Source organism: Pristiophorus japonicus, chromosome 10, assembly GCF_044704955.1.
Source record: "Pristiophorus japonicus isolate sPriJap1 chromosome 10, sPriJap1.hap1, whole genome shotgun sequence".
NCBI classification, from domain to species: Eukaryota; Metazoa; Chordata; class Chondrichthyes; family Pristiophoridae; genus Pristiophorus; species Pristiophorus japonicus.
The window spans coordinates 169,537,689-169,681,867 of NC_091986.1; the positions used below are offsets into that span (position 1 = coordinate 169,537,689).

Below are 144,179 nucleotides of genomic sequence, written 5' to 3' on the forward strand. Positions count from 1 at the left end.
CTCTGCAGTTGTTGTGCAGTGAAGATCATGTCCATTGTACCCTTTAGTGGACGGAATTTGCATTTCAACTCAGCGGAGCTCTTCAGCCACAGGGAGATGACACTTGAGGAGGATTCATGTGATGACTTTCCCAGTGACCGACAGCAGGGAGATTCCTCTATAGTTGCCGCAGTTGGACTTATCCTCTTTTTTGAAGACGGTCACGATTACGGCACCTCTGAGATCTCCCGGCATGCTCTACTTCAAGATGAGAGATGAGGTCATGTATTCGTGCCAATAGTGATTCTCCGCAATACTTTAGTGCCTCAGCGGGGATTCCATCTGCTCCTGATGCCTTGTTCTTGAGCTGACGGATGGCCTTTTCTACCTTGTGCAGAGCTGGGGATTTGCTGGGATGATGTCGGGTAGCATGCTGCAGGATGGAGTTGGGGGTACTCGTATCGAAGGCAGAGTCTCAGTTAAGGAGATCTTCGCAGTGCTCCTTCCAGTGGTCCCTGACTGCTTCGTTGTCCTTAATGAGTGCTTCTCCATTCTTGGCCAGCAGTGGGGTGGGCCGTAGGTGGTCTTGACTGTGCTGAAGCATCCTCTCTCGTTGTGGTTATCGGCCAGCTGCTGGATCTCCCGTGCTTTCTCCAACCACCATCTATTCTTTAGGTCATGGGATTTTTGTTTGATTTCTGCATTCAGCCACCTGTAGAGCTGCTTTGCTGTTCCCAAATTGGGTTGCTGCTTTAAGTTCAGAAATGGCTTGCGCTTGCGGCTTATTTGCTGCTGGATCTCCTGGTCGTTCTCCTCAAAACAGCATTGGTGTTTCTTGGTTGAGTGACCCGAGCGTCTCTCCACAGGCGCTGGTGAACGAGGTCTTGAGGGCAGACCAGACGCTGTGGGCACTCTGCGTCTCAGGGTCATCGAGGGTCGCCAGGTTGGCAGTGAGGCGCTGGCTGTATAGGGCTTTCTTAACTCGGCCTTTGAGTGCCTCAGCGTTGATTTTCCTGTGGCATTGTTTCTGTTGCCATCGCTGCTTTGGGGCTATATTGATAATGACGGAGCGGATTAGGTGGCGGTCCGTCCAGCAGTTGTCGGCTCCTGTCATGGTGCGAGTGATATGCACGTCCTAGCAGTCCCTCGCTCGGATGATGACTTAGTCGAGCAGATGCCAGTGCTTGGAGGGTGTTGCCATGATGCCTTGTACTTGTTCCTCTGACAGAATAAGGTGTAGGTGATGACAAGGTCATGTTCTAGGCATTTTGTCAGGAGCAGGGTACCGCTGGGGTTGGTTTTCCCAACCCCCTCTCTGCTGATCACGCCTCCCCAGAGATCTGTGTCCTCACCGACTCTGGCACTGAAGTTGCCAAGGAGGATCAGTGTCATCCGTAGGGTCTCTGGACAGGGCTGGTTCGAGGCTGGAATAGAATTCCTCTTTGGTCTCGTATTGCGTTGAGTGTTGGGACCTGTGCGCTGATGACTTGGTGCACTGGGTCAGGGCTAGGGTGAGCCAGAGAGTCATGAGCCATTCACTTATCGCACAGGGGGAGTCTCTGAGAAGGCCCACCAGATCATTCTTGATGGCAAAACCAACTCCATGGAGGCTGCCACCTTCTAGTTTGCCTTTCAAAGCATCCGAGATCCCGGGCAACGATAGCAGTGCGACGTTCCGGTCTGTCGCTGTTGGGGTTGTCCATGAGGGTCCTGCGTTCCAGGTCTCGAACTTCATTTTGAAGGGTGGAAGATGCCTGTGCATGAGTTCTTTTAACGTGGGGTGACCGTTGCACACCAGCTACCACACGGGCTTAGCAGAGCAAGGTCTTGGTCCAGTGGCCTAGTGTGGGCCTAGTTGCCTACGGTGGGTTTTGAGCCGTAAGCTCAGCATTGAGCAGCAACTTCAGGAGAGGTGGTGGGAGAACTGAGGTGTGATGAGGGGATGTTGGGACCTTGCTCCATTTTAGCTTCTCGAAGGATCATGAGAGAAGTCAGAGTGGCCACCTCCATTGCCCGTGCCACGTGCCCGGCAGTGGCTCTGCGCAGCTCCTCCAGCTGCTTTCACCGCCGCAGATTGGGCCGCTGGCTGAGAGGGCTCCGGGGTTGCCACTGAGACCGGCTTCGAGCTGGACAAAAGGATTAAGGTCACCACCAAAGCCGGCTCCGAGCTGGCTGAAGGGACTCCGAGGACGCCACCGGATTGGGAGAGGGAGGAGAGAGTTCAGGCCTGGGAGGATTTGTTCTAAATCCTCGGAATCCGGAAAGGGAGCGAGTTCCAGGTGCAGTAGAAATATCCAAGAGGTTCTTGGTGCTGTAGAGAGGTCGGACAAGTGGGCCCTGGTTGGTATCCATGCTGCATGGGTTTATGCTTTGCGGGGTGGAAAATGCACCCGCGTTTAGGGCCGGGAGGGCGAAAGCTTAAATTTAGACTTAAACAGTGGTGGGGAAGAGATCGGGGGAGAAGGTGTTGGATGGCCATGGGTAAAGATGTTCAGCGGAGCTCCCTAGGGAGCTGCCATCCCTGGCGCCATCTTGTAGTCCAGCAATCTGTCTTTCAACAGATTACTAGAATTGGTGAGGCGCCGCCCTGGGGGCGTGGCAGTAGCTCTATGGAGGACGAATCTGTTGTCCTCACAGGATGACTGCATTCGTCCTCCCACCACTGCCATTCTACCAGTGCCCTTATTATTGCCGGTCAGCCAGGCAGCCCAGACTGCTGCCACCCATGCCGAGATCATGCAGTCCAAAGCCGAGCCTACTCGGCATAGAGCTGCGCGAGGTCGTCCTACAAGGCCATCTGCAGTCCCCTGCACTGAAAGTGAGCCGCATTCTACCAGTCATGCTGCTGCCTCAGGAGTAGCATTTCGTAGGAGAACTAGGACAAGCAAAGGCACTTCAAATGGCTTTCATTTCAGCATTGTGGCCAAGAGGAGGCTGTGATGGTCCATATCAGAGGGATGGTAAGATGTGAGATAATTGATGAATGTGGAACTGGGGTTGCGATCACTGGAACCACAGTCGGATGTCGATCATGGACAGCCCGGACAGAAAGGGGCTGTCTGGGTTGCCTCCTCACTTCTGTTTCCTCTTCTGCTTCCTCCTCTTCTGCTTCCTCCTCCTCTTTCAGTTGCTGTGTGCCGGGTGGCAAAGGCTGTGCCCGAATGATGAGGTTGTGGAGCATGCAGCAGACCACGATGAACCTTGAGATGCACTCTGGTGAGTACTGCAGGGCTCCCTCAGGGTAATCCAGGCAGCAGAACCGTTGCTTCAGCATCCCAATGATCTGCTCTGATGTTTCATGTGGCAGCATGACTCTCATTGTATGCGTAGTGGCCATGTGTCGTTGGATTGCGGAGCGGAGTCATGAACCTGCTGGTCAAGGGATAGCCATTGTTGCCCAGTAGCCACCATCTGGTTTGTCGTGGTGGCTCAAAGACTGAGGGAATAACGGACTGCCGCAGAACAAAAGCTTCATGACTGCTGCCAGGATATGGGGCATTCACCTTCATATGTTGAACATGGTCACACACCAACTGCGCATTCAACGAGTGGTAACCTTTGCGGTTGCAGTACATCTCAGCATTTAGATACGGTGCCTGCAATACCACCTGTGTGCAGTCGATGGCACCCTGTACCATGGGGAAGCCCACGATCCTTGCAAAGTTACGTACCTGCTCCACCTGCTTCTCTGTTCAGAGAGAGACCGTGAAGTCTACTCCCCACCTGGTATAAAGAGCTTCTGTCACCTCATGTACCAGTGGATGGCAAACTGGGAGATGTTACAGATGTTGCTTGCTCCATCCTGGAAGGATCCTGACACGAAGAAGTTCAGGGTCATGGCATTCACAGCCACTGGCAGTGCTGTCCTTGCTCTGGTGAGACTGTTGGTCTTGTTGCAAGAGGTGGATGAGTTCTTGAGCATCTTCTTTGTAAAGTGCAAAGGTCTCACACGACTCCTGGTTCAGTTTGAGGTAAGAGAATTGCTCTCGGAACACCCTAGGTGGGTAAAGCCTCCTGCTGAAAGCCCTTCTCCCGCTACTCCTCCTCCATCTGAGTAGCCTATTCTCCTCTTCACTGCCTCTGCTCCATCTCCCGGTCATGCTCCAGGCCAATGGGGATGACAACTAGAGCACCCTTGATTGGGAGCAAGCGGTGTCACCAGAACCCTTGAAGTCAGAGGCAAGGCCTTCTCCATTTGCAGCCTCACTCCCTGTTACCTCAGCAATTTTAAACAACTCAATTTACATAGAGCCAGTGGAAAGCCATCAGCAACTAACCTTAGTGTGTTGCTGGTCCTTTTAAGTATCGCTGGCAGGCCTTCCTTGCTGACACACGTTCAGCTGTGTGAGATTAACACAACACACAGTTGGCTCCAGTTTTAATGCCGAAAATGACAATGCTAAGGGATGTCACGATCTGTTCACTCTGCATACTTCTCTGCACACTCCAAACATCCACCCTCAACAAGATGGTGTCTGACATAGCACACAACAGAAGTGTGTGCGCAAGGTGCGGATGCCATTTTAGGCATAAAATGGCACCCATAGCGCCGAAAAATCGGGCACTACTGAGCCGAATTTTTCACCTGTCATGCTATAATTACACCCTCCTGTCAGTGGAGGTACTCCAGTGCCACCACTGGCAGGAGGTTATAATTGCTGCAAGAGAAAGTTTGCAAAGCCAGTGTCCATTCTAAATGGGAACACAGAAATTTATAATGGAAAAAAAATTAACCGGAAATAATGGAGATGCAAGATTTTTAATATATTATATATAAAATTAGTATTTTGAACTATCTTAGATTTCCTTTCCCCTTTAAAGCCAGTTTCACTTATAGATCTTGAATGGAATGTTAAACTTACCTTGGTACTGTCAAATTTTTCAAATGGCCTGTGGAGTTTATCTCTGAAGTCATATACGAACTCTTCCACGGCATTTTTGGCATAACTTCTCTCTTTTTCTGATTTGTCCTGCATAATCTTATCCCCTATTTTAAAAGAAATACAGTAAGTGTAATTGACTTTGTTAAGTGCAATCATGCTGACGATTGTAAAGTAGCTTAAATGATCCACGGCTATAAAAAAAGAATCCCTGCATCGAAGTAGTGCAGGCCGGTGGAGCAGAACACAAAGTATCCCTCTACATGGATGACATTTGCTTTATACAAGTAGTCTGATTACCTCCTTCCCCAGAATCTTTCAGATCAAATTCAGCACAACTAAGAAATAGAGGGCATTGCCTTTGCTAAGAATATCTCAGTACAAGTGCAAGAGACCAACCCTTTAGCCTAGAGAGGCTTTAAATACCCATAAGTGATATCCAAACTCACCCAAAATTGTCCCTTCCTTCTCTAACATAAGAAATAGGTGAGGAAATTGCAGATGCATTCATCATAATTTTCAAAGCCCTCTAAATTCACAATTTGTGTCTGTGCATTGGAAAATTGCAATGGTCATTCATTATTTGAGAGGATGAAACAAAGTAACTACAGATCTGTTTAACATCAGCTGTGGGATAGTTGCTCGAAACAACATCAGGGGCAGTAAGAGCTGAACAACGAGTTAGTAAAATGATTTGTGAAGGGTAGGTCATGAGGACTAATCTAGTTGACTGTTTTGAGGTCGCCTCTGACATGGTGGATGGGGAAGTATCTATTGTAAAGGAAATAGACATTTCTGTGGCTGCAAACGAGACTCCAAGATGGTATGTTGCCTCCCTGGTGCAAGGATCAAGGATGTCTCAGAGCGGCTGCAGGGCATTCTGGAGGGAGAGGGTGAACAGCCAGCTGTCGTGATGCATATAGGTACCAACAATATAGATAACAAGCTGAATTTAGGGAGCTTAGAGTTAAATTTAAAAAGTAGGACCTCAAAGGTAGTAATCTCAGGATTGTTACCATTGCCATGTGCTAGTCAGAGTAGAAATAGCAGGATAGCTCAGATGAATACATGGCTTGAGGAATGGTGCAAGGTGGAAGGATTCAAATTCTGGGGGACATTGGAACCGGTTCTGGGGGAGATGGGACCAGTACAAACCAGATGGTCTGCATCTGGGCAGGACTGCAACCGATGTCCAAGGGGGAGTGTTTGCTAGTGCTGGGAGGATTTAAACTAATAGGGCAGGGGGATGGGAACCTATGCAGGGAGACAGATGGAAGTAAAAGGGGGTCAGATACAAAAGGTATAAAGGAGAAAAGTAGAAGTTGAGGGCAGAAAAATCAAAGGCAAAAATTAAAAAGGGCCACATTACAACATAATTCTAAAAGGACAAAGTGTTAAAAAAACAAGCGGGAAGGCTCTGTCTCAATGCAAGGAGCATTTGTAAGGTGGATGAATTAACTGCGCAGATAGCGGTTAACGGATATGATGTAATTGGGATTACGGAGACATGGCTCCAGGGTGACCAAGGCAGGGAACTCAACATCCAAGGGTATTCAATATTCAGGAAAGATAGACTGAAAGGAAAAGAAGGTGGGGTAGCGTTGCTAGTTAAAGAGATTAACGCAATAGAAAGGAAGGACATTAGCATGGATTAGGTGGAATCTGTATGGGTAGAGCTGCGGAACACCAAAGGACAGAAAACGCTAGTGGGAGTTGTGTACAGCCCACCAAACAGTAAGGTTGGGGATGGCATCAAACAGGAAATTAAGGATGTGCGCAATAAAGGTACAGCAGTTATTATGGGTGACTTTAATCTACATATAGATTGGGTTAAACAAACTGGTAGCAATATGATGGAGGAGGATTTCCTGGAGTGTATAAGGCATGGTTTTCTAGACCAATATATCGAGGAACCAACTCGAGAGCAGGCCATCCTAGACTGGAAGTTGTGTAATGAGAGGATTAATTAGCAATCTTGTGCGAGGCCCCTTGGGGAAGAGTGAACATAATATGGTAGAATTCTTCATCAAGATGGAGAGTGACACAGTTAATTCAGAGACGAGGGCCCTGAACTTGGGGAAAGGTAACTGACGGTATGAGACGTGAATTGGCTAGGATAGACTGGCGAATGCTACTTAAAGGGTTGACGGTGGATAGGCAATGGCAGACATTTAAAGATCACATGGATGAACTACAACAATTGTACATTCCTGTCTGGCGTAACAATAAAACGGTGAAGGTGGCTCAACCGTGGCCTACAAGGGAAATTAAGGATAGTGTTAAATCCAAGGAAGAGACATATAAAGTGGCCAAAAAAAAGTAGTAAACCTGAGGACTGGGAGAAATTTAGAATTCAGCAGAGGAGGACAAAGGGTTTAATTAGGAGGGGGAAAATAGAATGAGAGTAAGCTTGCAGGGAACATAAAAACTGATTGCAAAAGCTTCGATAGATACATGAAGAAAAAAAGATTAGTGAAGACAAAGGTGGGTTCCTTACAGTCAGAATCAGGTGAATTTATAATGGGGAACAAAGAAATGGTGGACCAATTGAACAAATACTTTGGTTCTGTCTTCACTAAGGAAGACACAAATAACCTTGTGGAAGTACAAGGGGACCGAGGGTCTAGTGAGAAGGAGGAACTAAAGGAAATCCTTATTAGTCAGTAAATTGTGTTAGGAAAATTGATGGGATTGAAGGCTGATAAATCCCCAGGGCCTGATAGTCTGCATCCCAGAGTACTTAAGGAAGTGGCCCTAGAAATAGTGGATGCATTGGTGATCATTTTCCAACATTCTATAGATGCTGGATCAATTCCTATGGACTGGAGGGTAGCTAATGTAACCCCACTTTTAAAAAAAGGATGAAGGGAGAAAACGGAATTATAGACCGGTCAGCCTGACATCGGTGATGGGGAAAATGTTGGAATCAATTATTAAAGATGTAATAGCAGCGCATTTGGAAAGCAGCGACAGGATTGGTCCAAGTCAGCATGGATTTATGAAAGGGAAATCATGCTTGACAAATCTTCTAGAATTTTTTGAGGATGTAACTAAGAGTGGGCAAGGGGGAGCCAGTGGATGTGGTGTATTTAGACTTTCAAAAGGCTTTTGACAAGGTCCCACACAAGATTATTGTGCAAAATTAAAGCACATGGTATTGGGGGTAATGTATTAACGTAGATAGAGAACTGGTTGGCAGACAGGAAGCAAAGTGAAGGAATAAACGGGTCCTTTTCAGAATGGCAGACAGTGACTAGTGGGGTACCGCAAGGTTCAGTGCTGGGACCCCAGCTATTACAATATACATTACTGATTTAGACGAAGGAATTGAATGTAATATATCCAAGTTTGCAGATGACACTAAGCTGAGTGGCAGTGTGAGCTGTGAGGAGGATGCTGAGAGGGTGCAGGGTGACTAGGACAGGTTAAGTGAGTGGGAAAATACATGGCAGATGCGGTATAATGTAGAAAAATGTGAGATTATCCACTTTGGTGGTAAAAACAGGAAGGCAGATTATTATCTGAATGGTGACAGACTAGTAAAAGGGGAGGTGCATCGTGACCTCGGGGTCATGGTACATCAGTTATTGAAAGTTGACATACAGGTACAGCAGGTGGTGAAGAAGGCAAATGGCATGTTGGCCTTCATAGCGAGAGGATTTGAGTATAGGAGCAGGGAGGTCTTACTACAGTTATACAGGGCCTTGAGGCCACACCTTGAATATTATGTTCAGGTTTGGTCTCCAGAGCTGAGGAAGGACATTCTTGCTATTGAGGGAGTGCAGTGAAGGTTCACCAGACTGATTCCCGGGATGACAGGACTGACATATGAAGAAAGACTGGATTGACTAGGCTTATATTCCATGGAATTTAGAAGAATGAAAGGGGATCTCATAGAAACATATAAAATTCTGACGGGATTGGACAGGTTAAATGCAGGAAGAACGTTCCCGATGTTGGGGAAGTCCAGAACCTGGGGTCACAGTCTAAGGGTAAGGGGTAAGCCAGTTAGGACCGAGATGAGAAACTTCTTCACTCAGATTTGTGAGCATGTGGAATTCTCTACCACAAAGTTGTTGAGGCCAGTTCATTGGATATATTCAAAAGGGAGTTAGATGTGGCCCTTGCGGCTAAAGGGATCAAGGGATGTGGAGAGAAAGCAGGAATTGGGTACTGAGGTGCATGATCAAACATGATCATATTGAATGGTGGTGCAGGGTCGAATGGCCTACTCCTGCACCTATTTTCTATGTTTCTATGTAGTTTATATGGACTTTCAGAAGGCGTTTGATACATTTACACGTTATCAAAAATGAAAGTTCATGGTGTCAGAGGTAACATTGTGATATGGGTTGGTAATTGATTGGGAGGTAGTAGAGATAAAGGGAACATTTTGTGATTGGTGGGATATAACAAGTGGTGGTCTCCAGGAAGCTGTGCTGGCCCGTCTGCTTTTCACCACATATATAGAGATGTATATTCAAGTTTATAGATGACAATGTTAAGAGGCATAGTAAGTTCTGTAGATAGAAGCGGGAAGTTACAAAGGGACAAAGATAAATTAAGTGAGTCGGCAAAACTATGGTAGATGGAGTTCAATGTGGGGAAGTGTGAGGCCATCCATTTTGGATCAGAAAAAGACCAATCGGAATCATTTGTTAAAGCTGAGACTAGGAGCTGTGTAGGGATTTCGATGTCTATGCACATTAAAAGGTAGTGCACATGTACAAAAAGCAACCAAAAAGGCAAGTGGAATGCTGGCTTTTATCTCAAGGGGTTGGAATATAAAAATGAGGAAGTTATGCTTTAATTGTACAGAGCCTTGGCCATACCCCTTCGGAGTATTGTATTCAGTTTTTGGCACATCACCTCAAGAAAAATATATTGGCCTTGGAATCGGTACAGCGCAGATGCACTAGGATAATACCGGGCACAGAATTGAATTATAAGGACAGGTTGCATAAACTTGGTTTGAATTCCCTTTGATTAGATCACCTCTCAACATGCTAAACTAGAGTTTAAAATGATAACGGGATTCAATAGGGTAGATACAATGGGCCCAATTTTCCCCAACCCCTTTTTTCGGCGCACTTACCTTAAATGCGCCGACTTTGCGCGCTGGAAAGGGCACTGAAGAAAAAGTGGCCCCACCCTGCCCGCTCTGCCGAGTCTCCAGTGTCCCAGCGTGGAATAGATAGTGAAGTGGGGGGCGGAGCAACAACCCAGCGCAGAAAGCACTGCCGGCAACTGCGTGCATGCGCAGTGAAGTCTGCGTGCATGCTCCTCGCCCTCCCAGCGTGTCCTACGGGCTGTGAACAGGACCCGATGCTCACAGCCCCTATCCCTGGCCGAAGGGATGCCCCGATGTTTGCTGCACCCTATCCCCGGCCAAGTGGTCTCCCACACCGGCCGGCCCACTGAGTTCCCGGGCCGAGGTACGACTTCAGTTTTATTTTTTATTTATTGATGGTTGTGCTTGAGAGCTGGTGGGGGCGGAGGAGAGTTTTGGTGGGGTGGGGGGAGGAGGACGAGAGTTTTGATTGGGGGAGCGGGGAACTTTAAAAAAAAACTTGATTCTGGCATAAAGGTAGAACTTCTATTTTTTTTTGTTATTGATTGCTTATTACTTTTTGGCCTTTGTTTAGTGTTTTGTAAGTCTTGGTGCAAGTCCTCTCAGCTTCCTTGTATTTTCGGTTATTGAATACTTATTTTTGTGCTTTGTAAGTCTTGGTGCTTTAAATGTACTAACCTCTGCCGAATTCTTAACTGCCTGCAATGTTTTTCAGAGCTGGCCACATACGCTGACCTAAGTCGATTTGGAGTAAGTTTTAAATGGCCAAAACTGGCGTAAGTGTCTGGAAACGCCCTTTTTGAGGGGACAAAAACTGAACTCAAAAATCATACCTAACTGACTTACTCTGGAGCAAATTTTTTGGGGGAAATGGCATTTTTTAACTTATGCCAGAAAAAACAACTTACTGCAAAAAAATTGATGCAAGTTATGGCCAAAATTGGGTCCAGAGAAACTATTTCCTCCGCTCGGGAAAATCTGGAATAAGGGGGAAAATCTGAAAATTAGAGCTAGGCCAGTTAGGCATGGAATCAGGATGCACGTTTTCATTGAGGCATGGAAAACTAGAACTCTTTCCCCCCCACAAAAGGGTGCGTCAACTGAAATTTAAGTTTGAGATCGCTAGATTTTTGTTCGGTATGGTTATCAAGGGATATGGAGAAGAGGTGGGTAAATGGAGTTGAGGTACATGACCTATGGAGAGGCTAAGTGGCCTGTTGCTGTTCCAATGCCCACCACATTCCTGGGGATAATGATGGCTGTTTCTCCTCATACCCCACCTCTTCAATACATTGCAGAAGCTGCCCATTCACACCCCAGAACAGCAGTTGTCGCTAGGTTCCTCAGGGCAGGAAAGTGGCCAAGAATGTCCTGATATGATTTTGACACGAGAGAGTGTGGATGAGTCTACAAGTTCTAATGCTAGGCAGACAAATTCCAGACCTTTATTGCCTGCTTGGAACAAGAGTTGAAGTCCAGCCTGACCTAGAGTTGAGTTTCAAACCTCACCTCTTATCACCCAGACTACTTGTATTCACCTTCACAACATCACCTAACCCCACCCAAACTACCATTGAAATACTTTTGTCACTGAATTTCTTTAACTTCTTCCTTGCTAGCACCTGATTCTCATCCTTCCTTAATGTCCAAGTTGCACGACCATGTCTTGTACGAGGTCCTCACTTATCCATCAACCCAACACATTGAATTTAAACATTCTTATTTTCAAATAGCTTCAATAACTAATCCCACGCTAATGTTGCAACCTCCTTCAGCTTTACATCCTCTTCCGCACAAGGAGGTCTGGAGGTCGGGTGGCGGGGCGATTGGGATGGTGCTTTACAGGGAAGTAACAACTTTTTTTTTGCAGGCGATTTTTAGGGTTGGTTTCTCCGAGAGCAATCAGCACTGGCTGTCTCAGGGCAAACCAAAGTTACAGCGGGGACCTGAAGCAGGTGTTGGATCCCTTATTTGCATATGTAAACGGCCTAATGCCTACTTCAGGCATGGGTAAAGGACACCTCTTTGTCCTTACCCAATATGGCAGGCAACGTATTTTCAGTCAAAAGTGTACGTATGATTCCTGCCTGTCATTTTGGGGCCTTAGAAGGCTGCGTAGCACCTGGGAAAAAAAGGTGCTACGTGACCCAATTTCTGGGTCCATATCTTTTTAAAACCCAAGTGTTCAGTCACCTCTCCTAAATCTCCCACCATGACTTGGTGTTTCTTTTAAAATAAATCCCTCAATACCTTGATGTTTAATTTAAGATGCTAAATAAAATATAAATGATTAGTTTTTGGCTTTTTAAAAATTCACTGTTGGTTGATATCAACTGTAAGGGGTTCTCGGAGTGTTGTTGTGCCTTGGGTGTCTCTCTCTGGGCTTCTGCCCTCACAGCTTATGCCTGGCCTGTGAGGTACCCTGAGTGCTGCAAGAGCACCCCTGGAGAGACTGTGTCCACAGCTTATGAAGGGGGTTTTGAGACTCGTGCATCCCCACAGCTTGTGAGGCACCTGTGAGTGTCAAACACTCCTAACCCCTTCTTCCCTAGCCTGTGACACACAGTTGAGCATTTTCGAGGCGCTCCTAGCTTCCCTTACACTGTTCTGACATAAGACTCACGATCAGGAGATGTAATACAATAGAACTGAGACAAGGTAATTCCAAGAGGAACTTAGGCTTCCAATTTATTTGACAAGGTGTATCTCAACAAACAGCAATACACCAACAAAACAATCCCCCTAAATCCCACTAAACGGACACAACAAAAATCTTTACACAAGTTTAGCAGTACAATGCCCAACCTCCCACCTTTCCTGGTCTAACTGAGTTGGGAGTTCCGGGGACCAGAGGTTATACTCACTACTGTGCCTTCTGCAGTCTGATGGTTTGTTTCTTCTATCTTCGGTGTCTTCGGACACTGGTTTTCCTTCAGTGTCAAGAGGCTTGCTGGTTGTTGGATCACGAGAGCAGGGAACCACACACAATGCGTCAGAAACCCATTTTTATAGCCAGATTATCCAGTCTGCCTCTCCTGCTGAAATCGATCCTTCCCATTGGTGGGCTTTGTGATTTTGAAAAATGCAGCAGTTTTAGATTATTGCGGGTTTTTTCCACTGATGTTAACATACTCAAGGTTTGAGTGGGTGTTTATTGCGTTGGCCTCCTGTAGCCATTGTGTAGGTCCTTGGTTTGTTTTGGGTCCCCTAGTTTTCTGAAGATCTGCATAATTTCCTTCCATAGTGTAAACATAGGGAAGACAATAGCCCGATAATGGCGATGGGTCAGTCCCACTGTTTTCAAGCAAGTGCTCTCCCATTGGCTTGAAAGCCCCATGCTTCGGGGTGACTCTGTCCCAACATTGGCCCTCCAGTGTCCTTCCCCGTCCAATCACTGCTCTGCCAAGGTCAAACCATCTCGGTTTCAATTCACATTGCAGCACAGACAGATCCCACAGCCCTTTTCCTTCTGGGTAAAATGAGGGGGTTTTCGTCCTCCCCTACATAATCCCCCATCTGACACAGTCAGACACCACTCGAGTGTGTCAAAGTTCAGGGTGGTGAGAAAACCCTAGGTCTCCCAAATTGCCCAACTTTCCCCAGTTTAACTCTAAACTGATCCCGCTGATATATATCGTAATTCCTTTTAACGCGGTGAAAAATACAGAATCCAACAGGTTACAAAATACAACAGCAATATACATATATGTGCTTAAGGTTACAGCAGTAATTGTACATTGAGTCTCATTTTAGTCTTAATCACAAAACAAACAAACCTGTCATGTATGAAAACGCAGTCACCCCTGGGAATAACAAAACCGCCTAAGTGTCGCGGTCAAGCTTTGCTTACACGCCTTGAGTGTTTAGCAACGGCTCTCCTGTCTATGTAGTAGCCTGAGGAACTGCTTTCTTTTTCCTTTTCTCCTGAGCTTACAGCTTGTAACTAGCAGATAAGCTACAATCAGGAGTTGGTCGATTACTAAGGCATGCAATCTCACCCGGATCCACGCAGGTGTATGTCTGCCCGTATCCCCAAATCCCACCATGCTGGGGGTTTAATCTGGGCAATCTCCCCTGCTAGAATTTCAGTTTTCTGCTCCATGGTGTAAAAAATGTTTGAGACAAATCCACTGCCTGGAGGAGGGCTGTAAGTTTCTCGGGTAGCGGGGCAATGGGATAGCCAAAATGGGCGACATATTGTTTAAGGTGGCTGAAGTTGTTTTGTACCATGAGGTGAATTGTGGAAGGTTCAGAGATGGGTGTGATTCTTATGTGTGCCACTTGAACCTCTGCCCTGGGTTTAAAGCAAAAGCTGCTGTACGGTATTGGACACCACCTTCCCGGTCCGTGTTCATACCGTTGGGCACTTGTGGTGACACAATATGTCCCACCGCCTACATATGCTACCTGTGGAGGCATGTGGTTAGGGGCCATTACCTCCATTGTGCAATTGATAGGCTCTGCCCCAGCAGTGCTGAACCCGCATTGTGGCCTTGCAAAAGCGTTCAAGTGCTGGGGGCACAGGATTACCTGTGCTCCCCTGCTCTGACAACCCGACAAGCTGGACAATTCCGGATGGGTCACATCATCCACCTACCCTGATCAGAAAGCCTTCCCACCCCATTACCGCCTCTGAGAGGCAGTTATGGGCCTGAAAAAAAGAGGACAATTTCGGCCCCTGTATCTTTGAGAAGGGATTCCAATATCTTTCCTACCATCGACATGAAGCTAATTGGTCTATAGTTCCTTGGACTTGTTGCTTTCGATCAAGAGACAAAGATGTTTCCCATATTCTACTCACCTCTTTTTCAAAATACATGTTAAGTAGATCTCTCCCAAGCTGCCACACCAGTTTAGCTTCAATAGGAAGATAAATAGTCTTCAACTTAATTTTTGGCTTTTTAGGATCAGAAGGCTGATCTGTTTTCTTTTCACTATTGGACTGCAGCTAGAAATCCAAAACAAATTAAATACAATATGATATATACAACAAATTTTTGTATATAAGCTTCATGTACTTTGTCTCTTCCTTCTCTAAGCTCCCCTCCCCTACCACCCACCCACAAAAAAAATCCTTATTAGGAATTCTTGCCATTCAAGATGGTTTAATAATTTATCTACCGAAAGCAATCTGGCCATTAATTTACCTTTCAGATTGGTGTTAACATTCTGAAAGGTGGCCTCTTCTAAAAGTCACTTTTGATACGGGTTGTACATGGAAGCTGGAGTATATCATTTCGGTAGCCAATCAAACATTCTCAATTAATCTCCATGTTGGGATATATTCAGTTAATGGTACTTTTGCCTCTTAAGTCACAAGGTTATCAGTATTTGCTTGTCAGTACTTGAGCACATAATTTAGGCAAACACTTCAGGGCGGTACTCAGGGAGTGCTACATTAGTGGAGATACCAACTTTCAGGCAACATGTTATAAACTGTGGCACGATTCAAGAGAGCAATGAATTATCCTGGTGTCCTGTTCAGCCCTCCACCAAACAGAATAACGGTTAGTAATCTCATCTGTTCTTTGTGGGGCCTGGCTCTGTACAAACTGGCTGCCGCATTTGTCTACAGAACACTGATTACACTTAAAGGTAATCTGAATCATAGAGTACAGTACAGAAGGAAGCCATTTAGCCCATCGAGTGGGGGCTGGGGGCATCCAGAGGAGCCCTGGGCGGGGGTCGGGTGAAGATCGGGTGCAGGAGGAGCAGTGGGGGAGGAGGTAGAAGTCAGCTACCCTTAGAGGACGAGACCAGGGAATTAGTAATGGGGAACATGGAGATGGCAGAAACTCTGAACAAATATTTTGTATCAGTCTTTACGGTAGAGGATACTAACAATATTCTGACAGTGGATAGTCTAGGGACTATAGGTGGGGAGGAACTTAACACAATCACAATCACTAAGGAGGTGGTATTCAGTAAGATAATGGAACTAAATGCAGATTAATCCCTGGACCTGATGGCTTGCATCCCAGGGGCTTGAGAAGTAACGGCAGGGATTGTGGATGCGTTTGTTGTAATTTACCAAAATTCCCTGGATTCTGGGGAGGTCCCAGCAGATTGGAAAACTGCAAATGAAATGCCCCTATTTAAAAAAGGAGGCAGACAAAAAGCAGGAAACTATAGACCAGTTAGCCTAACATCTGTGGTTGGGAAAATGTTGAAGTCCATAATTAAAGAAGCAGTAGCCCGACATTTGGAAAAGCAAAATTCGGTCAGGCAGAGTCAGCATGGATTTATGAAGGAGAAGTCATGTTTGACAAATCTGCTGGAGTTCTTTGAGGATGTAATGAACAGGATGGATAGAGGGGAACCAGTGGATGTGGTGTATTTGGACTTCCATAAGGCATTTGACAAGGTGCCACATAAAAGGTTACTGCACAAGATAAAAGTTCACAGGGTTGGGGGTAATATATTAGCATGGATAGAGGATTAGCTAATGAACAGAGAACAGTTGGGATAAATGGTTCATTCTCTGGTTGGCAACCAGTAACCAGTGGGGTGCCGCAGGGATCAGTGCTGGGACCTTAACTATTTACAATCTATATTAACGACTTGAAAGAAGGGACTGAGTGTAACATAGCCAAGTTTGCTGATGATACAAAGATGGGAGGAAAAGCAATGTGTGAGGAGGACACAAAAAATCTGCAAAAGGACATAGACAGGCAAAGTGAGTGGGCAAAAATTTGTCAATTGGAGTATAATGTTGGAAAGTGTGAGGTCATGCACTTTGGCAGAAAAAAAATCAAAGAGCAAGTTAGTTATTTAAATGGAGAAAGATTGCAAAGTGCTGCAGTACAGCGGGACGGGGGGATACTTGTGCATGAAAAAAAAGGATAGTATGCAGGTACAGCAAGTGATCAGGAAGGCCAATGGTATCTTGGCCTTTATTGCAAAGGGGATGCAGTGTAAAAGCAGGGAAGTCTTACTATATAAAGTATTGGTGAGGCCACACCTGGAATACTGCGTGCAGTTTTGGTTTCCATATTTATGAAAGGATATACTTGATTTGGAGGCAGTTCAGAGAAGGTTCACTAGGTTGCTTCCAGAGATGAGGGGGTTGACTTATGAGGAAAGGTTGAGTAGGTTGGGCCTCTACTCATTGGAATTCAGAAGAATGAAAGGTGATCTTATCAAAACGTATAAGATTATGAGGGGGCTTGACAAGGTGGAAGCAGAGAGGATGTATCCACTGCTGAGGCGACTAGAACTAGAGGGCATGATCTTAGAATAAGGGGCCGCCCATTTAAAACAGAGATGAGGAGAAATTTATTTTCTGAAGGTTGTAAATCTGTGGCATTCGCTGTTTCAGAGCTGTGGAAGCTGGGACATTGAATAGATTTAAGACAGAAATAGACAGTTTCTTAAACGATAAGGGGTTAGGGGAGTGGGACGGGGAAGCGGAGCTGAGTCCATGATCAGATCAGCCATGATCTTATTGAATGGTGGAGCAGGCTCGAGGGGGCGTATGGCCGACTCCTGTTCCTATTTCTTATGTTCTTATGTTCTTTATCACGGGGCTGGAGGAGCATGGGTGTGGGGAGGACCTTATGGTGGGGATCCGAGACCTTACTTCCTAGATCCAGCATTCTTTGCCTTGCATGGCTGGCAGGTTTCATGAGATGTGCGAAACCTGACCAGCTCAAGTTAAATTCAAAATGAAGGTTAAAGCAGAGGCTTCCAGCCTCATTATATTTAAACAGACAACCCATCACCTGGCAGCAGATGAGCTGCCCGCCCTTGTCTCGCCTCTGTTACAACCGGAAGTGGGAGGGTTCAGGTCGGAATTCAGATTCTTAACACTTTTGGAGGAATCTTAACCTTAAAAAAAAAGTGTGGTTTTTGCCATGTATCCTGCATGGCTACTGTTTGTACTATCCCAAGGTGTGCCACCAGAGGGCACAGCAGTGGGAGATTTGTAGGTTACCTGTATATGTGTGCCTGGCCTAGTATAAAAGGCAGGCCACCATGTATGATCCTCACTCTGGAGTTACCTGTTATGTATGAAGAGAATCAGAATGAATACTATGAGCTCAAAGTAAACTGTGACCTTAGTCTTTTACTGCAGGTCTCCAGAGTGCCTCTCCAACCTGTGAGGCCTCCTTAAATACCTGTGCTCCCAAGGGATTATGGGATTCCAGGGGATGAGCCCTCTGGTGGCGGTACAGAGTATATACAAGTTTACATATATAACAACATTTCTCTTCCTCCCCCCACCCCCCAGCCTCACCCCCCAAAGTCAACAGTATAACTATTTACAAGGTGAGTCGATCTGGGGCCCTTCTTGCCCTGGTGGATCGTCTCGGGGCAAATGCTGGTATTGGTGAATCATCTGTTGGGCCCTCGCTGGGCTGCTGTGCAGCTGGCCTTGTTGGGCTGCCTGGTGTGGTGAGTCCTGTTGGGCTGCAGTGGATGATGGGTTCTACTTCGTGGTCAACTGCGGTCTCGGTTGCCACTGATGTGTGTGTTGGGGGGGTCAAAGAAGGTATGGTCCAAAGTGGGTTGCTCAGGATAGTCCGTGAATCTGAGTTTGATTTGGTCCAAGTGTTTCCGGTGAATGAGTCCATTTGAAAGTTTGACCCTAAACACCCTGCACCCCTCTTTGGCCACAACAGTGCTGGGAAGCCACTTGCGACCTTGTCCATAATTCAATACAAATACAGGATCATTGATTTCAAACTCATGTCACACATTTGCTCTATCAAGATATTGGCTTTGTTGGAGCCACCTGCTCTCTACCTGTTCATGTAGATCGGGGTGAACTAACGAGAGCCTTATCTTAAGTGCTCTTTTTTCATGAGCAGTTCAGCAGGTGGGATCCCAGTGTGCGAATGGGGTCTCATGCGGTCGCTAAGCAGGACTCAGGATAGGCGAGTCTGCAGTGAGCCTTCTGTTACCCTCTTCAAGCCCTGCTTGATGGTTTGCACTGCTCTCTCTGCCTGACCATTGGACGCTGGTTTAAATGGGTCAGATGTGACATGTTTAATCCCGTTACGGGTCATGAATTCCTTGAACTCAGCATTGGTAAAACATGGCCTGTTGTTGTTCACCAAGACATTGGGAAGGCTGTGCGTGGCAAACATGCAGGCTTTCAGTGGTAGTAGCGGACGTGCTTGCCGACATTATCTCACATTCAATCGATTTGGAGTACGCATCCAGAACCACAAGGAACATTTTACCTAAGAACGGGCCTGCACAGCAGACATGGACCTTAGACCATGGTTTGGAGGGCCAAAACCATAAGCATAGTGGCGCCTCCCTGGGTACATTGTTTAACTGTGAGCATGTGTTACATCTGTGCACACAGGAATCTAAGTCCGCATCGATACCGGGCCACCACACGTGGGATCTGGCTATCGCTTTCAGCATTACGATGCCTGGGTGGGTATTGTGGAGGTCACTGATGAAGGTGTCTCTGCCTTCTTGGGAACCACTATCCAATTACCCCACAGAAGGCAGTCTGCCTGTATAGACATTTCATCTTTGCACTGCTGGAACGGCTTTATCTCTTCCTGCATTTCCACTGGGACACTGGACCAGCTCCCGTGAAGCACACAGATTTTGACGAGGGACAATAAGGGGTCCTGGCTCGTCCAGGTTTTAATCTGCCGGGCTGTGACGGGTGATTGCTCACTCTCAAATGCTTCCATAACCATGACTAAATCTGCGGGCTTCACCATTTCCACCCCAGTGGTGGGCAATGGCAGCCTACTGAGAGCATCGGCGCAGTTTTCTGTGCCTGGCCTGTGGCGGGTGGCGCAGTTGTGAGCGCCCATCTCTGGATGCAGGCCGATGCATTAGTATTTATCCCCTTACTCTCGGAAAGCAGGGATATAAGTGGCTTATGGTCAGTTTCCAATTCAAATTTTAGCCCAAACAGATATTGATACATTTTCTTTAACACATAGACACACTCTAATGCTTCTTTTTCAATCATGCTGTAGGCTCTCTCAGCCTTAGACAGACTCCTGGATGCATAAGCAACCTGTTGCAATTTCCCAAAGTTATTAGCTTGTTGCAATACACACCCGACGCCATGTGACGACTCATCCTTGACTGGGTGTTGTGTAATGAGAGAGGATTAATTAGCAATCTTGTTGTGCGAGACCCCCTGGGGAAGAGTGACTATGATTATGGTAGAATTCTTTATTAAGATGGAGAGTGACAGTGTTAATTCAGAAACTAGGATCCTGAACTTAAGGAAAGGTAACTTCGATGTTATGAGACGTGAATTGGCTTGGATAGACTGGCAAATGATACATAAAGGGTTGACAGTGGATAGGCAATGGCAGACATTTATAGATTACATGGATGAACTTCAACAATTGTACATCCCTGTCTGGAGTAAAAATAAAACGGGGAAGGTAGCTCAACCGTGGCTAACAAGGGAAATTAGGGATAGTGTTAAATGCAAGGAAGAGGCATATAAATTGGCCAGAAAAAGCAGTAAACCTGAGGACTGGGGGAAATTTTAGAATTCAGCAGAGGAGGACAAAGGGTTTAATTAGAAGGGGGAAAATAGAGTATGAGAGGAAGCTTGCCGGGAACATAAAAACTGACTGCAAAAGCTTCTATAAATATGTGAAGAGAAAAAGATTAGTGAAGACCAACATAGGTTCTTTGCAATCAGAATTAGGTGAATTTATAATGGGGAACAAAGAAATGGCAGACCAATTGAACAAATACTTTGGATCTGTCTTCACTAAGGAAAACACAAATAACCTTCCGGAAATACTAGGGTTCGAGGGTCTAGCGAAAAGGAGGAACTGAAGGAAATCCTTATTAGTCAGGAAATTGTGTTAGGGAAGTTGATGGGATTGAAGGCCGATAAATCCGCAGGGCCTGATAGGATGCATCCCAGAGTACTTAAGGAAGTGGCCCAAGAAATAGTAGATGCATTGGTGATCATTTTCCAACATTCCATGGACTCTGGATCAGTTCCTATGGACTGGAGGGTGACTAATGTAACACCACTTTTTAAAAACGGAGGGAGAGAGAAAACACGGAATTATAGACCAGTTAGCCTGACATTGGTGGTAGGGAACATGTTGGAATCAATTATTAAAGATGAAATAGCAGCGCATTTGGAAAGCAGTGACAGGATCAGTCCAATCAGCATGGATTTATGAAAGGGAAACCATGCTTGACAAATCTCCTAGAATTTTTTGAGGATGCAACTAGTAGAGTGGACAAGGGAGAACCAGTGGATGTGGTGTATTTGGACTTTCAAAAGGCTTTTGACAAGGTCCCACACAAGAGATTAGTGTGCAAAATAAAGGCACATGGTATTGGGGATAATGTATTGACGTGGATAGAGAACTGGTTGGCAGACAGGAAGCAAAGAGTCGGAATAAACAAATTCTTTTCAGAATGGCAGAGAGTGACTACTGGGGTGCTGCAAGTTTCAGTGCTGGGACCCCAGCTATTTACAAGATACATTAATGATTTGGATGAAGGAATTGAATGTAATATTTCAAAGTTTGCAGATGACACTAAGCTGGGTGGCAGTGTGAGCTGTGAGGAGGATGCTAAGAGGCTGCAGGGTGACTTGGACAGGTTAGTTGAATGGGCAAATGCATGGCACATGCAGTATAATGTGGATAAATGTGAGGTTATTCACTTTGGTGGCAAAAACAGGAAGGCAGAATATTATCTGAATGGTGACAGATTAGTAAAAGGGGAGGTGCAACGAGATCTGGGTGTCATGGTACATCAGTCATTGAAAGTTGGCATGTAGGTACAGCAGGCAGTAAAGAAAGCAAATGGCATGCTGGCCTTCATAGCGAAAGGATTTGAGTATAGGAACAGGGATGTGTTTCTGCAGTTGTACAGGGCCTTGGTGAGACCACACCTTGAATATTTTATGCAGTTTTGGTCTCCTAATCCTGAGGAAGGGCATGTTTGCTATTGAGGGAGTGCAGCCAAGGTTCACCAGACTAATTCCCAGGATGGCTGGACTGACAAATGAAGAAAGACTGGATCGGCTAGGCTTATAATCACTGGAATTTAGAAGAATGAGAGGGGATCTCATACAAACATGTAAAATTATGACGGGACTGGACAAGTTAGATGCAGGATGAATGTTCCCGATGTTGGGAAAGTCCGGAACCAGGGGTCACAATCTAAGGATAAGGGGTAAGCCATAGAGGACCGAAATGAGAAACTTTTTCACCCAGGGAGTGGTGAACCAGTGGCATTCTGTACCACAGAAAGTTGTGTGCTGTTCCAGAGAGAGTTGGATGTGGCCCTTATGGCTAAGGGGATCAGGGGGTATGGAGAGAAGATGGGAGTGGGGTACTGAAGTTGCATGATCAGCCATGATCATATCGAATAGCGGTGCAGGCTCGAAGGGCCGAATGGCATGCTCCTGCACCTATTTTCTATGTCTCTATGTTAAGTCCCGCTCAACCATCACCCTTGTGCTCGCTGACCTATATTAGCTCCCAGTTAAGCCACATTTCATTTTCAAAATTCTCATCCTTGTTTACAATTCCTCGCCCCTTCCGATCTCTGTAATGTCCTTCAGCCTCACAACCCCCCGAGATGTCTGTGCTCCACAAATTCTGCCCTCTTGAGCATCCTGATTATAACTGCTCAAACATTGGTGGCCAAGCCTTCAGCTGCCTGGGCCCTGAGCTCTGGAACTCCCTCCCTAAACCTCTCTGCCGCTCTACCTCTCTTTCCTCCTTTTAATACACGCCTTAAAACCCAGCTCTTTGATCAAACTTTTGGTCATCAGGCATAATTTCTTCTTATGTGGCTCGGTGTCAAATTTATTGTTTTGTCTTGTAACACTCCTGTGAAGTGCCTTGGGATGTTTTACTACGTTAAAGGTGCTATATAAATAAAAATGTTGGTGTTGGTAGGGATATTCGGCCAGCTAGTAGATCTAACTTAAGAACATAAGAAATAGGAGCAGGAGTAGGCCATTTGGCCCCGAGAACTTGCTCCGCCATTTAATAAGATCATGGCTGATCTGATCATGGAATCAGCTCAACTTCCCTGACCACTCCCCAAAACCCTTTATTCCCTTATCGCTCAAAAATCTATCTATCTCCGCCTTAAATATATTCAATGACCCAGTCTCCACAGCTCTCTGGGGTAGAGAATGCCACAGATTTACAACCCTCTGAGAGAAGAAATTCCTCCTCATCTCAGTTTTGAATGGGTGACCCCTTAATCTGGAAGTGGGTATGCAGTAAGTAACATTTGGGAACCTCTGATTTAGAGACTGACTGCAGAACAGAAAGCTCTCCCTCTGCATGTGTAAATGACAGGGAAATATTTGGCGACTGAGCCACAGAAAAATGATTTGCTCATAATGGACATTCAACTACCCTTAAATAAGTATCACAATTTCACTTAAATGGACAAGCACATCTAAATTTGAATAGACAGGAATTGGGAGAAATTTATATTTTTACAATTGAATCCAGAAATAGCTAATTGTGACATTGGGCCATAATTTGCTGTCAAAATAACAGTGAGGCTAATGGCGCTTACTGTTATTTATGTGCAAATGCTACATCAACTTCAGGCAAGGGCAGATGTGTGGTTAAACGCGAAAATCCAAAGGTTTCTGATGAAATGCTGTTTAGCTTCACGTAAAATGACATCTTGCTGACTGGCTCACCATTGAAATGCACTGAATGTCATGAAGTTGCTGTATTTGCAACTAAACTTGCCACAGAAAGCTAAATCCATTTCAATCTGTGTACCCTTTCAAAGATGTGATAAGTGTCACATAGAAACATAGAAAATAGGTGCAGGAGTAGGCCATTCGGCCCTTCGAGCCTGCACCGCCATTCAATGAGTTCATGGCTGAACATGCAACTTCAGTACCCCATTCCTGCTTTCGCGCCATACCCCTTGATCCCCCTAGTAGTAAGGACTTCATCTAACTCCTTTTTGAATATATTTAGTGAATTGGCCTCAACAACCTTCTGTGGTAGAGAATTCCACAGGTTCACCACTCTCTGGGTGAAGAAGTTTCTCCTCATCTCGGTCCTAAATGGCTTACCCCTTATCCTTAGACTGTGACCCCTGGTTCTGGACTTCCCCAACATTGTGAACATTCTTCCTGCATCTAACCTGTCTAAACCTGTCAGAATTTTAAACATTTAGAATGAATGTGAAAGTGGTTTATAACTAGGGCCAAAGTTGTTCTGTCAGATCAATCGGGACAGGGTCACATCCTTGGGAACTCTTTCAAAAATTGCATCGTGAAATGGGCCATAATTTGCTGCATCAAGGCAATGACCAGCATCTGCCATTAATGAGACTTGTCCTTGCCCATTTCATAGAAACATAGAAAATAGGTGCAGGAGCACGCCATTCAGCCCTTCTAGCCTGCACCGCCATTCAATGAGTTCATGGCTGAACATGAATCTTCAGTACCCCCTTCCTGCTTTCTCGCCATACCCCTTGATCCCCCAAGTAGTAAGGACTTCATCTAACTCCCTTTTGAATATATTTAGTGAATTGGCCTCAACTACTTTCTGTGGTAGAGAATTCCACAGGTTCGCCACTCTCTGGATGAAGAAGTTTCTCCTCATCTCGGTCCTAAATGGCTTACCCCTTATTCTTAGACTGTGACCCCTGGTTCTGGACTTCCCCAACATTGGGAACATTCTTCCTCCATCTAACCTGTCTAAACCCGTCAGAATTTTAAACGTTTCTATGAGGTCCCCTCTAATTCTTCTGAACTCCAGTGAATACAAGCCCAGTTGATCCAGTCTTTCTTGATAGGTCAGTCCCACCATCCCGGGAATCAGTCTGGTGAATCTTCGCTGCACTCCCTCAATAGCAAGAATGTCCTTCCTCAAGTTAGGAGACCAAAACTGTACACAATACTCCAGGTGTGGCCTCACCAAGGCCCTGTACAACTGTAGTAACACCTCCCTGCCCCTGTACTCAAATCCCCTCGCTATGAAGGCCAACATGCCATTTGCTTTCATAACCGCCTGCTGTACCTGCATGCCAACCTTCAATGACTGATGTACCATGACACCCAAGTCTCGTTGCACCTCCCCTTTTCCTAATCTGTTACCATTCAGATAATAGTCTGTCTCTCTGTTTTTACCACCAAAGTGGATAACCTCACATTTATCCACATTATACTTCATCTGCCATGCATTTGCCCACTCACCTAACCTATCCAAGTCACTCTGCAGCCTAATAGCATCCTCCTCGCAGCTCACACTGCCACCCAACTTAGTGTCATCCGCAAATTTGGAGATACTACATTTAATCCCCTCGTCTAAATCATTAATGTACAATGTAAACAGCTGGGGCCCCAGCACAGAACCTTGTGGTACCCCACTAGTCACTGCCTGCCATTCTGAAAAGTACCCATTTACTCCTACTCTTTGCTTACTGTCTGACAACCAGTTCTCAATCCACGTCAGCACACTACCCCCAATCCCATGTGCTTTAACTTTGCACATTAATCTCTTGTGTGGGACCTTGTCGAAAGCCTTCTGAAAGTCCAAATATACCACATCAACTGGTTCTCCTTTGTCCACTTTACTGGAAACATCCTCAAAAAATTCCAGAAGATTTGTCAAGCATGATTTCCCTTTCACAAATCCATGCTGACTTGGACCTATCATGTCACCATTTTCCAAATGCGCTGCTATGACATCCTTAATAATTGATTCCATCATTTTACCTACTACTGAGGTCAGGCTGACCGGTCTATAATTCCCTGTTTTCTCTCTCCCTCCTTTTTTAAAAAGTGGGGTTACATTGGCTACCCTCCACTCGATAGGAACTGATCCAGAGTCAATGGAATGTTGGATAATGACTGTCAATGCATCCGCTATTTCCAAGGCCACCTCCTTAAGTACTCTGGGATGCAGTCCATCAGACCCTGGGGATTTATCGGCCTTCAATCCCATCAATTTCCCCAACATAATTTCCCGACTAATAAAGATTTCCCTCAGTTCCTCCTCCTTACTGGACCCTCTGACCCCTTTTATATCTGGAAGGTTGTTTGTGTCCTCCTTAGTGAATACTGAACCAAAGTACTTGTTCAATTGGTCTGCCATTTCTTTGTTCCCCGTTATGACTTCCCCTGATTCTGACTGCAAGGGACCTACGTTTGTCTTTACTAACCTTTTTATCTTTACATACCTATAGAAACTTTTGCAATCTGCTTTAATGTTCCCTGCAAGCTTCTTCTCGTACTCCATTTTCCCTGCCCTAATCAAACCCTTTGCCCTCCTCTGCTGAGTTCCAAATTTCTCCCAGTCCCCGGGTTCGCTGCTATTTCTGGCCAATTTGTATGCCACTTCCTTGGCTTTAATACTATCCCTGATTTCCCTAGATAGCCACGGTTGAGCCACCTTCCCTTTTTTATTTTTACGCCAGACAGGAATGTACAATTGTTGTAGTTCATCCATGCGGTCTCTAAATGTCTGCCATTGCCCATCCACAGTCAACCCCTTAAGTATCATTCGCCAATCTATCCTAGCCAATTCACGCCTCAAACCTTCAAAGTTACCCTTCTTTAAGTTCTGGACCATGGTCTCTGAATTAACTGTTTCATTTTCCATCCTAATGCAGAATTCCACCATATTATGGTCACTCTTCCACAAGGGGCCTCGCACAACGAGATTGCTAATTAATCCTCTCTCATTACACAACACCCAGTCTAAGATGGCCTCCCCTCTAGTTGGTTCCTCGACATATTGGTCTAGAAAACCATCCCTTATGCACTACAGGAAATCCTCCTCCACCGTATTGCTTCCAGTTTGGCTAGCCCAATCTATGTGCATATTAATATCACCCATTATAACTGCTGCACCTTTATTGCATGCACCCCTAATTTCCTGTTTGATGCCCTCCCCAACATCACTACTACTGTTTGGAGGTCTGTACACAACTCCCACTAACGTTTTTTGCCCTTTGGTGTTCTGCAGCTCTACCCATATAGATTCCACATCATCCAAGCTAATGTCTTTCCTAACTATTGCATTAATCTCCTCTTTAACCAGCAATGCTACCCCACCTCCTTTTCCTTTTATTCTATCTTTCCTGAATGTTGAATACCCCTGGATGTTGAGTTCCCAGCCCTGATCATCCTGGAGCCACGTCTCCGTAATCCCAATCACATCATATTTGTTAACATCTATTTGCACAGTTAATTCATCCACCTTATTGCGGATACTCCTTGCATTAAGACACAAAGCCTTCAGGCTTGTTTTTTTAACACCCTTTGTCCTGACTGGTAAGGTTAGTCTGGAGATTGGAGCGGCATCAGTCGAGACCATCAATTGCCGTTGGGCATTGACAGCCTCGGTGTTGTCACACGTTGCAGCTACTATCTGCGACATGCCCTCCCTAATCTCTGTAGATAGTACTGCAATGCTTCCTGACATGCCCTCCCTAGTAAGGAAGGACATTAGCTTGGATGACGTGGAATCTGTATGGGTGGAGCTGCGGAACACCAAAGGGCAGAAAACACAGAAAACGCTAGTGGGAATTGTGTACAGACCACCAAACAGTAGTAATGAGGATGGGGACAGCATCAAACAAGAAATTAGGGATGCATGCAATAAAGGTACAGCAGTTATCATGGGCAACTTTAATCTACATATAGATTGGGTGAACCAAACTGGTAGCAATACGGTGGAGGAGGATTTCCTAGAGTGTATTAGGGATGGTTTTCTGGACCAATATGTTGAGGAACCAACTAGAAGGCTGGCCATCCTAGACTGGGTGATGTGTAATGAAAAAGGATTAATTATCAATCTTGTTGCCCGAGGCCCCTTGGGGAAGAGTGATCATAATATGGTAGAATTCTTTATTAAGATGGAGAGTGACACAGTTAATTCAGAGACTAGAGTCCTGAACTTCAGGAAAGGTAACTTCGATGGTATGAAATGTGAATTGGCTAGATGAAATAGGCAAATGATACTTAAGGGGTTGACGGTGGATAGGCAATGGCAAACATTTAAAGATCACATGGATGACCTTCAACAATTGTACATCCCTGTCTGGAATAAAAATAAAACGGGAAAGTTGACTCAACCGTGGCTAACAAAGGAAATTAAGGATAGTGTTCAATCCAAGGAAGAGGAATATACATTGGCCAGAAAAAGCAGCAAACCTGAGGACTGGGAAAAATTTAGAATTCAGCAGAGGAGGACAAAGGGTTTAATTAGCAGGGGGAAAAAAGAGTATGAGAGGAAGCTTGCTGGGAACATAAAAACTGACTGCAAAAGCTTCTATAGATATGTGAAGAGAAAAAGATTAGTGAAGACAAACATAGGTCCCTTGCAGTCAGAATCGGGTGAATTTATAATGGGGAACAAAGAAATGGCAGACCAGTTGAACAAATACTTTGCTTCTGTCTTCACGAAGGAAGACACAAATAACCTTCCGGAAGTACTAGGGGACCGAAGGTCTAGTGAGGAGGAGGAACTGAAGGAAATCCTTATTAGGCAGGAAATTGTGTTAGGTAAATTGATGGGATTAAAGGCTGATAAATCCATGGGGCCTGATAGTCTGCATCCCAGAGTACTTAAGGAAGTGGCCCTAGAAATAGTGGATGCATTGGTGATCGTTTTTCAACAGTCTATCAACTCTGGATCAGTTCCTATGAACTGGAGGGTAACTAATGTAACTGTACTTTTTAACAAATGAGGGAGAGAGAAAGCGGGTAATTATAGACCAGTTAGCCTGATATCAGTTGTGGGGAAAATGTTGGAATCAATTATTAAAGATGAAATAACAGCGCATTTGGAAAGCAGTGACAGGATCGGTCCAAAGTCAACATGGATTAATGAAAGGAAAATCATGCTTGACAAATCTTCTGGAATTCTTTGAGGATGTAACTAGTAGCTTAGACAAGGAAGAACAAGTGGATGTGGTGTATTTGGACTTTCAAAAGGCTTTTGACAAGGTCCCACACAAGAGATTGGTGTGTAAAATTAAAGCACATGGTATTGGGGGTAATGTACTGACGTGGATAGGGAACTGGTTGGCAGACAGGAAGCAGAGAGTCGTGATAAACAGGTCCTTTTCAGAATGGCAGGCAGTGACTAGTGAGGTGCCGCAGGGTTCAGTGCTGGGACCCCAGCTATTTACAATATACATTAATGATTTGGATGAAGGAATTGAGTGTAATATCTCCAAGTTTGCAGATGACACTAAACTGGGTGGCGGTGTGAGCTGTGAGGAGGACACTAAGAGGCTGCAGGGTGACTTCGACAGGTTAGGTGAGTGGGCAAATGCATGGCAGATACAGTATAATGTGGATAAATGTGAGGTTATCCACTTTGGGGGCAAAAACACTAAGGCAAAATATTATCTGATTATTAAAAGGGTAAGTGCAACGAGACCTGGGTGTCATGGTACATCAGTCATTGAAAGTTGGCATGCAGATACAGCAGGCGGTGAAAAAGGCAAATGGCATGTTGGCCTTCATAGCTAGGGATCTTGAGTATAGGAGCAGGGAGGTCTTACTGCAGTTGTACAGGGCCTTGGTGAGGCCTCACCTGGAATATTGTGTTCAGTTTTGGTCTCCTAATCTGAGGGAGGACATTCTTGCTATTGAGGGAGTGCAGCGAAGGTTGACCAGACTGATTCCCGGGGTGGCTGGACTGACATATGAGGAGAGACTGGATTGACTGGGCCTTTATTCACTGGAGCTTAGAAGGATGAGAGGGGATCTGATAGAAACATCTAAAATTCTGACAGGACTGGACAGGTTAGATGCAGGAAGAATGTTCCCGATGTTGGGAAGTCCAGAACAAGGGGACACAGTCTAAGGATAAGGAGTAAGGCATTTAGGACTGAGATGAGGAGAAACTTCTTCACTCAGAGAGTAGTTAACCTGTGGAATTCCCTACCGCAGAAAGTTGTTGATGCCAGTTCATTAGATATATTCAAGAGGGAGTTAGCCCTTTCAACTAAAGGGATCAAGGGGTATGTTGAGAAAGCGGAAAAGAGGTACTGAGGTGAATGATCAGCCATGATCTTATTGAATGGTGGTGCAGGCTCGAAGGGCCGAATGGCCTACTCCTGCACCTATTTTCTATGTTTCTCTGTTTCTATGTTTTTTCAAACAGATCACCACAAAACATCGAGACCGATTTAGACGCATCAACGGAAAAGCATTCCAGCAGGAGATGTATTCATAAAATGGATACATAGTTAAGAGCTGGAAACAACAGCTCGGAACACCAGAAGAACAAGAAGGAAGATTGCGGTCGACAAGCAGGAGGGAACATCGGAGAGGAACAACTGGTCAAGGAACAACAGCCACGAGCCTACAATCAATAACAGCAGCAATTGGCTGGATGGGTGATTGTATGTCTTCGGTCAATTCTCTGAGAAATCCTGTTCTGTAATTTTTTTAGTTTTTGTGCAATTAAACTAACAGTTGGGTTTAAGCCTGAACTTTGTGTTACATGGAGTCCTTTCCTGTAATTCCCGAGGTCTATGAATCAAAGTAAAGTGGAAAATGAACACCCCACAGGGGGTTGGAATACAAAAGTGAGAAAGTGATGCTCTGGTTGGACAGTGCCTTAATCAGGCCCCATCTGGAGCACTGCATTCACGTTTGGGAAATGAACCTCGGGAAAGATATTTCGGCCTTGTATAGGGTACAACACAGATTCACCAGAATGATACTAGCGCTTAAAGGGTTAAATTATAATGGGTTGCATAAACTTGTCTTGTGTTCTGTTGAGTTTAAAAAGTTGAGAAGTGATATTACTGAGGTATTTAAAATTATACAGGGTAGATGCAGATAAACTTTCTTCTGGTGGGGTAATCAAGGACAAGAGGGCATAATCTTAAAATTAGAGCTAGACCATTTAGGAGTGAAATCAGAAAACATAATTCCACACAAAGCCGAATAGAAATTCGGAACTCACTCACCCCCGCCACCCCCCTCCCTCCCGACCCCCGAAAGGCTGTGGATGCTGGGTCAATTGACATTTTCTAAACTGAGAGCGAAAGGTTTTTGTTCGATGAGGGTATCAAGGGATATGAAGCAAGGCAGTGTAAGTGAGCTTGAGGTACAGATGAGCCATGATTTAATAGAATGGTAAAACATTTATAGAGTTGAAAGGTCTATTCCTGTTCCTATGTTCTTTGTACCTATAGCAGAATCTCTAAAGCTACATCTTGCACCACTGCCATTTATGCTCCCGGTCTTGTTGCCGCCATTTTACCTTTCAGTAGTGGCACAATTTTAAGGCAACCAGCAGCCCTTTGAGAGCTACTAACTTCAGAGGTTGGGGTGGTCTTGGATCTGGCCTGGAGACTGTTACGTATGTAACCCTAGGCAACCTGTATCATACCACCACTAGAGGGCCTACCTGTTGGAGTCCCAAGGGATCCCAGCATCCCTTGGGAGCACTGTATATAAGCAGGCCTCCCATGCTGTACCAACACTCTGGAGTTTAAATAAAGGAGCTAAGGTCACACTTACTCATTGTCTACAGTACTCAGTTGCATTACTTTATTACGAGCATAACAATTGGCGATGAGATAATGAACAACCACGCGAAAATGTAAAAGAACTGTTAGTATCCTGGAGAAATTCTCAGAAGGGGACGATTGGGAGGCCTTTGTGGAGCGACTTGACCAATAATTCGTGGCCAACGAGCTGGAAGGGGATGAGAACGCTGCCAAATGAAGGGCGATCATCCTTACCATCTGCGGGGCAACAACCTATGGCCTCATGAAGAATCTTCTATCTCCGGTGAAACCAACAACCAAATCCTATGAAGAACTGGTCCGGGAGCACCTAACTCCGAAGGAAAGTGTTTTGATGGCAAGGTATCAATTCTACACGTGTCAATGGTCTGAAGGCGAGGAAGTGGCGAGCTATGTCGCCGAATTAAGGCGCCTTGCAGGACATTGCGAATGCAATGGATTCCTTGAGCAAATGCTAAGAGACTTTTTTGTGCTTGGCATTGGCCATGGGGTTATCCTTCACAAACTATTGACTGTTGAAACACCGAATCTAAGCAAAGCCATAACGATAGCCCAGGCATTTATGTCCACCAGCGATAATACCAAACAAATTTCGCACCATAAGGAGGTTTCGGCTAGTACTGTACACAAAGTAACAATGTTTTTGTAAAGTCCTTACACAAGACCACAAATCCACATGAGGCACATTCTATCGATAAGGTCACTCTGTGACCTGCACCTTTATTCACAGGACCAAGAAGCGATGACCCTGCGTGGGACCTCCCTTTATATTCCTGGATGACTAGGTGAGGAGTGTCTCCCACAAGTTCACCCCTGTGGTCAATGTGTGCATTTCTCAAGTATACACAGTATTGTAGTGTTGTTACATGAAGATTACATACATGACATCACCTCCCCCCAACGTCTTATTGGGATCACAGGTTAAGTCTTTCGGGTGGTCTGCGCTCCCTCGTGGAGCGCCACAGTTGGGGCTCTGGGTGTTGAGCCTTGGCCTGCGTGTCTGTCCCCTGTGGTGATTCCGGCCTGTCCGGGCTGACCGCAGGGACTGTGCATGCTGCTGAATGTTCTTGTTGCTCTTTCACTGGCGGTAGTGTAAATATTATCTCATGATCTTCCTCAGGTTCCTCAGAGTCCATGCTGAACCTTTTTTTTACTTGGTCCAGATGCTTGCAGCATATCTGCCTATTGTTAAGTTTAACCACTATGACCCTATTCCCCTCTTTGTCTATTACAGTACCTTCAAGCCATTTGGGTCCCAAAGCGTGATTGAGAACAAATATGGGGTCATCGATTTCTATACATCTCCCCCTTGAATTACAGTCATGGTACTCGTTTTGGGACTGGCACTTGCCTTCAACAATGTCAGACAAGACAGGATGAATGAGGGACAGCCGAGTTTTGAGTGTATGTTTCATAAGGAGCTCCGCGGGCGGGACTCCCGTGAGCGAGTACGGTCGGGACCTATAGGCCAGCAGGAGGCGCGATAGGCGGCATTGAAGGGAGGGACCTTGAATCCTGAGCATGCCTTGTTTTATGATTTGGACCGCACATTCCGCCTAGCCATTGGAGGCCGGCTTGAATGGTGCTGTCTTAATATGGCTGATGCCATTACCCGACATGAACTCCCGGAATTCGTAGCTTGTGAAACATGGGCCATTATCGCTAATAAGGATGTCCGGCAAACCGTGGGTCGCAAAGACCGCACGTAGATTCTCCACAGTGATGGATGTCATTTTCGAATTCAAAATAATGCTCTCGATCCATTTCGAGTACGCATCAACCACGATGAGAAATATTTTCCCCATGAACGGACCCGCGTAGTCTACGTGAATGCGTGACCATGGCCTGGTGGGCCAGGGCCACGGGCTGAGCGGGGCCTCCCTGGGGGCATTTCCCAGCTGAGCATACGTCGTGCACCTGCAAACACAGTGTTCCAGGTCTGAATCAATTCCCGGCCACCAAACATGTGACCGGGCAATGGCCTTCATCAGCACGATGCCTGGGTGCTCGCTGTGGAGTTGCCTGATGAAAGCTTCCCTGCCCCTCTGGAGCATGACTACCCGGCTGCCCCATAGTAGGCAGTCGGCTTGGATGGCGAGCTCATCCATCCGCCTGTGAAACGGTCTGACCTCCTCAGGGCATGCTCCGTGTGGGATGTTAACAGCTTGTGGTCCGTTTCTAATTTGAACTTCCTGCCAAAAAGATACTTGTGCATCTTTTTCACCCCATAGACACATGCGAGCGCTTCCTTCTCAAACATCCCATATCCACGTTCTGCTTGAGAGAGCGATCTGGAGGTATAAGCCACAGGTTGGAGTTGCCCCTCAGCATTGGTACTGCTGCAACACGCACCCAACCCCATAGGACGATGCATCACATGTCAGAACCAATTTCTTACAGGGGTTGTACAGGGTCAACAACTTAATTGAACAGAGTAGGTTACGCGCCCGATTGAAAGCCCGTTCTTGACAGTCCCCCCAAAATCAATCGCAACCCTTAAGCAGGAGCACGTATAGCGGCTCCAACAACATGCTCAAGTTCGGCAGAAAGTTCCCGAAATAATTCAAGAGTCCCAGAAATGAACGTAACTCCGATGTGTTGCAGGACCTGGGCGCTCGTCGAATCGCCTCTGTTTTGGATTCGGTAGGCCGAATCCCCTCTGCAGCAACCCTCCTGCCCAGAAACTCGACGTCGGGAGCCAAAAACACACACTTAGGTTTCTTGTGTCGCAGGCCTACCTGGTCCAGTCGGCGTAGCACCTCTTCCAGGTTGTGGAGGTGTTCCTCAGTGTCCCGACCCGTGATGAGGATATCGTCCTGGACTACAATCGTTCCAGGAATAGATTTGAGCAGGCTTTCCATGTTTCTTTGAAAGATCGCGACCGCTGATCGAATGCCAAACAGGCACCTGTTGTAAACAAACAGTCCCTTGTGCGTGGTGATTGTGGTCAGTAGTTTGGATTCGTTGGCCAGTTCTTGGGTCATGTAGGCTGAAGTGAGGTCCAACTTGGTGAACAGTTTGCCGCCTGCCAGCGTGGCAAAAAGATTCTCCGCTCTCGGAAGTGAGTATTGGTCTTGTCGGGACACCCAGTTGATAGTGGCCTTGTAGTCACCACAGATCCTGACCAAGCCATCCGCTTTTAGGACGGGAACAATGGGGCTCGCCCAGTCACTGAATTCAATGGACGAGATGATGCCCTCTCTCAGCAAACAGTCTAATTCACTTTCAATTTTCTCCCTCATCACATACTGCACAGCTCTGGCTTTATGGTGCACTGGTCTGGTGTCCGGGGTGATACAAATCACTACTTTGGTACCTTTGAATGTCCTGACGCCAGGTTGGAATAGCGACTCAAATTGCTGTAGGACCTGTGAGTATGAACTTCGCTCCACAGATGACACTGCGTGCACATCCCCCCATTTCCAGTTCATCTCAGCTAACTAGCTCCTCCCTAGCAGTGCGGGACCATTGCCCGGGACAATCCAGAGTGGCAGCCAGTTCACTGATCCATTGTGTGTGACAACTAACGTTGCATTGCCTAGCACTGGAATGATTTCTTTGGTGTACATCCGTAATTGAGTCTCAATGCATTCCAGTTTGGGTCTGTGGCTTTGAGTGGCCATAGCTTTTCGAATTGTTGAACGCTCATGAGTGACTGGCTGGCCCCCCGTGTCCAGCTCCATGCGTATCGGGATGCCGTTTAATAGGACCTTCATCATCATAGGTGGTGTTTTGGTATATGAGCTGAGAATGTTTGCCACATGAACCCGCTGAACTTTAGCGTTCATTGATTTGCGTCATCCTGCCTCGCAGACCCCTCTTCTAGTCCATCCGCCTCGTAAATTAGCCTGGTCACAGGCTTCCTGCACATTCTGGCTAAATGGTCAGTGAGGTTAGTTTTTGCAGACGAACTGTTGAAACCTGCAAGTCCTGGCAGCATGTCTACGTGTGCAAAGGCTGTGGAACAATGGGGCACCTCCAGTGAATGTGCAGACAAGCTGCAAACCCTGCAAACCACCACGTTGCAGAGGAAGATCGATCCATGGTGGATCAGGCTGAACTAGAGACTCGAACCGAGGAGGCAGAAGTATACGGGGTACACACCTTCACCACGAAATGTCCATCGATCATGTTAAAAGTTAAACTGAACGGAATTCCAGTATCCATGGAACTGGACACGGGTGCGAGTCAGTCTATCATGAGCAAAAATGGCCTTCAACAAGCTGTGGTGCAACAAGGCACACAGGCCCAAGCTTAGTCCCATTCATACCAAGCTAAGAACTTACACCAAAGAGCTGATCCCTGTAATTGGCAGCGCAAAAGTAAAAGTCTCCTATGATGGAGCAGTGCACGAACTCCCACTATGGATTGTACCAGGAGATGGCCCCACACTGTTTAGCAGAAGCTGGCTGGTAAATATATACTGGAACTGGGGCGACATCCGAGCACTCTCGTCCGTCGACGACGCCTCATGTGCCCAGATTTTGAGCAAGTTCCCGTCGTTGTTTGAGCCGGGCATTAGAAGTTTTTTGGGGACGAAGGTGCAGATCCACTTGGTTCTCGGTACACGACCAATCCACCACAAGGCACGGGCGGTACCATATATGATGTGAGAGAAAGTGGAAATTGAGCTGGACACGCTGCAGCGAGAAGGCATCATCGTGCAGGTGGAGTTCAACAGAGTGGGCCAGTCCGATTGTTCCGGTTCTCAAAGGCGACGGCACGGTCAGAATTTGTGGGGACTATAAAGTAACGATTAACCGTTTTTCGCTACAGGACTAATATCCGGTACCCAAGGCAGATGACCTATTTGCGACCCTGGCTGGAGGAAAGACGTTCATCAAGTTGGACCTGACCTCAGCCTACATGATGCAGGGGCTGGCGGAATCTTCGAAAGGCCTCACCTGCGTCAACACGCACAAATGTCTCTTCATCTACAATAGATGCCCGTTTGGGTTTCGATCGGCCGCGGCAATTTTCCAAAGGAACATGTAGAGCCTGCTAAAGTCGGTTCCACGCACCGTGGTTTTCCAGGACGACATACTGATCACAGGTCGGGACACCATCGAACACTTGCAGAACCCGGAAGAGGTTCTAAGTTACCTAAATCACGTGGGACTCAGGTTGAAACGCTCGAAGTGTGTTTTCCTGGCGCCAGAGGTCGAGTTCTTAGGGAGAAGAATCGCGGCAGATGGCATCAGACCCACCAACACCAACACGGAGGCCATCAAGAACGGGCCGAGACCACAGAACGTGACGGAGCTGCGGTCGTTCCTGGGACTCCTCAACTATTTCGTTAATTTCCTACCCGTGTTATGCACCTTGCTAGAACCCCTACATGTGCTACTGTGCAAGGGAGACAACTGGGTTTTGAGAAAGCCAGAAATCTGTTATGTTCCAACAAACTGCTTGTTCTGCATAACCCATGGAAATGTTTAGTGCTAGCTTGCGATGCGTTGTCATACGGGGGTGAGTGTGTGTTCCAACAAGCTAACGAATCAGGAACATTGCAACTGGTCGCCTATGCGTCCAGGAGTCTGTCCAAGGCCGAAAGGGCCTACAGCATGATTGAAAAAGAAGCTCTGGCATGTGTTTACAGGGTGAAAAAAATACACCAGTATCTGTTTGGTCTCAAGTTTGAGCTAGTAACTGACCATAAGCCGCTCATATCGCTATGCTCAGAGAGCAAAGGGATAAACACCAATGCCTCTTCCCACATCCAAAGATGGGTGCTCACACTGTCTGCATACAACTATGTAATCCGCCACAGACCAGGCACAGAGAACTGCGCTGATGCTCTCAGTCGGCTACCATTGCCCACCACTGGGGTGGAAATGGCACAGCCTGCAGATTTGCTCTTGGTGATTGATGCATTCGAAAATGAAAAGCCACCCATTCCGGCCCGCCAGATCAGGACCTGCACCAGCCAGGATCCTTTCCTGTCCTTGGTAAAAAACTGTGTCCCCCATGGGAGCTGGTCCAGCGTCCCACCCGAGATGCATGAAGAGATCAAACCGTTCCAGCGGTGCAAGAACGAAATGTCTTTTGTGGGTAATCACATGGTTTTGCCTAAAAAGGAAGAGAAACATTCATACGTGACCTACACAGTACCCACCCAGGCATAGTAATGATGAAAGCTATAGCCAGATCCCATGTGTGGTGGCCCGGCATCGACTCAGACTTAGAATCATGCGTGCGCCAATGCAAAACTTACTCTCAACTGAGCAATGCACCCAGAGAGGCACTGCTAAGTTTGTGGTCATGGCCCTCCAAACCGTGGTCTAGGATCCACGTTGACTTTGCGGGCCCATTTCTAGGCAAAATATTTTTGGTTGTTGTGGATGCTTATTCAAAATGGATTGAATGTGTAATAATGTCTGTAAGCACGTCCATTGCCACCATCGAAAGCCTACGAGCCATGTTTGCCACGCACGGCCTTCCTGATGTCCTTGTCAGCGACAATGGGCCGTACTTCACCAGTGCTGAATTCAAGGAATTCATGACCCACAATAGGATCAAGCATGTCACATCTGCCTCGTTCAAGCCCGCATCCAACGGCCAGGCAGAACGGGCAGTCCAAACCATCAAGCAAAGCTTGAAACGCATGTCGGAAGACTCCCTGCAGACCCGCCTGTCCCGAGTCCTGCTCAGCTACCGCACCAGACCCCACTCGCTCACCGGGGTTTCCCAGCCGAGCTGTTCATGAAAAGGGCGCTCAAAACACAGCTCTCTCTTGTCCGCCCTGATCTCCATGATCACATCGAGGGCAGGCGGCATCAACAAAGCATGTACCATGATCGCGCAAACTTGTCACGCGATATTTGAAGTCAATGACCCTGTATTTTACTCAACTATGGACATGGTCCCAAATGGCTTGTTGGCACTGTCATAGCCAAAGAAGGGAGTAGGGTGTTTCAGGTCAAACTGGCCAATGGACTAACGTGCAGAAAGCATTTAGACCAAACCAAATTGCGATTCACAAACAGCCACGAGCAACCCGAAGGGGACACCACCAACTTCGACCTTCCAACACACACACAAGTGGCAACCGACATCACGGTTGACCACGAAGCTGAACTCACCATCCCCAGCAGCTCAGCAAGGCCAGCTGCCCAGCAGCCCAGTGAAGAACCAATCAACTCACCCGCACCTGCATGTGTACCGAAACGATCGACAAGGGAGTGAAAAGCCCCAGATCGTCTCACCTTGCAAATGAGTGTACTATTGACTTTGGGAGGGAGTGATGTTATGTATGTAACCCTAGGCAGCCTGTATCATACCGCCACTAGAGGGCCTACCTGTTGGAATCCCAAGGGATCCCAGCTTGCCTTGGGAGTACTGTATATAAGCAGGCCTCCCATGCTATACCAACACTCTGGAGTTTAAATAAAGGAGCTAAGGTCACATTTACTCATTGTCTACAGTACTCAGTTGCATTACTTTATTATGAGCATAACAAAGATGACGATGGTTGAACAGGTTCCCACTGGTTCTGTAGTTTAGTTCCAATCCAGCGGGGAGCTTGTTGAGTGTGAGATGGAGCATAGCAGCGAGGAAGATTGAGAAGAGGGTTGGCGTGATGACGCAGCCCTGTTTGACCCCGGTCCGGACGTGGATTAGGTCTGTGATGGATCCATTGGTAAGGATCACATCCTGCATGTCATTGTGGAGCAGGTGGAGGATGGTGACGAACTTTTGGGGGCATCTGAAACGGAGGAGGATGCTCCATAGACCCTCGCAGTCGACAGTGTCAAACGCCTTTGTAAGGTCAAAGAAGGCCATGTATAAGGGTTGGTGCTGTTCCCTGCATTTTTCCTGCAGCTATCGCGCTACGAAAATCATGTCCATTGTACCCCGTAGAGGACAAAATCCGCACTGTGACTCCGGGAGGAGCTCTTCAGCCACAAGGAGAAGACGGTTGAGGAGGACTCGAGTGACGACTTTCCCAGTGGCTAATAACAGGGAGATTCCTCTGCAGTTGCTGCAGTCGGACTTGTCCCCCTTTTTAAAGATGGTCACGATCACTGCCTCTCTGAGATCTCCCGGCATGCTCTCCTCCCTCCAGATGAGAGAGATGAGGTCATGTATTCGCGCCAACAGTGCCTCTCTACCATACTTCAGTGCCTCAGCGGGGATTCCATCCGCTCCCGTAGCCTTGTTGTTCTTAAGTTGTCTTATGGCTTTTATTACCTCGTGCAGGGCTGGGGTTTTACTGCAGATGTGGATGCGCCATACAGAGTCATAGCCAACATATTCACGAAGGCATACGAAAGCATGGGCCTTACACTAAACATCCGTAAGACAAAGGTCCTCCACCAACCTGTCCCCGCCACACAGCACTGCCCCAAGTCATCAATATCCATGGTGCGGCACTGGACAATGTGGGCCATTTCCCATACCTCGGGGGCCTCTTATCAACAAAGGCAGACATTGATGACGAGATTCAACACCACCTCCAGTGCACCACTGCAGCCTTCGGCCGTTAGTGGAAAAGAGTATTCGAAGATCAGGCCAAAATCTGCCACCAAGCTCATGATCGACAGGGATGTAGTAATATCCGCCCTCCTGTATGGCTCAGAGACATGGACCATGTACAGTAGACACCTCAAGTCGCTGGAGAAATGCCACCAACGATGTCTCCGCAAGATTCTGCAAATCCCCTGGGAGGATAGATGCGCCAACATTAGCATCCTCGACCAGGCCAACATCCCCAGCATTGAAGCACTGGCCTCACTCGATCAGCTCCGCTGGGCAAGCCATATTGTACGCATGCCTAACACGAGACTCCCAAAGTAAGCGCTCTGCTCAGAACTCCTTCACGGCAAATGAGCCAAAGGTGGGCAGAGGAAATGTTTCAAGGACACCCTCAAAGCCTCCTTGATAAAGTGCAACATCCCCACCAACACCTGGGAGTCCCTGGCCAAAGATCGCCCTAAGTGGAGGAAGTGCATCACTTCGAGTCTCATCGCCGAGAGCAGGCAGAAATCAAGCGCAGGCAGTAGTGCGGCAAACCAGTCCCACCCACCCCTTCCCTCAACGACTGTCTGTCCCACCTGTGACAGGGACTGTAATTCCTGTATTGGACTGTTCAGAGTGGAAGCAAGTCTTCCTCGATTCTGAGGGACTGCCTATGATGATGATGGGGATGATGATGACTAACTTCAGATAAGGGGTTGTTTTGCTTCATGTGCTCTGCACCAGGAGTGCTGTAATGCTATGCAATGAAACTGACCTCAAATTATAGTGCAAGGCGTGTACCTCAAATTACTATGAAAATAATAGCACATATTGCAAATTCAGATATTATATGTTGAGTCTACTTTAGTTTGCTGGAGGAATTAGATGCTGGCCTTTTGTGCCACCTGCATCATGTCTGCACTCTAACAATCCCATTAGATGAGCATCTATATTCAAACCAATACACATTTAAGAATTCAACATAACAGTTCTTTGAAAACTGTAAAATTGAGTCACTCTGTATATCCAGTAGTTTGCTTATGCTAAGCACTTCATAATCAGTAAACAACACTTCTGTGTTGAAATCCTGTTCTGCAGCCAATATGTCAGTCACAAAGATACAAAGCAAACAATCAAGTGTTGTATTTAGCAGGTTGATCAGGTAGCAGCTCTCACTGTAGCAATGGCAGACATTTAAAGACCACATGGATGAACTTTAACAATTCTACATCCCTGTCTGGTGTAAAAATAAAATGGGGACGGTAGCTCAACCGTGGCTAACAAGGGAAATTAGGGATAGTGTTAAATCCAAGGAAGAGGCATATAAATTGGCCAGAAAAAGCAGCAAACCTGAGGACTGGGAGAATTTTGTAATACAGTAGAGAGGGACAAAGGGTTTACTTAGGAGGGGGAAAATAGAGTATGAGAGTAAGCTTGCAGGGAACATAAAAACTGACTGCAAAACCTTCCATAGATATGTGAAGAGAAAAAGATTAGTAAAGACAAACGTAGGTCCCTTGCAGTCAGATTCAGGTGAATTTATAATGGGGAACAAAGAAATGGCAGACCGGTTGAACAAATACTTTGGTTCTGTCTTCACGAAGGAAGACACAAATAACCTTGCGGAAGTACAAGGGGACCGAAGGTCTACCGAGAAGGAGGAACGGAAGGAAATCCTTATTAGTCAGGAAATTGTGTTAGGGAAATTTATGGGATTTAAGGCCGATAAATCCCCAGGGTCTGATATCCTGCATCCCAGAGTACTTAAGGAAGTAGCCCTAGAAATACTGGATGCATTGGTGATCATTTTCCAACATTCTATAGATTCTGGATCAGTTCCTATGGATTGGAGGGTAGCTAATGTAACACCACTTTTTAAGAAAGGAGGGAAAGAGAAAACGGGTAATTATAGACCGGTTAGCCTGACATCAGTAGTGGGGAAAATATTGGAATCATTTATTAAAGATGTAATAGCAGCACATTTGGAAAGCAGTGACGGGATCGGTCCAAGTCAGCATGGTTTTATGAAAGGGAAATCCTGTTTGACAAATCTTCTAGAATTTTTTGAGGATGTAACTGGTAGAGTGGACAAGGGAGAGCCAGTGGATGTGGTGTATTTGGACTTTCTAAAGGCTTTTGACAAGGTCCCACACAAGAGATTGGTGTGCAAAATTAAAGCACATGGTAATGTATTGACATGGATAGAGAACTGGTTGGCAGACAGGAAGCAGAGAGTTGTAATAAACGGGTCCTTTTCAGAATGGCAGGCAGTGACCAGTGGGGTGCTGCAGGATTCAGTGCTGGGACCCCAGCTATTTACAATATACATTAATGATTTAGATGAAGGAATTGAATGTAATATCTCCAAGTTTGCAGATGACACTAAGTTGGGTGGCAGTGTGAGCTGTGAGGAAGATGTTAAGAGGCTGCAGGGTGACTTGGACAGGTTAGGTAAGTGGGCAAACGCGTGGCAGATGCAGTATAATATAGATAAATGTGAGGTTATCCACTCTGGTGGCAAAACCACAAAGACAGAATATTATCTAAATGGTGGCAAATTAGGAAAAGGAGAGGTGCAACGAGACCTGGGTGTCATGGTACATCAGTCATTGAAAGTTGGCATGCAGGTACAGCAGGCGGTGAAGAAGACAAATAGTATGTTGGCCTTCATAGCGAGGGGATTTGAGTCGAGGAGCAGGGAGGTCTTACTGCAGTTGTACAGGGCCTTAGTGAGGCCTCATCTGGAATATTGTGTTCCGTTTTGGTCTCCTAGTCTGAGGAAGGACATTCTTGCTATTGAGGGAGTGCAGCAAAGGTTCACCAGACTGATTCCCGGGATGGCAGATCTGACACATGAGGAGAGACTGGATCGACTGGGCCTGTATTCACTGGAGTTTAGAAGGATGAGAGGGGATCTCATCGAAACATATAAAATTCTGACGGGACTGGACAGGTTAGATGCAGGAAGAATGTTCCCAATGTTAGGGAAGTCCAGAACCAGGGGACATAGTCTAAGGATAAGGGGTAAGCCATTTAGGACTGAGATGAGGAAACACTTCATCACAGAGTTGTTAACCTGTGGAATTCCCTACCGCAGAGAGTTGTTGATGCCAGTTCATTGGATATATTCAAGAGGGAGTTAGATATGGCCCTTACGGCTAAAGGAATCAAGGGGTATGGAAAGAAAGCAGGAAAGGGGTACTGAGTGAATGATCAGCCATGATCTTATTGAATGGTAGTGCAGGTTCGAAGGGCCGAATGGCCTACTCCTGCACCTATTTTCTATGTTTCTATGTTTTTATGTTTCTCAATGTTCAGTTGTAGATCATTTTGACTCTTCCATGACTTGACGGGACAAATTAGCAATTCATCTGTTTTTGTTGGTAGTTTTTTAAATTGTTCTTGGGATGTGGGTGATGCTGGTATGGCTACGTTTATTGCCATCCTTGGATATCCTGAGAAAGTGGTGTTGGCCTTCTCCTTGAACTGCTGCAGCCCTTGTGGTGATTGTGCTCCCACAACGGCGTTAGACAGGGAATTCCAGAATATTGACCCGTGTAACAATGAAGGAACTGTGACATATGTCCAAGTTTGGATGGTGTGTGACTAGGAGGGTAACTCAGAGATGATAGTGTTCCCACATCATTGCTACTCTTGTCCTTCTTGGTGGTAGATGTCGCAGAGAAGGGAGATACTGTTAAAGTATCCTTGATGAATTGCTGCAGTGCCTCCTGTTGATCATACATACTGCAACCACAGTACTCTGGTGATGCAGAGCGTAGACATTGAGTTCAGTGACATGGGCAAGCAAACTGCTCTTTCCTGGATGGTATCAAGCTTCTTGTGCTATTGCCTGCCACTTGTCAGCCTGGGTGTTATCCTGTTGTAGGGTGGCATGGACTGATTAATATTTGGGGGAATTGAGGGATGAGTATCAACCAGGACACCAGAAAAACTGCCCTGCTCTTCATGTGCCATGGGATATTTTACATCCACCTAAACGGACACAAAGGGTCTTGGTTTAATGTTGTGACTCTGCCCTTTCTTCTGTTCCACCGTTGATGGCCATGTCTTAGCTGTTTAGCCCAATGCACTGGAATTCCCTTCCTAACATGCACCACCTCGCCACCTTCCTATAAACCCATCTCTTTGATTAAATGTTTGGTCAGGCCTCCTAATTTCTCCTGCTTTGGCTTGATGTCTATTTTTCCTTACACTTCTGTGAAGTGCCTTGGACAATGTTAAATGTGCTATATAAGTGCAATTTGTTGTTTAATCGAGAAATGCAAAGTCAATGGTTGTTAGATGGAAATGTTTCAAATATCATCAATAACTTTGTCAGAAATATTAATGTTATTTAATACAAGCTATACTTGACAACAAGGCTTGATGTGAAGAGATGCAAAATAGCCAGATTAAGAATAGTTGTTTTTCTAGTTTGGCAAAGTGAAATAGAAGACAATTATATTTAGCAATAATCAGCTGAAAACTTTTATTGCCAAAAGCCTTAAAGTAATGAATCTACAGTCATTATCTTTGAAGCAACTAAGGAAGAGGCATATAAATTGGCCAGAAAAAGCAGCAAACCTGAGGACTGGGAGAAATTTATAATTCAGCAGCGGAGGACTAAGGGTTTAATTAGGAGGGGGAAAATAGAGTATGAGAGTAAGCTTGCATGGAACATAAAAAATGACTGCAAAAGCTTCTATAGATATGTGAAGAAAAAGATTAGTGAAGACTAATATAGGTCCCTTGCAGTCAGAATCAGGTGAATTCATAATGGAGAACAAGGAAATGGCAGACCAATTGAACAAATACTTTGGTTCTGTCTTCACTAAGGAAGACACGAATAACCTCCCGAAAATACAAGAGGACCGAGGTTCTAGCGTGAAGTGGGAACTGAAGGAAATCCTTATTAGTCAGGAAATGGTGTTAGGGAAATTGAAGGGACTGAAGGCCGATAAATCCCCAGGGCCTGATAGTCTGCATCCCAGAGTACTTAAGGAGGTGGTCCTAGAAATAGTTGATGCATTGGTGATCATTTTCCAACATTCCATGGACTCAGGTTCCTATGGTTTGGAGGGTAGCTAATTTAACCCCACTTTTTAAAAATGGAGGGAGAGAGAAAACAGGGAATTATAGACCAGTTAGCCTGACATCGGTGGTGGGGAAAATGCTGGAATCAATTATCAAAGATTTAATAGCAGCGCATTTGGAAGGCAGTGACAGGATCGGTCCAAGTCAGCATGGATTTATGAAAGGGAAATCATGCTTGATCTGGAATTTTTTGAGGATATAACTAGTAGAATGAATAAGGGAGAACCAGTGGATGTGGTGTATTTGGACTTTCAAAAGGCTTTTGACAAGGTCCCACACAAGAGTTTAACGTGCAAAATAAAGGCACATGGTATGGGGGTAATGTATTGACGTGGATAGAGAAATGGTTGGCAGACAGGAAGCAAAGAGTCGGAATAAATGGGTCCTTTTCAGAATGGCAGGCAGTGACCAGTGGAGTGCCGCAGGGTTGAGTGCTGGGACCCCAGCTATTTAAAATATACATTAATGATTTAGATGAAGGAATTGAATGTAATATCTCCAAGTTTGCAGATGACACTAAGCTGGATGGCAGTGCGAGCTGTGAGGAGGATGCTAAGAGGCTGCAGGGTGACTTGGACAGGTTAGGTGAATGGGCAAATGCATTGCAGATGTAGTATAATGTAGATAAATGTGAGGTTATCCACTTTGGTGACAAAAACAGGAAGGCAGATTATTATCTGAATGGTGACAGATTAATAAAAGGGGAGGTGCAACGAGACCTGGGTGTTATGATACATCAGTCATTGAAGGTAGGCATGCAGGTTTAGCAGGCAGTAAAGAAAGCAAGTGGCATGCTGGCCTTCATAGCGAGGGGATTTGAGTATAGGAGCAGGGAAGTCTTGCTGCAGTTGTACAGGGCCTTGATGAAACCACACCTTGAGTATTGCGTGCAGTTTTGGTCTCCTAATCTGAGGAAGGATGTGCTTGCTATTGAGGGAGTGCAGCACCAGACTGATTCCCGGGATGGCTGGACTGACATATGAGGAAAGACTGGATTGGTTAGGCTTATACTCACTGGAATTTAGAAGAATGAGAGGCGATCTCATAGAAACATATAAAATTATGACGGGACTGAACAGGTTAGATGCAGGAAGAATGTTCCTGATGTTGGGGAAGTTCAGAACCAGGGCTCACAGTCTAATGATAAGGAGTAAGCTATACAGGACCAAAATAAGGAGAAACTTTTTCACCCAGAGAGTTATGAACCTGTGGAATTCTCTGCCACAGAAAGTTGTGGAGTCTAGTTCGTTGGATATATTCAAAAGGGAGTTAGATGTGGCCCTTATGGCTAAAGGGATCAGGAGATATGGAGAGAAGGCAGGAGTGTGGTACTGAGGTTGCATGATCAGCCATGATCATATTGAATGGCGGTGCAGGCTCGAAGGGCCGAATGTCCTGCTCCTGCACCTATATTCTGTTTCTATGTAATAACCATCAGCTGAATCCTGAAATGAGATTCCAGCCCCAATATAAATTATATATATTTCATTACAGTGCCTTTACCTAATTGTAGGTCTCATTGTGTTCTTCTGACAGCACCGAGTAACCCTTACTGCAACCACAATACTCTGGTGATGGAGAGGATGGATATTGAGTCCAGTGATAGGGGCACCAATTGAGCAAACTGTTCTTTCCTGGATGATGTTGAGCTTCTTGTATTTCAGCTGCACTCATCCAGATGAGGGCTGAGTATTCTATCACATGCCTCACTTGAGCTTGTAGATGGTGAGAGGTTTTGTTTTGGGTGATCGGAGGTGAGCTGGTACGTCCAGAAAAAGGGCCATTGTATTAAGTTTCCAGCGTACACATTGAAATGCTGAAACAAACACTAATCAGATAACAGGCTTAGTTTATCCCTGTACTATTAACACTTCACTACAAACATAAATATTCAAAATACAAATTTAAATAAACATAAAAAATAAGCAATAGTCCTATTTAGCTCTTTTCTCTATTCTGTTTTTATTTTAATTTTGATACCTTTTTCGATCTGATTAACCTAATTAATTTATTTTTAACATTTTTCTCCAACAGTTTAAAATCTTTCACTACTTATTTTGAAACAGCTTCTGAAAAAAATGACCTTGCATTCTCTGAAAACTGACTCCAAAGGCAGATTCTTCAGTCAATCAAAAGCCAAAATTGTAAAGATTAATCTAGTCATGTTCTAGATATAACCAGATCAAATGTCAATGTATAAAAACATGTGCAATCCAGAAGAGCTGTTTTTGGATGTACTCAACCCAATCCTGCCTTATTGAAATAGGGTTGTATTGCCTAGAATTTAGAAGTATCAACATTTTCGGTATATTAAGGGGAACAGATTGGGTAGATAGAGAGAAAATATTTCTGCTGGTTAGGGATACTAGGACTAGGGGGCATAGTCTAAAAATTAGAGCTGGACCTTTCAGGAGTGAAATTAGAAAACACTTCTACACACAAAGAGTGGTAGAAGTTTGAAACTCTCTTTCACAAGTGGCAATTGATGCTAGTACAATTGTTAATTTTAAATCGGAGATTGATAGCTTTTTGTTAACCAAAGATATTAAAGGATATGAGCCAAAGGTGGGTATATGGATTTAGATCGCAGATCAGCCATTATCTTATTGAATGGTGGAACAGGTTTGAGGGGCTGAATGGCCTACTCCTGTTCCTATGTTCCTATGAAATAACACATCCACAATACTGAGAATTAATCGATACACTAATGGTCTATACAATCCATATTTCTACATAACAATGTCCACATTGAAAGATTAGTGGCTGATTTAATCCATGTAATTGAATAGGAGACAATTATTTGAAAGTAATTAAGGGATTCAGATGATGGCTCTAAACTGCTGAAGCTTTGTCCGCACAGTTGATCACATCGGAACTCCTTATTGCTTTTGACTTTATAATGGGGTGAAGTATTGTAAGGGGATAAAGATGTCACCAAAGTGGAAGTAGGCAGACAGATGGTCACAAAAGTGGATATTGAAAGTAGTGAATTGATCTGACACACAAAATGGTCCAGGTTAAAGGGCGTATCAGTATTAGGAGGTTGTGAAGGATCGGGAGTTCCTCCATCTCACAGTAGGGATTGTAATATATCACCCATTGACAGATTGTATGTAAAACTTGCTTATGTATGTAAAGCATGCTTATTAACATTAGCTTACAAATAGGATTTGGAGAAAGGCTAAGCAGCAAAGCTTGCTAAGCAGCAAAGATTGATGGTAAATGAACCATCAATTGTGTTAACCTTTAATACAGACTGACAGAAAATGAAAACTTACATATTCAGTACAGAACAACATCTACCAAGGTCAATAGGGAGTCAGCAGTCTGGAAACATGGATTGTAGCAGCAGCAAAAGTTTTGACTGGAGTTCTCTTGGAAAAGGGATAAGATATCAGGTGCTTGGGAACGAGATAGCAAACCCTGGGAAACAAGGTAAACTAACATGTCAAAAGGAACTGAGGCAAAGTTGACACTCTAGGACAACACATTCCAGCAGGTTGACATGTGATGAGAGATGGACAGGTTGGGAAACCACTCAGCAGCCAGTCTGATAAGGGTCAACGAATCAATAAAGCTCCGCTGATTAGCTGTCGGCCAACCGGTGGTCATAGAAGTTTTGTAGGAGGGTCGCACACCTCGAAAAATCATATAACTATGCATGTAGAACTCTTGTACTTTGAAGGGTTTGTCGGAAATCTTCCCTCGCATATGCTTGAATAAAGATCGGTTGAACCGAGGTTTCGTCTGAGTGATTCCATGGTCGCTATACAGGCGGGTTGGTGTCGATTCCTTATTTCAGGGGATCCATTCTATGTTTCTATGTTTCTAAGAAGAAAAGTCTTCTTTTTACCCCAGCAACTTCATTCCTGGTTAAATGCTATTAATTTGTCATTATGTAAGGTATTCATCTAATGAACTTCTAGATCAAAACTTAACCTCATAGGAAACATTAAGTTATCACCTCCTAAAATAGTCATGAAAATTATGGATTGACATTTGTGTAAACATAACTCTGATGTAAGTTTGATTTTTGAAATTTTTCGTTTCATGGAAACGAAACTGAGAAAAAGTGATTATGGGAAGGTTTCACCAACATGATATATTAACATAATAGCACCTAAATATAACATTCGTCACAAGCGTAGGTACAGTATTATCTTCTGCATAAGGCGGGCTGTTGTTTCTTAACTGGATTGTCATTGAATTTCTTGATCAGCATTTAATACACACATTTCTTTATTGAAAAATTGTTACCGAAATGTTGTGGCACTATTGCGTGGAGTGGTAAGAGAGGAACTTATATCCATGATGTACTTCAAGGATGAGCATGTGTTAGCAGGGATCATGGGCTATATTAAAAGGGACAAAGATGATGAGAGTCTGCATTGCTGTCATTCCCGCTCCTGATTAATTTAGTGGCCTTCCTGGAAATTTAATGCGTGCTTATGACAGATCAGGCTGTTTTTTAACAATACCTTTATTATGTTCATGGCTAGAAGGCATTTTCTTTAAGTAGACCGGTTGCCTTATGAACTAAAACCTGCATCTTTCTTCTTTGCTGTGTATAGATTAGCATGCCCAGGTTTAATAACTAAACCTCAGTGAATCACTTACTGGGGACTATATGGAAAGCCCACCATATTTGCCTGTCACTCAGAAGATGGAAAATAACACATGTGTACAGGCTGAAATTGCTTGGTCACATTGATTTACAAGTGAAATAATATACAGAAACAGAAAGATATAATCAGATGCTCACACATTACAATAATCAAATTTACACAATATACAAAGTATTCTTTCTTTCTAAAAACAAGAAAAGAAAAAACCTTAAAGCTTTCCTCAGCAAATTCTTGAAAAGAAAACTCATTGGTGCAAATCACACAAAAATCATTCCTTACATAGCCTCTACTGACATGTATTAACAGCAAGGTGAAGAGAGAGATGCAGACCCCACAAATGTATATGGTTTACAATGCGTCTTTTCCTTTAAAGATAGACTGATTTATTTGCAAAAGTCAGAGACTCAAATTCTTAACAATTTTTTAACACTTGGTGGACAAAGTGGTAATTAAATGAACTGAGGCTCCCTGACAGCCTACAAACTATAAATTACAAGTCTTCGGATGATCTCATTGTGACATTTATTCTCATAATTCTTTCCGTTGTGCCTGCTTTCCGGTATCATTTAATTGAAGGCTTGGCCATTCAGATAGTCACCTTGGGTCCATTACATTGGTTAAAGAAGTTGGATGCTCCTTTCAGTTTGTTTCACATCATATTATCTAAAAATTGCAACAACACTTCCTGGTCTGCAAATAAAACACACAAAAATATTGTAATTTATTTGCTTAAAAAAATTACTGCTCATTCATTTGTGTGTCCACGTAATGGGTGCATTTTGCTTGAATTCTTTCTGGCAGTTTCAGCCTAGTTTCTCAATTATACTTATCACCCGAGGACAGTGGTAGTCATAATACAGCTCAAGAGTGATATGAAACCCACTTCCCCCTCAGCAATGACCTGTTTGTTCATGAGTCTCTGGGCCTCAGTTCACAATATGCCAGCTCTGTTTTATTGCTGGAGTTAGATGTGAATGCCAGAGTCAGCACACACAAAAAATCTCATTTGGTGGTAGATCTGAGAGAGTAGCTCTTGAGGAAGTCACTGCTCAGGATTGTGGCCCTTGATGAAATGTATTCTTGAACAATGAAACTAAATTACACCACGTAGTTTTGGTCTGTTTTTTAAGTTAGTAATTTAGAATAACTGAACAATGCTTTGATAATGTATGGTAATAATTTAGTTAATTAATCTAATGAAAAATAATGACAGCAGTTGTCCACGAGAGCTCAACAGGTAAAAGTACTATGTGACGTAGTACTGAACCATATGCGCCAGGAAGGCCCCAGGTTTGATCCCCAATCTGTGCTGAGTGAGCTGATGTCAGAGAGGGTGGCAGTGGGGTCACTGTTATTGGCCTCATCGTACTCTAGTCGACAAAGGAGAAAATATTGTCCAGAGTTCCCATTCCCAATTGTCAACCAGCAGACCATGCTGGAATTATACATGCAATGATGTTGGGCGAAGATAGGATCAGGTTCAGCTGTGGTGCCCCCATAGTTAAATAAGCTCTCCCCAAATATTCAGTGTATGGGTTCACAAATGAAGATTGATTCGTTATCTTCAAAAAAGAGAAAGGAAGAAAATTGGGACGAACAAAATAATGGAGACTAAAGTATTCAAGGTTGGTATCAGAGGTAGACAGTGCGATAGCACTGTTATGTATTTATGCTTGGGGTCACCAGACACCAGGGGGCACCACTGTCGGAGGTCATCAGGCTGTATGCGCACGCGGTCATTGGTATATAAGCGTGGGTACCATGACACGCGGGTTATTTTGGGCGCGAGTAAAGTTGGATCAGGTTTATACCTGAGGCAGATTACAGTAACAAGTCTTTTGAGTCATTACATTCATTACATTTGGCGACGAGGTAGCTTAAGAACCTTCGCATGTACAATGGGCACTATTGGAATTCTGGAGAGATTCGCGGATGGCGAGGATTGGGCGGATTTTATCGACCGCCGAGATCAGTATTTTGTGGCCAACAAAATGGAGGGAGAGGCTGACGCAGTTCGGCGCAGGGCGGTTTTCCTCACTGTTTCTGGTCCAAAAATTTATGGTCTCATGAAGTATCTTCTCTCACTTTTATGTCCAACAGACAAAGAATATGGGGATTTGTGTGCTTTGGTGCGTGGCCATCTTCAGCCAAAAGAAGGGGTCATCACCTCACACTATCGCTTCTACATACATGTTCGTGCTGAGGGCCAGGATGTGACGGGATTCGTTGCGGACCTGCAACGTCTTGCTGAGCCGTGTAAGTTCGGAAACGTGTTGGAAGACATGCTGCGAGATTTCTTCGTGATAGGCATCAACCATGATGTGATTCTTCGGAAGTTATTGGCCGAAGAGAAGCTGGATTTGAGCAAGGCCATCGCGACTGCCCAGGCATGCATGATGACTGATGATAATTTGAGGCAGATATCATTGAAGAGTCGGAGCTCCATGGCAAGTACTGTAAACAAGATTGTGTCGTTGTTTGGCAGAGCTGCTTATGGCAGGGCCTACTCGACTGCTTATGTGAAACCTGTAGCTGCTCAAAGTCTGCCAACTGGTATAAATCCGATTTCACCCTGTTGGCGTCGTGGGGGCAATCGGCCTCATCAGTGTCGGTTTAAACAATACTCTGGTAATGGCTGTTCGAAAGTGAGGCATCTTCAGAGAATGTGCCTACAACTGAGCAAGCATGCTGCCGCTCATCACATTGCTGATGATGACCAGTCCAGTGTTGGCCCAGATACACAACCCGAGGAGGAAGTGTATGGTCTCTATTCATTCTTGGGAAGGAGCCAGCCGATAATCGTTAATGTGAATCTGACTGGCGTGCCTGTATCAATGAAGCTGGACAGTCGATAATGAGTCAAAAGACATTGGACAAGCTGTGGGACACTGAAGCTGTGAAGCCTAAGCTGAGTCCAGTCAATGCCAAGTTGCATACTTACACTAAGGAAATCATACCGGTGATTGGCAGTGCAGGAGTCAAGGTGTCATATGATAGTGTGGTTCATGATCTACCATTATGGATTGTCCCAGGTAATGGTCCAATGCTGTTTGGCAGGAAATGGCTCAAGAAAATCAACTGGAATTGGAATGATATCAAAGTGTTGTCATCGGTGGATGACACTAAGTGTGCTCAAGTGTTGAAGAAGTTTCTTTCTTTGTTTGAATCAGGCATTGGTAATTTTACTGGAGCCAAGGTGCAGATTCTGATGCAAGGCCTGTCTATCATAAAGCTCGGTCTGTTCCCTACATGATGAGGGAGAAGGTTGAAATTGAGCTTGACAGATTCCAACGTGAAGGGGTCATATCACCAGTCGAGTTTAACGAGTGGGCCAGTCCTATTGTTCCTGTGTTGAAGAGTGATGGCATTGTCAGGATTTGTGGAGACTACAAGGTTACGATTAATCAATTTTTGAAACAGGATCATTACCTGTTACCGAAGACTGATGACCTGTTCGCCATGCTAGCTGGTGGAAAGTCGTTCACTAAACTGGATCTGACGTCGGCCTATATGACAGAGGAGCTTGTCGACACTTCAAAGAAACTCACCTGCATCAACACCCATAAAGGACTGTTTGTCTACAACAGGTGTCCTTTTGGAATTCGTTCGGCTGCAGCCATATTTCAGAGGAATATGGAGAGTCTACTGAAGTCCGTTCCTGAAAATATCAGGTTTCAAGATGACATTCTGGCCACAGGTCGCGACACTATTGAACATGTGAACAATCTTGAAGAAGTCCTACATCATCTGGACAAAGTGGGGCTCAGGCTGAAACGTTCGAAGTGTGTCTTCATGGGTCCCTATTCAGGTGCCTTAAGTCATTACATTCATTACAAGCATATTGAAGCGTGCAGCCCCATGTGGGGGTTCACACAAGTTCAATTATTAACTCCACTGAACTTCTAATCTGAGCTATGGTTCATAGTGAGTTGCTGAGTAGAGGCCAGAAATCTGTCTAAAGAAAAAAATGAGAGGCATTTTTGGATTACTGCTGTGCAATTCGTAGTAGCCAGCTCAAAAGTATTGGCAGAGGCCTGGGAGGACACTGTCTGAATTCTCTAAGCTGCAGAAAAAGTTTGTGTGTGTCCTCACACACAAGAGAATAAAAGGCTTAAAAAATGGCACACAAATTTCCATCAATTTTCACAGCAAGTTTCCTCAGTAAAGAAGGTTCTTTTATTACAAATTATGTTCATTTTAATCAAGAGAGTACACATTGAGAAAATAATGAATTACCAGTATTGGTATTGGATTAGTTCGATACAGAACTTCCACTTATCAGATGGCGGCAGGGTTTCAACACCAATCCAGAATGAGCTATCAACTGATAACACTGAACACTTAGAAACATAGAAACATAGAAAATAGGTGCAGGAGTAGGCCATTCGGCCCTTCTAGCCTGCACCGCCATTCAATGAGTTCATGGCTGAACATTCAACTTCAGTACCCCATTCCTGCTTTCTCGCCATACCCCTTGATCCCCCTAGTAGTAAGGACCTCATCTAACTCCTTTTTGAATATATTTAGTGAATTGGCCTCAACAACTTTCTGTGGTAGAGAATTCCACAGGTTCACCACTCTCTGGGTGAAGAAGTTCCTCCGCATCTCGGTCCTAAATGGCTTACCCCTTATCCTTAGACAGTGACCTCTGGTTCTGGACTTCCCCAACATTGGGAACATTCTTCCTGCATCTAACCTGTCTAACCCCGTCAGAATTTTAAATGTTTCTATGAGGTCCCCTCTCATTCTTCTGAACTCCAGTGAATACAAGCCCAGTTGATCCAGTCTTTCTTGATAGGTCAGTCCCGCCATCCCGGGAATCAGTCTGGTGAACCTTCGCTGCACTCCCTCAATAGCAAGAATGTCCTTCCTCAGGTTAGGAGACCAAAACTGTACACAATACTCCAGGTGTGGCCTCACCAATGCCCTGTACAACTGTAGCAACACCTCCCTGCCCCTGTACTCAAATCCCCTTGCTATGAAGGCCAACATGCCATTTGCTTTCTTAACCGCCTGCTGCACCTGCATGCCAACCTTCAATGACTGATGTACCACGACACCCAGGTCTCTTTGCACCTCCCCTTTTCCTAATCTGTCACCATTCAGATAATAGTCTGTCTCTCTGTTTTTACCACCAAAGTGGATAACCTCACATTTATCCACATTATACTTCATCTGCCATGCATTTGCCCACTCACCTAACCTATCCAAGTCGCTCTGCAGCCTCACAGCATCCTCCTCGCAGCTCACACTGCCACCCAACTTAGTGTCATCCGCAAATTTGGAGATACTACATTTAATCCCCTCATCTAAATCATTAATGTACAGTGTAAACAGCTGGGGCCCCAGCACAGAACCTTGCGGTACCCCACTAGTCACTGCCTGCCATTCTGAAAAGTACCCATTGTTAGAGCTCAAGTTGTTGTTTTTATATCTTCACACTCTTCTCGCTTTGCAGAAGAGTGTAAAGTAGTGGAAGGATTTGCAGGCTGATTAACAGTCTGACAGGCCACAACATGAGCACTCCTCCATGGCTGTAACTATCTTTATACCAGCTAATAGGGTGATTAGTCCTATATGGCGTGAGGGTTTAATGGGCCACCTACTCCCACCGGACGCAAGTTTTTTACAATTAGTTCCCTTCTGCTTTTGGTTTGTCTAAAGTAGGGTTTTCGGAAGATAACTTTAGTTAAAGAAAACAGTGAGAATGTTGGTAATTTGCTCTCTTACTGAGGCCACAAGTTGTCCAACTGTAGGCTGTAGACCCGACAGCTAGTGACTGATACAGTACAGCTAGTGACTGATACAGTACAGCTAGTGATTGATACAGTACAGCTAGTGACTGATACAGTACAGCTAGTGATTGATACAGTACAACTAGTGACTGATACAGTACAGCTAGTGATTTGAGTACAGGGACAGGGAGGTATTGCTACAGTTGTACAGGGCCTTGGTGAGGCCACACCTGGAATATTGTGTACAGATTTGGTCTCCTAACTTGAGGAAGGACATTCTTGCTATTGAGAGAGTGCAGCGAAGGTTCACCAGACTGATTCCCGGGATGGCGGGACTGACATATCAAGAAAGATTGGATCAACTGGGCTTGTATTCACTGGAGTTCAGAAGAATGAGAGGGGACCTCATAGAAACGTTTAAAATTCTGACGGGTTTAGACAGGTTAAATGCAGGAAGAATGTTCCCAATGTTGGGGAAGTCCAGAACCAGGGGTCACAGTCTAAGGATAAGGGGTAAGCCATTTAGGACTGAGATGAGGAGCAACTTCTTCACCCAGAGAGTGGTGAACCTGTGGAATTCTCTACCACAGAAAGTTTTTGAGGCCAATTCACTAAATATATTCAAAAAGGCGTTAGATATAGTCCTTACTACTAGGGGGATCAAGGGGTATGGCGAGAAAGCAGGAATGGGGTACTGAGGTTGCATGTTCAGCCATGAACTCATTGAATGATGGTGCAGGCTCGAAGGGCCGAATGGCCTACTCCTGCATCTATTTTCTATGTTTCTATGTTTCTATGACTGATACAGTACAGCTAGTGATTGATACAGTACAACTAGTGACTGATACAGTACAGCTAGTGATTGATACAGTACAGCTAGTGACTGATACAGTACAGCTAGTGATTGATACAGTACAGCTAGTGACTGATACAGTACAGCTAGTGACGGTAGCAGAGAGCATGCAGAAACCAAGCGCAGACAGCGGAAGGAGCGTGCAACAAACCAGACTCCCCACTCACTCTTTCCTTCAACCACTGTCTGCCCCACCTGTGACAGAGACTGTAATTCCCATATTGGACTGTACTGTTACCTGAGAACTCACTTTTAGATAGGCATTTCTGCGGCCGCAACCGAGACTCCAGGATGGTATGTTGCCTCCCTGGTGCAAGGGTCAAGGATGTCTCGGAGCAGGTGCAGGACATTTTGAAAAGGGAGGGTGAACAGCCAGTTGTCGTGGTGCACATTGGTACCAACGATATAGGTAAAAAAAGGGATGAGGTCCTACGAGACGAATTTAAGGAGCTAGGAGCTAAATTAAAAAGTAGGACCTCAAAAGTAGTAATCTCGGGATTGCTACCAGTGCCATGTGCTCGTCAGAGTAGGAATCGCAGGATGGCTCAGATGAATACGTGACTTGAGCAGTGGTGCAGCAGGGAGGGATTCAAATTCCTGCGGCATTGGAACCGGTTCTGGGGGAGGTGGGACCAGTACAAACCGGATGGTCTTCACCTAGGCAGGACCGGAACCAATGTCCTAGGGGGAGTGTTTGCTAGTGCTGTTGGGGAGGAGTTAAACTAATGTGGCAGGGGGATAGGAATCAATGCAGGGAGACACAGGGAAACAAAATGGAGACAGAAGCAAAAGACAGAAAGGAGATGAATAAAAGTGGAGGCAGAGAAACCCAAGGCAAAAAACAAAAAGGGCCACTGTACAGCAAAATTCTAAATGGTCAAAGTGTAATAAAAAGGCAAGCCTGAAAGCTCGGTGCCTCAATGCGAGGAGTATTCGGAACCCAGGAGAGGCCTCTGAGCTAGTTAGAGTGGGTGAGAGCTCAGATGAACAGGACCCCAAGAAAGAATGCAAAAGGCAGGAGGCAACAGAGCAGAGTAGCACTGGGGTAACTGTAAACCACAAGGTGATAGGAAGGGACAATATGTATGAATATAAAAGGGCTGCAGGAGGGGTCAAAACTAAAAATCATGGTTTAAAAACTAGTATTAAAACACTCTACCTAAATGGACGCAGCATTCGAAATAAAGTAAATGAGTTTACGGCACAAATCATTACAAATGGGTATGATTTGGTGGCCATTACAGAAACGTGGTTGCAGGGTGGCCAAGACTGGGAATTAAACATACAGGAGTATCTGACAATTCTGAAAGATAGACAAGAAGGGAAAGGAGGTGTGGTAGCTCTGTTAATAAAGGATGATATCAGGGCAGTGGTGAGAGACGATATTGGCTCTAATGAACAAAATGTTGAATCAATGTGGGTGGAGATTAAAGATAGTAAGGGGAAAAAGTCACTGGTGGGCGTAGTTTATAGGCCCCCAAATAATAACTTCACGGTAGGGCGGACAATAATCAAGGGAATAATGAAGGCATGTGAAAAAGGAACGGCAGTAATCATGGGGGATTTTAACCTACATATCGATTGGTCAAATCAAATCGCACGGGGTAGCCTTGAGCAGGAATTCATAGAATAGCATATAGGATTGTTTCTTAGAACAGTATGTTACAGAACCTACAAAGGAGCAAGCTATCTTAGATCTGGTCCTGTGTAATGAGACAGGAATAATAAACGATCTCCTAGTAAAAGATCCTCTCGGAATGAGTGATCGCAGTATGGTTGAATTTGTAATACAGATTGAGGGTGAGGAAGTTGTGTCTCAAACGAGCGTACTATGCTTAAACAAAGGGGACGACAGTGGGATGAGGGCAGAGTTGGCTAAAGGAGACTACGAACACAGACTAAACGGTGGCACAATTGAGGAACAGTGAAGGACTTTTAAGGAGCTCTTTCATAGTGCACAACAAAAGTATATTCCAGTGAAAAAGAAGGGCGGTAAGAGAAGGGATAACCAGCCGTGGATAACCAAGGAAATAAAGGAGAGTATCAAATTAAAAACCAATGCGTTTAAGGTGGCCAAGATTAGTGGGAAACTAGAAGATTGGGAAAATTTAAACGACAGCAAAAGAATGACTAAGAAAGCAATAAAGAAAGGAAAGATAGATTACAAAAGTAAACTTGCACAAAACATAAAAACAGATCGAAAAACTTTTACCGATATATAAAACGGAAAAGAGTGACTAAAGTAAATGTTGGTCCCTTAGAAGATGAGAAGGGGGATTTAATAATGGGAAATGTGGAAATGGCGGAGACCTTAAACAATTATTTTGCTTCGGTCTTCACAGTGGAAGACACAAAAACCATGCCAAAAATTGCTGGTCACGGGAATGTGGGAAGAGAGGACCTTGAGATAATCACCATCACTAGGGCGGTAGTGCTGGACAGGCTAATGGGACTCAAGGTAGACAAGTCCCCTGGTCCTGATGAAATGCATCCCAGGGTATTAAAAGAGATGGCGGAAGTTATAGCAGATGCATTTGTTATAATCTACCAAAATTCTCTGGACTCTGGGGAGGTACCAGCGGATTGGAAAGCAGCTCATGCTTTGGAATTGGAAAGCGCCTCTGTTTAAAAAAGGGGGCAGACAAAAGGCAGGTAACTATAGGCCGGTTAGTTTAACATCTGTAGTGGGGAAAATGTTTGAAGCTATCATTAAGAAAGAAATAGCGGGACATCTAGATAGGAATAGTGCAATCAAGCAGACGCAACATGCATTCATGAAGGCGAAATCATGTTTAACTAATTTACTGGAATTCTTTGAGGATATAACGAGCATGGTGGATAGAGGTGTACCGATGGATGTGGTGTATTTAGATTTCCAAAAGGCATTCGATAAGGTGCCACACAAAAGGTTACTGCAGAAGATAAAGGTACACGGAGTCAGAGGAAATGTATTAGCATGGATAGAGAATTGGCTGGCTAATAGAAAGCAGAGAGTCGGGATAAATGGGTCCTTTTCGGGTTGGAAATTGGTGGTTAGTGGTGTGCCACATGGATCGGTGCTGGGACCACAACTGTTTACAATATACATAGATGACCTGGAAGAGGGGACAGAGTGTAGTGTAACAAAATTTGCAGATGACACAAAGATTAGTGGGAAAGCGGGTTGTGTAGAGGACACAGAGAGGCTGCAAAGAGATTTAGATAGGTTAAACGAATGGACTAATGTTTGGCAGATGGAATACAATGTTGGAAAATGTGAGGTCATCCACCTTGGAAAAAAAAACAGTAAAAGGGAATATTATTTGAATGGGGAGAAATTACAACATGCTGCAGTGCAGAGGGACCTGGGGGTCATTGTGCATGAATCCCAAAAAGTTAGTTTGCAGGTGCAGCAGGTAATCAGGAGAGGGATGGAGTCCAAAAGCAGGGAGGTCCTGCTGCAACTGTACAGGGTATTGGTGAGGCCGCACCTGGAGTACTGTGTGCAGTTTTGGTCACCTTACTTAAGGAAGGATATACTCGCTTTGGAGGGGGTACAGAGACGATTCACTAGGCTGATTCCGGAGATGAGGGGGTTACCTTATGATGATAGATTGAGTCTTTACTCGTTGGAGTTCAGAAGGATGAGGGGTGATCTTATAGAAACATTTAAAATAATGAAAGGGATAGACAAGATAGAGGCAGAGAGGTTGTTTCCACTGGTCGGGGAGACTAGAACTAGGGGGCACAGCCTCAAAATACGGGGAAGCCTATTTAAAACCGAGTTGAGAAGGAATTTCTTCTCCCAGGGGGTTGTGAATCTGTGGAATTCTCTGCCCAAGAAAGCAGCTGAGGCTAGCTCATTGAATGTATTCAAATCACAGATAGATAGATTTTTAACCAATAGGGAATTAAGGGTTATGGGGAGCGGGCGGGTAAGTGGAGCTGAGTCCACGGCCAGATCAGCCATGATCTTGTTGAATGGCGGAGCAGGCTCGAGGGGCTAGATGGCCTACTCCTGTTCCTAATTCTTATATTCTTATGTTCTTATGTAGAGTGGAAGCAAGTCTTCCTCGATTTTAAGGGACTGCCTATGATGATGATGACAGCTAGTGATTGATATAGTACTTGAGGTTATCAGATACAGTCATTGTTGAGGTATAGTTTTTGTTTTGTTCAGTGTTCACAGTTACCACTTGACAGAAATAATATTTGGTAAAGTTTTCATGCAGAGAGTAATGGAGTCATACCTCTAAGTGGAAGTGACTCCAGGTAGCTTTTGAAGGCTTTAGGTTCTAAAGACTTTAATATTTTGGCAAAATTCATATTAATTCTTCCATAATCTCTCTCATATGTGGTGACATGTTTCCTCTTCTCCTGCTTTTGGATGTGTGCTTGTATCGCCCTGGGCACTGTAACACCAAAATAGAAGAATCTTAACTAGATTTTTGGAGGAGAAAATCATGGAATTAATATACTTTTGTCCATATTCAAAGAACCCATTTATAAGAATATCTGTTACTGAAACATCTGCTTAATAAGAATTTAAGAAAAAAGTAGTCGTATTACTTTGAACCCAGATGGAGGGCAGCAGGTTACATGGAATGATACTTGGGAAAGCCCCAAATGATAGCTGTGTTGGCTCGGGTAAATAAAACAAAAGAAAAACTTGCATTTATATAGCACCTTTCACAACCTCAGAGCGTCCCAAAGCACTTTACAATCAATAAAGTACTTTTGAAGTGTAGTCACTGTTGTAATGTAGGAAACGCGGCAGCTAATTTGTGCAGAGCAAGGTTCCACTGCTCTTCTTTGAAATAGTGCCATGGGATCTTTTACATCCACCTGATAGGATAGACCGGGCCTCGGTTTAACATCTTATCCGAAAGCCAGCACCACTGACAGTACAGCACTCCCTCAGTACTGCACGGGAGTGTCAGCGTAGATTTTGGCCTGAAGTCTCTGAAATGGGCTTTGAACTCACGACCATCTGACTCATCATCATAGGCAGTCCCTCGAAATCGAGGAAGACTTGCTTCCACTCTAAAAGTAAGTTCTCAGGTGGCTGTACAGTCCAATGTGGGAATTACAGTCTCTGTAACAGGTGGGGCAGACAGCGGTTGAAGGAAAGGGTGGGTGGGGAGTCTGGTTTGCCGCACGCTCCTTCCGCTGTCTGCGCTTGATTTCTGCATGCTCTCGGCGACTCGAGGTGCTCAGCACCCTCCCAGATGCTCTTCCTTCACTTTGGGCAGTCTTGGTCCAGGGATTCCCAGGTGCCGGTTGGGATGTTGCACTTTATCAAGGAGGCATTGAGGGTGTCCTTGAAATGTTTCCTCTGCTGACCTGGGGCTCAGTTGCTGTGTAGGAGTTCCGAGTAGAGCGCTTGTTTAGGGAGTCTCGTGTCAGGCATGTGGACGATGTGGCCCGCCCAACGGAGCTGGTCGAGTGTGGTTAGTGTTTCGATGTTGGAGATGCTGGGGACGACGCTTACATCTGTGCACATTCAGAGGCCGAACTCCAAGCCATTGTCAACATCTTCACCGAGGCATACGAAAGCATGGGCCTTACACTAAACATCCGTAAGACAAAGGTCCTCCACCAACCTGACCCCGCCACACAGCACTGCCCCCCCGGTCATCAAAATCCATGATGCAGCCTTGGACAACGTGCACCATTTTCCACACCTCGGGAGCCTACTGTCAGCAAAGCAGACATCGATGACAAGGTCCAACACCGCCTCCAGTGTGCCAACACAGCCTTCGGTCGCCTGGAAGAGAGTGTTTGAAGACCAGGACCTCAAATCTGGCACCAAGCTTATGGTCTACAGGGCAGTAGTGATACCCGCCCTCCTATATGGCTCAGTGATGTGGACTATATACAGCAGACACCTCAAAGCGCTGGAAAAGTACCACTAGTGCTGCCTCCGCAAGATCCTGCAAATCCACTGGGAGGATCAACGCACCAACTTTAGCATTATCTGGTCAACGTCAGTGGTAATCTGACTCAGAGGCAGGAGTGCTACCGCTAAGTCATGGTTAACACCTGAGGGTTTTGTCTCTGCTGTATTCCTAGCTTTAAACAATGATTTCCAGGCAACTTTCAGCCTCACACTTTTTAAAAAGATCGATGGTCGACAGAATGATGAAACAGTTGAGAACCAAAAAAAAGGTAAAGTAAGCTTCATGTCTGCTATCCTCCTAGACCATGCTGGTAATGTAAATGCAGTGACACTATCAATGGAGTGGTTAATCATTCTCACCTATTCCTTTTGCAGCAGTTTTCCAGTGTTTATTGCTGCCATATCGAGAGGTGCATATCGCGAGCTCAGGTTTTTGATTTGGTTTTCGATAGTGATATTGGTTATCTGTGAGGGGATAACATGGCTCCGTTCTGCCAATATTGGGCAGACAGGGGGGACATTTCATCTGGAACTCTGGGAAAAAAAACTCCAATCACTTGAAATGGAAAAGCACTGCAGTTATTCACTTATCATTTCTTCCTTATCTCTGTGTATGGTTTAGAATTTTCTACACTCCCCTTCAAAGCCCCCCTCATTATCCTTACTAACCTGTTCACATGGACGTCAACTACCTTCTGACCATAATATCAGCTTTGCTGTGGAAATGCTGTTGTAGATTACTGCTTTCCTAAATATTTGAACCACAGCCCGAATCTGCTCTTTTGCTGCTGATGCCACAATACATTCAACTTGCTTCAGATTTCACACCCTCAGTAATTACAACCTCCAGACCTCTCACAGTGTAATGGCTGAATCATAATATTTTGATCTCCTTCCTGCCCTTCAATGGGTAGTGAAAAAGCTTGTTTTAAAAAAAACATTTCAAGGACACAGCATCTTCATGAGTTGGACAGGAGTTAAGATAACTGTTGAGTTTTCTCCCAGCACTTATTTGAATAATTTGCAGAAGGAGTCACTGAGCGGAAGGTGAGGACATTGGCGCTGAAATCCCGACCGTCCTTGGTCCGTACGGAGTGTGTACGGACCCGGGAAGGCATTGCAAAATACGGTTTTCAGCGCACGACGCTATCCAGCCTAATCCCATTTTCCAGCTCTAGGCCATAACCCTACAGCACTTCAACTGCACGTCCAAGTACTTTTTAAAATGTGGTGAGGGTTTCTGCCTCTACCACCCTTTCAGGCCGGTGACATGTTTCTGTCATTGCTACAGCCCCAAATAATTGATGATCTTGCACCCACTCCTGCTTTTAATTTTTGATGAAAAGAGAAAGGTGTGAGATTTAAGGAAAGAAAGCTTTGCCCAATTTAGAAATCGGCACTGAAGGAACCTTTGGTCTGAAGCTGCAGGACCAGACTGCTAATTGAGCAACATTTTTCTATAACTAATACTTGGGTGAAGTGAATAAGTGAAGTTTAATTTTTGAGAGAGTTTGGTGCAAGCAGGAGTTCAGGCTAACTTTATCTACATTTTTAAGTTAGTCAGTTTGGCAGTGAAGGGAACCTTTATGATGGGTGTGGAATGTGTGTGGAGCCACCAAGGCTTCTCAAGCCCCAATTTAACGGGGCATGAGTGGGAGTGGGCATACGCCAAGCTCTCTTGGCCGCACCGTCGTGAGGCCCAGGCCATTTTAACTCCTAGGCTTTATTTCCATGTTTGAAGTGAAGCTCCTGCTCAAATCCCAGTTGCCTAGCAGCAGGAGGCCACCCTTGGGGATCCGAGTGAACATTCCCCAGCAGTCAAGTGAGTGGGTTGGGGGGGGTCCACGATCAGGGAAGGGGAGAAAGACCACAGCAAGGGAGGCCCATGGTTTACCCTAAAAAATAAAGGGCCGAAATTCTCCTGTTGTGCACCTCCCGTTAGCGCCTCCATTTTTAAGTTAGTTGGGAGCACTATTCAAATCTTCGTTGGTCCTGGGATTTTATAGACTAATTTCCATGTTTGGTGCATATTTCTGAAGGCCCTTGACTGCCTCCCTCACAGGCCTCCCAAAACATGGGAGTTAAATTGGCGGTGGGCAGCAGGCCGGTGCGAACAGGAGGTAACTACTCTGCCCCTATTTTAACCCCATGCACGCCCTAAGGAACACCCCAACCCTACATCTATTACATTTCTTTTAACCATATAATCAGATATTGCTTCAAAAAAAACCTATTACATTTGTCAAACATGACTTGCCTTTAATAAATCCATGCCAGTTTTCCCAGTTATCTCTAAGCAGTCACTTTGGATGTTCTAAGTACTGTCAGAGAGGATAATATAAACAATGTCTACGGGGTGGTATACTTAGGGTTAGTTAGGGTTAGAGGAATTATTATCAACTCCCTCAGACAGGATATTATAGACAGGGTCAATAGAAATGTTATAAATAGGGTCAAAGGGAATGTTTACGCAAAATCAGTGGGTATGTTGTATACTTACTGTGCCTGACATGCATAGAGTCAGTGAGAATGCTATAAACAGTGTCAGAGCAGATATTATGCACAGAGTCATTGGGGATACAGCATCAGATAGAATCTACTCAGTCCTGTCAAATGCTGTCCCCAAAAAGGCACAATTTCCTTTTTTTTCCCTGTTCGCACCGACCTCTTGCCCGCCGCCAATTTAACTCCCATATTTCAGGAGGCCTGTGAGGGAGGCAGTCAAGGGCCTTCAGAAATATGCACCAAACATGGAAATTAGTCTATAAAATCCCAGGACCAACGAAGACTTGAATAGTGCTTCCAAATCCTGTCCTGGATAGGATAGAAAACAAAGCCTGTCATCTGATAGGTGATCCCTCTCTCACCTCTAACCTCCAACCTCTCTCTCTAATACAACGTTCCAAATATTTCTGCATTGCATCAATACCATTATAATTAATGTTTGGCTTGGCTTTTCTCTCTTCTAGGCTGCAAATATCCCATTCATCATTCTATTCATCTGCTGCCACTAAAGTAGCAGAGGGAGGAATTCCAGAAGCATGTGTTAAGCATTTGCATGCTAAAATCCCACGGCGTAAGTTCTTATCGTCTTTCCTCATAAATTAGTTCTGTAACACTAAGGATCAGCCTTGTGGCTCCTCTCTGTGTTGTCTACAAGGCTGGGATGTGTCACTTGTGTCTTGGTGACCAGAACTAAATGCAGTACACGAAGTACAACCTGACCAGAGGCTTATACAGATATATCATACTCAGCAGAATAAGAAAAAGTTTAATCCAGACTACTGTTTTAAATTAAACCATGACTGCAGAACAAAACCCAGACCGAAGTACAAAACAGTAAATGGTAAATTAAAGACTGATGTCAGAAGCATATCTTCACGCAAAACATGATTAACACTCTGAATGGTCTTCCCCGTAGGATACAAAAAGGTAGATTTTCTTCTGCATTACTCCTGGGGAATGTTCAGTTCCCAGACGGAAGGAAGAGGAAAGGGAAGTGGAGGCCCATCTTTGTTTCATTACACCGGTGTGGACTAGGCTCGTGCCTGCAGTTCATGCAGGCTCAGTGTAACCTGACAGATAAGGTGGGAGGGAACATTCCCAGCGACTTTGCCTGACTTTCCTCAGTACGTTAATGGGGCACCCAGACGGAGGGGCATCCCGAAAAACTGGCAAAGTGGGACCTCTGAAGACTGGAAGATTTTCAGGGATCCTGGGAATACCCTGAAGATATCGGGAAGCAGCAGGTCAGTGAGGAATTAACCATCGTCTCCTCCCCTTCCTCCCAGCACATTCTTCGAGTCTCAGGCCCTTCTGGTTCTCCAGCAGCAGCCAGCAGGTCTTAATTTCAGCAGCCGGGTATGCAGCTGCAGACCTCTCAAGCATCGGTATCCTGCACCTTGTGAGCACCAGCAGGAACCCTGAAATCTTCATCAACATTAAAAATTCTGAAATCATTCAGAAGGGAATTAGATGTTGCAATGGAGCATCTAGAATTCAGCAGAGGAGGACAAAGGGTCTAATTAGGAGGGGAAAAATAAAGTATGAAAGGAAGTTTGCAGGGAACATAAAAACTGACTGCAAAAGCTTCTATAGATATGTGAAGAGAAAAAGATGAGTTAAGACCAACGTCGGTCCTTTGCAGTCAGAATCAAGTGAATTTACAATGGGGAACAAAGAAATGGCAGAACAATTGAACAAATACTTTGGATCTGTCTTCACTAAGGAAGACACAAATAACCTCCCAGAAATACTAGTGGTTCAAAGGTCTAGCGAAAAGAAGGAACTGAAGGAAATCCTTATTAGTCAGGGATTGTGTTAGGGAAATTGATGGGATTGAAAGCCAATAAATCCCCGGGGTCTGATAGTCTGCATCCCAGAGTACATAGGGAAGTGGCCCTAGAAATAGTGGATGCATTGGTGATCATTTTCCAACAGTCTATCGACTCTGGATCAGTTCCTATGGACTGGAGGGTAGTTAATGTAACACCACTTTTCAAAAAAGGAGGGAGAGAGAAAACGAGAAATTATAGACCGGTTAGCCTGACATCGGTGGTGGGGAAAATGTTGGAATCAATTATTAAAGATGAAATAGCAGCGCATTTGGAAAGCGGTGACAGGATCGATCCAAGTCAGCATGGATTTATGAAAGGAAAATCATGCTTGACAAATCTTCTAGAATTTTTTGAGGATGTAACTAGTAGAGTGGACAAGGGAGAACAAGTGGATGTGGCGTATTTGGACTTTCAAAAGGCTTTTGACAAGGTCCCACACAAGAGAATAGTGTGCAAAATTAAAGCACATGGTATTGGGGGTAATGTATTGACGTGGATAGAGAACTGGTTGGCAGACAGGAAGCAGAGAGTTGTAATAAATGGGTCCTTTTCAGAATGGCAGGCAGTGACCAGTGGGGTGCCGCAGGGTTCAGTGCTGGGACCCCAGCTATTTACAATATACATTAATGATTTAGACAAAGGAATTGAATGTAATATCTCCAAGTTTGCAGATGACATTAAGCTGGGTAGCGGTGTGAGCTGTGAGGAGGATGCTAAGAGACTGCAGGGTGACTTGGACAGGTTAGGTGAATGGACAAATGCATGGCAGATGCAGTATAATGTGGATAAATGTGAAGTTATCCACTTTGGTGGCAAAATCAGGAAGACAGAATATTATCTGAATGGTGACAGATTAGGAAAAGGGGAGGTGCAACGAGACATGGGTGTCATGGTACATCAGTCATTGAAGTTTGGCATGCAGGTACAGCAGGCAGTGAAGAAGGCAATTTACATGCTGGCCTTCATAGCTAGAGGATTTGAGTATAGGAGCAGGGAGATCTTACTGCAGTTGTACAGAGTCTTGGTGAGGCCACACCTGGAATATAGTGTTCAGTTTTGGTCCCCTAATCTGAGGAAGGATGTTCTTGCTGTTGAGGGAGTATAACGAAGGTTCACCAGATTGATTCGTGGGATGGCAGGACTGACATATGAGGAGAGACTGGATCAACTGGGCTTGTATCCACTGGAGTTTCGAAGAATGAGAGGGGATCTCAAAGAAACATATAACATTCTGATGGGATTGGACAGGTTAGAGGAAGGAAGCATGTTCCCGTTACTGGGGAGTTCCAGAACCAGGGGTCACAGTCTAACAATAAGGGGTAAGCCATTTAGGACCGAGATGAGGAGAAACTTCTTCATTCAGAGAGTGGTTAACCTGCGGAATTCTCTACCGCAGAAAGTTGTTGAGGCCAGTTTGTTAGATATATTCAAAAGGGAGTTAGATATGGCCCTTACGGCCAAAGGGATCAAGAGGTATGGAGAGAAAGCAGGAAAGGGGTACTGAGGTGAATGATCAGCCATGATCTTATTGAATGGCGGTGTAGGCTTGAAGGGCCGAATGGCCAGCTCCTGCACCTAATTTCTATGTTTCTATGTTTCTATGGAAGGGCCATGAATTCCTATGTAGGGCTGAGTGGCTAGTTGTACTTCTATTTGTGAAAATTAATAAAATACAGCTCACACCCCGTATCATTCCAGTCATTGATGGGTTCAATCTATAAATACACTCCTCCTTGTTTGGCCCGACCTTTCATAGTGTTTTCTTTTAAAAAAAGCCTCCATTTGCTGTTTCTTGTGGATTTTCTCACTGCACATCCAATTAGAATCATATGCTCAAGACCCAATTTCCATTTAATTCTATCTTATGCTAAATTGAATACGCTAAACAGATCAGGAGACGGTGGCCTTTAACATTAACATGATTAACATTTTGAAATTACCTGATAGGTTTAGCGTATTCAAAAACTAATAAAGTATTGTGCATCTTACAAGATTGGGAAGTGCTTTTTGTATCGTACAGTTCTCTGACAGGTTTCTTTCTTCTATGAGCTCCAGTACTGTAAGGATGTATGTTCAGTGCAGTCCTACCTTGTTGCATTCCCAGGTAATCTTGCCGATATACTGTATTATATTGATATGCTTCTACTTGGGCAATGTCTTCAGAAGACATTGGTTTCACGAAGTATGCTGGGACTCTATCGTACATATCCCGGTCTTTTTTGAGCAGGTTCCACAGCATCAAACTCTGCAGTGGTACAATTTACAAATTAGGGTACAACCAGGACAATAGGATTGTTTTGACATTATAACGTGGTTATGTTTATATGCAAAATATTGTACATGATTAAAACCTAATCTATCTCCAGGGTTTCCTATAAGCAGTATCTATCAATATTGCTTACTTGGCATGGGTCAACATTATTCTTCCCGCATCCCCACAATGCCCCACTTTGCATTGGCTGTTGGTTGGGAACACATTTCCAGGGATAGTCCTTTGTGTATGAGCTGTCACCAATCGGCTCCTGGAGCTGATATGGGTAAGTATATCCATTCGACGATCTAGGACTGCAGAAAGGCAAACAGATAATAGGCACAAATAAATAAAACACATTAAAGAACTGCAGTAGGATCTCCACACCAAATTAGAATCACTATCACAGTTAAATTAATTTCTTTCATCTGATGGATTTTAATTGAAAATCTTTGTATGTTGTATGCGACTTTCCGTAGTTGAACAGACAGAAAAAAATCAAACTGATGATGGAATAGGTAAAAAAGTTCTCAGACATTTATCTCCACAGATACCTAGAAAATATTTCTGTGAATGCTTTTTGACCAATATATTGGCCCGGAATTTGTGCTTAGTAGCGAAGCAACGGCGCTCACCCCTGACCTCGAAGAAAGCTGCCCACAAATATCTAGCAATCTGTGTGGCGTGAATTTAGCTCTCCTGACCTTAGTTTGGATTTGGGGCCAAATCAAGTAAATCTCTTGCATCCAGCAATAGTGATGTCATCAAGCAGGCCGAGGAGCCAATCACATTGAAGAATTCTCATAGACAGCAAACCAGGAAGTAAAATGCACAGACTCTCATTTACTTTTTATAAAGTTTACAGAGAGTGAAATAAAGATTGGGACATACACATAGGATTATCGTAGAGGCTGATATATCATAGACAAACTTTAGAAAAATATTTGGGGGAATTCAGAGGGTACATAAAAATAATGCATTTTCTCTTCTGAGTTTCAGCTTATTATGTGTCTGCCTCTGTGAGCTTGATTCAGTTGATGTACACCCTCACTTCTACGTCAGAAGGTTGTGGCTTTGAGTCCTATAAAAGGAGTTTGAGTTCATAATCTAAGATGACACACCAATACAATATTGAGGAAGTACTGCATTGTTAGAGGGAGTATCCTTCAGGTGAAACATTAAACTCTACCTTGTCTGCCTTTTTCAGTAGTTCTGGCAGACGTTAAATAGTGACACTATTTGAAGAACAGGAAGGATTGCTCTCAATGTTCTGGGAAAATTGCACCCTCAGTTAATACCATAAAAAACAGATTAGCTGGTCATTGATGATATTGTTGTTTGTGGGATATTGCTAGGAAAAGGACATCTACATTAATTTTAGCTCCAACCTTCAGAACTGCCAAGGGTTTTTTTTCATGTTCTAAGACATATGCTCATGTTCACAAGGCACTTGAATTTCATCATTTGGTTCCATTAATTTTCAATAGGAGGTATGATTGCAATGTGTTATGAACAAGCTAGTCCTTCACACTACTCTTATGATCAAATAATATCAATAGGGTTCAGTGAAAGTCAGTGTATTAACTTACTGTACCACTCAGCTCTTTGTCAGTTTCAATCTTCAGCTAAACGTAGCAGATACCGAGGAGCTGGCAAAGTGAATATACCGAGGTACTTTTATTCACGCTCACCGTGTGAGTTCAGCCGCAGAACCTGGTCGATAAGGAAAGTCACGCATGAATGTAGTTTGGTATGAATCAAAGGCTGAAAATGCCCCTAGAAGTGATAGATAATCTCAGTCAATTAATTATATTTTTCAACTTAAAACGCAGGAGTTTGCTGCAGAAAAAGAATAAAGAAATATCCTCAATGATATTTATTAAATATCCATCAAATTAATATTGAAATGCTCCATGGGAAACAGCAGGAACCTCAGAGTTCAGGGCAGATTTTTGTACACATAGAGCCAGAAAAGTTTACAGCAAAGCAGAAGGCTATTCAGCCAAAAATGTCTGTGCTAGAGCAATCCAAAACTGATCTCAGTCCACAGCTGTTTCCCCATTGCCCTATATCATCCTTGGTTTCCAAGTTTTTCTACTCTTCCCTTAAAAGATCCAGGGGATGAAGTTTCCCCATGCCCAGTTTGGAGATGGTAACCTTCCCGGGCCAGGACATTTATTGCCCGGCCCGAAGGTTCTGATCCCGGTGCGGAATTTGGTCCTTCCGCCCCCTCAATGGAGACGGAGTGCTATCAGAGGCGCTCTGCATCCGTGGAGGGACGCTCCCGGGGCGCTGAATCCAGTGCCGCGCTCCGGTGCCCAGCGCCCTGCCAGCAACATCAGCGCTACGTGGATGCTCCGCGAAGTGCTGGCGCGGCAGAACGCACTGCTCCTTCAATTAAAGGGAAGGACCGCTGCGAGCTCTGCAGTCCCTTTGGTGGCCACCACCAGGCCACCAGGGGTGCCCACAGCCAGGCCAACAGCCCACCGCCCATAATGGAGTGCCGGGCTGCGGGATGGTGGCTCGGTCAAGGCGAGGGCCACCATTGTTGGGGCAAAGCTGCCGGTGACATTGGCCGGCCCTTTCCTCGCCGCCCGTCGGGCAATTTCCCACGTGGGGTGCAAAGGGGTCGGCACGGGGCGGTGAAGGGTTGTTGCGCACAGTGGTGATGGCATCGCTGTGCGTGCGCCATCCCGGGACACAAATCATTGTACACGGTGCTAACAACACAAAGCCCCCCAAACCTCCGGGGCAATTTCCCCGGAGCTGCCATCGACCACTTCCCCAGGCAATAACCTCATTGTGCCCTATCAGTGCCCCTCGGAGGTGCTAATGGGGCTATAAAAAATGGCAAATTCAACCCACCACCGCCCCCCCCCCCCGCCCCATTGATCCCTGCCTCAGCTATTCCCATGCAAACCTTTTGCATAGGGATATTTCTCCTAACCTCCCTCCTTTTCTATTTGTTCTCAGGATGTGGGCAATGCTGGCAAGGCCGGCACTTATTGCCCATCACTAGTTGCCTGGAGTAGGTAGTGGTGGGCCTTTTCCTTGAACCGTTGCCGTCCTTGAAGTGATGATGCTCCCACAATGGTGTAAGGTGGGCAATTCCAGGATATTGATCCAGCAACATTCATGGAAAGGTGACACAAGTCCAAGTAAGGGTAGCATGTGACTTGGAGGTGAATTTGAAGATGATGGTGTTCCCATGACTTTGCTGCTTTTGTCCTTGTTGGTGGTCGAGGTCACAGGGGAGGGAATTGCAGTTGAATTAAATTTGGTGAGTTGTTGCAGTGCATCCAGTAGATCCTACATTCTGTAGTCTCACACTTTGTGACAATTATAAATTGGTGACCACTGTCACTGATTCCCCAACCAGAGGACCATTGATTGCTACCTTACAAAAGTCACTCATCGAGATGAGCAACAGATTCTGGGTGGTATTCTGCCACTTGAACTGAACTTCTTATGGATGGAGCAACCATTCTGTGTTTAAAGAATAACAAGCTTGAAAATTCACGACCATTGGATGTCTCAAAGCACTTTACAGCCAATTAAGTACTTTTGGAGTGTAGTCACTGTTGTAATGTAGGGAAACGCGGCAGCCAACTTGCGCACAGCAAACTCCCACAAATAGCAATGTAATAATGACCAGATAATCTGTTTTTGATATGTGGATTGAGGGATAAATATAGTTGTATAATATAGTATTAGTATTAGGCAGTCCCCCGTATCGAAGGTGACCCACTTCCACACCAAAAAGGGAGGAGTTCACAAATGTTTCAATGAGGGACCTGACATTCTAGATCCCGGACTACATATTGAAGGGTGGAAGATGCCCGTGCGTGTATTCTTTTAACATGGGGTGGCCGTTGCACACCAGCCACCACATGGGCTTGACAGAACTAGTTCTTGATCCAGTGGCAAGGGTTAACCAAGGCGACTGGAGACCAAGCTCTGCCGCATGGACCTAGTACGCACGCATGCTCCTACTACCCATAGATCACAGTGTGGGCTGGCCCATGCTGCCCCTGAGCCCTCGCCTCTTCTGGGCCCCGAACCCTCGCCTCTCCTGGGCCCCAATCTCGACACTCCTGAGCCTCGATCTCTCACCGCTCCTCCGCCCGATCAAAAATGGAGCAGTCAGTAACAGGACATCAATTAGTCTCCTCTTATCTTGGAGACATCAAATATCAACACTGTTATTTAAAATATCAAAATATTAAACTCCAGCCTAGTTGAAGGGTTATTAACATCAGCAGAAACAAACGCCAACTAACAGAATTAACACGATTCAGTAGGAAAAAGCACCGAGACACACACACCCGAGTTAGTGAGTTCCAGTGCACTGACTAGAAAGAGCTTTAACCAATTACACAGCCTGAAAAAACATCGCACCCTTCATAACGGAGAGAAACCGTACACGTGTTCTGTGTGTGGACGAGGCTTCTACTGATCATCCAACCCGGAGAGACACAAGGACATCCTCATCATGGAGAAACTGTGGAAATGTGGGGACTGTGGGAAGGGATTCAATTCCCCGTCTGAGCTGGAAATATAGTTGTATATAGCAGCAGAATCATTGGAACCTAAATTGTGAAGTGGCTTTTAATAGTCCACTAGACACGTGAACAGTTCAAGTATGACATGCAGAAATGCAAACTCACTATCCAATGCAAAAGATATCTCATACATTCAACTTCCCGCCTCTTCTAAGGTAAGTCGAATGTCTTGTCTCCACTTTCTCCGCTGGATTGCTTTGTGCTCATTTGGTCTTTGGCCAGGAGACTCAGGCGGTAATTTTCAAATTCATCACTGGGGCAGTAACCTAGCAAAGTAGATTGCCACCTGGTGTAGAATCCGCCCGATACTGATCAGAAGAGGGAGGGAGGAAATGATCGGGATAGGGAGGGAGATAGTGATCGGGATAGGGAGACAGAGAGTGATCAGGAGAGGGAAGGAGGAAATGATCGGGATAGGGAGGGAGATAGTGATCGGGATAGGGAGGGAGGAAGGAAATGATCGGGATAGGGAGGGAGATAGTGATCGGGAGAGGGAGGGAGGAAATGATCAGGATAGGGAGGGAGAAAGTGATCGGGAGAAGGAGGGAGGAAATGATCGGGATAGGGAGGGAGATAGTGATCGGGAGAGGGAGGGAGATAGTAATCAGGATAGGGAGGGAGGAATGGATTGGGAGAGGGAGGGAGAGAGTAATCGGGAGAGGGAGGGAGAAAATGATCAGGATAGGGAGGGAGAAAGTGATCGGGAGAAGGAGGGAGGAAATGATCGGGATAGGGAGGGAGATAGTGATCGGGAGAGGGAGGGAGATAGTAATCAGGATAGGGAGGGAGGAATGGATTGGGAGAGGGAGGGAGAGAGTGATCGGGAGAGGGAGGGAGGAAATGATCGGGATAGTGAGGGAGGAAGTGATTGGGAGAGGGAGGGAGGAAATGATCGGAAGAGGGATTGAGAGAGTGATCGGGACAGGGAGGGAGATAGTGATCGGGATAGGGAGGGAGGAAGGGATATTGAGAGGGAGGGAGGAAATGATCGGGATAGGGAGGGAGGAAATGATTGGGATAGGGAGGGAGGGAGGAAATTATCAGAAGAGGGAGTGAGATAGCGCTCGGTTGAGGGAGGGAGATAGTGATCAGGAAAGGGAATGATAGTGATCGGGAGAGGGAGATAGGAACTGATCCGCAGAGGGTGGGAGGAAATGATCGCGAGAGGGAGAGAGATAGTGATCGGGAGAGGGAGGGAGATAGTAATTGGGAGAGGGAGGGAGGTCATGATCAGGAGGAGATAGAGATCGGGATAGGAAGGGAGATAGTGATCGGGAGAGGGAGGGAGATAGTGATCGGGGGACGGAGGGAGATAGTGTTCAGGAGAGGGAGGGAGATAGTGTTCGGGATAGGGAGGGAGAGAGTGATTTGGAGAGGGAGGGAGATTGTGATCGGGAGAAGGAGGGAGGTCGTGATCAGGAGAAGGAGGGAGATAGTGATCGGGATAGGGAGGGAGAGAGTGATCGGGAGAGGGAGGGAGATAGTGATCGGGGAGGGAGGGAGTTAATGATCAGGAGAAGGAGGGAGATAGAGATCAGGATAGGGAGGGAGCTAGTGATCGGGAGGGGTAGGGAGATAGTGATCGGGGAACGGAGGGAGTTAATGATCGGGAGAGGGAGGGAGATAGTGATCGGGAGAGGGAGGGAGCAAATGATCAGGAGAAGGTGTGAAGGAATGACCGGGAGAGGGAGGGAGATAGTGATCGGGATAGGGAGGTAGATAGTGATCGGGAGAGGGAGAGAGATAGTGATCGGGAAAAGGAGGGAGATAGTGATCAGGAGAAGGGGGGAGATAGTGATCAGCAGAGGGAGGGAGATAGTGATTGGGAGAGCGAGGGAGGAAATGATCGGGAGAGGGAGGGCGATAGTGATTGATGGGAGGGGTGGAGTTAGTGATCGGAATGGGACGGATATAGTGATCGGAAGAGGGAGGGAGATAGTGATTGGGAGAAGGAGGGAGGTAGTGATCGGGATAGGGAGGGAGATAGTGATCGGGATAGGGAGGGAGTGAGGAAATAACCGGGAGGGGGAGGGATTTAGTAATCGGAATAGGGGAGTGATCAGGAGAGGGAGGGAGATAGTGATCAGGAGAGGGAGGGAGGATATGATCGGGATAGGGAGGGAGTTAATGATCAGGATAGTGAGGGAGCAAATGATCGAGAGAGGGAGGGAGATAGTGATCGGGAGAGGGAGGGAGGAAATGATCGGGAGAGGGAGGGCGATAGTGATCGTGGGGGGGTGGGGGGAGATAGTGATCGGGAGAGGGAGAGAGACAGTGATCGGGAGAGGGAGGGAGATAGTGATCGGGAGAGGGAGGGAGAGAGTGATCGGGAGAGGGAGGTAGGAAATGATCGGGAGAGGGAGGGAAATAGTGATCAGGACAGGGGTGTGATCGGGACTGGGAGGGAGAGAGTGATCGGGAGAGGGAGGGAGGAAATGATCGGGAGAGGGAGGGAAATAGTGATCGGGATAGGGAGGGAGAGAGTGATCGGGATAGGGAGGGAGAGCGTGATCGGGAGAGGGAGGGAGAGAGTGATCGGGAGAGGGAGGGAGAGAGCGATCGGGAGAGGGAGGGAGATAATGATCGGAAGAGGGAGGGAGAGAATGATCGGGATAGGAAAGGAGATAATGATCGTGACTGTAAAGTCCTGTCCCCTCCAGATTCACACGAGGCATGTAGTGAAGTCAAGGTCACTCTGGACCTGCACCTTTATTTCACAGCTCTGGAATGCTGCACTTGCCTGAGACCTGTCCTTATATACCTGTCTCTTGCAAGTGCACCCCTGGTGGTAAGGTATGCTGGTGGTTACAGGTCATATCTTATTACAGTCATGTATAGCATGTTAGGATACATTTATATATAATAATGTAAGATACATGACTTCACCCTCCCCCAAGGTTTTATTGTCTTTATAGGTTCAGTCTCTCAGGTGGTCTACGCTCTCGCGTGATGCGTCTGAGTTGTGGTTCAGTTGTTTGCCTTGGTGTCTGTTTTTCTTTGGATGTGGTTGCTGGTATCTCGCCTGGGCTGTCTGTTTTGATTGGTGTGATTGTTGTTGACTCGCCTGAGCTGTCTGTTGGTATTGCCCTTTCCTCAGGTTGTTCCCTTGGTCTGTCCACCAGGTGTGGTGCGAGTTCCACCTTGTAGTCTGCCTCTGGTTCCGCAGTGTTGTTGGTAAATCTGCTTTTGACTTGGTCTACATGCCTCTGGCAGGTTTTGCCATTGTCCATTTGTACTACCAGTAGCCTGTTTCCTTCTTTGCCCATTACTGTCCCTGCAAGCCATTTGGGACCCCTGCCATAGTTTAGTATAAACACTTTGTCCCCTATCTCATTCCATCTCCCCCTTGAATTTCTGTCATGGTACACAGTCAGCTTACGGCGCTTTGCCTCAACGATTTCGTGCATGTCTGGGAGGATTAATGAGAGCCTTGTTTTTAAAGTCCTTTTCATCAACAGTTGCGCGGGGGGGATCCCAGTCAATGAGTGCGGACGAGATTTATATGCCAGCAGCAGTCGCGACAGGCGACCCTGCAGTGTGGGACTTTGGATTTTAAGCATGCTTTGTTTAATGATTTGCACTGCTCTCTCCATCGGGCCGTTGGAGGCCGGCTTGAACGGTGCCGTCTTGATGTGATTTATGCCGTGGTCAATTATAAAGTCTTGGAATTCTGCGCTGGTGAAGCACGGACCATTGTCACTGACCAATATGTCAGGGATTCTGTGCGTTGCAAACATGGTTGCGAGGCTCTCCACAGTGGTGGAGGTTGTGCTCAAGTTTAAAATGGTGCATTCGATTCACTTTGAAAATGCATCTACAACTACGAGAAACATTTTGCCCATGAATGGGCCTGCATAGAAACATAGAAACATAGAAACATAGAAAATAGGTGCAGAAGCAGGCCATTCAGCCCTTCTAGCCTGCACCGCCATTCAATGAGTTCATGGCTGAACATGAAACTTCAGTACCCCCTTCCTGCTTTTTCGCCATAACCCTTGATCCCCCGAGGAGTAAAGACTTCATCTAACTCCCTTTTGAATATATTTAGTGAATTGGCCTCAACTACTTTCTGTGGTAGAGAATTCCACAGGTTCACCACTCTCTGGGTGAAGAAGTTTCTCCTCATCTCGGTCCTAAATGGCTTACCCCTTATCCTCAGACTGTGACCCCTGGTTCTGGACTTCCCCAACATTGGGAACATTCTTCCTGCATCTAACCTGTCTAAACCCGTCAGAATTTTAAACGTTTCCATGAGGTCCCCTCTCATTCTTCTGAACTCCAGTGAATACAAGCCCAGTTGATCCAGTCTTTCTTGATAGGTCAGTCCCGCCATCCCGGGAATCAGTCTGGTGAATCTTCGCTGCACTCCCTCAATAGCAAGAATGTCCTTCCTCAAGTTAGGAGACCAAAACTGTACACAATAATCTAGGTGTGGCCTCACCAAGGCCCTGTACAACTGTAGCAACACCTCCATGCCCCTGTACTCAAATCCCCTCGCTATGAAGGCCAACATGCCATTTGCTTTCTTAACCGCCTGCTGTACCTGCATGCTAACCTTCAATGACTGATGTACCATGACACCCAGGTCTCGTTGCACCTTCCCTTTTCCTAATCTGTCACCATTCAGATAATAGTCTGTCTCTCTGTTTTTACCACCAAAGTGGATAACCTCACATTTATCCACATTATACTTCATCTGCCATGCATTTGCCCACTCACCTAACCTATCCAAGTCACTCTGCAGCCTAATAGCATCCTCCTCGCAGCTCACACTGCCAACCAACTTAGTGTCATCCGCAAATTTGGAGATACTGCATTTAATCCCCTCGTCTAAATCATTAATGTACAATGTAAACAGCTGGGGCCCCAGCACAGAATCTTGCGGCACCCCACTAGTCACTGCCTGCCATTCTGAAAAGTACCCGTTTACTCCTACTCTTTGCTTCCTGTCTGACAACCAGTTCTCAATCCACGTCAGCACACTACCCCCAATCCCATGTGCTTTAACTTTGCACATTAATCTCTTGTGTGGGACCTTGTCGAAAGCCTTATGAAAGTCCAAATATACCACATCAACTGGTTCTCCTTTGTCCACTTTACTGGAAACATCCTCAAAAAATTCCAGAAGATTTGTCAAGCATGATTTCCCTTTCACAAATCCATGCTGACTTGGACCTATCATGTCACCATTTTCCAGATGCACTGCTATGACATCCTTAATAATTGATTCCATCATTTTACCCACTACTGAGGTCAGTCTACGTGCACCCGTGACCACGGTTTGGTAGGCCAGGGCCAGGGGCTCGGTGGACCTCCCTGGGGGCATTGCTGAGTTGGGCACAAATGGTGCACCTTCGGACGCAGAGCTCCAAGTCCGCGTCAATACCAGGCCACCAGACGTGGGATCTGGCTATGGCCTTCATGAGAACGATTCTCGGGTGCTCGCGGTGGAGCTCCCGGACAAATGCCTCTCTGCCTCGCAGAGGCATGACTACTCGGCTGCCCCACATCAGGCAGTCTGCTTGTAGTGATAGCTCATGCATGCGCCTGTGAAAGGGTTTTAATTTCTCGGGGCAGGCATCGCAGTTAGGACACATCTTTTTACGAAGGATAATGTGGGGTCGCTGGCCGTCCAGGCCCTGATTTGGCAAGCCATCATGGGCGAACCTGTGGACTCAAAGGCATTGATTGCCATGACTATCTCACAGTCCTGTTCGTCAGACCCTTCCGTGGTCACCAGGGGTAGCCTGCTGAGCGCGTCGGCACAGTTGTCTGTGCCTGGTCTGTGCCTTATGGTATAGTCGTAGGACGCCAGCATGAGTGCCCACCGTTGAATTCGCGCCGAGGCATTGGCGTTTATTGCCTTGCTCTCGGATAGCAGGGACGTGAGGGGCTTGTGGTCGGTTTCTAACGCGAACTTAGCCCCGAAAAGGTATTGGTGCATCTTTTTGACACCGTACATGCACGCGAGCGCCTCCTTCTCTACCATTCCGTACCCGTGCTCCGCCCGCAAAAGTGACCTGGAGGCATAAGCTATGGGTTGTAATTTGCCCGCACTATTGACATGTTGCAAAACGCACCCGACCCCATACGCTGACGCATCGCATGTGAGAATTAGCTTTTTACCTGGATCAAAGAAAGTCAAAACACTGCTGGAACACAGAAGGTTGCATGCCTTATTGAAGGCGCGTTCCTGGGCGGCCCCCCAAAACCAATCACACCCCTTCCTGAGTAGCATGTGGAGAGGCTCCAGCAGCATGCTTAAGTTCTGCATAAAGTTCCCAAAGTAATTGAGTGGCCCGAGAAAGGCGCGCAGTTCTGAGACATTCTGGGGCCTGGGTGCCAAGCGAATTGCTTCTGTTTTGGACTCTGTTGGGCGGATTCCATCAGCGGCAATCCTTCTGCCCAAAAATTCAACCTCGGGTGCGAGAAACAGGCACTTGGATTTCTTGACTCGTAGGCCTACCCGATCCAACCGCTTTAGTACTTCCTCCAAATTACGGAGATGGGAGTCGGTGTCCCTGCCTGTGATAAGTATGTCGTCTTGAAATACAACCGTCCCCGGGATGGACTTGAGCATACTCTCCATATTGCGCTGGAATATGGCAGCTGCCGACCTGATGCCGAATGGGCATCGATTTTACATGAAAAGGCTTCGATGTGTGTTGATGGTGGTGAGTAGCTTAGATTCCTCGGTCAATTCTTGCGTCATATACGCAGGTGTGAGGTCTAATTTTGAGAAAAGTTTACCCCCAGCCAATGTGGCAAATAAGTCCTCCGCTCTGGGCAGCGGGTACTGGTCCTGTAGGGAGACTCTGTTTATGGTAGATTTGTAGTCCCCACAGATTCGTACGGATCCATCAGACTTCATGACTGGGACGATGGGACTTGCCCAGTCGCTAAATTCCACAGGTGATATAATGCCTTCCCGCAGAAGCCTGTCTAGTTTGTGTTCAATCTTTTCCCTCATCACATAGGGTGCAGCTCTGGCCTAGTGATGGACCGGTCTAGCATCCTGTGTGATGTAGATTTTGACTTTGGCCCCTTTGAAAGTGCCCACACCTGGCTGAAAGAGATGTTCAAATTGCTTTATAACTATTAAGCAGGAGGTCCATTCCTCTAATGACATGGCATGGACATCATCCCATTTCCAGTTTAGTTTTGCCAGCCAGCTTCTCCCCAGTAGTGCTGGGGGGTCTCCGTGGACAATCCACAGGCGAAGTAGGTTCACTGTCCTTTTGTGTGTGACAGAGAGCATGGCGCTGCCGAGGACTGGTATGATTTCTTTGGTATAGGTCCTTAGTTTGGTGTCGACCCTTGTCAGTTTTGGGCTGTCTCTTTTATGCGGCCACAGTTGTTCAAATTGTTGAGCGCCCATGAGAGATTGACTCGCTCCCGTATCCAACTCCATGTTGACAGATATCCCGTTGAGTAGAGCCCTCATCATTATAGGAGACGTCCTGTTGTAGGAGCAGCGGTCATTGATCATGTTGACCTGCTGTACATCGGTGTCCTGGGTACTGTCCCCACCGTCTTCTGGTCCGCTTTCCGACCCATCCGAGTCGTATACCAGCCGAGCTGCCGTTTTTTTGCACATGCGGGCCAAATGCTCTGTATATTCACAATTTCTGCAAACAGCCTGCTGAAATCGACATCCCCTTGACAAGTGCCCACCCCCACACCTCCAGCATAGACCTGTTCCATTGTTCAAAGTGTTCCCAAAGAATGAGCTGCGTCTGGCTGATCTCTCTTGAGCTTCTCTCAGTTTGTAGTTGATTGCTCGCATTGTGGGTTGATGAGGTGTGAACGGCCGTTCCTGTGGCCCTTGATGGCTTCTGCCTACTGTCGAGAACCTGTTCTCCCGGTTTTGTCTGTGTGTGGGGGTAGCAGCTTGTTTAGTGCTGTGAACTTCTTGTTCCGATATTTCGTTAGTTGTCGTACCTACATTGTAAATCAACCTCGTTTCTTCTTCCCCTACCAAGAATGTCTGTGCAACCAGTGCTGCTGCCTCTAAGGTCAGGTTGTTGGTCTCTAAGAGCTTTCGGAATATGCCTCAATGAAAAAGTCTCTCAGCATTTCTCTCCTCAGTTCATCGGAGAACTCACATAAACTAGCCAACCTCCGAAGTTCCGCCACGAAGTCGGGTATGCTCTGGCCCACACAGCGTCTGTAGTTGTAGAACCTGTGTCTGGATGCTCGCTGGCTTCAGGTGGTCTCTTACCAGTGTGCTCAATTCTTCAAACGACTTGCTTGCTGGTTTCTCGGGTGCCAACAGATCCTTCATTAAAGCGTATGTTTTCGAGCCACAGCTGGTCAAGGGATGGGCTCTTCTCTTGTCTGCCTTATCGTCGCCTAACCAGTCTTTGGTTACAAAGCTTTGCTGGAGCCTTTCTATAAAGTCCTCCCAATTGTCTCCCGCATTGTACTTTTCATCTGATCCGTTGTTTGCCATTCTGTGGATTCTGTAATCCCGTAACTCGTCGCCACTGAAAAGTCCTGTCCCCTCAGTACAGACTCACATGAGGCATGTAGTGAAGTCAAGGTCACTCTGGACCTGCACCTTTATTTCATAGCTCTGGAATGCTGCACTTGCCAGAGACCTGTCCTTATATACCAGTCTCTTGCAAGTGCACCCCTGGTGGTAAGATATGCTGGTGGTTACAGGTCATATCTTATTACAGTCATGTATAACATGTTAGGATACAGTTATATATAATAATGTAAGATACATGACAGTGACAGGAAGGGAGAGAGTGATCGGAGCGGGAGGAAGATAGTCATTGGGAGAGGGAGGGAGATAGTGATCGGGAGAGGAAGGAAGGAAATGATAGGGAGAGGGAGGGAGATAGGGAGAGGGAGGGAGATAGTGATCGGGATAAGGGAGTGTTCGGGAGAAGGAGGGAGATAATGATCGGGATAGGGGAGTGATCGGGAGAGGGAGAGGCAGGGAGATAGTGATTGGGATAGCGAGGGAGGTAGTGATTGGGATAGGGAGGGAGAAAATGATCGGGAGAGGGAGGGAGGAAATGATCGGAAGAGGGAGGGAGGAAATGTTTGGGAGTGGGAGGGAGATAATAATCGCGAGACGGAGGGAGATAGTGATCGGGATAGGGAAGGAGATAGTGATCGCGGGAGGGAGGGAGTTAATGATCGGGCTGGGAGGGAGATAGTGATCGGGAGAGGGAGGGAGGTAGTGATCAGGAGAAGGAGGGAGGAAGTAATCGGGATAGGGAGGGAACAAATGATTGGGAGAAGGAGGGAGGAAATGACCGGGAGAGGGAAGGAGATAGTGATCGGGAGAGGGAGGGAGATAGTGATCAGGAGAAGGAGGGAGAAAGTGATCGGGATAGGGACGGAGATATTGATTGGGAGAGGGAGGGAGAGAGATAGTGATCGGGAGAGGGAGAGAGATAATGATCAGGAGAGGGAGGGAGATAGTGATTGGGAGAGGGAGAGAGATAGTGATCAGGAGTGGGAGGGAGGAAATGATCGGTAGAGAGAGGGGGATCGTGATCGGGAGAGGGAGGGAGGAAATGATTGGGAGTGGGAGGGTGATAATGATCGTGAGACGGAGGGAGCTATTGATCGGGATAGGGAGGGAGATAGTGATCGGGAGAGGGAGGGAGATAGTGATCGGGGGACGGAGGGAGATAGTGTTCAGGAGAGGGAGGGAGATAGTGTTCGGGATAGGGAGGGAGAGAGTGATTTGGAGAGGGAGGGAGATTGTGATCGGGAGAAGGAGGAAGGTCGTGATCAGGAGAAGGAGGGAGATAGTGATCGGGATAGGGAGGGAGAGAGTGATCGGGAGAGGGAGGGAGATAGTGATCGGGGAGGGAGGGAGTTAATGATCAGGAGAAGGAGGGAGATAGAGATCAGGATAGGGAGGGAGCTAGTGATCGGGAGGGGTAGGGAGATAGTGATCGGGGAACGGAGGGAGTTAATGATCGGGAGAGGGAGGGAGATAGTGATCGGGAGAGGGAGGGAGCAAATGATCAGGAGAAGGTGTGAAGGAATGACCGGGAGAGGGAGGGAGATAGTGATCGGGATAGGGAGGTAGATAGTGATCGGGAGAGGGAGAGAGATAGTGATCGGGAAAAGGAGGGAGATAGTGATCAGGAGAAGGGGGGAGATAGTGATCAGCAGAGGGAGGGAGATAGTGATTGGGAGAGCGAGGGAGGAAATGATCGGGAGAGGGAGGGCGATAGTGATTGATGGGAGGGGTGGAGTTAGTGATCGGAATGGGACGGATATAGTGATCGGAAGAGGGAGGGAGATAGTGATTGGGAGAAGGAGGGAGGTAGTGATCGGGATAGGGAGGGAGATAGTGATCGGGATAGGGAGGGAGTGAGGAAATAACCGGGAGGGGGAGGGATTTAGTAATCGGAATAGGGGAGTGATCAGGAGAGGGAGGGAGATAGTGATCAGGAGAGGGAGGGAGGATATGATCGGGATAGGGAGGGAGTTAATGATCAGGATAGTGAGGGAGCAAATGATCGAGAGAGGGAGGGAGATAGTGATCGGGAGAGGGAGGGAGGAAATGATCGGGAGAGGGAGGGCGATAGTGATCGTGGGGGGGTGGGGGGAGATAGTGATCGGGAGAGGGAGAGAGACAGTGATCGGGAGAGGGAGGGAGATAGTGATCGGGAGAGGGAGGGAGAGAGTGATCGGGAGAGGGAGGTAGGAAATGATCGGGAGAGGGAGGGAAATAGTGATCAGGACAGGGGTGTGATCGGGACTGGGAGGGAGAGAGTGATCGGGAGAGGGAGGGAGGAAATGATCGGGAGAGGGAGGGAAATAGTGATCGGGATAGGGAGGGAGAGAGTGATCGGGATAGGGAGGGAGAGCGTGATCGGGAGAGGGAGGGAGAGAGTGATCGGGAGAGGGAGGGAGAGAGCGATCGGGAGAGGGAGGGAGATAATGATCGGAAGAGGGAGGGAGAGAATGATCGGGATAGGAAAGGAGATAATGATCGTGACTGTAAAGTCCTGTCCCCTCCAGATTCACACGAGGCATGTAGTGAAGTCAAGGTCACTCTGGACCTGCACCTTTATTTCACAGCTCTGGAATGCTGCACTTGCCTGAGACCTGTCCTTATATACCTGTCTCTTGCAAGTGCACCCCTGGTGGTAAGGTATGCTGGTGGTTACAGGTCATATCTTATTACAGTCATGTATAGCATGTTAGGATACATTTATATATAATAATGTAAGATACATGACTTCACCCTCCCCCAAGGTTTTATTGTCTTTATAGGTTCAGTCTCTCAGGTGGTCTACGCTCTCGCGTGATGCGTCTGAGTTGTGGTTCAGTTGTTTGCCTTGGTGTCTGTTTTTCTTTGGATGTGGTTGCTGGTATCTCGCCTGGGCTGTCTGTTTTGATTGGTGTGATTGTTGTTGACTCGCCTGAGCTGTCTGTTGGTATTGCCCTTTCCTCAGGTTGTTCCCTTGGTCTGTCCACCAGGTGTGGTGCGAGTTCCACCTTGTAGTCTGCCTCTGGTTCCGCAGTGTTGTTGGTAAATCTGCTTTTGACTTGGTCTACATGCCTCTGGCAGGTTTTGCCATTGTCCATTTGTACTACCAGTAGCCTGTTTCCTTCTTTGCCCATTACTGTCCCTGCAAGCCATTTGGGACCCCTGCCATAGTTTAGTATAAACACTTTGTCCCCTATCTCATTCCATCTCCCCCTTGAATTTCTGTCATGGTACACAGTCAGCTTACGGCGCTTTGCCTCAACGATTTCGTGCATGTCTGGGAGGATTAATGAGAGCCTTGTTTTTAAAGTCCTTTTCATCAACAGTTGCGCGGGGGGGATCCCAGTCAATGAGTGCGGACGAGATTTATATGCCAGCAGCAGTCGCGACAGGCGACCCTGCAGTGTGGGACTTTGGATTTTAAGCATGCTTTGTTTAATGATTTGCACTGCTCTCTCCATCGGGCCGTTGGAGGCCGGCTTGAACGGTGCCGTCTTGATGTGATTTATGCCGTGGTCAATTATAAAGTCTTGGAATTCTGCGCTGGTGAAGCACGGACCATTGTCACTGACCAATATGTCAGGGATTCTGTGCGTTGCAAACATGGTTGCGAGGCTCTCCACAGTGGTGGAGGTTGTGCTCAAGTTTAAAATGGTGCATTCGATCCACTTTGAAAATGCATCTACAACTACGAGAAACATTTTGCCCATGAATGGGCCTGCATAGAAACATAGAAACATAGAAACATAGAAAATAGGTGCAGAAGCAGGCCATTCAGCCCTTCTAGCCTGCACCGCCATTCAATGAGTTCATGGCTGAACATGAAACTTCAGTACCCCCTTCCTGCTTTTTCGCCATAACCCTTGATCCCCCGAGGAGTAAAGACTTCATCTAACTCCCTTTTGAATATATTTAGTGAATTGGCCTCAACTACTTTCTGTGGTAGAGAATTCCACAGGTTCACCACTCTCTGGGTGAAGAAGTTTCTCCTCATCTCGGTCCTAAATGGCTTACCCCTTATCCTCAGACTGTGACCCCTGGTTCTGGACTTCCCCAACATTGGGAACATTCTTCCTGCATCTAACCTGTCTAAACCCGTCAGAATTTTAAACGTTTCCATGAGGTCCCCTCTCATTCTTCTGAACTCCAGTGAATACAAGCCCAGTTGATCCAGTCTTTCTTGATAGGTCAGTCCCGCCATCCCGGGAATCAGTCTGGTGAATCTTCGCTGCACTCCCTCAATAGCAAGAATGTCCTTCCTCAAGTTAGGAGACCAAAACTGTACACAATAATCTAGGTGTGGCCTCACCAAGGCCCTGTACAACTGTAGCAACACCTCCATGCCCCTGTACTCAAATCCCCTCGCTATGAAGGCCAACATGCCATTTGCTTTCTTAACCGCCTGCTGTACCTGCATGCTAACCTTCAATGACTGATGTACCATGACACCCAGGTCTCGTTGCACCTTCCCTTTTCCTAATCTGTCACCATTCAGATAATAGTCTGTCTCTCTGTTTTTACCACCAAAGTGGATAACCTCACATTTATCCACATTATACTTCATCTGCCATGCATTTGCCCACTCACCTAACCTATCCAAGTCACTCTGCAGCCTAATAGCATCCTCCTCGCAGCTCACACTGCCAACCAACTTAGTGTCATCCGCAAATTTGGAGATACTGCATTTAATCCCCTCGTCTAAATCATTAATGTACAATGTAAACAGCTGGGGCCCCAGCACAGAATCTTGCGGCACCCCACTAGTCACTGCCTGCCATTCTGAAAAGTACCCGTTTACTCCTACTCTTTGCTTCCTGTCTGACAACCAGTTCTCAATCCACGTCAGCACACTACCCCCAATCCCATGTGCTTTAACTTTGCACATTAATCTCTTGTGTGGGACCTTGTCGAAAGCCTTATGAAAGTCCAAATATACCACATCAACTGGTTCTCCTTTGTCCACTTTACTGGAAACATCCTCAAAAAATTCCAGAAGATTTGTCAAGCATGATTTCCCTTTCACAAATCCATGCTGACTTGGACCTATCATGTCACCATTTTCCAGATGCACTGCTATGACATCCTTAATAATTGATTCCATCATTTTACCCACTACTGAGGTCAGTCTACGTGCACCCGTGACCACGGTTTGGTAGGCCAGGGCCAGGGGCTCGGTGGACCTCCCTGGGGGCATTGCTGAGTTGGGCACAAATGGTGCACCTTCGGACGCAGAGCTCCAAGTCCGCGTCAATACCAGGCCACCAGACGTGGGATCTGGCTATGGCCTTCATGAGAACGATTCTCGGGTGCTCGCGGTGGAGCTCCCGGACAAATGCCTCTCTGCCTCGCAGAGGCATGACTACTCGGCTGCCCCACATCAGGCAGTCTGCTTGTAGTGATAGCTCATGCATGCGCCTGTGAAAGGGTTTTAATTTCTCGGGGCAGGCATCGCAGTTAGGACACATCTTTTTACGAAGGATAATGTGGGGTCGCTGGCCGTCCAGGCCCTGATTTGGCAAGCCATCATGGGCGAACCTGTGGACTCAAAGGCATTGATTGCCATGACTATCTCACAGTCCTGTTCGTCAGACCCTTCCGTGGTCACCAGGGGTAGCCTGCTGAGCGCGTCGGCACAGTTGTCTGTGCCTGGTCTGTGCCTTATGGTATAGTCGTAGGACGCCAGCATGAGTGCCCACCGTTGAATTCGCGCCGAGGCATTGGCGTTTATTGCCTTGCTCTCGGATAGCAGGGACGTGAGGGGCTTGTGGTCGGTTTCTAACGCGAACTTAGCCCCGAAAAGGTATTGGTGCATCTTTTTGACACCGTACATGCACGCGAGCGCCTCCTTCTCTACCATTCCGTACCCGTGCTCCGCCCGCAAAAGTGACCTGGAGGCATAAGCTATGGGTTGTAATTTGCCCGCACTATTGACATGTTGCAAAACGCACCCGACCCCATACGCTGACGCATCGCATGTGAGAATTAGCTTTTTACCTGGATCAAAGAAAGTCAAAACACTGCTGGAACACAGAAGGTTGCATGCCTTATTGAAGGCGCGTTCCTGGGCGGCCCCCCAAAACCAATCACACCCCTTCCTGAGTAGCATGTGGAGAGGCTCCAGCAGCATGCTTAAGTTCTGCATAAAGTTCCCAAAGTAATTGAGTGGCCCGAGAAAGGCGCGCAGTTCTGAGACATTCTGGGGCCTGGGTGCCAAGCGAATTGCTTCTGTTTTGGACTCTGTTGGGCGGATTCCATCAGCGGCAATCCTTCTGCCCAAAAATTCAACCTCGGGTGCGAGAAACAGGCACTTGGATTTCTTGACTCGTAGGCCTACCCGATCCAACCGCTTTAGTACTTCCTCCAAATTACGGAGATGGGAGTCGGTGTCCCTGCCTGTGATAAGTATGTCGTCTTGAAATACAACCGTCCCCGGGATGGACTTGAGCATACTCTCCATATTGCGCTGGAATATGGCAGCTGCCGACCTGATGCCGAATGGGCATCGATTTTACATGAAAAGGCTTCGATGTGTGTTGATGGTGGTGAGTAGCTTAGATTCCTCGGTCAATTCTTGCGTCATATACGCAGGTGTGAGGTCTAATTTTGAGAAAAGTTTACCCCCAGCCAATGTGGCAAATAAGTCCTCCGCTCTGGGCAGCGGGTACTGGTCCTGTAGGGAGACTCTGTTTATGGTAGATTTGTAGTCCCCACAGATTCGTACGGATCCATCAGACTTCATGACTGGGACGATGGGACTTGCCCAGTCGCTAAATTCCACAGGTGATATAATGCCTTCCCGCAGAAGCCTGTCTAGTTTGTGTTCAATCTTTTCCCTCATCACATAGGGTGCAGCTCTGGCCTAGTGATGGACCGGTCTAGCATCCTGTGTGATGTAGATTTTGACTTTGGCCCCTTTGAAAGTGCCCACACCTGGCTGAAAGAGATGTTCAAATTGCTTTATAACTATTAAGCAGGAGGTCCATTCCTCTAATGACATGGCATGGACATCATCCCATTTCCAGTTTAGTTTTGCCAGCCAGCTTCTCCCCAGTAGTGCTGGGGGGTCTCCGTGGACAATCCACAGGCGAAGTAGGTTCACTGTCCTTTTGTGTGTGACAGAGAGCATGGCGCTGCCGAGGACTGGTACGATTTCTTTGGTATAGGTCCTTAGTTTGGTGTCGACCCTTGTCAGTTTTGGGCTGTCTCTTTTATGCGGCCACAGTTGTTCAAATTGTTGAGCGCCCATGAGAGATTGACTCGCTCCCGTATCCAACTCCATGTTGACAGATATCCCGTTGAGTAGAGCCCTCATCATTATAGGAGACGTCCTGTTGTAGGAGCAGCGGTCATTGATCATGTTGACCTGCTGTACATCGGTGTCCTGGGTACTGTCCCCACCGTCTTCTGGTCCGCTTTCCGACCCATCCGAGTCGTATACCAGCCGAGCTGCCGTTTTTTTGCACATGCGGGCCAAATGCTCTGTATATTCACAATTTCTGCAAACAGCCTGCTGAAATCGACATCCCCTTGACAAGTGCCCACCCCCACACCTCCAGCATAGACCTGTTCCATTGTTCAAAGTGTTCCCAAAGAATGAGCTGCGTCTGGCTGATCTCTCTTGAGCTTCTCTCAGTTTGTAGTTGATTGCTCGCATTGTGGGTTGATGAGGTGTGAACGGCCGTTCCTGTGGCCCTTGATGGCTTCTGCCTACTGTCGAGAACCTGTTCTCCCGGTTTTGTCTGTGTGTGGGGGTAGCAGCTTGTTTAGTGCTGTGAACTTCTTGTTCCGATATTTCGTTAGTTGTCGTACCTACATTGTAAATCAACCTCGTTTCTTCTTCCCCTACCAAGAATGTCTGTGCAACCAGTGCTGCTGCCTCTAAGGTCAGATTGTTGGTCTCTAAGAGCTTTCGGAATATGCCTCAATGAAAAAGTCTCTCAGCATTTCTCTCCTCAGTTCATCGGAGAACTCACATAAACTAGCCAACCTCCGAAGTTCCGCCACGAAGTCGGGTATGCTCTGGCCCACACAGCGTCTGTAGTTGTAGAACCTGTGTCTGGATGCTCGCTGGCTTCAGGTGGTCTCTTACCAGTGTGCTCAATTCTTCAAACGACTTGCTTGCTGGTTTCTCGGGTGCCAACAGATCCTTCATTAAAGCGTATGTTTTCGAGCCACAGCTGGTCAAGGGATGGGCTCTTCTCTTGTCTGCCTTATCGTCGCCTAACCAGTCTTTGGTTACAAAGCTTTGCTGGAGCCTTTCTATAAAGTCCTCCCAATTGTCTCCCGCATTGTACTTTTCATCTGATCCGTTGTTTGCCATTCTGTGGATTCTGTAATCCCGTAACTCGTCGCCACTGAAAAGTCCTGTCCCCTCAGTACAGACTCACATGAGGCATGTAGTGAAGTCAAGGTCACTCTGGACCTGCACCTTTATTTCATAGCTCTGGAATGCTGCACTTGCCAGAGACCTGTCCTTATATACCAGTCTCTTGCAAGTGCACCCCTGGTGGTAAGATATGCTGGTGGTTACAGGTCATATCTTATTACAGTCATGTATAACATGTTAGGATACAGTTATATATAATAATGTAAGATACATGACAGTGACAGGAAGGGAGAGAGTGATCGGAGCGGGAGGAAGATAGTCATTGGGAGAGGGAGGGAGATAGTGATCGGGAGAGGAAGGAAGGAAATGATAGGGAGAGGGAGGGAGATAGGGAGAGGGAGGGAGATAGTGATCGGGATAGGGGAGTGTTCGGGAGAAGGAGGGAGATAATGATCGGGATAGGGGAGTGATCGGGAGAGGGAGAGGCAGGGAGATAGTGATTGGGATAGCGAGGGAGGTAGTGATTGGGATAGGGAGGGAGAAAATGATCGGGAGAGGGAGGGAGGAAATGATCGGAAGAGGGAGGGAGGAAATGTTTGGGAGTGGGAGGGAGATAATAATCGCGAGACGGAGGGAGATAGTGATCGGGATAGGGAAGGAGATAGTGATCGCGGGAGGGAGGGAGTTAATGATCGGGCTGGGAGGGAGATAGTGATCGGGAGAGGGAGGGAGGTAGTGATCAGGAGAAGGAGGGAGGAAGTAATCGGGATAGGGAGGGAACAAATGATTGGGAGAAGGAGGGAGGAAATGACCGGGAGAGGGAAGGAGATAGTGATCGGGAGAGGGAGGGAGATAGTGATCAGGAGAAGGAGGGAGAAAGTGATCGGGATAGGGACGGAGATATTGATTGGGAGAGGGAGGGAGAGAGATAGTGATCGGGAGAGGGAGAGAGATAATGATCAGGAGAGGGAGGGAGATAGTGATTGGGAGAGGGAGAGAGATAGTGATCAGGAGTGGGAGGGAGGAAATGATCGGTAGAGAGAGGGGGATCGTGATCGGGAGAGGGAGGGAGGAAATGATTGGGAGTGGGAGGGTGATAATGATCGTGAGACGGAGGGAGCTATTGATCGGGATAGGGAGGGAGATAGTGATCGGGAGAGGTAGTGACATCGTGATCAGGAGAGGGAGGGACATAGTGATCGGGATGAGAGGAAGATAGTGATTGGGATTGGGAGGGAGAGAGTGATCAGGAGAGGGAGGGAGATAGTGATCGGGAGAGGGGAGTGATCGGGAGAAGGAGGGAAATAGTGATCGGGAGAGGGAGCGAGATAGTGATTGGGATAGGGAGGGAGCAAATGATCGGGAGAAGGTGTGAGGAAATGATCAGGATAGGGAGGGAGATAGTGATCAGGATAGGGAGGGAGCTAGTGATCGGGAGAGGGAGAGAGATAGTGATCGGGAGAGGGAGGGAGGAAATGATTGGGAGAGGGAGGGAGGAAATGATCGGGAGAGGGAGGGCGATAGTGATCGGGATAGCGAGGGAGAAGGTGATCGGAAGAGGGAGGGAGGGAGGGAGGAAGTGATCGGCAGAAGGAGGGAGATAGTGATCGGCAGAAGGAGGGAGATAGTGATCGGGTGAGGGCGGGAGGAAGTGATCGGGTGAGAGAGGGAGGAAGTGATCGGGATAGGTAGGGAGAAAGTGATCGGGAGAGGGAGGGAGATAGTGATCGGGAGAGGGGAGTGATCGGGAAAGGGTGGGAGGAAGTGATCGGGTGAGGGAGAGAGGAAGTGATCGGGAGGGGGATGGAGGGAGGGAGGGAAGTGATCGGGATAAGGAGGGAGATATTGATCGGGAGAAGGAGGTAGATAGTGATCGGGAGAGGGAGGGAGATAATGATCGGGAGAGGGAGGGAGGAACTGATCCGCAGAAGGCGGGAGATACTGATCGGGAGAGGGAGGAGGAAATGATCGGGAAGGGGAGGGAGATAGTAATCAGGATAGGGGAGTGATCGGGAGAGAAAAGGAGATAGTGATTGGGAGAGGGTGGGAGATAGTGATCAGAAGAGGGAGGGAGATAGTGATCAGGAGAGAGAGGAGATAGTGATTGGGATAGGGAGGGAGATAGTGATCGGGAGAGTGAGGGAGATAGTGATCGGGAGAGGGAGGGAGATAGTGATTGGGATAGGGAGGGAGATAGTGATTGGGATAGGGAGAGAGATAGTGATCGGGAGAGTGAGGGAGATAGTGATCGGGAGAGGGAGGGAGATAGTGATTGGGATAGGAGGGAGATAGTGATTGGGATAGGGAGAGAGATAGTGATCGGGAGAGTGAGGGAGATAGTGATCGGGAGAGGGAGGGAGATAGTGATTGGGAGACGGAGGGAAATAGTGATCGGGAGAGGGAGGGAGATAGTGATCAGGAGAGAGAGGAGATAGTGATCGGGAAAGTGAGGGAGATAGTGATCGGGAGAGGGAGGGAGATAGTGATTGGGATAGGGAGAGATATAGTGATCGGGAGAGTGAGGGAGATAGTGATCAGGAAAGGGAGGGAGATAGTGATTGGGAGACGGAGGGAAATAGTGATCGGGAGAGGGAGGGAGATAGTGATCAGGAGAGAGAGGAGATAGTGATTGGGATAGGGAGGGAGATAGTGATCGGGAGAGTGAGGGAGATAGTGATCGGGAGAGTGAGGGAGATAGTGATCGGAAGCGGGAGGGAGATAGTGATTGGGAGACGGAGGGAAATAGTGATCGGGAGAGAGAGGGAGATAGTGATCGGGAGAGGGAGGGAGATATTGATCGGTATAGGGAGGGAGGAAGTCATGGTGTCATGGTTCATCAGTCATTGAAAGTTGGCATGCTGGTGCAGCAGGCGGTGAAGAAGGCAAATGGCATGTTGGCCTTCATAGCTAGGGGATTTGAGTATAGGAGCAGGGGGGTCTTACTGCAATTGTACAGGGCCTTGGTGAGGCCTCATCTGGAATATTGTGTTCAGTTTTGGTCTCCTAATCTGAGGAAGGACGTTCTTGCTATTGAGGGAGTGCAGCGAAGGTTCACCAGACTGATTCCCGGGATGGCTGGACTGACATATGAGGAGAGGCTGGATCAACTGGGCCTTTACACACTGGAGTTTAGAAGGATGAGAGGGGATCTCATAGAAACGTATAAGATTCTGACGGGACGGGACAGTTAGATGCGGGAAGAATGTTCCCGATGTTGGGGACGTCCAGAACCAGGGGACACAGTCTTAGAATAAGGGGTAGGCCATTTAGGACTGTGATGAGGAGAAACTTCTTCACTCAGAGAGTTGTTAACCTGTGGAATTCCCTACCGCAGAGAGTTGTTGATGCCAGTTCATTGGATATATTCAAGAGGGAGTCAGATATAGCCCTTACGGCTAAAGGGATCAAGGGGTATAGAGAGAAAGCGGGAAAGAGGTACTGAGGTGAATGATCAGCCATGATCTTATTGAATGGTGGTGCAGGCTCGAAGGGCCGAATGGCCTACTCCTGCACCTATTTTCTATGTGATCGGGATAGAGAGGGAAATAGTGATCAGGAGAGGGAGTGACATAGCGATCAGGAGAGGGAGGGACAGAGTGATCGGGATGAGAGGAAGATAGTGATTGGGATTGGGAGGGAGAGAGTGACCAGGAGAGGGAGGGAGATAGTGATCGGGAGAGGGGAGTGATCGGGAGAGGGAGGGAAATAGTGATCGGGAGAGGGAGCGAGATAGTGATTGGGATAGGGAGGGAGCAAATGGTCGGGAGGGAGCAAATGATCGGGAGAAGGTGTGAGGAAATGATCAGGATAGGGAGGGAGATAGTGATCAGGATAGGGATGGAGCTAGTGATCGGGAGAGGGAGAGAGGAAATGATCGGGAGAGGGAGGGCGATAATGATCTGGGGGAGGGGTGGAGTTAATGATCGGAATGGGAGGGAGATAGTGTTCAGGAGAATGAGGGAGATAGTGATCGGGAGAGGGAGGGAGATAGTGATCGGGAGAGGGAGAGAGATAGTGATCGGGAGAGGGAGGGAGGAAATGATTGGGAGAGGGAGGGAGGAAATGATCGAGAGAGGGAGTGCGATAGTGATCGGGATAGCGAGGGAGAAGGTGATCAGAAGAGGGAGGGAGGGAGAGAGGAAGTGATCGGCAGAAGGAGGGAGATAGTGATCGGCAGAAGGAGGGAGATAGTGATCGGGTGAGGGAGGGAGGAAGTGATCAGGTGAGGGAGGAAGGGAGGAAGTGACCGGGTGAGGGAGGGAGGAAGTGATCGGGATAGGTAGGGAGATAGTGATCGGGAGAGGGAGGGAGATAGTGATCGGGAGAGGGGAGTGATCGGGAAAGGGTGGGAGGAAGTGATCTGGAGAGGGGAGTGATCTGGAGAGGGAGGGAGGAAGTGATCGAGTGAGGGAGGGAGGAAGTGATCGGGAGAGGGAGGGAGGGAGGGAGGGAAGTGATCGGGATAGGGAGGGAGATAGTGATCGGGAGAGGGAGGGAGATAGTGTTCGGGAGAGGGGAGTGATCGGGAGAGGGAGAGAGATAGTGATCGGGAGAGGGAGGGAGATAGTGATCAGAAGAGCGAGGGAGGAAGTGATCGGGATGGGAGGGAGATAGTGATCGGGAGAGGGAGAGTGATAGTGATCGGGAGGGGGAGGGAGGGAGGGAGGGAAGTGATCGGGATAGGGAGGGAGATAGTGATCGGGAGAGGGAGGGAGATAGTGTTCGGGAGAGGGGAGTGAGCAGGAGAGGGAGGGCGATAGTGATTAGGGGGAGGGGTGGAGTTAGTGATCGGAATGGGAGGGAGATAGTGATCAGGAGAATGAGGGAGATAGTGATCGGGATAGGGAGGGAGATAGTGATTGGGATAGAGAGGGAGCATATGATCGGGAGAGGGAGGGAGATAGTGATCAGGATAGGGAGGGAGATAGTGATTGGGAGAGGGAAGGAGGAAATGATCGGGAGGGAGAGGGCGATAGTGATCGGGATAGCGAGGGAGAAGGTGATCAGAAGAGGGAGGGAGGGAGGGAGGAAGTGATTGGCAGAAGGAGGGAGATAGTGATCGGCAGAAGGAGGGAGATAGTGATCGGGTGAGGGAGGGAGGAAGTGATCGGGTGAGGGAGGGAGGAAGTGATCGGGAGTGGGAGGGAGGGAGGGAGGGAGGGAAGTGATCGGGAGAGGGAGGGAGATAGTGTTCGGGAGAGGGAGGGAGATTGTGATCAGAAGAGGGAGGGAGGAAGTGATCGGGATGGGAGGGAGATAGTGATCGGGAGAGGGAGAGATAGTGATCGGGAGAGGGAGAGAGGAAATGATCGGGAGAGGGAGGGCGATAGTGATTGGGGGGAGGGGGGGAGTTAGTGATCAGAATGGGAGGGAGATAGTGATCAGGAGAATGAGGGAGATAGTGATCGGAATAGAGAGGAAGATAGTGATCGGGATAGGGAGGGAGCAAATGATCAGGAGAGGGAGAGAGATAGTGATTGGGATAGGGATAGAGAGAGTGATCAAGAGAGGGAGGGAGGAAATGACCGGGAAAGGGAGGAAGACCGTGATCGAGAAAGGGAGGGAGATAGTGATCGGGAGGGGAGTGATCAGGAGAGGGAAGGAGATAGTGATTGGGATAGGGATGGAGAGAGTGATCGGGAGAAGGCGGGAGGAAATGATCAGGAGAGGGAGAGAGATAGTGATCAGGATAGGGAGGGAGATAATGATCGGGAGAAGGCGGGAGGAAATGATCAGGAGAGTGAGAGAGATATTGATCAGCAGGGAGGGAGATAGTGATCGGGAGAGGGAGGGAGATAGTGATCGGGAGAGGGAGAGAGATAGTGATCGGGAGAGGGAGAGAGATAGTGATCGGGATAGTGAGGGGGAAGGTGATCGGAAGAGGGAGGGAGGGAGGGGGGAAGTGATCGGCAGAAGGAGGGAGATAGTGTTCGGCAGAAGGAGGGAGACAGTGTTCGGCAGAAGGAGGGAGATAGAGATCGGGTGAGGGAGAGAGGGAGGAAGTGATCGGGTGAGGGAGGGAGGAAGTGATCGAGAGAGGGAGGGAGGAAATGATCGAGAGAGGGAGGGAGATAGTGATTGGGAGAGGGAGGGAGGAAGTGATCGGGATGGGAGGGAGATAGTGATCCGGATAGGGAGGGAGGAAGTGATCGGGATGAGAGGGAGATCGTGATTGGGATCGGGAGGGAGGAAATGATCGGGAGAGAGAGGGAGCAAATGACAGGGATAGGGAGGGAGGAAGTGATCGGGAGAGAGAGAGTGAGAGAGAGAGAGAGAGATAGTGATCGAGAGAGGGAGGAAGATAGTGATTGGGAGAGGGAGGATGATAGTGCTCAGGAGAGGGAGGGAGATAGTGATTGGGAGAGGGAGGGAGGGAGGGAGGAAGTGATCGGGATAGGGAGGGAGATAATGATCGAGAGAGGGAGGGAGGAAATGATCGGGAGAGGGAGGGAGATAGTGATTGGGAGAGGGAGGATGATAGTATTCGGGATAGGGTGTGAGATAGTGATTGGGAGAGGGAGGGAGGAAGTGATCAGAATAGGGAGGGCGATGGCTTGTGGGATAGCGAGGTTGAGAGTGATCGGGAGAGGGAGGAAGATAGTGATCGGAAGAGAGAGAAAGATAATGATCGTGATAGAGAGGGAGAAAATGATCGGGAGAGGGAGGGAGCAAATGATCGGGAGAGGGAGGGACATCGTGATCAGGAGTGGGAGGGAGAGAGATGGTGATCAGGAGAGGGAAGGAGATAGTGATCAGGAGAAGGAGAGAGATAGCGATCGGGATTGGGAGGGGGATAGTGATCGGGAGCGGGAGTCAGATAGAGATCGGGAGAGGGAGGAAGATAGTGATCAGGATAGGGAGGGAGGAAATGATCGGGAGAGGGCGGGAGATAGTGATCGGGAGAGGGCGGGATATAGTGATCGGGATAGGGAGGGAAGAAATGATCGGGAGAGGGAGGGAAGAAATGATCGGGAGAGGGAGGGAGATATTGATTGGGAGAGGGAGGGAGATAGTGACCGTGATAGGGAGGGAGAAAGTGATCGCGAGAGGGCGGGAGATAGTGATCAAGAGAGGGCGGGAGATAGTGATCAGGATATGGAGGGAGGAAATGATCGGGAGAGGGTGGGAGATAGTGATCGGGATAGGGAGGGAGATGGTGATCGGGAGAGGGAGTGAGATAGTGATTGGGAGAGGGAGTGAGATAGTGATCGGGAGAGGGAGGGAGATAGTGATCCGGAGAGGGAGGGAGATAGTGATCGGAAGAGGGAGGGAGACAGTGATTGCGAGCGAGAGGGAGCTGTGACCAGGAGAGGAAAGAAGCAGCGATTGGGAAAGGGAGGCGGGTGGCTGCCCAGAGAGGGAGGGGGGGCAATGATTGGGAGAGGGAGGGAAGCAATCGGGATGTGTGGTGGGGCGGAGGGCAAATGGTGACCAGCAACATGCTCCTCATGGCTCCACAATCAGGTAAGTTTAGATCACAAACATTTTGTTGAAGGCTGCAACAGTCACTTTGAGGTCTGCTGGTGTGGCCACATGTAGACTTGCTTCTCCTAAATGCAGCTGGTCCGGTTGGTGCTCGCTGTGCTCAAGACTAATTTTACAAAGGTGGCATCAAACAATTATTGGGCGCCCTATTTGCATATCCAAAGGGACTAATACCTACTTCAGGTGTCAGCCCTGGACACATCTTTTAGTGCCTGTACTAATATGGTGTGGGGCTCACCTCTGGCTCAGAATGAGCGTGTGCACATCATTCGCCATAATGGACACTTACAGTTTGACGCCTGTACAGTGTGGGGGCAGAGTCATCGGATTTGATGGCTGCTATCTGTGAAACACCGCTCACTTTCAAATCTTTTTTGCATAGCAGGATTGCAACGATGATTGACTGTACAGCAAAAAGGAATTCTATTTTATAAATCATATTTACTCACCTGGGCAAGGATGAGCCGTACATGGTTTGAGGTCTCTGTTGCTTTCTTTTTTGCATTTTTTAACCTTTGCAGGTACCTTAATTACCTTCAGAGAAATGACTGGCTGTTTGTTTTTCTTCTCTTTTGTTTGATCATTCGTTACTTCTTGAGAGAATCGCGGATGCTGGGAACACTGAGTACCAACATTAAGTTGAAATGTGGGGTAGGAGAAGAGGAAAATCACATTTACAAAACCGATTAGAGTTGCTCTTTCATAAACAAGTGCTTAGTATTATCATGCTGATTGTAAGTTTACCTGGGCAGTGGGGACTTTCTCAACATGCGGTCCTCGACGCAGCTCCATCGTAGGCTTTGTGATTAGTGCCTTCTGCTTTAGACTACTGTGTAGAAATGAATCTGTTTGAGCCTGTCATTACCAGCCAGAGGAGGCTTTGTTTCTGTTGCCGTGGGATACCATCTGGTTGCCTGGTGTAGAATAAACAAAGAGCTGATGAAAGAAAGGAAAGTATCAGGACTGCACTTCAAACAGTAGATTTAAAGCTGTAGTGCTCTGCAGTCTCAGAATGACATTGTATCTGCATGGGAGCACCCATGCACAGACCAATCAAGCCTCATGCATTTGCAGTCAGACTCCTTCATTTTGTGACATGCCCTCTTCAAACAAAGATATCCCAACTAAGTGGGGTCAGTATTTGCTTTGCGTGAGCCCCATGCAAAGGTTCAATTTGAGGCCCTTGCATTTTACTAGATAATTACACTAAAAATACTACCTATGTAATTTATCATCAACTCCGCACACATAGGCACAGGAAAGGCATGTTTGCAATAGTTAACGTAGAAATAGTTGGCAAAATTATAAGCAGTAGGTAACAAAAGAATAAATGACATTGAACGATTGTCATCATAGGCAGTCCCTCAGAATCGAGGAAGACTTGCTTCCAGTCCTAAAGTGAATTCTTTGCTGGCTGAACAGTCCAACACGAGAGCCACAGACCCTATCGCAGGTGAGACAGATATTCGTCGGGGAGAGGGGGTGCGCGGTGGCACTGATTTACCACACGCTCCTTCCGCTGCCTGCGCCTGACCTCTTCACGCCCTCCCGGATGCACTTTCTCCACCTAGGTGGTCTTTGGCCAGGGTCTCCCAGGCGTCAGTGGTGATGTTGCACTTCACCAGGGAGGCTTTGAGGGCGTCCTTGTAATGTTTCTGCTGCCCACCTTTGGCTTATTTGCCAGGAAGGAGCTCCGCATAGAGCAATTGTTTAGGGTGTCTCGTATCTGGCATGCGAACTATGTGGCCTGCCCAGCGAAGCTGATCGAGTGTGGCCAGTGCTTCAATGCTGGGGATGTTAGCCTGGGCGAGGACACTGACATTGGTGCATATGTCCTCCCATGGGATTTGAAGGATCTTGCGGAGACATCGTTGGTGATATATCTCCAGCGACTTGATGTGTCTTCTGTAAGTCGTCCATGCCTCTGACCCATACAGGAGGGCGGGTATTACTGCAGCCCTGTAGACCATGAGCTTGGTGGTAGGTTTGAGGGCCTGGTCTTCGAACATTCTTTTCCTCAGGCAGCCGAAAGCTGCACTGGCGCACTGGAGGTGATGTTGAATCTCCGCATCAATGTCTACCTTTGTTGACAAGAGGCTCCCGAGGTATGAGAAGTGGTCCACGTTGTCGTGAATCTTGATGATGGGGGCAGTGCTGTGCGGCGAGGTCAGGCTGGTGGATGACCTTTGTCTTACAGATGTTAAGCGTAAGGCCCATGCTTTCATATGCCTTGGTGAATACATCGATGAAATCCTGGAGTTCAGCCTCAGAATGTGCACAGAAGCAGGTGTCGTCCACGTACTGCAGTTCAACGACAGAGGTTTGGGTGATCTTGGACCTTAGGCAGCTTCGGTTAAACAGATCCCCACTGGTTCTGTAGTTTAGTTCCACTCCAGCGGGGAGCGTGTTGACAGTGAGGTGGAGCATGGCTGCGAGGAAGATTGAGAAGAGGGTTGGAGCGATGACGCAGCCCTGTTTGACCCCGGTTTGGATGTGGAAAGAGTCTGTAATGGATCTGCTGGTAAGGATTATGGCCTGCATGTCGTCGTGGACAAGGTTGACAAACCTTTGGGGGTATCCAAAATGGAGGAGGACGCTCCATAAGCCCTCATGGTCGACAGTGTCAAAGGCCTTTGTAAGATCGAAAAAGGCCATGTATAAGGGCTGGCGCTGCTCCCTGCATTTTTCCTGCAGCTGTCCGCTGCAAAGATCATGTCTGTTGTTCCCTGTAGGGGACGAAATTCGCACTGTGACTCCGGAGGAGCTCCTTGGCCACAGGGAGAAGACGGTTGAGGAGAACTCTAGCGACAACTTTCCCAGTGGTTGATAGCAGGGTGATTCCCACCTGTAGTTGCAGCAGTCGGACTTGTTCCACTTTTTAAAATGGACACAATCACTGCATCCCTGAGATCTCCCGGCATGCTCTCCTCCCTCCAAATGAGAGGGATGATGTCATGTATCCAAGCCAACAGCACCTCTCCGTCATATTTTAGTGCCTCAGCAGGAATTCCATCCGCACCCGTAGCCTTGATTTTCCTGAGCTGTTTTATGGCTTTGCCTACCTCGTGCAGTGTTGGGGTTTCACTGAGGTGGTGGAGGGTGGCATGCTGTGGGAACGATTGTAAAGATCTGGAAACACCTGTTATTTCAGTATATGAGCCGCGACTACTCAGAAACTAGCTTTTCATGCTTCAGCTGCTTCAGCTGCAGTAAAGTCTTATATAATATGAATAGCTGACCTTTAGAAAAAACTCAAGCTCGCTCGAGATCGTGTCAGGCCGTTTAGATGCTTTTGCGACGTAACTAGTTCTTTATCACTTTCAGTCGGGAAAAACTTCTTTTGCCGAGTAAAAGTTACTTTTAGGATAGCTTATAAAATAAACTTCCAGATAGAGTAATGGAGACAAAAATTCTGGAATCATTCCAGAAACAATTGGATACTACAATTGAGGATGTTCGGATCTTGTTTAAAAATCTCACTCATTTTGGCATATTCCACTTTTAAAAATAAAACAATCTTCTGTATAATTAACAGGGTTTGAAATCTATCTCACTCTATTTCATCAGTAATCTGATTTCTAATTTCCCCCAAGCTTGACAGCTCTGTTTGTATACTGTCTTTTACTTTATTTTCCGCCTAGTTTTTCTCCCCTCCTCTCCAGAAGGTGTTGATTTAGGGGTGTAATTCCATGGACACTGGCCAGGCTTTGATACTTTTGTTAGTGGTAGCTTGAAACATAGGAACAGGAGTAGGCCCCTTTGAGCTTGCTCTGCCATTCATTAAGATCCAGGAGTCCCCCGAGTCCATCTCACTCTCCGACCAGTATTCTCTTCTGAGTACTGTTGAGGTGCCTCTGGGGAGTGCAGCCAGAGCCAAGTCCATGGTACCACGGGTGGCTCAGCTGCACAGGGAGGGAGGAAGAAGAATGGAAGAGCAATAGTGGTAGGGGATTCAATAGTCAGGGGAGCAGACAGGCCTTTCTGTGGCAGCAGACGTGACTCCAGGATAGTGTGTTGCCTCCCTGGTGCCAGGGTCAAGGATGTCACCGAACAGCTGCAAGACATTCTGGGGGGAGAGGGAGAACAGCCTGAGATTGTGGTCCATATCGGTACCAATGACATAGGTAGAAAGAGGGATGAGGTCCTGCAGGCAGAGTTTAAGGAGCTAGGAAGGAAATTAAAAAGCAGGACCTCAAAGGTAGTAATCTCTGGATTACTGCCGGTGCCACGTGCTAGGGAGTACAGAAATAGGAGGTGAATACGCGGCTAAAGAAATGGTGCAGGCGGGAGGGTTTAGATTCCTGAGGCATTGGGACCATTTCTGGTAGAGGTGGGACCAGTACAAGCCGGACGGGTTACACCTTAACAGAGCCGGGACCAGAATGCTCGTGGGAGGTTTTGCTAGTGCTGTTGGGGAGGGTTTAAAAAAGCTTGGCAGGGGGATGGGATCCAGAGAATAGATTCAGTGGGGAGAGAAGCAAAGCTGGAATTGGGCAGCAGAGAAGTAGAAGTAGAAAGTGAATTTGGAAGGGAGAGGAAAGAAGAGCTGAGAAATAGACCAGAGGGGAGTTTGGCAATACTAAATGGTATATACTTCAATGCAAAGAATACAGGGAATAAGGCAGATGAGCTGAGAGCACAGATTGACACTTGGGAGTACGATATTATTGCTATTACTGAGACATGGCTGAAAGAAGGGCAGATATGGCAGCTAACATTCCTGGTTACAGGTTTTTCAGACAGGATAGACATGGGGGTAAAAAAAGGAGGGGGGTTTGCAGTATTAATTAAAGGAACAATTACAGCTGTGAAAAGGGATGATATGTTAGAGGGGTCATCAAACAAAGCCATATGGGTTGAATTAAAGAAAAAAAATGGGACAATCACATAACAAGGAGTGTACTATAGACCCCCAAGCAGGCATCGGAAGACAGAAGAACAAACAAGTGGGCAAATTGCTGTGAAGTGCAAAAACTATAGAGCTGTAATAGTGGGGAATTTCAACTACCCTAATATTAACTGGGAAAATGTAGTGTGAATGGTACAGAGGGTGCGGAATTCCTAAAATGCATTCAGGAGAACTTCTTTAGCCAGTATGTAACAAGCCCAACAAGGGAGGGGGCGGTTCTGGACTTAGTTTTGGGGAATAAAGAGGGGCAGGTGGAAGGGATATCAGTGGGAGAGCATTTTGGTGCTAGTGATTATAATTCAGTAAGATTTAGGGTAGTTATGGAAAATGACAAAGGGGGACCAAGAATAAAAGTTCTCAATTGGGGTAAAACCAATTTTGCTAAGCTCAGATGGAATTTGGCCAAATTAGGCTGGAAACAGCTACTTGATGATAAATCAGTGTCAGAGCAGTGGGAGGCATTCAAGGAGGAGATCCTGAGGGTACAGAGCAAGTATGTTCTGTTAAAGAAAAAGGATGGAGCTAACAAATCTAGAGCCCGGTGGATGTTAAGGGATATAAAGGGTAAGATAAAGAAAAAAAGGGAAGCTTATGACAGATACCGGGAGCTCAACACTGCAGAAACTCTAGAGGAGTATAAGAAGTGCAGGGGTGCAATTAAAAAAGATATCAGGAAAGCAAAGAGAGAGCATGAAAGAATGTTGGCAAGTAGAATAAGGGAAAAGCCAAAGATGTTTTTATAAATACGATAAGAGCAAGAGGATAACTAGAGAAAGAAACATAGAAGCATAGAAAATAGGTGCAGGAGTAGGCCATTCGGCCCTTCGAGCCTGCACCACCATTCAATAAGATCATGGCTGATCATTTACCTCAGTACCCCTTTCCTGTTTTCTCTCCATACCCCTTGATCCCTTTAACAGCAAGGACCATATCTAACTCCCTCTTGAATATATCCAACGGTCATCTCAGTCCTAAATGGCTTACCCCTTATACTTAGACTGTGTCCCCTGGTTCTGGATTTCCCCAACATCAGGAACATTCGTCCTGCATCTAACCTGTCCAGTATCATCAGAATTTTATACATTTCTATGAGATCCCCACTCGTCCTTCCAAACTCCAGTGAATACAGGCCTAGTCGATCGAGTCTCTCCTCATATGTCAGTCCAGCCATCCCGGGAATCAGTCCGGTCAACCTTCGCTGCATTCCCTCAATAGCAAGAACATCCTTCCTCAGATTAGGAGACCAAAACTGAACACAATATTCCAGGTGAGGCCTCACCAAGGCCCTGTACTACTGCAATAAGACCTCCCTGCTCCTATACTCAAATACCCTAGCTATGAAGGCCAACACACCATTTGCCTTCTTCTTTACCTGCTGCTTTACCTGCATGCCAAATTTCAATGACTGATGTACCATAACACCCAGGTCTCATTGCACCTCCCCTTTTCCTAATCTGCCGCCATTCAGATAATATTCTGCCTTCATGTTTTTGCCTCCAAAGTTGATAACCTCACATTTATCCACATTATACTGCATCTGCCATGCATTTGCGCATTCACCTAACCTGTCCAAGCCACTCTGCAGCCTCTTAGTGTCCTCCTCACAGCTCACACCGCCACCCAGTTTAGTGTCATCTGCAAACTTGGAGATATTACACTCAATTCCTTCATCCAAATCATTAATGCATATTGTAAATAGCTGGGGTCCCAGCACTGAGTCCTGCAGCACCCCACTAGACACTGTCTGCCATTCTGAAAGGGACCCGTTTATCCCGACTCTCTGCTTCCTGTCTGCCAACCAGTTCTCTATCCACGTCAGTACATTATCTTCAATACCATGTGCTTTAATTTTTGCACACCAATCTCTTGTGGAACCTTGTCAAAAGCCTTTTGAAAGTCCAAATACACCACATCCACTGGTTCTCCCTTGTCCGCTTTACTAGTTACATCCTCAAAAAATTCCAGAAGATTTGTCAAACATGATTTCCCTTTCATAAATCCCTGCTGAATTGGACCAATCCTGTCACTGCTTTCCAAATGTGCTGTTATTTCATCTTTAATCATTGATTCCAACATTTTCCCCACTACTGATGTCAGACTAACCAGTCTATAATTACCCGCTTTCTCTCTCCCTCCTTTTTTAAAAAGTGTTGTTACATTAGCTACCCTCCAGTCCATAGGAACTGATCCAAAGTCGATAGACTGTTGGAAAATGATTACCAATGCATCCACTATTTCTAGGACCTTTCCCTATGTACTCTGGGATGCAGACTATCAGACCCCGGGGATTTATTAGCCTTCAATCCCATCAATTTCCCTAACACAATTTCCCGCCAATAAGGATATCCTTCATTTCCTCCTTCTCACCACATCCTCGGTCCCCTAGTACTTCCGGAAGGTTATTTGTGTCTTCCATCGTGAAGACAGAACCAAAGTATTTGATCAACTGGTCTGCCATTTCTTTGTTCCCCATTATAAATTCACCTGAATCTGACTGCAAGTTGTCTTCACTAATCTACGTTTGTCTTTGCTAATCTTTTTCTCTTCACATACCTATAGAAGCTTTTGCAGTCAGTTTTTATGTTGCCAGCAAGCTTCCTCTCATACTCTATATTCCCCCTCCTTTGTCCTCCTCTGCTGAATTCTAAATTTCTCCCAGTCCTCAGGTTCGCTGCTTTTTCTGGCCAATTTATATGCCTCTTCCTTGGATTTAACACTATCCTTAATTTCCCTTGTTAGCCATGGTTGAGCCACCTTCCATTTTATTTTTACTCCAGTCAGGGATGTACAATTGTTGAAGTTCATCCATGTGATCTTTAAATGTTTGCCATTGCCTATCCACCGTCAACCCTTTAAGTATCATTTGCCAGTCTATTCTAGCCAATTCACGTGTCATACCATCGAAGTTACCTTTCCTTAAGTTCAGGGCCCAAGTCTCTGAATTAACTGTGTCACTCTCCATCTTAATAAAGAATTCTACCATATTATGGTCATTCTTCCCCAAGGGGCCTCGCACAACAAGATTGCTAATTAGTCCTGTGATGTATGTAGCACTCAAAATCACTGACTCCACACAGTATGGTGTTGTAGTAACTGCTGTGACCTTAGTCCTTTATTGTGTAACTCCAGAGTGCTTCTCAGGTGTGGTGGGCAGCCTTTTATACTCTGTCTTGCAGGTACTTCCAGGTCTCCCACCACAGCGCCCCCTGTGGTGCACCATTGTAACTATACATTTAATGTACCTGGACAATACATAACATCTCACTCCCCCCCCCCCAGTTCCAAAAGCACATTGCCGGTAACCTCGGCCTTGTTCGTCCTGGTTAATTTGTGAGTGTGAGTCCATGACCATCCACTTCCCTCTTCTCCACCATGTAGAGATTATGCTTGCGATCCAGTGCAAGCATGTGGTATTTGCAGTCCTTACATGGGTGATGAAGTCACGAGTATAACCTCCAATAGAAAGCAGGTACACATCGACAGTACATTTGTATGGTACATATAGATGCATTGAAGAGTTATATCAAAAGGTTGCAGGTACACTGAACAGTTATTTAATCCCAGCTCCACTGGGTGAGGTATGGTGGCGGCATACTGCCCCTTTTTGCCCGAGGTAATGGGCTGCGCTGAGGCAGGGTATCGCAACTGGTGCATTGCCTCTGTTCTCAGAAATTAGTTGCCTTTGCGGCTCATCTGCAGCCGCTGAACCATTGCATGAATCACAATAAATTGGAAATTGCACTAATCCATTAGTCATGTTAGTCACAGATCCATTAACCCTTTTACTTGTGCTCTGTGATATTAACTCTTTTCACCAATCATATCAATCATTTTAATCACAGTCATCATTTTAGCATCAAAATATTAACTCGTCATAAATCACATCATCATACAAATCACAGTAATCATTTTGACTCATTCTTGCCCTTACAAAAGTCTCTTTGTGGGGACCGGGAACGGTGTAAGGCCCCTTTAAGACTCACGGGTACATTTTTCTTTTAAGATGCCATCTTGTTTTTCCCACGAGGTTTCCACTGGGCGCCACCATTTTAGGTGCTCTGCTGGTGCCTGCCTGCCTCTCTCTGCAGAACTCTGCTGCCACGAGGCTTGCCACCATCTTGAGCTCGCTGTGCTGAAGCCGAAACCGCGGGACGCTTGGGTGTCCGTGTCCTTGATCACTCGCACCTCGGAGATCTGCCCGTACTTGGAGAGCACTTCTTCCAGGGCCTGCTCGTCTGTGTTGAGATTGAGACCGCCGATGAACAGCTTTCCTTCTTCGGACCCTTTTGCGAGGTTGGTTTGCTGGGTGTTTTCCTTGCTGGACTTTAGCCTGCTGCTGCCTAACATTTCGCTCTGGACTCTCTCTTGAGATCCATCACACTCCGACTGCACCCGGGAGCCGCAACGCACAGGCCCCCGCACCGCCGCATCCTCCGGAGCACCCCACGCAACTAACCTTTTTGCCCGAGAGCCGCCACACACACACACGTCCTCCGGAGCCGACCTCTGCCCACGGGCCGATGGTGCCTGCTGGAGCAGCCCGTCGAATCCCTTCTCTCTCCCCCAGCTCGGTCGGTGCTTCTGCTTGTGAACACGGGGGACAGCGATCTGTGGAGGAATGAAGTCTTCCCAGCTCCCACGGACCTTTCCCATCCATCTCCTGCTGAGTAGCGTCGGCCCATCGCATGCAATGATCCACAAAGGTAAACTGTGCGTCTCGCCACCGTGAGATACCTGCACATCCGCTCTGCCAAGAACAGGTATCTGTTCCTTGGTGTAGGTACGCAGCTTCGCCGTGACCGGTGTGGTGTATGTAGGTATGTAGCACAAAAATCACTGACTCCACACGGTCTGGTATAAATCTAACTGCTGTGACCTTCGTCCTTTATTGTTCAGCTCCAGAGTGCCTCTCAGGTGTGGTGGTCAGCCTCTTATAGTGCCTGTTGCAGGTACTTCCAGGTTTCCCACCACAGCGCCCTCTGTGGTGTAGCATTGTGCTTACATTACATTTAAGGTACCAGGACGATACACACATCAATACATAACATCACAACCGGGACCAGCTTGGGTCGTGCAGCTGGTTTGATCCACAGTTTATCAAAAGTTTTCTTACTCATCAGCGACTGACCCGACCCCGTGTTCACTTCGATACTCACTGGGACTCCGTTAATCTTGACTTCCATAATCACTGGGGGTGAATCGTCGGTACACGTATACAGTCCAAACGCATCAACTTCTTCTACCTGCTCCTCGCTGGATAGTAGATCATCTACCATCTCCTCAGCTACGCAGTTGTTGAGGCCAATTCACTAAATATATTCAAAAAGGAGTTAGATGTAGTCCTTACTACTAGGGGGATCAAGGGGTATGGCGAGAAAGCAGGAATGGGGTACTGAAGTTGCATGTTCAGCCATGAACTCATTGAATGGCGGTTCAGGCTCGAAGGGCCGAATGGCCTACTCCTGTTTCTATGTTTATGTTTCTATGTATCTTTCTGCTCCAAAATGGATGGCCTCACTTCCCCACATTAAACTCCATCTACCATAGTTTTGCCTACTCACTTAATTTATCTTTGTCCCTTTGTAACTTCCCGCTTCCATCTACAGAACTTACTATGCCTCTTAACAGTGTCATCTGTAAACTGGAATATACATCTCGAAATGTAGTGAAAAGCAGAAGGGCCAGCACAGCTTCCAGGAGACCACCACTTGTTACATTCGACCAATCAGAAAATGTTCTTTATCTCTACTACCGCTCAATCAATTACCAACACATATTGCAATGTTACCTGATACATTTACACTATCAAAAATGAAAGTTCATGGTATGAAATGCCTTCTGAAAGTCCATATAAACTACATAGAAACAGAATATAGAAGTAGTCCATTCAACCCTTCGAGCCTGCACCATTTAATATCATGGCTGATCATGCACTTCAGTATCCCATTCCTGCATTCTCTCCATACCCCTTGACCTCTTTAGCCATTAGGGCCACATCTAACTCCCTTTTGAATATATCCAATGAACTGGCATCAACAACTTTGTGGTAGAGAAATCCACATGCTCACAAGCCTGAAGACGTTTCTCCTCATCTTGGTCCCAAATGGCTTATCCCTTACCCTTAGACTGTGACCCCAGGTTCTGGACTTCCCCAACATTGGGAACATTCTTCATGCATCTAACCTGTCAAAACCCGTCAGAATTTTAAATGTTTCAATGAGGTCCCCTCTCATTTTTCTGAACTCCAGTGAATACAAGGCCAGTTGATCCAGTCTTTCTTGATATGTCAGTTCCGCCATCCCGGGAATCAGTCTGGTGAACCTTCGCTGCACTCCCTCAATAGCAAGAATGTCCTTCTTCAAGTTAGGAGACCAAAACTGTACACAATACTCCAGGTGTGGCCTCACCAAGGCCCTGTACAACTGTAGTAACACCTCCCTGCCCCTGTAATCAAATCCCCTTGCTATGAAGGCCAACATGCCATTTGCCTTCACCGCCTGCTGTACCTGCATGCCAACTTTCAATAACTGATGTACTATGACACCAATGTCTCATTGAACCCCCCCTTTTACTAATCTGTCACCATTCAGATAATAATCTGCCTTCCTGTTTTTCACCACCAAAGTGGATAACCTCACATTTATCTACATTATACTGCATCTGTCATGTATTTGCCCACTCACCTAATCTGTCCAAGTCACCCTGCAGCCTCTTAGCATCCTCCTCACAGCTCACACTGCCACCCAGCTTAATGTCACCTGCAAACTTGGAATTATTACATTCAATTCCTTTGTCTAAATCATTAATGTATATTGTAAATAGCTGGGGTCCAGCACTGAACCTTGCGGCACCCCACTGGTCACTGCCTGCCATTCTGAAAAGGACCCGTATATTCCTATTCTTTGCTTCCTGTCTGCCAACCAGTTCGCTATCCACGTCAATACATTACGCCCAATACCATGTGCTTTAATTTTGCACAATAATCTCTTGTGTGGGGACCTTGTCAAAAGCCTTTTGAAAGTCTAAATACACCTCCACTGGCTTCTCCTTGTCTACTCTACCAGTTACAGACTCAAAATTCTAGATTTGTCAAGCATGATTTCCTTTTCATAAATCCATGCTGACTTCGACCGATCCTGTCACGGCTTTCCAATGCGCAGCTATTACATCTTTAATAATTGATTCCAACATTTTCCCCACCACTGATGTCAGGCTGACCGGTCTATAATTCCTTGTTTTCTCCCTCCATCCTTTTTTTTTAAATTAGAGTTACTTTAGTTACCCTCCAGTCCATAGGAATTGATCCAGAGTCTACAGAATGTTGGAAACTGACCACCAATGCATCCACTATTTCTAGGGCCACTTCCTTAAGTACTCTGGGATGCAGACTATCAGGCCCTGGGGATTGAAGACCGATAAATCCCATCAATTTTCCTAACACAATTTGCAGACTAATAAGGATTTCCTTTAGTTCCTCCTTCTCGCGAGACACTCGGTCCTAGTTTTTCCTCAAGATTATTTGTGTCTTCCTTAGTGAAGACAGAACCAAAGTATTTGTTCAATTGGTCTGCCATTTCTTTGTTCCCCATTATAAATTTGCCTGTTTCTGACTGCAAGGGACCCACATTTGTCTTCACTAATCTTTTTTTCTTCATGTATCTGTAGAAGCTTTTGCAGTCAGTTTTTATGTTCCCTGCAAGCTTACTCATTCTATTTTCCCTCTCCTAATTTAACCCTTTGTCCTCCTCTGGGAGAAATTTAGAATTCAGCAGTCCTCAGGTTTGCTGCTTTTCTTGGCCACTTTATAGGCCTCTTCCTTGGATTTAACACTATCCCTAATTTCCCTTGTAAGCCACGGTTGAGCCACCTTCCTTTTTTTTACACCAGACAGGGATGTACAATTGTTGTCGTTCATCCATGTGATTTTTAAATGTCTGCCATTGCCTATCCACCGTCAACCCTTTAAGTAGCATTCGCCAGTCTATCCTAGCCAATTCACATCTAATAGCATCAAAGTTACCTTTCCTTAAGTTCAGGACCCTAGTCAATTAACTGTGTCACTCCATCTTGATGAAGAATTCTACCATATTATGGCCACTCTTCCCCAAGGGGCTTCACACAAGATTGCTAATTAATCCTCTCATTACACAACACTCAATCTAGGATGGCCTGCTCTAGTTGGTCCCTCGACATATTGGTCTCGAAAACCATCCCTTATACATTCCACGAAATCCTCCTCCACCATATTGCTACCAGTTTGTTCAACCCAATCTATATATAGATTAAAGTCACCCATGATAACTGCTGTACCTTTATTGCACACATCCCTAATTTCCTGTTTGATGCCATCCCCAACCTCAGACTGTTTGGTGGGCTGTACACAACCCCTGCCCTTTGGTGTTCGGCAGCTCTACCCATACAGATTCCACCTCATCCATGCTAATGTCCTTCCTTACTATTGCATTAATCTCTTCTTTAACCAGCAACGCTACCCCACCTTCTTTTCCTTTCAGTCTATCTTTCCTGAATGTTGAGCTCCCAGCCTTAGTCACCCTGCAGCCATGTCTCCATAATCCCAATGACATCATACCTGTTAACCGCTATCTGCGCAGTTAATTCATCCACCTTATTACGAATGCCCCTCGCATTGAGACAGAGCCTTCAGGCTTGTTTTTTTTTAAACACTTTGTCTTTTTAGAATGTTGTAATGTGGCCCTTTAAAATTTTTGCCTTTGATTTTTCTGCCCTCTACTTTATACCTTTTGCTTCTGACCCCCTTTTACTTCCTTCTGTCTCCCTGCATAGGTTCCCATCCCCCTGTCCTATTAGTTTAAATCCTCCCCAACAGCACTAGCAAACACTCCCTAGGACATCGGTTCCAGTCCTGCCCAGATGCAGATCATCCGGTTTGTACTGGTCCCACCTCCCCCAGAACAGGTTCTAATATCCCCAGAATTTGAATCCCTCAAGCCACGTATTCATCCTAACTATCCTGCTATTTCTACTGACTAGCACATGGCACTGGTAGCAATCCTGAGATTACTACCTTTGGAGGTCCTATTTTTAAATTTAGCTCCTAGCTCCCTAAATTCAGCTTGTAGGACCTCATCCCACTTTTTACCTATATTGTTGGTACCTATATGCACCATGACAGCTGGCTGTTCACCCTCTTCCTCATGAATGCCCTGCAGCTGCTCCAAAACATCCTTGATCCTTGCACCATGGAGGCAACATACCATCTTGGAGTCTTGTTTGCGGCCGCAGAAACACCTATTTCCTTTACAATAGATACTCCCCATCCACTATGTCAGTGATGACCTCAAAACAGTCAACTAGATTAGTCCTCATGACCTACCCTTCACAAATCATTTCTAACTCTTTGTTCAGCTCTTACTGCCCCTGATGTTGGTTCTAGCAACTACCCCACAGCTGATGTTAAACAGATCTGTAGTTACTTTGTTTCATCCTCTCAAATAATGAATGACCATTGCAATTCTGCAATGCATGGACACAAATTGTGAATTGAGGGCTTTGAAAATTATGATGAAGGCATCTGCAATTTCTTCACCTATTTCTTATGTTAGAGAAGGAAGGGATGTTTTTTTGGGGGAGTTTGGATATCACTTATGGGTATTTAAAGCCTTTCTAGGCTAAAGGGTTGATCTCTTGCACATGTACTGAGATATTCTTAGCAAAGGCAATGCCCTCTTTCTTAGTTGTGCTGAATTTGGTCTGAAAAGTACTAGGGAAGGAGGAGGTGATCAGACAACTGGTATAAAGCAAATGTCATCCATGTAGAGGATAGTTTGTGTTCTGCTCCAGCCAGCTTCGATGCAGGGATTCATTTTTTATAGCCGTAGATCATTTAAGCTACTTTTCCATTGTCAGCATGATTGCACTTAACAAAGTTAATTATACTTATTGTATTTCTTTTAAAATGGAGGATATGATTATGCAGGACAAATCAGAAAAATAAGTTTTGCCAAAAATGCCATGGAAGAGTTCGTATATGACTTCAGAGATAAACTCTACGGGCGGGCCATTTGAAAAATTTGTCAGTACCAAGGTAAGTTTAACATTCCTTTCAAGATCGCAGATCTATAAGTGAAACTGGCTTTAAAGGGGAAAGGAAATCTAGGAGTACTTTTTAGTTCAAAATTTTCATTTTATATCAAATATTAAAAATCTTGCATCTCCATTTTTTCCAGTTAACTTTTCCCCACCCCCACCGGCAACATTTAGAATGGACACTGGCTTTGCAAACTTTCTCATGCAGCAATTATACCCTCCTGCCAGTGGTGGCACGAGTTCTTCCACTGACAGGAGGGTGCAACTACAGCATGACAGGTGAAAAATTCGGCTCAGTAATGCCCGATTTTTCGGCGCTATGGGTGCCATTTTATGCCTAGAATGGCGTCCGCACCTTGCGCGCACACGCCATCTTGTTGAGGGTGGATGTTTGGAGCGTGCAGAGAAGTATGCAGAGTGAACAGATCGTGACGTCCCTTAGCGTTGTCATTTTCCTCATTAACACTGGAGCCAACTGTATGTTGTGTGTTAATCTCACACAGCTGAACGTGTGTCAGCAAGGATCCGCTGCCAGCGATACGTAAAGGGATCAGCAACACACTAAGGTTAGTTGCTGATGGCTTTCTACTGACTGTGTAAGTTGAGTTGTTTAAAATTGCCGAGGTAATGGAGTGAGGCTGCAAATGGAGAAGGCCTTGCCTCTGACTTCAAGGGTTCTGGTGACACCGCTTGCTCCCAATCAAGGGTGCTCTAGTTGTCATCCCCATTGGCCTGGAGCATGACCGGGAGATGGAGCAGAGGCAGTGAAGAGGAGAATAGGCTACTCAGATGGAGGAGGAGTAGGGGGAGAAGGGCTTTCAGCAGGAAGCTTTACCCACCTAGGGTGTTCCGAGAGCAATTCTCTTACCTCAAACTGAACCAGGAGCTGTGTGAGACCTTTGCACTTTACAAAGAAGGTGCTCAAGAACTCATCCACCTCTTGCACCAAGACCAGCAGTCTCACCAGAGCAAGGGCAGCACTGCCAGTGGTTGTGAATGCCATGACCCTGAACTTCTTCGTGTCAGGATCCTTCCAGGCTGGGGCAAGCGACATCTGTAACATCTCCCAGTTTGCCATCCACTGCTACATGAGGTGACAGATGCTCTTTATACCAGGAGAGGTGTAGACTTCACGGTCTCTCTCTGACCAGAGAAGCAGGTGGAGCAGGTACGTAACTTTGCAAGGATCGCGGGCTTCCCCATGGTACAGGGTGCCATCGACTGCACACAGGTGGTATTGCGGGCACCATATCTAAATGCTGAGATGTACCGCAACCGCAAAGGTTACCACTCGTTGAATGCGCAGTTGGTGTGCGACCATTTTGAACATATCATGGTGAATGCCCCGTATCAGTCATGAAGCTTTTGTTCTGGGGCGGTCCATTATTCCCTCAGTCTTTTAGCCACCACGACAAACCAGAGGGTGGCTACTGGGCAACAATGGCTATCCCTTGACCAGCAGGTTCATGACTCCGCTCCGCAATCCAACGACACATGGCCACTACGCATACAATGAGAGCCATGCTGCCACATGAAACATCAGAGCAGGCCATTGGGATGCTGAAGCAACAGTTCTGCTGCCTGGATCACCCTGAGGGAGCCCTGCAGTACTCACAAGAGTGCATCTCAAGGTTCATCGTGGTCTGCTGCATGCTCCACAACTTCATCATTCGGGCATACAGCAACTGAAAGAGGAGGAGGAAGCAGAAGAGGAAACAGAAGTGAGGAGGCAACCCAGACAGACCCTTTCTGTCCGGGTTGTCCATGATCGACATCCGACTGTGGTTCCAGTGATCGCAACCCCAGTTCCACATTCATCAATTATTTCACATCTTACCATCCCTCTGATATGGACCATCACAGCCTCCTCTTGGCCACAATGCTGAAAGCCATTTGAAGTGCCTTTGCTCGTCCTAGTTCTCCTACGAAATGCTACTCCTGAGGCAGCAGCATGACTGGTAGAATGCGGCTCACTTTCAGTGTAGGGGACTGCAGATGGCCTTGTAGGACGGCCTCGCGCAGCTCTATGCCGAGTAGGCTCGGCTTTGGACTGCACGATCTCGGCACGGGTGGCAGCAGTCTGGGCTGCCTGGCTGACCGGCAATAATAAGGGCACTGGTAGAATGGCAGTGGTGGGAGGACGAATGCAGTCATCCTGTGAGGATAACAGATTCGTCCTCCATAGAGCTACTGCCACGCCCCCAGGGCGGCGCCTCACCAATTCTAGTAATCTGTTGAAAGACAGATTGCTGGACTACAAGATGGCGCCAGGGATGGCAGCTCCCTAGGGAGCTCCGCTGAACATCTTTACCCATGGCCATCCAATGCCATCCTGCACCTTCTCCCCCAATCTCTTTCCCCCACCACTGTTTAAGTCTAAGTTTAAGCTTTCGTCCCCCCGGCCCTAAACGTGGGTGCATTTTCCACCCCGCAAAGCATAAACCCATGCAGCATGGATACCAACCTGGGCCCACCTGTCCGACCTCTCTACAGCACCAAGAACCCCTTGGAACTCGCTCCCTCTCCGGATTCCGAGGATTTAAAACAAATCCTCCCAGGTCTGAACTCTCCTCCCTCTCCCGATCCGGCAGCATCCTCTGAGTACCTTCAGCCAGCTCGGAGCCGGCTTTGGTGCTGACCTCGTAATCCTATTGGCCAGCTTGGAGCCGGTTTCAGCGGTGACCGTGGAGCCCTCTCAGCCAGTGGCCCAATCTGCGGCGGTGAAAGCAGCTGGAGGAGCTGCGGCAGAACCACTGCCGGGCACGTGGCACGGGCAATGGAGGCGGCCACTCTGACTTCTCTCATGACCCTTCAAGAAGTTAAAATGGAGTAAGGTCCCAACATCCACTCATCACACCTCAGTTCTCCCACCACCTCTCCTGAAGGTGCTGCTCAATGCTGAGCTTACGGCTCAAATCCCACCGTAGTCAACTAGGCCCACACTAGGCCACTGGACCAAGACCTTGCTCTGCTAAGCCCGTGTGGTAGCTGGTGTGCAACGGCCACCCCACGTTAAAAGAACATAGGCATCTTCCACCCTTCAAAATGAAGTTCGAGACCTGGAATGGCAGGACCCTCATGGACAACTCCAACAGTGACAGACCAGAATGTTATACTGCTATCGTTGCCCAGGATCTTGGATACTTTGAAAAGCAAACTAGAAGGCGGCCGCCTTCATGGAGTTGGTTTTGCCATCAAGAATGAGCTGGTGGGCCTTCTCAAAGACTCCCCCTGTGCGATAAGTGAACACCTCATGACTCTCTGGCTCACCCTTGCCCTGACCCAGTGCACCCATGTCATCAGCACATAGGTCCCAAAGCTCCACGCAACAGAGTAGACCAACGAGGAATTCTATTCCAGCCTCGAACCAGCCCTGTCCAGAGACCCTACGGATGACACTGATCCTCCTTGGCGACTTCAGTGCCAGAGTCGGTGAGGACACAGATCTCTGTGGAGGTGTGATCAGCAGAGAGGGGGTTAGGAAAACCAACCCCAGCGGTACCCTGCTCCTGACAAAATGCCTAGAACATGACCTTGTCATTATCTACACCTTGTTGTGACAGAGGAACAAGTACATAAGAGCATAAGAACATAAGAATTAGGAACAGGAGTAGGCCATCTAGCCCCTCGAGCCTGCTCCGCCATTCAATAAGATCATGGCTGATCTGGTCGTGGACTCAACTCCACTTACCCGCCCTCTCCCCGTAACCCTTAATTACCTTATTGCTTAAAAATCTATCTATCTTTGACTTGAAAACATTCAATGAGCCAGCCTCAACTGCTTCCTTGGGCAGAGAATTCCACAGATTCACAACCCTCTGGGAGAAGAAATTCTTTCTCAACTCGGTTTTAAATTGGCTCCCCCGTATTTTAAGGCTCTGCCCCCTAGTTCTAGTCTCCCCGACCAGTGGAAACAACCTCTCTGCCTCTATCTTGTCTATCCCTTTCATGATTTTAAATGTTTCTATAAGATCACCCCTCATCTTTCTGAACTCCAAGGAGTAAAGACCCAGTCTACTCAATCTATCATCATAAGGTAACCCCCTCATTTCTCGAATCAGCCAAGTGAATCGTCTCTGTACCCCCTCCAAAGCTAGTATATCCTTCCTTAAGTAAGGTGACCAAAACTGCACGCAGTACTCCAGGTGCGGCCTTACCAATACCTTATACAGTTGCAGCAACACCTCCCTGCTTTTGTACTCCATCCCTCTTGCAATGAAGGCCAACATTCCATTTGCCTTCCTGATTACCTGCTGCACCTGCAAACTAACCTTTTGGGATTCATGCACAAGGATCCCTCGGTCCCTCTGCACCACAGCATTTTGTAATTTTTCCCCATTCAAATAATATTCCCTTTTACTGTTTTTTTTCCCCAAGGTGGATGACCTCACATTTTCCGACAGTGTATTCCATCTGCCAAACCTTAGCCCATTCGCTTAACCTATCTAAATCTCCTTGAAGCCTCTCGGAGTCCTCTACACAACCCGCTTTCCCACTAATCTTAGTGTCATCTGCAAATTTTGTTGCACTACACTCTGTCCCCTCTTCTAGGTCATCTATGTATTTTGTAAACAGTTGTGGTCCCAGTACTGATCCCTGTGGCACACCACTAACCACTGATTTCCAACCGGAAAAGGACCCATTTATCCCGACTCTGCTTTCTGTTCGCCAGCCAATTCTCTATCCACGCTAATACATTTCCTCTGACTCCGCGTACCTTTATCTTCTGCAGTAATCTTTTGTGTGGCACCTTATCGAATGCCTTTTGGAAATCCAAATACACCACATCCATCGGTACACCTCTATCCACCATGCTCGTTATATCCTCAAAGAATTCCAGTAAGTTAGTTAAACATGATTTCCCTTTCATGAATCCATGCTGCGTCTGCTTGATTGCACTATTCCTATCCAGATGTCCCGCTATTTCTTCCTTAATGATAGTTTCAAGCATTTTCCCCACTACAGATATTAAACTAACTGGCCTATAGTTACCTGCCTTTTGCCTGCCCCCTTTTTTAAACAGAGGCGTTACATTAGCTGCTCTCCAATCCGCTGGTACCTCCCCAGAGTCCAGAGAATTTTGGTAGATTATAACAAATGCATCTGCTATAACTTCCGCCATCTCTTTTAATACCCTGGGATGCATTTCATCAGGACCAGGGGACTTGTCTACCTTCAGTCCCATTAGTCTGTCCAGCACTACCTCCCTAGTGATAGTGATCATCTCAAGGTCCTCCTCTCCCACATTCCTATGACCAGCAATTTTTGGCATGGTTTTTGTGTCTTCCACTGTGAAGACGGAAGCAAAATAATTGTTTAAGGTCTCAGCCATTTCCACATTTCCCATTATTAAATCCCCCTTTTCATCCTCTAAGGGACCAACATTTACTTTAGTCACTCTTTTCCGTTTTATATATCTGTAAAAGCTTTTACTATCTGTTTTTATGTTTTGCGCAAGTTTACCTTCGTAATCTATCTTCCCTTTCTTTATTGCTTTTTTAGTAATTCTTTGCTGTTGCTTAAAATCTTCCCAATCCTCTAGTTTCCCATTAACCTTGGCCACCTTATACGCATTGGTCTTTGATTTGATACTTTCCTTTATTTCCTTGGTTATCCACGGCTGGTTATCTCTTCTCTTGCCGCCCTTCTTTTTCACTGGAATATATTTTTGTTGCGCATTATGAAAGAGCTCCTTAAAAGTCCTCCACTGTTCCTCAATTGTGCCACCGTTTAGTCCTTGTTTCCAGTCTACTTTAGCCAACTCTGCCCTCATCCCACTGTGGTCCCCTTTGTTTAAGCATAGTACGCTCGTTTCTGACATAACTTCCTCATCCTCAATCTGTATTACAAATTCAACCATATTGTGATCACTCATTCCGAGAGGATCTTTTACAAGGAGATAGTTTATTTTTCCTGTCTCATTACACAGGACCAGATCCAAAATGGCTTGCTCCCTTGTAGGCTCTGTTACATACTGTTCTAAGAAACAATCCCGTATGCATTCTATGAATTCCTCCTCCAGGCTACCCCCTGCGATTTGATTTGACCAATCGATATGTAGGTTAAAATCCCCCATAACTACTGCCGTTCCTTTTTCACATGCCTCCATTATTCCCTTGATTATTGCCCGCCCCACCATGAAGTTATTATTTGGGGGCCTATAAACTAAGCCGACCAGTGACTTTTTCCCCTTACTATCTCTAATCTCCACCCACAATGATTCAACATTTTGTTCATTGGAGCCAATATCATCCCTCACAACTGCCCTGATATCATCCTTTATTAACAGAGCTACCCCACCTCCCTTCCCTTCTTGCCTATCTTTCTGAATCGTCAGATACCCCTGTATGTTTAATTCACAGTCTTGGTCACCTTGCAACCATGTTTCTGTAATGGCCACCAAATCATACCCATTTGTAATGATTTGTGCCGTCAACTCATTTACTTTATTTCTAATGCTGCGTGCATTTAGGTGGAGTGTTTTCATCCTCGTTTTTAAACCATGATTTTTAGTTTTTACCCCTCCTGCAGCCCTTTTATATTCAGTTGCCCTTTTTGTTTCTTGCCTTTGGTTTCTCTGCCCTCCACTTTTACTCATCTCTTTTCTGTCTTTTGTTTTTGTCTCCTTTTTGTTTCCCTCTGTCTCCCTGTATTGGTTCCCATCCCCCTGCCATATTAGTTTAACTTCTCACCAACAGCACTAGCAAACACTCCCCCTAGGACATTGGTTCTGTTCCTGCCCAAGTGCAGACCGTCCGGTTTGTACTGGTCCCACCTCCCCCAGAACCTGTTCCAATGCCCCACAAATTTGAATCCCTCCCTGCTGCACCACTGCTCAAGCCACGTATTCATCTGTGCTATCCTGCGATTCCTACTCTGACTAGCACATGGCACTGGTAGCAATCCCGAGATTACTACTTTTGAGGTCCTACTTTTTAATTTAACTCCTAGCTCCTTAAATTCGTCTCGTAGGACCTTATCCCTTTTTTTACCTATGTCGTTGATACCAATGTGCACCACAACAACTGGCTGTTCTCCCTCCCTTTTCAGAATGTCCTGCACTCGCTCGGAGACATCCTTGACCCTTGCACCAGGGAGGCAACATACCATCCTGGAGTCTCGATTGCGGCTGCAGAAACGCCTATCTATTCCCCTTATGATTGAATCCCCTATCACTATCGCTCTCCCACTCTTTTTTATGCCCTCCTGTACAACAGAGCCAGCCACGGTGCCATGAACTTGGCTGCTGTTGCTCTCCCCTAATGAGTCATCTCCCTCAACAGCACTCAAAACAGTGTATCTGTTTTGCAGGGGGATGACCAGATGGGACCCCTGCACTACCTTCTTTGTACTACTCTTCCTGCTGGTCCTCCATTCCCTAGCTGGCTGTGGATCCTTCTCATGCGGTAAGACCAACTCACTAAACGTGCCACTTATGTCATTCTCAGCATTGTGGATGCTCTAGAGTGAATCCACCCTCAGCTCCAATTCCGCAATGCGGTCCATCAGGAGATGGAGGCGGATACACTTCTTACACACGTAGTCGTCAGGGACACCAGAAGCGTCCCTGAGTTCCCACATGGCACAGGAGGAGCATATCACGTGACTGAGCTCTCCTGCCATGCCTTAACCCTTAGATACCCTTAAATTGGTAATAACAATGTTACAGTTTACTTACTGATATAAAAATAAAAAGAAAAGCTACTCACCAATCACCAGCCAATCACTTACCCCCTTGGCTGTGATGTCACCTTTTGATTCCTTTCTACTTCTTTTTTGCTTTCTCTCCCGCTGTAGCTGCACAAGTCACACCTTTATAGGCCGCTCCGACGCTGCTCCCACCTCTCACCAACTGCCGCTGCCTGTGGAACACCCGCTGGGCCTTTATAGGCCGCTCCGACACTGCTCCCGCCTCTCACCAACTGTACAAGGCATCATGGCAACACCCTCCAAGCACTGGCATCTGTTCAACTAAGTCATCATCCGAGCAAGGGACCGCAAGGACGTGCGCATCACTCACAACATGACAGGAGCCGACGACTGCTGGACGGACCACCGCCTAATCCACTCTGTCATTATCAATATAGCCCCAAAGCAGCGACGGCAACAGAAACAATGCCACAGGAAAATCAACGCTGAGGCACTCAAAGACAGTGTTAAGAAAGCCCTATACAGCCAGCGCCTCACTGCCATCCTGGCGACCCTCGATGACCGAGATGCAGAGTGCCCACAGCGCCTGGTCTGCCCTCAAGACCTCGTTCACCAGCGCCTGCGGAGAGACGCTCGGGTCACTCAACCAGTACTGTTTTGAGGAGAACGACCAGGAGATCCAGCAGCAAATAAGCCGCAGGTGCAAGGCATTTTTGAACTTAAAGCAGCAACCCAACTCGGGAGCAGCAAAGCAGCTCTACAGGTGACTGAAGGCAGGGGTCCAACAAAAATCCCGTGACCTAAAGAATAGATGGTGGTTGGAGAAAGCACGGGAGATCCAGCAGCTGGCCGATAACCACAACGAGAGAGGATGCTTCAGCGCAGTCAAGACCACTTACGGCCCAAGCACCCAAGGCTCCACCCCACTGCTGGCCAAGAACGGAGAAGCACTCATTAAAGACACCGAAACAGTCAGGGCTGGCTGGAAGGAGCACTTCGAAGATCTCCTTAACGGAGATGCTGCCTTCGACACGAGTATCCCCGACTCCATCCTGCAGCATGCTACCTGACATCATCCCAGCAAAATCCCAGTCCTGCACAAGGTAGAAAAGGCCATCCGTCAGCTCAAGAACAAGGCATCAGGAGCAGATGGAATCCCCGCCGAGGCGCTAAAATATGGTGGAGAACCACTATTGGCATGAATGCATGACCTCATCTCATCTGGAAGGAGAGCATGCCAGGAGATCTCAGAGGTGCCATAATCGTGACTGTCTTCAAAAAAGGGGCAAGTCCAACTGTGGCAACGATAGAGGAATCTCCCTGCTGTCGGCCACTGGGAAAGTCATTGCAAGAATCCTCCTCAATTGTCTTTTCCCTCTGGCTGAAGAGCTCTTCTGAGTTGAAATGCAAATTCCGAGAACTAAAGGGTACAATGGACATGATCATCACTGCACGACAACTGCAAGAGAAATGCAGGGAACATCACCAACCCTTGTACATGGCCTTCTTTGACCTCACAAAGGCCTTTGACACTATCAACCGTGAGGGACTATGGAGTGCCCTCCTCCGTTTCGGCTGCCCTTAGAAGTTTGTCACCAACCTCCGCCTGCTCCACGATGACATGCAAGCCGTGATCCTGACCAATGGATTCACCACAGACCCAACCCATGACTGGACCGGGGTCAAGCAGGGCTGTGTCATCGCAACAATGCTCTTCTAAATCTTCCTTGCTGTAGTGTTCCATCTCACTCAACAAGCTCCCCGCTGGAGTGGAACTAAACTATAGAACCAATGGGAACCTGTTCAACCTTCGCTATCTCCAGGCTAGATCCAAGGTCATCCCATCCTGTCATCGAACAACAGTATGCGTCTGCGCACACTTAGGCCAAACTCCAAGCCATCGTCAACACCTTCACCGAGAGGCGTACAAAAGCATGGGCCTTACATTAAACATACGGAAGACAAAGGTCCTCCATCACCTGTCCCCGCCACACAGCACTGACCCCCAGTCATCAAAATCCACGGCGCGGCCTTGGACAACGTGGACCATGTTCCATACCTCGGGAGCCTACTATCAGCAAGGGCAGACATCGATGACGAAGGCCAATGCTGCCTCCAGTGTGCAAGCGCAGCCTTCAGTCGGCTGAGGAAGAGAGTGTTTGAAGACCAGGACCTCAAATCTGACAGCAAGCTTATGGTCTACAGAGCAGTAGTGACACCCGCCCTCCTATATGGCTCAGAGACGTGGACTATACACAGCAGACATTGCAAAGCGCTGGAAAAGTACCACTACTGCTGCCTCCCCAAGATCCTGCGAATCCACTGGGAGGATAGATGCACCAACGTCAGTGTTCTCGCTCAGGCCAACATCCCCAGCATCGAAGCACTGACCACACTTGACCAGCTCCATTGGGCGAGCCACGTAGTCTGCATGCCGACATGTGACTCCCTAAGCAAGCACTCGACTCGGAACTCCTACACAGCAAGTGAGCTCCAGGTGGGCAGAGGAAACATTTCAAGGACACCCTCAAAGCCTCCTTGATAAAGTGCAACATCCCCACCGACACCTGGGAATCCCTGGCCCAAGACCACCCAAAGTGGAGGAAGAGCATCCAGGAGGGCGCTGAGCACCTCGAGTCTCGTCGCCGAGAGCATGCAGGAACCAACGCAGACAGCGGAAGGAGCATGCAGCAAACCAGTCCCACCCACCCTTTCCTTCAACCCCTGTCTGCCCCACCTGTGACAGACTAATTCCTGCATTGGACTGTACAGCCACCTGAGAACTCACCTTTAGAGTGGAAGCAAGTCTTCCTCGATTTCAAGGGACTGTATGATGATGATGATGATGATGATGTGACAGCCTGCAAGCCCCTTTCCACACTGGTAAACACAGCTACGATGGCAGCAGTCTGAGCTTGCGTGGCAGCAAGCTGAGCCTGCATGAGAGCAGTCTGAACTTCCACTGTAGCACTCAGATGTTAGGTTGCTTCCTCCTGTGCTGCAGTGGAAGTTGAGCCATCAGCCAACAGACCCTGCATTATGGTTGAGTCCACAAGTATGGTAATAGAAATGGCCGTCAATTCCATGCTGGAAATCATGGGCTCCAAGCTCTGAGTAAAGCTCTGTGCGAGGTTGGTGCCAGACTCCTCCATGCTCCTTGACATTGCACTCAGGCATTCTGGCAGGGCTGTCAGTGCACCAAGCATTTCAGTGTGCATACCTTTCAGCCTTTTTTGCAGGCCATCCCATCGAAGTCCTCATCTTAGTCCTCTGCAGCAGAACTCGTGTACGACCTCTCCCTTTGGGGAGCTGGCACCTGTGCTACCCTTTCCCCCTGCCCTGGCTGCAGGCTACTCATGCCCGGTGTCTTACAACGTGTAGATCTCACATCTAACCCATTCGCTAAAGTACGCAGAGTGTCAGTACCCGAGCTGGTGGCTGGGAGTGTGAAAGCGAGTGATGCTGCTCCTCCACCAGTCCCTAGCCGGGTGGTAGTTCTTGGTTATCTGAAAGAGAAAGGCACAAGGGCAAGGTTGTGGTGATGGGAGGGGGGAGAGCAAGAGATGCATGCTTACACACAAGCAGCTTGTAAATCAGAAGAGGCAGTGGGATGAGGGGGAAGTGGGATGTGAGAAGGAAGATTAGGTTCGAGATTATCGTCATCTTGGATAGCTTCAGCCCCGCCCCTGGTCACAGGTTCAGCGATTGCCGTCCCAAGAATGCCCAGCATCGTCTCCTCCAAGGGGGTGAGATTATGCAGGCGTGCCTGTGCCCCTTCGAGTAGCCCCTCTGGCTCTGATTGTGAGCCACCTTGTTCTGCAAGAGAAAGGGAAGTATGTCAGTGAGTGTGGTGCAATGTGTTTGGGTGATGTGCCTGTCATGGTTGAATAGCTGACTGTGTACAAACTGAGATACGGGCGTGAGTCTTGCAACAGTGCTAAGTGTGTGAGGATGAGCTATGAATCGTATTTGGTAGAGATTGTTGGTAGGTGACTGATCGGGGTGTGGTGCATTGAGTAATGTGTGAGGCCAATGGTGCAGACGGTGGGATATGGCATTTAAAGATTAATTCATTATCCTTGACCACTCGAATGATGTCATTAAACTTCTTACACGGCCTGCTCCTTGGGGCGACACTGCTGGCATTGACAGCGAGGACTATCTGCTCCCATTTGGCGTTTGCAAGTTTGCCTAGAGGGCCTCCTTTTCATCACACCTAAATATTATCCATCTATACTTATCCTTTCATTGAGTCTTCCCAGCTCCTGATTCACATCTCCAAAGCAGATTCCACTGTGATCACACAGCTTAAGCTCATCAAAATCAAGCCTCTCGCCTCGAAGTTTCCTCCAGAATCTTCTGAACATTTCATTTTTTTTTTAACTAAAATTTTTGTAACTTTTTTAGATTTCTTTTCGACTTTCAAATTAAAAATAACTATGGCTGCTATGAGTCTACTGACACTGTGGCCTGTCCCCTGCCCTCCCTGCTCACTGTCAATCACTTCCTGTTTTTCTGTCCTCTGGATCATCAGAAGTGTTTTTTTCTAAAGAGGCAGGCAGAATAAACCAGACATAGAGAGAGGCTGAAGACTGGTAGAAGAACCAGAACAAAACAAAAAATGGAGGGATAAAGGAGAGAGAGAGAGAGAGAGAGAGAGAGAGAAATATATGAGGAGAGAGAGATCAGCGCAGACAAAGAGATGGGGGAGGATTACAAGGAGACAAAAGACATGTGTGTGAGAGAGACAGATATTACAAGAGATAGTTTGAAAGATGAAAGGTTTAGAAATCAGCCCAGAGCAAACTATGCCCAGGAAGTAATGCCTGCGCTGGAACGGATGGGCCTGAATCACATCCAATATTGGGCCTCATTTACATGAAACTGCCGAACTTCTGCCGCCTGCTGGGCCTCCCCAGGCAGCTTGCTGGCAAAGTAGATTTCCATTTCGAGCAGTGGCTTTCAGATAGGTCCTGGAAAGTGGGTGGGGAGAAGCGATTGGGAGGATCCTTTTGCTTTTCAATTGAAATGAAGGAATTGGAATATGCACTGCAAATATTCAAGTGGTTATTATTGTGTTCCTAACAGATGAGACTGCACACAGGGAGGCTAAAGTAACAGTGACCTCAGTCTTTAATAAGACACTACAGAGTAAGGAACAGGCCTTTGGGGCCGGCTTATATAGAGTGCTCCCAAGGGATGCGGGGATCCCTTGGGACTTCAGGGGATGCGCTCCTTGGTGGCGAACATGGGAGTGCATGCTTTACATATATACAACAGTGACCACTTCTAGAAATGTGCTATCCACGAAATTCTCAGTCTCGTGGATGCACTGCAGTGACTCCAGCCATCGCTCAAGCACCGAAATGCAGAGCTCGAGTTGCTGTAGCTGGTAACACTTGCTGCACATGTGGTCGTCCAGGTTACGCGAAGCGTCTAGGACTTCCTACATGACACAGGATATGCACTCCAGGGGACTAAGCTGCTCTGCCATGCCTCTATTTAATAGACTAAGAACTAACCCAGCAGAAATAAACTTAAAACTTAACCAAAAACACTCACCAGCGACTCATCAATTAGCTCCTTCCCTTAACAGAGAAGCGGGATGAGAAGAGGGGATAAAGATACCATTGTTTCCCCCAGCGGGCTCGATGCCTCCATTGACCACGTCACCCACCACCTGCGGGCCAATGAGCCACAGCACCTGCTCCTCCAAGCCGGTCAGCTGGTGAAGTTCAGTTCAGCTGTCAACCACAGTGCTGGCCGACACCTCCGCGGCCAACTCTGCCCATATAGCCCTAAAAACCTGCGGCGTTGGCCTTCTCACAGGTGGAGGGAACAGTGCTTCTCTCCTTCTCTCCACTGCCCCCACCAATGTCTCCAATGCCAGGTCATTGCACCAAGTGACCATTCTGAGAGGCATTGGAGCAGCCATCGGAGTCCTTCCTTCCAGCTCTCAGTGAAGTCCAGTGAAGACCAGGTGCGGCCTGGAACGCCATCCTCTTTAAGGACTGGATTGATCAGGAGGCTGATTATTGCTGAATGAAAGTCACCTGAGATTAGGTGTATCTCTGGTAATAGCGCTCCTGCAGTGCCCCACTGAGGCCATTAGCGCCTCAGATACTGCCTCCCTTCATTTCTGAGGCTAAAGTGCCTAATTTCCCAGCACATCTCGATGGGCACTGAATGTTCAAAAACATAAAACTTAGCACCCCAAACACGGGCACTGCCGAGTTATGTCCCAATACTGTCCAGCTCCGGAGAAGCTGGAAGAGGGTAGCACTCATGATGACACAGCATCACTCTTACTTTAGCAAGCATCAGCTCAAAAGATTAGCATTAAATGTACTTTGCAGGATAGGTTAAAGGGATCTGCACTGGGAGACTCACTGAGCCCGAGTACATAGGACCATGGGCAAGGGGATGGGATGGCCCAGGAAGTAGCTTGCCAAAAGCAAAGTTTTATCCTAGCGCACTGGAGGTGGTGTTGAATCTCCTCATCAATGTCTGCTTTTGTTGATAAGAGGCTCCCGAGGTATGGGAAATGGTCCACGTTGTTCAGGGCCGTGCCATGGATCTTGATACCCCAGTGCAACCTTCGGCCGCCTGAGGTAAAGAGTGTTCGAAGACCAGGCGCTCAAATCTACCACCAAGCTCATGGCCTACAAGATTGTAATAACATCAGCCCTTCTCTATGGCTCAGATATAGATGGATCATGCACAGTAGACACCTCAAGTCACTGGAGAAATACCATCAACGATGCCTCCACAAGATCCGACAAATCCCCTGGGAGGACAGACGCACCAACATTAGCATCCTTGACCAGGCCAACTTTCTCAGCATTGAAGCACTGACCGCACTTGTTCAGCTCCGCTGGGCAGGCCACATTGTCCGCATGCCAGACACGAGACTCCCAAAGCAAGCACTCTACTCAGAACTCCTTCATGGTAAACGACCCAAGGGTGGACAGAGGAAATTTTACAAGGACACCCTCAATGCCTCCCTGATAAAGTGCGGCATCCCCACTGACACCTGGGAGTCCCTGGCCGAAGACCACCCTGAGTGGAGGAAGTGTATCCAGGAGGGCGCTGAGCACCTCGAGTCTCAAGCACAAGCACAGGCAGCGGAAGGATCACGCGGCAAACCTGTCCCGCCCTCCCTTATCAACAACGACTGTCTGACCCACCTGTGGCAGGGACTGTGGCTCTCGTATTGGATTGTTCAGCCACCTAAGGACTCATTCTAAGAGTGGAAGCAAGTGTTCCTTGATTCCGAGGGACTGCCTATGATGATGATGATTTATCCTCGATCTGCTGCAGAGGGCACAGCCTGCATTAAAAGACTGATTCCTACATACCAGAACATTTGATGTGCACGGAGCAGCCTGCCAGTTAGCTTGCGCACAATGGTAGAGAACATGGAGAAATCCAGCTCTATCTTGTGTGGGGTTGCACAGCATGGCATTGAGACCCTGCATTCAATCATGGAGTGATTGGTCAGCCCTATGAACACTGCAGTGGGGCCCACATTGATGAGCCTCTGGTGACAGCTATTGGAAGTTCAGATTATTGCCACCATGGCTTGGAGTCTAGCATGTCTTCTGCTTTTCAATCCATGAAGGAGAGCGTGAATAGAGACTTCCAGAGCATCAGTGCAATCCATTACTCTGTTCTCACGAAGAGCAGCAGGAATGTAGAGGCGCAGCCCCATGACAGTGATATTGGCTCAATGGAAGAGGCTTATGCTGTTTTCCCCAGATTTGTAGTGGTTTTCAGCATGCTACACAATTATGCAATAGATGGGCCAAGCCTTACAACCGCCGAGGTGAAAGAAGTCGAGGAGGAAGACAAAGAAGAACATAAGAACATAATAGGAGCAGGAGTAGGCCATTTGGCCCCTCAAGCCTGCTCCGTCATTCAATAAGATCATGGCTGATCTGATCCTGGCCACAACTCCCCTTCCCCACCCGCTCCCCATAACCCTCGACTCCTTTATCATTCAAAAATCGATCGATCTCCACCTTAAATATATTCAAAGACCCAGCCTCCACAGCTCTCTGGAGTCAAGAATTCCAAAGATTCACGACTCTCAGAGAAGAAATTCCTCCTCATTTCCGTTTTAAATGAGCGTCCCTTTATTCTGAAACTATGCCCCCTAATTCTGGATTACCTTATGAAGGGAAATATCCTCTCTGCATCTACCCTGTCAAGCCCCCTCAGAATCTTATATGTTTCAATAAGATCACCTCTCATTCTTCTAAACTCCAAGGAGAATAGGCCCCACCTGCTCAATCTTTCTTCCTATAACAACTCCTTCCTCTCAGAAATCAACCTCGTGAACCTTCTCTGAACTTCCTCCAATGTAAGTATATCCTTCCTTAAATAAAGAGACCAAAACTGTACACAGTACTTTAGCTATGGTCTTACCAATGCCCTGTATAGTTGGAGCAGGACTTCCCTACTTTTATACTCCATCCCCCTTGCAATAAAGGTCAGCATTCCATTTGCCTTCCTGATTACTTGCTGTACCTGCATGCTAACGTTTTGCGTTTCATGCACAAGCACCCCCAGATCCCGCTGTATCGTAGCATTTTGTAATTTCTCCCCATTTAAATTATAATTTGCTTTTTTATTTTTCCTACCAAAGTGGATAACCTCAAATTTGCCCATATAATAGTCCATCTGTCAAATTTTTGCCCACTCACTGAGCCGATTTATGTCCCTTCATAGATTATTTGCATCATCTTCACAACTTGCTTTCCCACTTAACTTTGATTCATCAGCAAATTTTGCTACATTACACTTGGTACCTTCATCCAAGTCATTAATATAAATTGTAAATAGTTGAGGCCCCAACACTGATCCCACTAATTATAGTTTGCGAGCATGAAAATGACACATTTATCCCGACTCTCTGTTTTCTGTTAGTTAGCCAATCCTCTATCCATGCTAATATATTACCCCCAACCCCATGAGCTCTTATCTTGCGCAGTAACCTTTTGTGTGGCACCTTATCGAATGCTTTCTGGAAATCCAAACATACGACATCAACTGGTTCTCCTTTATCCACTCTGCTCATTATATCCTCAAAGGACTCCAGCAAATTTGTCAAACATGATTTCCCTTTCATAAAAACATGCTGTCTCTGCTTGTTTGCAATATGATTTTCTAAATGTCCTGCTGCTACTTCCTTAATGATGGATTCCAGCATTTTCCCAATGACAGATGTTAGACGAACTGGTCTATAGTTTCCTGCTTTTTGTCTCCCTCCTTTCTTAAATAGAGGTGTTGCATTTGCGGTTTTCCAATCCACTGGGACCTCTCCAGAATTCAGGGAATTTTGGTAGATTACAACCAATGCATCCACGATCACTTCTTTTAAAACTCTAGGATGTATGCTATCAGTTCCAGGGGAATTGTCCACCTTTAGTCCCATTAGTTTGTCTAGTACTTTATCTCTAGTGATAGTGATTGTTTTAAGTCTCCCATGCACCCCACCCCCCACCCCGCAATAGCTCCTTGATGATCAATTATTGGGATGTTTTTAGTGTCCCCTACCGTGAAGACCGATACAAAATATTTATTCAGTCTCTGCCATTTCCCTGTTTCCCATTATTAATTCTCCTGTCCCATCCTCGAAGGGACCAACATTTATTTTAGCTACTTGTTTCCTTTTTATATACCTATAGAAGCTCTTACTGTCTGTTTTTATATTTCTTGCTAGTTTACTCTCTCTCATATGCTATCTTCTCTGTCTTTATCATTTTTTGAGTCGTCCTTTGCTGGTTTCTAAAAATGTCCCAATTCTCTGGCCTTTGCAACATTGTATTCCTTTGTTTTCAATTTGATACCATCCTTTACTTCCTTAATTAGCCAGGGATAGTTCATCCTTCTGTCAGCATCTTTATTTCTCACTGGAATAAATCTTTGCTGAGAGTTATGAAATATCTCCTTAAAGGTTGCCACTGCGTTTCTACGGTCTTACCTTTTAATCTATTTTCCCAGTCCACTTCAACCAATTCTGTCTTCATACCTTTGTAAGTACCTTTAATTAAGTTCAGGACACTAGTTTGAGAGCGAGCTTTCTCACACTCAAACTGAATTGAAATTCTACCATGTTATAATCACTCCTGCCAAGAGGATCCTACACTACAAGATCATTAATTAATCCAGACTCCATTACCAGATCTAAAATAGTTTGCTCCCTGGTTGGTTCCACAACATACTGTTCCAAGAAACCATCCTGCATACACTCTATGGATTCTTCCTCAAGGTTAACATTGCCAATTTGATTTGTCCAATCAATATGGAGATTAAAATTGCCCGTGATTATTGCTGTACCATTTTTACAAGCCTCCATTAGTTCTTGATTTATACTCTGCCACAGAGTGGTTTCTGTTTGGGGACCTGTAGGCCTCTCCACCAGTGACTTATTTCCACCCAAAACTGATTCGACATCTTGATCCTCTGAGCCAATATAATTTCTTACTACTGCACTGATCTCATCCTTTATTAACAGAGCTACCCCATCTCCTTTTCCTTTCTGCCTATCCTTACGAGATGGCAAATGACCCTGAATATTTAGTTCCCAGCCTTGGTCACCTTGCAACCACGTCTTTGTAATGGCAATCAGATCAGACTCATTTATTTGTGCCGTCAACTCATCTATCTTGTTACAAATGCTTTGTGTCTTCAGATATAGAGCTTTTAATTTTGTCTCATGTTTACACGCTCTGTCCCTACTTGTCACACTCTGGTTATCATTACCCTTGTCACTACCCTGCACCATTGCCTTCTCGTTTCTCTTTGACTTTTTTAAATTTCCGCTCACCGGATCCCTCCCACCCCCCGACCCCCCAGCTCCACAATTTAATTTAAAGCCCTATTTACAGCCCTAGTTAGTCGATTTGCCAGGACACTGGTCCCAGCCTGGTTCAAGTGCAGTCCGTCCTAGTGGAACAGCTCCCTCTTATCCCAGTACTGGTGCCAGTGCACCATGAATTGAAACCCATTCCTCCCACAACAATCTTTGAGCCATGCGTTCATCTCTCTGATCATATTTACCCGATGCAAATTTGCTCATGGTTCAGGTAGTAATCCAGAAGAAGGGGACGAGGAAGAAGAGAATTAGGAAAACCAAGACAGAGCAGTGCAAGGCAATAAATAATTGAGGAGAGATTCTCCTAAACAAACCCTTCCCCCGCACACAACCGGTCCCACCTACTATCTGACCCAGTGCTTCCACCCACCTTCTGAATGTCCTCCAACACCACTACCAACGAACAAAGGCCAGTGTAAAAGAAAACTCTTTACTTAACAGTGTGTACATTGCAGATTTAATAAATGTTACTTCTTTTAATGTTGAAATTAAATCACCCTAATGCAATCCCTTAGTGCCTGACCTCTGCTCGTTTACCGACTCTAGCATTCCTACCGGGTTGGTTCCCTGTCGTGGGAGTCTGGGAGGTGGAAGGCTGCTGATCATCCAGAGGGAAGACAGAGTGAGCCCACGGGTTTATTTTCAGACCCCACTGCCCCCCCCCCCCCCCCCCCACAGTCAAGGCTTTTCAGAAGCAATTATGCCATTATCATAGAGGAGGAGAAGGAGCAGCTAAGGAGAGTCAGGAATCATTATGCAGCCCACCAGGTACTACCCCTCCCCCACACCCCCAACAATAGTATACAGGCAGCATAGGCCTTATGTGGAGTGTGTTTCAGCAAAGAGGCAATAGAGAACTTCTGTGACCTGCTGCAGGAAGACCTCAAGCTACACTCATCTACCCACACTGCTCTTAGTGGCTATGAAGTGACTACAGCAAGGATTCAAAATTGACTACCCATAACCAATGCTATGAGAAATCTACTGGTAGTTTATATATATTTGAATGAAATTGTCTTATTTTTTAATGAATTTTTTATTCGAAAAGTGCAAAGTCATACAACATTAACCAAAAGGTAAAATATACCCTGCTAACATGCCATGACCAATTCATGACAGAAATAAACCCACAGACAAGAAACAAAAAAGTAGCAGTTGAACTGAAATCCCTGCAATCCCATACTCCTCACGTGGGACCTATCCGCGAAACCTTAATTTTTCCAAATATTAAGTACATAAAGAGATACACATACATTAATGCACACCAAGCAGACAAAATCAAGAAATTTAGATTAACTATCTCATACGATCTTCTTTATTCCTGAAATGTTAACACCTTTCACACACTGTAGGAACTCGTTCAACCTTGTTTGGTTTTGGAGAAATCCTGTGCTTAAACAAACCTCTACATAGAATCATAGAAAATTACGACACAGAAGGAACCCCAAACCTTCCTGCAAAAATAGATCTGCTGAAAATATCGTACTGAGTACTGGGCACATTTAAATAACAATCTTTGGTAAACATGTGAAGGGTACTCCATTTAGCTGCTCCACAGACACTGTAAACGCAAACCTGAGTAAAGGGGGTCCAGGAATCAGCAGTGGAACAAGTTAACTGGGTCTCTGGGACACGTACTGGCCAAAAGATAACAATGGTGAAAAGTACTCCATCAGCCATTTCACTGTACACTGCTTCATCACTGAGCTGAGCAAGAATAGGTCCCACATGAGGAGCACGGAAATGATAGCCCTACTCACTGACAGAACAGCAGAGAAGCACAGTTGATTGGGGTGTTTGGGGTGATCAGAATGATTTTAACTAGTTCTGTCACACTACAAAAAAATAATTACAGCTATTGTGCAGGTCTTGGGTCTTTATACAATCTGCCATGACACAATAATTTAGGAACGCACTGAAGCATGTGATAATCACAAGGCCAATCAGGACCGGGCAAATTGTTATGGTGTGTGAAGGATGCAGAAGGATGAAAAATAAACAAGTTTGAGTAACAGAATAATAGACGTCCACAATGCAACAATAATAACTTGCACTCATCCAATGCCTTTAAGATAATAAAATATTGCAGGCGCTTCATGTAAGAGTGCTTGGACATAAGCAGAAGTAGAACAGTTGATGGTTTATTGCATGGTAAAAGATTTTATGATGGGACTAAAAGTACCAAGGTGCTGAGGTGTCGAGAGAGTATTCCAAATGTTAGAACCAAAATAGTTGAAGGCTCGGCCACTGAAAGTAGTGGCAAGAGGAGGGGATGCACAGAAGGAAGAATTGGAGGAAGGTAGATCACAGGCTCTGACATGGGGCTGAAGAAGACTATAGATCTTGGGAGGGATGAGGCAATGGAAGATTTGTAAAAAAGTACAAGTATTGTGAATTCACTGCATGGGGACAAAGTGCCAATGAAGTTTGGGGAAGGGTAATAGATGAGTGGGACCTAGTGTGGGACAAGAAGCAGGTAGAAGAGTTTTGGATGCATTGCAGTTTGTGTAGAGTGCAGCCAGGGAGGCCAGTGAGGAATCAAAGCTTGTGGTAAAAATGTCAGTGAGCCGTGGGGAAAGGAGAGGCAGGTGAGTAATCTGAAGTATGCAAGATGGCAAACATTCTAGAGGGTGATACAGAACTGGTCGAGGTTGGAGATCCACTGGGGAATGGGAGAGGGCGGGACTAGAAAAAGATGGGGGATCGAAAGGATGTTCGAGAGTGTAATGTATGCACCTGTGAGCATACTCACAGCTGCATACATTAGAGAGGTTGATACTTTGCAATGAAGCTGAATATGCATTGAGAAAGGGTAATGAGTTGTAAGAGAAAAGAAGGATGTCATAATGGGTGCAGTGGAGGATACTAGAGTGGAGCAGAGGGAAGTCGTGGGCATGTCCAGGAAAAGGTCAAGTCTGGAACAATGGCAGGAGAAGGGATTGGCATGGTAACAGTGTGGAATAGGGTGTAGGTGCTGAGAGGGGAAAATTACAGAATACAATGAGGGGAGCAGAAATAGGAGTAGAGACAGCAGGGGTCAAAGAGAATTGCAAAGAAGATCACGAGGCAGCCAGCTGGGTTAGAGATACTAAGGCCTGGAGCAATGCCCAGTATTGCATGCAGGATTGGGTGTAACAATGGTAGCTTTAGATAACATAAACAAGGTGCAGAGACAATTAAACATTAATAAATTCCTTAGGTAGAGACTTGGAGATCAACTGTACTCTCTTCAAAGCAAATGGTGAGATATGGATCTGTGCCTGCTGCTGATAGGTCAGGTTTCTCACATGTAGTTGGGGCATTAACAATTTCAAAACATTTTAGGGTATGATAAGCAGTGGGGCCTCCATGGTTTAGTGGTTTATTCAAACTCTTGTATCTTTCATGTCAAAGTCTGTAAAATAGGGGAAAAATTAGTATTGCTACAAAACAGCACTTAATTCATTCACTGATGTAAAAGTACACAAATCCTGCAATATTGCAAAGCTACAGGAATAGTCTACGAACATAATCTTTATATATATATATATATGTATTGGCATTTTGGTGGTCACAGTACGAAATGGTGCTAACTTCTCTTATCTCTCAAACAGTATTCATAACTACCTAATTCTATTTGTTAGTAACTTGCTGTTATACATGATCATAGAATCATAGAATCAAAGAATCATACAGAATTATGGCACAGAAGGAGGCTATTCGGCCCTTCGTGTCTGCGCCGGTCGAAAAGGATCTATCCAGCCTAATCTCACTCAGTTCTTGGTCCGTATCCCTGTAGGTTACGGCACTTCCAGTGCACATCCAAGTACTTTTTAAATGTGATGAGAGGTTCTGCCTCTACCACCCTTTCAGGCAGTGAGTTCCAGAATCCCAGCCCTCTGGGTGAAAACATTTCTCCTCAACTCCCCTCTAATCCTTCTACCAATTACTTTAAATCTCTGCCCCCTGGTTATTGACTTTTCTGCTGAGGGAAATAGGTCATTTCTATCCACCCTATCTAAGCTCCTCATAATTTTATACACCTCAATTAAATCTCCACTCAGCCTCTTCTGTTCCAAAAAAAGCAACCTCAACCTATCCAATCTTTCCTCATACCGACATTTGTCCAGTAAATCACCCCTGTAGCCTCTCGAGTGTAATCACATCATTCCTGTAATGTGGTGAACAGAACTGTGGCCTAACCAGTGTTTAAACAGTTCTAACATAACCTCTTTGCTCTTATATTCTATGCCTCGACAAATAAAGAAGTATCCCATATGCCTTCCTAACCACCTTATCTATCTCTCCTACTACCTTCAGGGATCTGTGGACATGCACTCCAAGGTCACTCTGTTCCTCTACACTTCCACAGTATCCTACCATTTATTGCATATTCCCTTGCCTTGTTAGCCCTCCCCAAATGCATTACCTCACACTCCTCCAGATTGAATTCCATTTGCCACTTTTCTGCCCACCTGACCAGTGCATTGATATCTTCCTGCAGTCTTCAGCTACCTTCCTCATTATGAGCCACACGACCAAGTTTTGTATCATCTGCAAACTTCTTAATCATGCCCCTTACATTGAAATCATGTTCACATCGCACTATCAGCATCGCGCTGATGTGCTCAGCGAGGCGCAGATGATCACGCCCGCATTCCACCCCGCTCCCGACTCGCTTCACCCCCTCTGTCACCCCAAACACTGCCCCAATGATTTTTGAGAAGAAAAGAGGGCAATTTCCCTCGATTCCCACCCCATCGATTCGGGCAGTAAATCACCAGACAACTAATTATCCGCCTCAAACGGGACAGAGGATAATTTCAGCTCCCTGGGGTGCCAGGTACATAGATCATTCAAATGTCATGAGCGATCGCGGCACCAAAGAGGCACCGGAGCAGAAAGGAAAATGTGAGATTTATTTCAGGAGCAGCCGGCCACCTCCCCTTTAAATTTTGCCTCGGTAGCGGCCAGCTGCCCGGTACGTGTCCCCTGAAGCTGACACTGTTATCGTCCCGCGCAGCTTCAGGGGGTGAAACCCAATTTAGGTGCCCGGGCCCTAACGGGGTGATGTGCATGGCGATGATGTCACCATCACCGGGCGCAGGAGATCGGGGCGCAACTCTGTGGCACCGCCACTAAACTCCCGCCGAATTTAGCGGGAGTAGCTGTTGGAAAGACATTTGTGCCCCGTTAGCACCCCCCCCACCCCCCCCGTCCGTGGGCAATAACAGGAGGCACAAATGACCCCAATTTCTCCTCCATATTGGTGTGTACTCGATCCTGATTATTTGAAAGACTAGAGATAAGTTAATCTCAACAGGTAACCAGAGGACAGAGATTTAAGATAATTGCCAAAAGAACCAGAGGTAAGATGAGGAGAACATTTTTAAGAAGCATGTTGTTATGATCTGGAATGAACTGCCTGAACGGATGGTGGAAGCAGATTGAAAAATAACTTTCAGAAGGGAATTGGATAAATATTTGAAGGGTAAAATGTGCTGGTCTATGGGAAATGGCAGGGAATTGAGACTAATTGGACAGCTCTTCCAAAGAGCCAGCAAAGGCACGATGGGCTAAATGGACTCCGTCTGTGCTGTATCATTCTCAACATCATCATAGACAGTCCCTCGGAATCAAGGAGGACTTGTTTCCACTCCCAAAGTGAGTTCTTTGATGGCTGAACAGTCCAATACGAGAGCCACAGACCCTGTTACAGGTGGGAAAGACAGTCGTCGGGGGAATGGGTCGGTGGGGCTGGTTTGCCGTCCGCTCCTTCCGCTGCCTGCACCTGGCCTCTTCATGCTCCTTACGTCAAGACTCAAAGAGCTCAAAGCCCTCCCGGATGGACTTTCTCCACCTCAGGCGGTCTGCGGCCTGGGTTTCCCAGGTGTCAGTGGTGATGTCGCACTTTACCAGGGAGGCTTTGAGGGTGCCCTTATAATGTTTCCGCTGTCCTCCTTTGGCTCGTTTACCATGAAGGAGCATAAAGCATTTGTTCAGGGAGTCTCGTATCTGGCATGCGAACTACGGAAGGCACATAAGCTGCATTAAATCACCACTACAATGAAAATTGCCAAATGGGAAAAGGGTAATTCTTCAATGGCAAAAATAATAATTGCCCTGAATTCAATTCTCCCAGAATTATCAACTCATAATACCTTTAAAAATATATATATTCCTACTGCTCTTATGATGTGCTCCCCAATGGCTTTAACATAACTGGTGGAAAGCTGCTGTTGCTGCTCAAGTGAGGACCCTTGACTTGTTTGTGGCTAATGACCTCTAGGAGCTCGGGCCTGAGGGAGCTTGACTGTGGACTGGAGCACCTTGGCTGCTGCCAAGGCAGTCTGGCCCAGCTGGCTTCCTGCCACAATGGCAGGCACTGGCTGAGTGAGTAGGTGAGCTGTCATCCTGAGAGAAAGCAAAATGTACCATCCCCTTGTGCTGTTGTCTCTCCCATAGGGCTATGCCTCATCACTCCCAGTCTTCTGCAAGAGAGCAGACATGAGTAGATCAGTGATGCATTTAAAGCCCTATCCTTGTAGTCCACCAGCCCCTTCAAGGTGGAGCAGACATTGGAGCCCAGAGTCTGAATGGCAGCAGTTTGAGCTTCCAACAAAGTTGAAAAAGCCGGTGATACAGACTCCTGGTGTGAAGGCCTGGCAGCAGTGTCTATGGAGGTGCCACATGCTGTATGGAGGACTGCAGAATGCTGATCCTGTGACAGGATGCCACCAGGCTAAAATCAGTTGACTGGGCCTCCTGTTTGGTGTCCACCAGCTAGCTGCCTAAAAAGATGGCGGGAGGAAATTTACCCCAAAGATGCTCACTGAAACTATAACTGTAGGGGCATTGTTTCATTATATTACTGACAGCAAATAGACTTTCCCTAAGCTGACATAAGATTTCTCAAACTATGAAATGTTTTAAAATAACCAACTTAAATGATGCAAGCTGCATGTTATATAACAGACACTCAACGTCAAGTTATTCTCCAATCATTCAAAGTATAAACTGTTCATGAAAAGAATGGACGTAGATCTGTGCTATGTAAACAATTATTTTAGAAACTTGGGCGTTTATAGAAGACAGAAGTATTTTAGGCATAAGACCACAGTGTCAAATATTCTGCTTGCTTTAGTGCATTTCAATGAATATGCAGCAGATTAATTTCATCTTCATTTATTTATTATTTCTTAGGTTCTTGGAGGCTCATAGGTCCCAAAACTGTAAGGATTACCTTTTGCCGAGGTTGTTCTGGGATGTCTTTGTTTGTATTTCTTCTTTGATATCATCATCTGAAATGACCACCTTTGGAGATTTGTGTTGAAGATCCTAGAATCATAGAACATAGAATTTTACAGAACAGAAGATCATTTGGCCTAACACACGCGAGTTGGCTCTCTGAAGGAGCTCCCCACAAAGTCCTGTTTACCTGCTCTTTCCCCAAAGGTGTTTAAATTTGTCTTTGCCAAATATTTACCATTTCCCTTTTAAAATCCATTAAAGATTCTGCTTCTACCACTGTTTCTGGCAGCATATTCCATGTTGCAACAATCACGGTTAGAAAAATTCTCTTCACCTTATTTTGTGTTCTTTTGGTGACTATATTAAATTTATGCCTTCCAGTTTTCATTGCATAGACCAGTGGAAATAGTTTTTCCCAATTCATCAGATTAAAATCCCTCATAATTTGGAATATCTCTATCAATTCTCCTCTTAGCATTCTGTATTCTAATGAAAAAAGTGGCAACTTCTCTAGTTTCATCATAACTAAAGTCTGTTATCCCTGGTATCACCTCAGTAAATCTTTTCTGCATCCCCTCCATGACCTGGACATCTTTCAGGCCATCCAAAACTGAACAGATAATTCTAACTGTGCCCAAACTAAAGATTTGTATAGGTTTATTTTTTCTTTACTTTCTTTACTTTTGTACTTCATGCATTTAAAAAAAACCTAGGATCCCATATACATTTTTTAAAAACTTTATCAACTTGTCGTCCCACTTTTGAAGATTTGTGTATTTTTCTGCTCCTCTACTCCTTTTCACATTTTACCCATTCTCATTCTTCCTCCCAAAATGTATCTCCTCAAATTTTTCTGAATTAAATATCAGCTTCATCTTATGTGCCTAATCTATTAAATGTCCATGGCTCTCACCAATTCACTTAAAATCCTGTGCACAGTTACTCAGGCTCCACATTTATTGGCAAATACTCCTCCAGTGGATATGTAAATCAACTGTCCCAGGAAAGGGTTGTGTAAATACCTCCCCAGACAGTCAGTGGGTCTGCAAAGATTAGTCCAGATCATTTATACATATTGAGAAGAACAAAGATCTCAGCACTGATTCTTTGGGCATCACTGGTTACATCATCATCATCGGCAGTCCCTCGAAATCAAAGAAGATGCTTCCACTCTAAAAATGAGTTCTCAGGTGGCTGTACAGTCCGATATGGAAATTACAGTCTTTGTCACAGGTGGGATAGACAGTGGTTGAAGGAAAGGGTGGGTGGGGAGCCTGGTTTGCCTCACGCTCCTGCTGTCTGCGCTTGGTTTCTACATACTCTCGGCGACGAAACTCGAGGTGCTCAGCGCCCTCCTGAATGCTCTTCCTCCACTTTGGGCAGTCTTGGGCCAGAGATTCACAGGTGCCCTCCCCCAGGCCAACATTCTCAGCATCGAAGCAAGGACCACATTGGATCAGCTCCGTTGGGCGGACTACATCGTCCGCATGTCCGACACGAAGCAAGTGTTCAGAACTCCTACATGGCAAGTGAGCCCCAGGTGGGCAGAGGAAATGTTTCAAGGACACCCTCAAAGCCTCTTTGATAAAGTGTAACAGGTTACATTCCTCCCGTCTAAAAACATACATGAACCACTACTGGCTTTGAATTTCCATGCAGTTATACCACTTTGACCCCAATGGAAAAAGATTTGCATCCACTACCAAAGATTTACACTAATATTTCCTGGAACAGCTCATTTGTATACCCATTGGAGGAGTAATTGTCACAAATCCCATGCAAAACAAATGTAATCTGCAGGGCTACAAGAAAATTAGAACATAGCTTTAAATAGCCAATGCTGGCTAAACACTGCAGAAGCAGACTGGGGATAACCAGCTAAGAAAGGAACAGTGCCTGACTCACTCACGTCATGGTCACTTCACCAGGAACATAGAAACAGGAGTAGGCCATTTAGCCCCTCGAGGTTGTACCGCCATTCAATGATATTATTGCTGATCTGGGACCTAACTCCATAAAGCCGCCTTTGCCCCATATCCCTCAATAACTTTGGTTAACATAGGCTATCAATCTCAGATTTAAAATTAACAATTGATCTAGCATCAATTGCTGTTTGCAGAAGAGAGTTACAAACTTCTACCACCCTTTGTGTGTAGAAGTGTTTCCTAATTTCACTCCTGAAAAGTCTGGCTCTAATGTTTAGTTTCTGCCCCCCTGGTCCTAGATTCCCCAACCAGCGGAAATAGTTTCTCCCCATCTACCCTATCTGTTCCCCTTAATATCTCGAAAACCTTGATCAAATCACCCCTTAGCCATCTAAATTATAGAAAATACAAGCCGAATTTGTGTAATCTCTCCTAACTCTTGGAGTTCAGGTATCATTCTGGTAACTGTTATGTCTTGAATGAAGAATCTGACCAAATACTGTAAGCTCAAAGTAATGTGTGACCGTAATCCTTTATTACAGGTCTCCAGAGTGCCTCTCCAGCCTGTGAGACCTCCTTATGTACCGGTGCTCCCAAGAGATTGTGGAATTAACAGTAACCTATGCTGCACTCCCTCCAAGGCCAATATATCCTTCCTAATGTATGGTGCCCAGAATTGCTCCCAATACTCCAGGTTTGGTCTAACCAGGGTTTTGCAAAGTTGCAACAGATGACACAGGCTACTGGATGTGTGTGTCATCAAATCTGCCAATGTCAGCTGTGCCACCTGGAAGGATGTGGCATTGGTACTGAGTGCCTACTTTCTCACTCCCAGGACTGAAGATTAATACTGCAAGAAGTTCAATGATTTGAGCAGGATGTACAAGGGAACACACTAACCATTCTCCCATTTCCTCTCCACCTTGGGCAGCAGCATATCTTCACGCTCCAAAAGAAATACTTGTATAATTAACTCATTACAATGCACTCTGGTTATCGGGGGGTGGGGGGGAGGGTGGGGGGTGTTAATTTGCGATCCTGCTAGCTATCTCCCTTAGCAGCAATTACATGCACAACCCTAAAACCCCTTTCTCCACTTTAATACATTGGTACACCTGCATCTCTTATGTCAGCTCTCCCATGCTGTTTGCCACACAGGCCTCAACTGCTATTTTTCCCCTTATTTACTCAATCTTGTTGCAGAAGAAATTGGTGCACTATGCTCACAAGTGGTTGGCCACGAGTTTGGGCATACACACCTTTAAACAACTCATGCCCTACGAAGAGAAGGACATGGGGTTATTAAGATGGTAAGGTCAAGCATAGTGCCAGAGCCAAAGTTAGTGACTGAACACCTATATCATCATCCTGGCATCCCTATGACAAATGCAAACATCCACTCCATTCTCTAGCTCCTTAGTCCTAATGGAGTAATGCTCATCCACTTGTATCTTCGACCATCCTAGGTCTGCAAATCCACCACAGCAAGGAGTGGCCTAGGAGGAAGAAGATAATGATAATGAGGAGCAAGAGATACAGCTACTTATTGTAAACTTCAATGATAATGAAGAAGATAAGGAGGATAATGAAGAAGAGGGAGATGAAATATGCATCTATTAGTTCCTGCAGAGACCACCTCCCCAGTGTTCTTCTGTCCCAATCCCCTCCAACTGATTCCCTGCACCCCTTGCTTCTTCACTAAGGAGGACACAAACAACCTTCCGGATATAAAAGGGGTCAGAGGGTCTAGCAAGGAGGAGGAACTGAGGGAAATCCTTATTAGTCGGGAAATTGTGTTGGGGAAATTGATGGAATTGAAGGCCGATAAATCCCCAGGGCCTGTTGGACTGCATCCCAGAGTACTTAAGGAGGTGGCCTTGGAAATAACGGATGCATTGACAGTCATTTTCCAACATTCCATTGACTCTGGATCAGTTCCTATGGAGTGGAGGGTAGCCAATGTAACCCCACTTTTTAAAAAAGGAGGGAGAGAGAAAACAGGGAATTATAGACCGGTCAGCCTGACATCGGTAGTGGGTAAAATGATGGAATCAATTATTAAGGATGTCATAGCAGTGCATTTGGAAAGAGGTAATATGATAGGTCCAAGTCAGCATGGATTTGTGAAAGGGAAATCATGCTTGACAAATCTTCTGGAATTTTTTGAGGATGTTTCCAGTAAAGTGGACAAAGGAGAACCAGTTGATGTGGTATATTTGGACTTTCAGAAGGCTTTCGACAAGGTCCCACACAAGAGATTAATGTGCAAAGTTAATGCACATGGGATTGGGGGTAGTGTGCTGACATGGATTGAGAACTGGTTGTCAGACAGGAAGCAAAGAGTAGGAGTAAATGGGTACTTTTCAGAATGGCAGGCAGTGACTAGTGGGGTACCGCAAGGTTCTGTGCTGGGGCCCCAGCAGTTTACACTGTATATTAATGATTTAGACGAGGGGATTAAATGTAGTATCTCCAAATTTGCAGACGACACTAAGTTGGGTGGCAGTGTGAGCTGCGAGGAGGAAGCTATGAGGCTGCAGAGCGACTTGGATAGGTTAGGTGAGTGGGCAAATGCATGGCAGATGAAGTATAATGTGGATAAATGTGAGGTTATCCACTTTGGTGGTAAAAACAGAGAGACAGACTATTATCTGAATGGTGACAGATTAGGAAAAGGGGAGGTGCAACGAGACCTGGGTGTCATGGTACATCAGTCATTGAAGGTTGGCATGCAGGTACAGCAGGCGGTTAAGAAAGCAAATGGCATGTTGGCCTTCATAGCGAGGGGATTTGAGTGCAGGGGCAGGGAAGTGTTGCTACAGTTGTACAGGGTCTTGGTGAGGCCACACCTGGAGTATTGTTTACAGTTTTGGTCTCCTAACCTGAGGAAGGACATTCTTGCTATTGAGGGAGTGCAGCGAAGATTCACCAGACTGATTCCCGGGATGGCGGGACTGACCTATCAAGAAAGACTGGATCAACTGGGCTTGTATTCACTGGAGTTCAGAAGAATGAGAGGGGACCTCATAGAAACATTTAAAATTCAGATGGGTTTAGACAGGCTAGATGCAGGAAGAATGTTCCCAATGTTGGGGAAGTCCAGAACCAGGGGTCACAGTCTAAGGATAAGGGGTAAGCCATTTAGCACCGAGATGAGAAGAAACTTCTTCACCCAGAGAGTGGTGAACCTGTGGAATTCTCTACCACAGAAAGTTGTTGAGGCCAATTCACTAAATATATTCAAAAAGGAGTTAGATGAAGTCCTTACTACTAGGGGGATCAAGGGGTATGGCGAGAAAGCAGGAATGGGAAACTGAAGTTGCATGTTCAGCCATGAACTCATTGAATGGCGGTGCAGGCTAGAAGGGCCGAATGGCCGACTCCTGCACCTATTTTCTATGGTTCTATGTTTCACTCCCACACATCAGCTCAGATAGTTTCTCCCAGGAAGATTTTGGTGATTCACAGAGCCAAAGGAATGGGAAGTGGGTAAGGATGTACCACCTTCCCAGCAGAGACCGAGGAGAAGGCTTTTATACTCCCTGTAAATTTATTGGGATGCTTCTTCCTAATGATGACCAACTTATGATGTAATGAAATGTTTATGTCATGGTGACATTATTTGCCTCACTGGTAAACAATGGCATTATGATAGATGGCTTTTACAGGCAGTTTAGCCCACACAGTAACAACCCACTTTTCAAAGTACATTGGAGCTTGAGTAAAGCATAAAGGCTGATGAACGTGGAGTAGGGGAGGGAGAGACAAAATGACAGCAACAATGCCATTCTTCACAATAAATGATGCTGTGGACATTTTTCAATCACAATATTTTTGTATTAATCTTTTTAAAAGAATTGACCATTTAAACTGTCTACAAACCTTTGACTCTGTCCTTTGTTTGTTTTCTTCACTTTGGTCTAAATTGATGAGCTGTATTACAGAGATCTCTTCCTCCAACACTGGGGGAATGGACATGCTGAGCGGATCAATCAGAATTTCATAGGGAACCATTGGGTGCTTCCAAGATGCTGAAGCATAAATTTCCCAGGG

The 144,179-nt window shown here is 46.4% G+C and overlaps 1 protein-coding gene across 1 annotated transcript; it reads right to left on the reverse strand.

Annotated features, from left to right (window-relative positions):
* Positions 1–50,217: 50,217 nt before the first annotated feature.
* LOC139275337 (testis-expressed protein 26-like) lies at positions 50,218–100,006 on the reverse strand. Its single transcript, XM_070892648.1, has 8 exons — positions 99,768–100,006; positions 97,915–98,162; positions 70,314–70,398; positions 68,774–68,936; positions 68,460–68,616; positions 62,395–62,568; positions 60,386–60,547; positions 50,218–50,258 (listed from the first exon to the last, which is right to left on the reverse strand). Exons 1-8 carry the CDS (start codon positions 100,004–100,006, stop codon positions 50,218–50,220), a joined length of 1,269 nt encoding a protein of 422 aa, XP_070748749.1.
* Positions 100,007–144,179: the final 44,173 nt, after the last annotated feature.

Excerpts from the sequence above, each read along its gene's own strand:
- LOC139275337 (XM_070892648.1), bottom strand. The coding sequence starts at position 100,006 with ATGCAGGCCATAATCCTTACCAGCAGATCCATTACAGACTCTTTCCAC. Across the intron at positions 68,937-70,313 it reads TCTGCGGCTGAACTCACACG|TCCTAGATCGTCGAATGGAT; the intron begins GTGAGCGTGAAT and ends GCCTTTCTGCAG. Across the intron at positions 68,617-68,773 it reads ATAATGTTGACCCATGCCAA|AGTTTGATGCTGTGGAACCT; the intron begins GTAAGCAATATT and ends GTACCACTGCAG.